This window comes from Melanotaenia boesemani, chromosome 2, assembly GCF_017639745.1.
Source record: "Melanotaenia boesemani isolate fMelBoe1 chromosome 2, fMelBoe1.pri, whole genome shotgun sequence".
Lineage (NCBI taxonomy): Eukaryota > Metazoa > Chordata > Actinopteri > Atheriniformes > Melanotaeniidae > Melanotaenia > Melanotaenia boesemani.
The window spans coordinates 15,189,809-15,325,059 of record NC_055683.1 but is presented as its reverse complement, the minus strand read 5'-3'; the positions used below and the strand labels follow the sequence as shown (position 1 = coordinate 15,325,059).

Below are 135,251 nucleotides of genomic sequence, written 5' to 3'. Positions count from 1 at the left end.
GATATTCATAGTTCCCAAAGGATGAGTTGCACTGATGTAACTCTACCTAAAGCCAACTAGCAGGTGGAAATTTCTTGGCCTTTACTGAAAGGCATTCATGTTCCAGACAGTCATGTCTCTCTTGTAAATTCTGTGTTATCGTCCAACTCGGTCTCACAGCCACAAAAACTTAATCTAATTATTCTTTTACACAGACACACTCAATGCACAAAGTTAACTACATAGAGGACAAAGAGTAAAAAAAAAAAAAAAAAAAAAACTTCCTATTGCCTTTTCCAAAACATTTTCCCTTGACCTCGTTGGAAGAAGTGACTCAGGAAAAGATGCCCTGCAATGAGAATCTGACCAAACTTACACTAAGCTGTGATGCAGCACCAAAACTAGACATGCTCATTAAATATTCTACTCACATGCTTTAAATGCTTCATCTCATGCAATCACATCACAATGTTACACTTACCTGTAACTTTATTAGGTTCACCTGTAAATTGTATGTTAACACAAATCACCCAATCACATGGAAGCAACTAAGTACATTTAGTCATGAATACATGGTCAAAATAACTCTTTGAGCTTCAAACTGAGCATCAGGATGAGGAAGAAAAGAGATTTAAGTGACTTTAAACGTGGCATGGTTGTTGGTCTGAGTATTTCAGAAACTGGGATTTTTACACACAACCATCTCTAGGGTTTACAGAGAATGGTCTGAAAGAAAAAATATCCAGTGAGCAGCAGTTGTCTGGAGCTAAATGTCTTCATGTCAGAGGTCAGCGGAGAATGTGCAGACCGGTTGGAGATGACAGAAAGACAACAAGAAGTCAAATAAGCACATTATTCCAGCCAAGGTCTGCAGAATAACATATCTGAACACACAACATGTCCAACCTTGAAGCAGATGGGTTACAGCAGCAGAAGACCACACCGGGTGCCTCCTGTCAGCTAAGAACAGGAAACTGAGGCTACGATTCACACACACTCACCAACACTGGACAATAGAAGCTTTATGACCACAGTGTAGCATCTTCTGACGCTACCTCCAGCAGGATAATGCACCATGTCAGCAGATCCCAGTCCAGTAGAGCATCTTTGGGTTGTGGTGAAACAGGAGATTCTCATCATGGATGTGCAGCAACTGTGTGATGCTGTCATGTCAATATGGAGCAAAACCTCTGAAAAATGTTTCCAACACCTTGTTGGATCTATGACACCAAGAATTAACCCATTAAGGCCCAACTCATGAAAAAGTGGTAAAGTCCAATTTTTGGTGAGTGTATATTTGTATGTAAAGATATGTGACATAATATGACTTTATTATCAATGTTGGTAAATAAAAAACAAAAGAGAAAGTCACAAAAGTGAAAAATCTTGCTGTCACCGTCTGCTAACACTCATTTGTTTATCCTCTTATTTATACACACAACTCACACTTAGTGCAACTATGACTGAGCATTTCTTTGGAAGTTGCAGCTACAAGGAATTGTAGGAGGGAAAAATATCTTTCATAAAGAATAGTCCACTGTATCCTTTGCTAAAGAAGGTAATAAAGGAAGCGTTGGATCCTTTCCTCAGTATTTGGAAAATTTCAACAATTCATTATGGCTGCTGTTTAGATGCTTTTAGTGATTTTAACAAAGTTCATATTTGAGTCTAATGGATGATCAAGAAAATACCATGCTGGATGAATTTTGGAGCCAAAAAACATACTGTACATGCCTTTAATTATCAGTCTGTGGGTTTATGATGACTACCTAATATATATCCTGTTTTTACTATGAAATTTGGTTGTGTGTGTTGTCTGAAATTAACCCTACATGTTGCTATATAAAGGTAAACATAGTTGGTTTAATCGGCAATATGACAAAATATCAGACATCCTTTATTCAATGACAGAATATCCAACATCCTTGATTTATGAGCCTTAAAAAAGCAAAAACAAAATATTCATTCATTTTTATCTAGTGTTACTACGTGGCCAAAATTAAGGCAAAACATTTGTCTTGGCTCATGTTTTTTTGTGCAAATGGCAAACGTTAGCATGCTACTATGCTAAGCTAAGAGTACGCCTGTTCATGCTGAAGTTAACCTTTCTGTCAATGTGTTATGCTTAAGTACAGCCTCCCAGAGCTGCTAGCATGGTTGCTGACTCGTAGCAATGAATAGTCATGATTTCATGGCCTTTATACAACTCATAGATATTTTAAAGTTAGCACAAAATGTTCCAGTTTTACGATTCTTTAAACATCCGTTCCTGCTCCCCCTCTCCTGAGCTGCCATCCATGTGCTCCGCTTGCTCTACTCCTTTTTACACCTCATGGTGGGGGTGTCATCTTCTAAATCATTGCAATTCATTCTCATACTCATACCCCCCCCCTCTGTCTGACTGCCTGCATTTCCTGTACTTTTCTCTCACTTGTCCCTCAATCTCCACATCCATCCTTCCTGTTTCCCACTTCATTTCCTCACATCCTCCCACCCCACACCTTTTTTTTTTCTTCTTAAATGGGTGGAGCCTCTTCTGTGGTTCCATTTTCTTGTGTTGTGGTACATCCAAAAGAACATGAATATTCATGATTAATCCACTCTACACCCTGAAAACACCCCCTCCCCCCACCCGGTCCTGCAGCACAGGCAACACTTGGTAGTGGCACATGGCGAGACAGCTGTTGCAAACCAAACCAGGCATTTGTGTGATGAGAGAGTACGAGGAGAGGAGACGAAAGATCGATAGAGGGAGCAAACAAGGGATACCAATAAAAAAAAAAAAAAAACAAAAAAAAAACACAGGGATTCACAGAGACTAATGGAAGTAAGTGGAGAAAGATAAATGAAACGAAGAGTGATTAGGAGTATCTGGGTGAGGGGAAGCCAAATAGACAGAAGGAAGAGGGTGGTGGGGTCAACTGGGTGAAAAGGAAGAGAACAAGCCATACGGAGGGAAATGGGCACCGATTGGAGGATGATTTGTTTGATAGGGGAGTGAGACAGAGACTGTAAGAAGACTGGAAAGAGTGGAAATGTTGGGAAATTAAAGACACAAACCTAAATTGAGACTTGATATCCCAGTTTCCAGAAAGGTTGGGCCACAGGCTAAAATGTAAATATGCCAACAGTATGCAAGGGTATGCAAATAATCCAATGTCTTTATTTACCTAGAAAATAAAAAACAAACAAAACTGATATTGCAGATGGGATAGAAAAAAATAAGTGTTTAAAAAATATTAAGAAATATGCTTAAAAAAGCTGGGACAGATGCATGTATGTTACTGTGTTGTGTCACGCTAGAAAAGACATATTGTTTAAGAGAAGATTTAGAAATGCTGGAAAAATCTAGCTGGACCAACTGGCCATGTTTTGATTTTAAGAAAGCATCCCAGAAAGACTGAGTCTCTCATGAGCAAAGATGCGGACCTGCTTGTGACTCTGCAAATTGCATAAATTCCAAGTATTATCATTTACAGTGGAGAATCTGAAGAAATCTCTGTATGGATGAGCTAAGAAACATGTCTAATAAAAGCATGGTTAGTGAAGGTAGTTCATCGCTGTGTCTACAAATGTTTGTTCATAACCTCTGGTGTCAAACTCTGGTCCTTGAGGGCTAATATGCTGCAGGTTTTTGTTGTTTCACTGCTCCAACACACCTGACTGAAATTAATGGGTCATTGTGAAGAAGTTGACATCAAGCTGTTGGATCGATTTGATTTTAATTAGGTGTGTTGAAGCAGCGAAACATGAAAAACTCGCAAGATAGTGGCCCTCAAGGACCGGCGTTTGATGCCCCTGGAAGGAAAAGGTTTTCGAAATGCTGCTGCCTTCTCTGGACTCCAGTCCATTTCAGATAGCCTGAAGAGAAGGGACAAAAATCTCCCTGACCATTTTTATCACTCTCATTTGTACATCACTTTTGATCAATGTTGTTTTTTGACCAGGTTTAAAATGCATTTTTTTTGTATTTAAAATTCACACACTATCCCTTACAACATGTTTGGAAACATGCATAAGAAATAAAAATAATTTTAGGAGAACTGAGGATATGATTCCCAAACAAGAAGTCCCTGTTTCTAATTTACTAAACAAACTCAATTCAATATCTGGTGAATTAAAAATGAACTCAAATTCTATTTATTCATGTGGAGGATACTATTTTTGGTCCCCATTATGAAAAAAGAAAAAGAAAGAGAGAAACAACACACACACACACACACACACACACACACACACACACACATATATATATATATATATGTATATATATATATATATGTATATGTATAGTATAGTATAGTATATATAACCAAAATCATGACATCTTATTCTGACTTATAAAAACTTTAAAATGGATGCTTAATATTACTTGTTGTGTAGTTCGTCATACATCAACCCAGAGACCAAACTTCCCAAAAGGTCACAAGATAAACAGGAGATGATTAACAGGGAAGAAATTTAGGGGGAACAAAATTATTTCCCCCTATTTGTATTAATTTTCAGGACAATTCATTAAAAAAACAAACAAACAAAAAAAACAAAACAAAAAAACAACAAATCAAACAAACAAAAAAAACCCCCTTTGATTAATTTACTAAATTGGATCATTTTTATTTGACGTTTCTGAGCATTAATTTAGATAAACACATAACTGTCTAAGGTAAAATGATTTTCTCCTTTGAAGGAAAATATTTACTTGAAAGTCTTTGTTCTTTGGTCACCATCAGCCAGCCATAACGTTTCTGATGATCTTTCCTCGACTCTTTGCTAATGTGTCTCGTCTCAAGTACGTCTGCTTTCAAATGTTCCTACTTCGAGGTTTGTTAGTAATGGAGAGTTTGATTTGGTTGTAGCAGCTTCAAAAACTTTAAACAGCATAAAGTGACATGTTAAAAGTCCAGGGTGCAACCAAATGAGATCCCCTCACTGCACTTTCCGCTTCCTGTCCATCCCCTCTTGTTTAATTATTGTACTACAGATATTTTTATGCTTAACTTTAAAAAAAAGTTAGGCTTGTGAGGAAGTAGATATGTGAGAAGTCTTTGGATATGGGGTTGGACAAGGCTCAGATTCACCCTTACCCCCTTCTGCCTGCTCCTACATGCTCGTTTGTAAAGGAAAACATTGGCATCAGTCATTTCTTTAGACTTGAAGATATAATAATTTTACTATTTTTGAGAATTTAATATGTAAAAATGTAACATTTGGAGCTTTGGGTGAATTTGGCTGTTAAATATTCCAGAGTGAGACTACGTTGTCCTGCCATTGCATGTAAGATGGCCTCTGTGAAAGGCTCATAATAGAGCCAGTGTTTCATTTGTCCCTGTCAGCAGCTGAGGTACCACAGCAGTGCAACATGGCTGCAAGTCAAAAATCATGATTTACAATGTCAGGACATAGCTTGTTCATTCATTAAAAATCTTCTCCATTAATGCACATATTGTTAAGAAAATCTTCCTTTTTTTTTTTACAGTAATATTCAGTACATTACTTCTCAGGGATTTACTGACTGTGAGATTCTGGTCTGATACCAATAACAAGAATAATGTTAATTATTTGGATGGTTTTTGTCATTTATTTTTCTTTTCACCACTGAAACAATCAAATACACATTACAAGAAAATATCTGAATGTCAGCTCTTAATCTCACTATTTTTGAATTTACATAAATGATTTTTTCACAAAAATCTTATCTTATTATAATGTGTAAAATTATAGTGTGTTTTTTAAAAAAAAAAAAAGAATAAAAAGAAAAACAGTCAACATAACCTAATCAGGTCACACCAGATAAATATCATCCACTGCTGTTAGCTGATGTGATCATATTTGCCTAAAATTGTGCCCACTGCATTCAGTAAGCTGAATATGATCAGATATCATCTGCTGCACATCCATGATGAGAATCTCCCGTTCCGCCACATCCCAAAGCTGCTCTACTGGATTCAAATCTGGTGGAGGCCATTGTACAGTGAACTCATTGTAATGTTCTAGAAAGCAGTTGGAGATGATCTGAGCTTTGTGACATGGTTCATTATCCTGCTGGAAGTAGCATCAGAAGATGCTCCACTGTGGCCATAAAGGGATGGACATGATCAGCAACAATACTCAGGTAGGATGTGGTGGTTAAACCAGGCCACGTTGATTCTAAGGGGCTCAAAGTGGGCCAAGAAAATATTCCCTGCACCATCACACCACCAGCAGCCTGAAGCATTGATCCAAGGCAGGATGGATCCATGTTTTCATGATGTTTCAATCAAATTCTGAGCCTAGCATCTGAATGTGGAGGTGAAATGGAGCCTCATCAGACCAGCAACGTTTCTCCATCTTCTATTATCCAGTGTTGGTGAGTCTGTGTGAATTGTAGCCTCGGTTTCCTGTTCTTAGCTGGCAGGAGGAACCCAGTGTGGCCTTCTAGCTGCTGTAGCTCATCTGCCTGCTTTCATCATCTCCCACCAGAAAACACATTAAACCAACAACCAAGTCACTAAAATCCTCTTTCTTCCTTATTCTGATGCTCGAACTTCATCAAATCATCTTGACCATGTGACAAAATCCACTGAGTTGCTGCGATGTGATTGGCTGATTAGATATTTATGCTAACAAACAATTGAACCAAATAAACTGGCCACTTAGGGCATGTCTATTCACTGAAACATGAATACACAATTTAAATAATCCATGTTTTTATAGCTTTTTCTATAGCAATAATTTATTTCCCTTTAAGTCATTTACTCCTTTACTTTACCTAACATGTTTTTGTTATGCAGAACATTATCTGCAGCATTTTGGTCAACACCACCAGACTTATTTTATCACAGACATGAAGGGCTGCATGTCAGCAGACAGAGGGAATGTTCCTTTGCCAGCCATGCCCAGCCTGTGCCCCTCTCTTTGCCCCCTGTAGCACCCAACCACCCCTCCTTCCTGCTCTCCATCTCCTGCATCCCTTCATGGGGCCCCAGTGCTGGCTGCCATCCCTCCCCATCTCCCTCTCCATCTCTCTCTATCAACTTCCTCCCCACTCCTTCCCCCCTTCTCACCCCCATTCCCACCCAGGCAGAGGGCCTAGCTCTGCCCTACATAGCAGCGAGCACAGCAGGCTGGCGCTGAGAGGAACCCTCGGGTTTACAAACTGTGTCAGGCCTCGAGACACTTCTGTGATCAACACCAACCGCCACATGAGGGGAAAATAATAAGGCAACCACTACCCAGAGAGTAGTATGATTGATGTTGTCAATATGTGAAATCTGGAATAAATTAGCTCTTTGATATGATCCAAACTGTGGGATGTTTGTGTCAAAAGAGCTGAGGGTCAGAAGAACAGAAGGCAGCAACTGTTTTTTTTTTTTTTTTTTTTGACAACAGACAAGTTAAGGCTGCTAAAACTTGAATATAGAAGGAGTCATGTTTCACATCTCATAATAAATGACTAATTCTGCGATTCTTAGGTAGGAAAATAAAAACATTTGTGTCCTGCAAAAGTATATCATGGCCTTAATAACATTCTGAATCATCTCCTCTGGTGGAAAAACAGGTTTTAATTAAAACTCTTACCCTTTGGGATGAGACCCAGATATTTTTGATGAAGTCAATCACCCGAAAGATCTTGTAATTAAAATTCAAAAAGAGAAACTCAGTGTATTTAGGTGAAGCAGCAGTGTTACTATAATAGCTAAAAAAAAGTCATCATATCTTTCAGGTTAAATCTATATAATCAGTTTTCAGATGACAGCAGGATAATCTCAGCAGGGATGCTGAACTTGTCCTAACTGCTAAAACTAGACCACTTTTCTCCCTCTGTGGTTGGCTTTCCTTCGGCCTTCAGCACCAAACATCTTGAAAACACAAACACAGCGAGTGACTCAATGCGGTCCTTTCATATGTCCTCTGTGGTAAAACATGCAGCACACGGCGTAAACATTTAAGTTGCAGCACAAGCAAGTTTCATCCAAAACATAATATGGGTTTAAACTGAGAGAGAAAAAACAAACAAAGAAAAAAAAAAAAAAAGAAAGAAAGAAAAGCAAAAGGATGTCATGAGAAGAACAGAAAGAGACGGACTGATCGATACACAGTGAGGGAGAGACAGGGAGCATCCATCCTACCATCCACCATGACCTGGCAGAGATGTCATAACACAGCTGCCACCTGAGCCCGGGGTCACTCTGCCTCTCCCACGCCATTCCACACACTGCCACGCCACTCTCCTGAGCCAGAAATCCTCTTCCTGGGACTGCTGATAAATATATAAATATATAAAGCACAATCAATGAAAGGAAAAGCACGGATGGAGTCACCAGACAGGAGCTGTGTGTTACCAGGATGCTGCCACAGCTTGAGTGACAGGAAGGGTGTGTATGTGAGGGTATATACTGTATGTATGCTCTGGTGTATGTGTGTGTGTGTGTGTTTGGAGGGAGAAGGGACACAGAAATGCCACGGAGACCCTGTCCAAGCAGCTGTGCCTCTCGCTTTTCTGGTCCAACTGCTCCTGCTGCCATGTGCAGGCTGACTGTGCCACCAGCTCTGCAGCAAATACAGAGGTGCACGCTCAAAAGATCATGTAGCGCTTTTCACCTGTGTGGTGTCGTCATTTCTCTGCAATATGCATATCATTACCAAGTATTTCCAAGACACATTGTCAGTTAAAAAAACAATAATATCTGTCTGTTGTGGGCAGCACTGATATGCATGTTCCAGGAGGCCTTGGGCCAAGCTCAGATGTCCGAGCCAGCTTACTGAGGGGCTCCCACTGAATACCCAACATGGCAGGTCAAATCTGAAACAGGGCTTGTTGTGTATGTTCTTTTTTCCTTCTTATTTAGCTTACTTGTAATGCTTAGTTGTTTCAGTTAAATCTAGAACACCCACATCAGCAAAACACTACATCTAAATGTCCAAAAACCTGCAATGAGCTATAACCCCAATGCATCCGTGTTAGAGTCGCTGACTGTTCTTCATAAAAGATCAACTCAGTTATAAATATTGGTGATTTATCAAATGTTTTAGGTCTATATTTTTAAGTGATATTTAGCAAAATCCACTTTAAGGAGAGCTGAAATTCAACAAATCTACAAATTGATTATTTTACACCTCTGTTAAACAGACGTAAATTAAAAGGAAACTACTTTCAGTTTCTTCAGTGATCAGTTTTACTGTATTTAGAAAATAATAATAAACATTTCAAGATTTTCATGCCAGTAACAAACTCAAACACAGAAAAATGGTTAAATCTACAAGATAACAGTGTTTTAGAAGATTCTACTATCAGAGGATTAATTGGTTACAGGTGAGGGTGCCATGATTGGGTATTAAAGGAGCATCCACCTGAAGTCCTTGTCCACATGCACACCGAAACCTTGACAATCTCAGATATTTTAATGCATATTTGTCCTTTGTGCACACGCAAACATAGTTTTGGGACTCCAGATATCCAGATGTGATATTTAGTTGTTTTTGTTTTGCAGCATCATGCATCATCATCTGTCTGGCCTGGATCACAATACGCACCTTTAACTCCTTTGCTTTCATGTCAACGGCAGACGAAAACAAGATTTAAAAATAGTTTAATATTTTCTAGATACAGTGAAGTTGATCAGTAAAGATTCTACAAATAATTTTGTTGCACTTGTTTAATAAGTTTGAGTTTTTGTTGAATTTAAGATTTCCAAGTTTTAAATATCCATATCAAGTGTTACCATCAAGACAGTGCCTCATTCATAATTAGTAAACTGGTCCCTGAATCTTCATACGGAGCTTAGTGGTGCTAAAGAAGACAGATGGGATTCAGTTATGTGTTTACAGAAATAACTGAACAGCCACAAGGAAAGAAAAACCTTTTAGCTTCAGATGGAAAGTTATCCTCATAGTTATGTATTTTGTAAAAGACCTAAGCAACAAATAAGAGAAGATTCCAAAAGTAAGAAATCTGATGGATTCTTGTAATTTAATTAGGAGAAAAGCTGGATTGTATTTGACCCACGTGCATCTGGGGGTTTGAACTGTTTTGCCTCCACGACTCAGAAAGAGAAACCTCTTTCACTGTGGCCGATTGTGCTGGAAATATAAATGTTTATATGCAGACTTTAGAAGAAGAAAAAAACTAGCCAGGAAAGGCTTCATCGAATCTTTTTCAGCACCATCCACCTCACCAGAGCCGATGTTTCTCTTCCCCTCGCCATGTGCATCTGAAGCAGAGAGAAATCTGTTGCTGATGAATAGAGGAAAACAAATGAAAGTCATTTTCTTCTGTGGTATAAACAGTTAGTCATTTCACATGAGGGCAGCGTTATTGTGGATTTAATCTAGTCATGCCTGTTAAAGAAAAGAAAAAGGAACATTTGAAGAAAATCAGGTCTTCCCCTTTTTGTTTGAGTTCTGTGCTCAATCCAATGGAACGGTGGATTTTATCTGATGCATTGTGTCTATGTGATCAGCGAGCATGTCTTTGCCTGTTTACTGGCCAACATATGATGCTGTCTCTATGTGTCTGTCTCGTTTTCCTCTCCTTTCTGTCCTGTTTATCTGTGGGTTCATTAACAGGCGCTGACAACATGTGAAGGAGAGTACCATTAACATCACCTGTTTTCCCAAATGATGATCCTGCTGAGAATGTTGTGCTCCGTCTCTATGTTTTACATGAGTGGGGGGTGACCGCAGTGAAAGAGTGGGGTGAAAACGTGGGACGAGTGGCAATTAAAGGTCCAGTTATGGTGCGGTGGCGTGCTTGACAGGCCAAGTTTGGCACCAATCCCCATTTCAAGGGAATTTAAAAGCACTAGATGGGGCTCTATTGTGTGACGCTCCCCACCACCTCCTCCGTCGCACTGCCAGCTTCCAGTCATGATTCAGTCCTGTTTTTATTCTTGCCAGGCCTCAGCGGGGCCTAAAAAGCACAGGGGCTGGGCTCACTGCCTAGATGACCCCTGAAATTAGTGAAATGGATGCAGCAAAACCCACTCACATACAGAGGCGCTCACATTAGTGCACAAACGACCCTTGTTTTTCCATAAGAAGCGCTTCACCTGGAGTTGTCTGCCACCAGAGTGACACTCCACCCTCTCTGAACCTTTTGTCCACTGCTCCCTCCACCTCTGCAGAAAGGCCTTTGTTATGTAACTGCACCAGATTCCCTGCAGGTCAGGAGCTCACACTGAACAGACTCAGATCATCTCCGGTGAAGTGCATCACTTCTCAACAGATTCCGTTTGTGTCATAAAATCTGAATTTCTGCATCATTTTCCCAGTCAAACCTAAATTTCTTCTTGTGCGACAGGATACACTAAAACTCCAACGCCTGTCTCTCTGTCCTGTTCTCCCTCACACTCTCTCTCTCACACACACACACATACACCGTAATTTGTCTGCGCACTGGTTTCACTTATTAAGTTTCAAAAGGTTTCTGGGCAACGTGGTTTGAGAAAGGAGGGGGAAAAAAGAAGCGGGGCATTTTTTTGGCACACCGCTCTGCCCGTCTTGCCCAGAACGAGGAGGTTACCATGGCATCAGTGGGCACCTCATAAAGCAGACCATTGTTGGTGCCTGTGTCTGTGTGCATTTGTGTGTGTGTGCCACATTGAGTTGCATGGCAACAACCTCTGGGCACCACCACTACGAGCAAGAAGCTGAAATCTTCACGGGGCAGTGCCAACCTGCAACGCAACATAAACATGAACCTTCTTCCATTTTCTTTTGTTTGTTGGGTCCTAATTTTCTTCCTTTTTTGTGCCTGATCTTTATCAGTCTCATATTTCATCTTGATAAAAATACACGCACACACACTTTCCCACCAAGCTTGTAAACCTCTCAACACATTTCATAGACTAATTGTTCCTCAGATCACGATTTATCATCTCTAAACATAAAATAAACATGTTGTCACTGGTTAGCAAATCAGAAATAATTTGCAGCATGTTTTTTTCTTTTATGTGCAGTGGTGTGAGCAGATTGTTATTAAAGCTTGAAAATTATTGAGAGACAAGCAGTGTACGCTTAAAGAAGTAAAATGAGCCCACAGTCTAAAATCACCGGAGGGGAGAAAGGTTTTTTTTTTCTACACAGATCCACAAGCCGAGGTGGGGGTATAATTCAGGTTTGTTTGTAATTATTTCTTTTCCAAATGGCCAAAAACACTGAGTTACTATGTGTGAAAATCTGGACACAATTTGTGGTTCCCCTGGAAATAAAAGAAGAAGAAGAAAGAAGAAGTGAGAGGAGAGCAGGAAAAGAGTTATTTTCAGCTTATAAAGTTTTGGTAAGAGTTAAAAGACGTGGGTGTCAACAAACTTTGACAGGTGTGTGTTCACCGTGTGTGTGTGTCTGAGCTGCAGATTCAGTGTGTGATAAGGGCGGGACGTGTGTCCTCTGGCGCACTCTATTGGTGTGTTTGTTAATGGCAGTGACATTTTTGGGCATTTCTGCAGCATGAAAGCACATTTTTACATTTAAAAAATAAATAAAATAAAACATATAAAACCAGTTTCACAAGCAAATCATGAAGCATGACATAACTTTTTAATGCGAGATGTATGAATTCCTCATGGCTAAAATGATCAGTTCAGAATCAGCTTATATGACAGTTGAACTACTTCATGTATTAGTTTATAATCTATGTGACCAAAATATGTGGAATTATCTTCAAAAACTAGAAAATAAATAAGATTAAATATCTTCAGTTAAAGAAGCACATACTTGCTTTTTGTCTAAAAAAATTCTATTCTTCTCAGGATGTTTGTAAATAAGATATTTTATTGCTTGAAAGCAGAAATGATTAAGCTTTTTCATGAACAGTGTTAAGTGTAAAAGATTAAATCTTTCATGTCTAGTTTCAGAATATCTGGTTTCTAAGTTGAGAAGATTTTACTCGTTTAAAAAAATCTTGGCAAGTAAAATAGCTTTCCTTCTACTGGCAGATGAATTAGCTTCTTTCAAGTATTTTATAGCTTTTTTTTTGTTCTTGAAAGCCGAGTTCTTGCAGTGAACAGACAATTGGCATGTTGGTAAGTGTTTAGTATTTACTGTGTGAACTCCTGCTGCCCTGTTCACATCATCGCTGGAGATTTTTGGGTTTGTCATTTCTGTCATTCAGCGTTGTTTCCAAATGTGACGTAAAAAAGTGCCATCCATCAGCAGGGAGTACATTTTTTACAAAAGCTTTCTTCCTTTTTAAAGGACAGTTTCTGTTCTGTGTTCAGAAAACGATCACGTGATTACGGTTTCTGAACTCAGACATGATCAGTTCTTCACCTGGAGGAAGAGACGATGAACGAGACATTTATTGAAGATTCATCTGTTTGGTGGAAGAATAATTCAATTAATTAATCAAGAACACACAATACTGCAGAATGGAAGCAAGTAAAAGGACGTGCAAAATGGTTCATTTCAGGAAATACAGATATTTTAATTTTTAAATAAAGTGATGAGTGAGGATTATTTTCACTGCATAATAAACTCTTGAGAAACTTTACCATAAATATGGCACATAATCATTTATTCACTGATTTTATTTTGCATTAACAACCTTAAATTAAACTTAAATAAATATTAGCATCAGTCAAAAATATTCCAAGTTGTTAAAATAAGATTGAATCTTTTGCCCAAAATGCGACATGAAGATAAAGACGTGTAACATTTTAAATATGAAGTTGCTTAAATTTTTATCCAAGTGACTGTAAATTAAAATACATCAGTTTCTATGAAATTTGATGATGAAATATCTGTATAAACATAAGCAGTCAGTTAAAACTAGCTAGAAATGAAATATTATCTCTTATAACAATTAATGCAATATTGTGAATCCTCATGGCAAAACTTTCCCTGTTTAGATGGAGTGTGTCGTTAACACAACTCATCTGTATGCATGTTGTCCTGGTGCATAAGTCAAGTTTATAAAGTTTATCCAACACAGATGAATTTCTAATTTATACAAATTTATTCAATTTGATGTAACAGTAGAAAAATATTAAAGGAAACCTTTTTTTTATTTAGAAATATGTTAAACTGACAAACGTGCCTTTTCTTTCTTACATGTGACAGAATCAAAAGCCTTTATGATAATAAATATTCTTATCATATCTAAATATATTCCTGCCCACTAATTCAACTTTGTTTTTTTTTTATATAATTCTCCCTTTTCTTGTAGTCATAACAGCAATAAACTGGTAAAATTGCCCCCAAGCTCCATATTTCAGTGAAAAAATGTTTTGATTTTATCCACTGAGATCAATCTTAATATCAGTTTAACATCAGTTCCTATGGATATTTTATTCTTGTAACATCGCAGTTTGTGTCAGTATATTGCAAAATTCCTTTTAAAGTTCAGCTTACTAAATTATTTTTTCACAGAAACACATTTGGAGGCTTTAAATTAGATTTTCATACAACACACGTGTGTGTACAGAAACTATTAGCCGTCTAGGTTCTTTATTTTTCTACAGAACCGAAGCTGCTGCTTGGCGTAAAGTGCCTGTGATTGGCTGTAAAGGCCCTAAAAGGTGTAAAAACACCAGAAGGATCTTGTGGATGAGAGTGACCTAAGAGGGTTCAAACTGATTGCAACTTACATATGCAGCCACCTGGAACAGAGTTCCTCTCTTGCCAAACACACGCCACATTTAGCCTAGGCCGGCCTGGCAGCTCCGAGTGTCTGCATGTGTGTCGCCGGGTCTGTTGCTGTTGTGCATGTTTGGTCCTCTGCTGTTGTTGAGCATGTGGCCCACAGATTAATGCTTTAAATGAGACTCTCTCCTGTTCTGAATGCCCCCTCTGTTTGCTTACAAGGCCTGGGTGAGACGGCGTGGAAGGATTTGAGAGGGGTTTTGTGTCTCCTCCTGTTCAGAGGGGGCCATCCTATTATGGCCGAGGAGCTAAAGGAAGGGCATTGTCACAAAGGGTTAAAACCTGAGAGTGTCTTTCTTTGGCATGCTACGCAGCATTGGCTTTTTTCCCCCCTTTTAAGACATGTGGAAAACAGCTCCAAACAGATTTCAGTAGAAGACAGGTGCCAGCTCTGCCATCTGCTTTCAGTTTTACCTCCCTCACTGTCTGCTCTCAGCCGATCATCTCCTCTCTGCAATTCCAATTCATCCATCTTTCTCTCTTCTTTCCACCAATCGGATTGCTTTGACACCCTCCCTGTCATGTGCTGGCAGCATTTAGTTACCTGGAAAGAATTAAAAGTGAAGAGAACTTAAATATAATGGACATTTATTAACTTCAGGTGTGATGTGTCTAGAAAGTATTCAGTATAAAATGTGAGCATACACACGCTGGAATTAAACTTAAGTTTAACCAGATATTTATATGTTAATTTTAAGTAATAAGTGCTTGCTCATGGTTGCGTCAATATCAGACACAGTTATTTTTTTTTTTTTGTAAACACAAAGTGAGATTTTCCATAAATTATGTAATGTAACCTTTTTTTTTTCTTAAAGGTATCACTGTTTTTCCAGAGGCAGGTACATCCTGTTTTACACATTAAGAAAAAGAAAAATTGCTAAAAGAAAAAAAAAACTTATTCATGTGTGTCTCTAATTTAAAACTCTTTTCAGCCTGCTGTGCACAAACTCCCAACACCCAACTCCTAATCAAAAACTAACTGACATAAATAATCCAGTTACACACACTTCATATATAAAATTGGTGAGGTAATTTCAGCGGGGTATCTCTGCTTTACGAAAGCAAATCCTGAGCCACAGATTTGTATGGAAGCAGAGAACAGCCATTAATACAGTCATTTAGTTTCTATATGCAGTGATGTTAAGTTCACGAAGCTTGTTTTCTCTCTCATGAAATCAGCTTTTACTTTGCTTGAGATACTCATTTGTTGTAACTGCTTATCACAGGATCATGAGCTTTGTTCAGTCCCTTCATGATTTCAAACCATTTTGGGGAATTATTGCAGTCTAAAATGTTTGGTTTTGTGGCAGTTTTTGTGAAAAGCTGTAGTAAAATTGCAGTGGTTTATAGTATTTTTTTTTTTTATTTTATCTTTTTTGGGGGCAAGAGCAGTCAATGATTAATTACATTTTATGTAATTATATTAAAAAATACATTGTTTTTAACATTACTAATAAAATGATAAAATTTGTATAAAAAAAACATTTTCTGTGTAAGTTGGTCATCGTCTCCCTCACAGATCAAGGGGCACCTCAGTATGATCAGTGATGACATATGAGGTGGTCATTTCTAACAGGCCATGCTAAATTCCTACAAAGTGGGGCGTTCTTCTGACATCAGGGAAACTCTATGAAGCCCCTAAGTGGCACTCTGACTTTGGGTGGGTACTCACAGCAAACATGCTCAGCATGGGACTAATCAAAACAATGAAATATCAGGTTACGTCAATATAATCCAGAGTTACAGCTGCTTCTTGTTTCATGGCGAAGGACTGAAATCTTATGGGAAGCCATTAAAATCATGGGACTGGATGATGTCATCCATACTATCAATCCAGTAATGAACAAAACTAAATTAATGTTTCTGATTAGCTTGCAAAGGTATATTAGGGTGGAAAACATGGGACTTCCTGTTTCATGTGTGTGGGGCAATTGTGATGAAAGCATACGGAGACGTAGGTTTGTCAAGTTTAACAGACACTGGATGGTGTTTACCAATAGAAAGACTTTATGTTAAATAGCAAAGCATCAAAACACCCATCGATGTAGTTTTCAATAACTTTTAATCGCAGGGTTATATTTTTGAACAATTTTAAAGCCTGATATGGCCAAAGGGACTTGCAAGTACATCCTATGACTTTCATACCGGGTCAGATGGAAGCGGATGATTTGCTGTTTCAACCCCTGAAGGGAAAAAGCTGAAAGGAAAGAAGATGTATTCAGGAGGAGACTGGCATCGTACATGTATGGTGCAAATAGCTTGTTTTATGTGGAAGTTATATAAGTTTCTTGTTTCATGGAAAAACATTTAAATTTAAGGGACAAGTTTGTGGGGTTTTGGGGCATGTTCAGACCCCAAAAAGTGTGATTTAGTGTGGCTGAGAACCACAAAAATAAGAAGAATCACACATCTTCAGTAGGCCTTTGCATCACCATCGTAGTTTTCTCTTCGCCTTCTGGAAATGACTTTCCTGAACTCTAACAAAGACTTTAGTTTTGTCATAAGCTTTAAAAATAATTAAACCGTTACAGAGGAAACTGTTTTGTTTTCTCAAGCTGATACAATTTTTTTCAGTTATAAAAATCCTTCATTTGATAATTATGTTACAATCATGGCTGCTCTCGGCTACCGTAGTTTGGAAAATACAAGTTTTCATTTTTTATTTGCAGAATTTGAATCCCATTTCTGCCATCCTTGTGAAAGCAGTTTGACAGTCTGTCTTCAACATGGAGAGAAAAACACACTGAAGTTCAAGCTGTAATTCCTCATTAGCTTCACTGTTGTAAAACTAAACAGATTAATGTGGATCCATTAGTACCACCATTATAGGAAAGATGCAAATTGGCTGATTCATTTGTCCTGTGCTTTGGTCATGTTTTAGTTTGGTCTTATTTGACTGTGAAGTGTTCAGCTGATTAGTTCTTGGCAGTCTGGATATTTCTAGATGATAAAGTAAGTGTTAATTAAATAATATAAATGCCAAACATTTTGATTGGCTCTCAATGAGTTATTTTAATAAAAACAAGTGCAAGAAAGTATATTTTGCCATTTTGTCACAACTTGGAAAATGACAACAGTAGCCAAAGAACACTGTTTGTATTGTAGAAGACTTGGTGTTGTCAGGGAATTAAATGAAGCTACGACGATGCCTTTCCTCAATCTTTCACTGTGTTTAAAAGCTTTCTCTGCAGAGGATGTAGAAACATCCAGATGTGGAAACATGTAGAAGCTAAAAAATTATGCTCCATGACACAAACCTGCTTCTGCGTAAAAAGCAGTGAGCATGGTGGCTATCCTCCTGTTCAGCCCTCTGATTACTCCCAAAACTTAACAGTGAGGGAAAGAAAAACATACAACAAACAAGACAAAAGGGATCTAATTTTAACACAAACGTTGTGCTTTTTGGAAAAGGTACAAAATCTTGTGAAAAAGATCAACTTTAATGGCCAACTCGATGACTTATGAAAATACATAAAAGTGAAAACACATTATTGGCTCAGGTTCTTGCAGTTCCCCGTGAGAAAAAGAGGCCAAGCCTCATTTAAAGTGCGGCGCCTGAGCCGTGTCACTCGGTTCAGAGATGTGGGGCTGAAACCTGGTGGTTTCTTCTGGAATGAGGCTGCTGTTAATGAGCCCATTAGGACAAAGGTGAGTTTCTAAATGAGCGGAAAGAAAAGTAAACAAGCCAGGTGACAAATTGCAAGTAGCCAAGTTGGAAGTCCTCTGCATAAATACAGATTTCCTTAGAAGGAAACCAGTCACCGTTGGAAAGAGTTGGTGAGAGGAGTTTTTTGTTTTGCATGCAGGTGCTCTTTTCAAAGAGCAGCCCTCTCCAACAGGCACTTTGTAGCTGCAACTGAATGTCGGTCTCTTAGGGTGTTTGTTTGGGTTCTTTATGCCTGCTTGATACATACAACTCTATTATTCTGTTATGCAAGTAAACATTTGTCTTCTTTTTTTTTTCAAGATGCTTTAAAAAGCTGTCCAAAATGTGCAGCCTTCTTACAAAGAGTCCCAGTCGGAGAAAAGAAAGCCACAAAAAATCTTTTGTCACCCACATATCAACAAGTCAATCCCCAAAATTTCTTCCTTGACAACTTTGTGACTTCAGATCAAAACTAAAGAGTATTTTTGCTTTCATGTTACAATGAAATCCTGTCCTTAATTTTGGCCCAGGATCTCTCAACTTGTGTGTGTGCGTGTGAATCCATTAATGTGTCAGATGGAGCCTGTTGTGCCAGGCTGCCGGGCAGCAGCGGTGCCACTCTGTGTGGTCAGGGCACAGTGTGTCCTCTCAGCTGCTGTTTCGAATTCACAACTAACTCGTCAGCAGCATCCGCGCTCATTGGGTGCAGCAGATGGCGGAGAGCTTGCTGTTTGCATGCCCGTATGTTTGCCCATTTCTTTTGGAGAGGCAGCTGTGGGAAGCAAAGCTTTGCTCGCTGCTGCGTCCAGCTTCGCGTGTGGGAAACGACGACGAGGACAATTGATATAAAACTCTAGAGTCTGAAGAGGAAAAAGGAAAAGAATGCCTCCATCAATGCTTGTGGAAAATCTCCTGTATCACTCAGTATCATCCAAAGAGGCCATGGTCTGTTTCATCTGAGAGTAATCCTTGAGATTATATCCCTGCATGGTGGACAATGAGCATATTGTTGTGATCTTGTTGCTGTAATCCAGCTCAGCACCATACGCAACAGACAACAACGCTCTCTAGAGAGCAGCAGCAGTGAACAAAAGAATGTCCAGATTTGGTTAAAAACAGTCCATCTGCCGCCGTGGAAACATCTTCACTAGAACCAAATATGCAGCATCGACTCAGTTCTAGAAAATAAACCTAGAAATAAATATCTCTCCAGCTGCCTTTGTTCAGTTTCATTATGGGATGAAGTATAAATTGCATAGTTGTCAAATCTCCTGGAGTCCAGAATTTTATTTCAATTTTTTTGATCATAACCTCAAGTGCAAAAAGAAGAGTAAGATTAAAAATGAGAATGGGGTGAAGCCATCTGTTTTGCAGCAGAATCAGACAGACAGAGGAAGAAATGTGGAGGAGCCAAAGCTCATAAAGAAAGCGGCAGACTCAGGCCAAATTGTCAGGCAGTTAGTAGATGAGATGTCATGCTAGCCAGACATGCTAGCCAGACATGCTAGACAGGCGGGCAATGTTGCCTGAGGAGGAATCCTACTATTTAATGTGCCTCAGCAACCCAGCTGATTCACCACTACACTATCCAGTCTAATAGGTTTTGTTCGGGCGAATCACTCCAGGTTTCCTTAATGGAAAAGCCAAACATACTGCTCTAACATTGGGTGACAAGGGCACCTTGGGTTTGCAGATGTTCACGCAGATGACAGATGGTGCCGGCGCAGCTAAGGGAGCAACGGGAATGATGTCTGCGCCAGGCTGGTGCCACAAACATCCCTCCTCCCTTTTAAGTTTCCTCTCTGTACTACCAAGTGCCCCAAAAATCTCCAAAATGGGAGGAGAGTCAAGTGTGTGTAGATATCCTAACATGAGTATGTGCTACGTAGCGCTGAGGTCAGGGTTCAAAGTTCTCGAAGGTTAAAAATAGCAGCTCAAACCACAGACCTTTCTGATGAGGAACACAGACCCTTGTTCACTTAAATAATTAATGTTGATCTGTGCCACTGACATTTATGTTTTTCTGAGCTCTTTTGTGTTGACCTTGTTGGTAAACATCACCGGGTTAGGAAATGGTGGTAGAAGAAACTTAGATGAAGCACTGACACCACAGATTTCAGTAAATATTATCCAGAAAGTGCTTTGTATACTTCATTTAATACAAGCTGATCACAATGCTACTGAGATTATATATCATTAGTAAGTAAAGACACAATATATCACTTCATTATCCAGGATCATAATTACTAAAGGAAGGAAAAGTCTCCAAAATGGAACATCTTGTTGTCACAGGCTGCTCACACTCATCCCATGGTCCTCATATTTTTCTTGAGTCACAGTTACATAGCTGGATAAACATAATTAAACATCTGTTCGATAGTTGCAGCCATAAGAAATGTTTTTGTTTTTATAAAGTGTGGTCTGGTGTATTCATTGCTAAAGGAGCTAATAAAGGAAGTACTGGAGCTCCTTTCATTAGTAAGTGGACAATTCTCACATCTCTTATGGCCACTGCTTAGATAGTTCTGGGTCATTTCACTCAGTTAGGAAGGTTCCTAAACAACCGAGACCCAACACTCCAGGATTCACAATAGAAGGATGTCCTACAAACAAAAGTACTTTTGACTAATAACCCCCAAATTTGACTGGTTATGGTCTGGATAATGAGCATAGATTGTATATAAAAGATTGACGGAGCCTCCATTACGTCACCGGTTTGGCGCCATCTTGGCAGCGTCACGCGTGTCATTATTCCTGGAAAATCCAAAAATGGGCAAAGAAGTGGAGCTGAGAGGGAGACTGTGAGAGTGGGGGTGGATGATTGACACCCATCAAACTACAAGCTGCCTGTAGCTAAAAGCTAACTGAGCTAACCAGCTAAAGGAGGTAGGCGGGCAAAAGCTAAGGCGCACTGTTAGGTGGCTAAAAACCGAGGTTGCGCTACATTCTCCCTTCTTACAGCGGATATTGGATACCTGTCAGTCAAAAGGGCACGCCCCTAATTATGCTGAATTTCAAAATTAAATAACATCCAAACGGATGAGTTATAAAAAAATTCACCCCCTCACAGTTGTCATGAAGGTAAACTTGACCTGCTAATCCTAAAATGTTTTTTTGTACCAGGCTTTAAACATGTTTATTTCTGCTGTGAAGTTGGTCTTTTTAACATGGGAGTCTATGGGGATTTGCTCTGTTTTGGAGCCAGACCCTTAGCAGATGAGGGGTGAACTGCAATCTTTTGCACTTCCGCATAGTCTTCACATTTTACCGGCCGAAGGTGCCACTTGGTAATAAGCAAGGTCAGTGTTAGTGGGCGTGGCTTGTAAAGTGATGACAAATGAGTTGAATTTGGATGTAGGTCGTTGGTCTATCTTCACCTTCCAACAAGCTGCAGTGAGAAAGTACAAAAACCTCATGGATGGTTTGATCAGGCAGTTTGTAACAAGCAATAATTATGGTTAAAGAATATGCTGACCCAGGTGGAGAGCTGCTGATCTAAAGTATTAAAATTGCATCTATTAACGTGATTGTGGAGAACAAAGAATTTATTAATTATTTTGGATTTATAATAAGTATATAATAAGTAATGCCATTGGAGAGCGAAGTAAAGTGTCATTGTAACCAACCAGACAATCAGCATAATGGTCCATTAAAGGTCAAAAAGAAAGTACTTGAGGATCATTTTCTAACACTAACCAAGTAATGTGCGCAAAAGTTCAAAGCCAGCTATTATTAAACATTTTGCACCCTTTCTTGTAATCTTTTAAAGTGATCTTGAGCAAATCTTATCCAGAAGATATTTCAGCTTTTTTGTTTGTTTTATTTTTGTGAATCACCTTAACCTGGATTTATTAATTATTCAAGGATAAAAATGCTTCCAACTTAAGGGATAAAACTATCATGTTGACATGTAACAGAAAACAGCAAAGATCTTTAGATGGTTTGTTAGTTGCAGCCTGTTAATGTCACATGATTTTCTCTCATTTCTTTAGTTGCATCTATGAAAAATGACAGAATACAGTTTGAGAGATGTAAAACAGTTTGTTTGAACCAACAAGGTGATTCCCAAAGAGGCTGTCAAGAAGTCATTCTTATGGAAGGAAAATGGGGACAAAAGGCAGCGGTACCGGGCTGAAAATCAGTAACACCAAGTCTGAAGGACGAATCCTCCCCAAAACCCCAACCTCCATGTTACTGAAGCAGTGAGGGATCATCTTGACAGAAAACAGAACAAAAGGCAGAAACATCCAAAGTAGAGTCCTGGAGAACTATTCCTTAAGACTACTTAAAGAAATTAATAGAAAACTGTTCTTTCTAAATATTGACTGTCAGGCTATGTGGAATCATACAAAGTCCACTTTTTCTATTTATTTAGCTGATTTCAGTACATCATTGCAGCCATTTTCTGTTTATCCTAGCACTGTATAGAGAAATGAGGGGTTGTTGAAGACTTGCTTGAAAGCACTGTCCTTAATCAGTCCACCAGGATCTTCCCACCTGTTGGAGTGGTTGCTTGGAGGATGGTGTGCTGGTCGTATTTTAAAAGGTATGATCTGTTTTCAATGAAGGATGTGCCACACTAATGATATGTAATTTTTAAAGCTTTAAGAAAGAGCTTTAAAAAAGATTTGCTGCAGTAAGAACAAAGCATCCAGCTGAGAGTTTCATGTTATGATGAATGAAATGTGAGCATAACCACCCGTAGAGCTGAAACACTGAGGAGGAAGTTTTATGACCCAGACTAAGAGTCAGCATCAAATGATGATCTATGTGGAAGAAACATTTGCAGTAATTGTGATAGAGTGAAGAAAATGTAAAGCGGTGGTCTTAATAAATCATCTGTAGTCCTGAGAGCGGCTGCATTTTAACCACAGAATTATGAAATGAGAGACCCAAGACCAAAAGAAACAAAAGAAAAAAAACAACAACCAAAAAAACAAAACACACTCACTGGCCACTTTTTTAGATGTGCCTTGCTACTACCAGGTTGAACCTGGATTTGTCGGCTGCACATCCATGATGAGAATCTCCTGTTCCACCACATCCCAAGGCTGCTCTATTGGATTAAGATCTGGTGGCTGTGGAGGCCACTGGAGTCCAGTGAACTCATTGTCATGTTCAGACCAGGTAACATTCTTAGCTGATACAAGTGGCACCTGCAAAGTCTTCGGCTGCTATTATAAGTTATGTTATTCTGCATACCGAGGTTGGAACCAGCGCTCTTTTTACTTTATGTTGCCTTTCTATCATTTCCAACCAGTCTGCCCATTGTCCACTGACATCTCACATCAACAATGGATATTTTCTCTTTGTCAGACCATCCTCTGTCACCCCTAGAAATGGTTGTGGGTGAAAATCCCAGTAGATCAGCAGTTTCTGAATAACTCAGACTAACAACCATGCTACATTCAAAGTCACTTAAATCCTCTTTCTTCCTCTTCCTGATGCTCAGTTTGAACTTCATCAAGTCGTCTTCATGTCTACACGACTAATTGAGTTGCTGCCATGTGATTGGATGATTAGACATTTGTAACAAGCAGTTGTACAGGTAGACCTGATAAAGTGGCTGGTGAGTGTAAATCACAAACACAGAAAACTCAATCTAAACTCAGCAAAGCCTAAATTAAAACTAAGGACCGTAAGCAACAAAACAGAACCAAATCCACACACCATGACACTTTGTGCAACTCAGTGACAACATAGATGTGAAATGATGTTAGCTCAGCATGCAGCTTGTAGCAGCTCATCTTACTGCTACACTTTTCTGGTCTGATTTTTAAAAGTTTAACAGAATTTAAAACCCTTAAAATCTTTGCCATGTTAAGAAAACAAAGCTGCAGACAGAAGATCAGCTCTGTAGGTAAAGCCTGCAGATATCCAGCGTTAAAACCTTCAGTCTTTTGCTAACTCAAGTGGAAGTCTGTAAAGGTGGCTTTGAAAATGACATGAAAGTGTCACACTGACTCTAACTGCTCCAGCAGGGGTCAGTATTCTGGTCATTTGGCAGCACATTCAGCGCCTCTGGGAGGTGGTTTCATGGAAATCACTGACATTTACAACAATGCCAACTGGAAGTGCAAACAGTAATAGTCTTGTTGATAGCGGTTGCGCTTACAGTCTGAATATGTCAGAGGAGAAAGCTGAGTGATTAGATCATTTGGTGCCAGTAAGTGCAGAATGAGGCATTCAGTGAGGCCCCTTTTGTGTCTGATGATTTCAACAATACTGCTGCATTAGTGTAATGTTTGACCATCACACTTCAGATTCAATAGAGCTCTAACAGTAAAAAGAAGAGGTTGATTTAAACATCTGCTTCTCATGCAGACAGATTACGAGCCCGTGAACTCCGGGAAGCCACACGGAGGGACGTGAACAGGTAGAGATGATAATTACCTCCATTCATCTTCACCGGACCCCAGCAATGTTTTATGAGGCTGTATCTGAGGGCAGCCCACGTTTGATGAATCTCCCCTTAAATTAGTAGCCACCGGTGGATCGAGAGCCTCCATCACTCCGTATGCTCCCATTCATCATCTCATTAGGACCCTGGGCTGGGCTTTAAAGGCCTGAGGACTCAGAGACGTGATGAGCTTTGTCATAGCTAAACATTTCGAGGACGTTATCGCTGTTGTTTGCAAATTTGTCAGAAACGACACGTATTTTTCATAAACTGCAATCTGTTCATTTCCCCAGGGCTGCTTCATCATTTGTTAAAAGGAAACTCTTAATGCATCATGGGCAGAGGATGGCACAGTTGTTTACCACCCCGGGAATCTGGTGCCATCACAGACTAGGAACAAATGCCAAATCCTTATGTAAACCCAGTGTGCGTATATGTTTATAGGGATGTTTTTCTCCTCAGGTGCTTACATGAGCGTGAGATATAAAGATTTGTGATCCAAGATAATTTTGTTAAAATGTAACAGCCACAACGTGGCAGGAAATGCAAATGGCAGTCGAGGGAGTCCCAACTTGCCATTTGTGCTGCGCTCTTTGCTGCAAAGTGAGCAGAAATAAAAGCTCCTTGGTGGTTACACTGGTTCACTACTCTCGTCTCTCCATCACCTCGATGCCCTGGTGAATAAAACTCTCAGAAAGCAACATCCACATCCCCCACATCTGCATTTTTTCACAGCCTCAGCTACGCTCTGGTCACATCCATAAATGGATACGCGCTACATCCATTATTGTAAAATACTCTGCTGCTCCCTGCTGAACGCTCTCCACCTTCCTCTGCCCTCCGTTTTCCCTTGAGCCCCCCCCACCCTAAAAAAAAAGAATAGCTCCACCACCCCCAGCCTCCTTTACAGACTGCTTACGCTGGCAGTTCTTAACTGGGCTAAGTCCAAGTTTAACATTAGTGGGGGGCAGTTTGGGTGTTTAAAAAGCAGCGTGCAGGGAGCTGCAAGAGTGATCGCAGCCATGACTTAAGCTCCAGCTGAAAAACAAAATCCCCACAATGCATTGTAGTGAGCACAATGGTCTTATTTTAAGTTCAGATTTAGAAATCAGTAATGCAACACAGATGTGCGGATTTCAAATGTTTGGGAGGGAAGCTTAGGTTTTCTGTGGGCAATTAATATCCCTGTTGCCAAGGACAACATTAGTTACCTTTAGATTATTAATTTAGGTGCGGTGTTCTTGCAGAAAGCTGCAATTTATCACCAGCACCGTGGGGACTCGACTCACCGAGGAGGCTTCCCCCGCCCCTCTTTTTTTTCTTTTTTTCCAGTGTAGCTACAGTGTGCTGTCATTACCAGGAAATGGAGATATTTTAAGGCTCCACTCCCTTTTATTTGGATTTGGTTCTCAGCTCTTGTTCTGGAGAGAGGCTGACAAATCTGATTGTTGGTGCCAAAATTCAGAGTAAAACCCTGTCATTGTTCAAGGCCAACAAAAGGGTGGATCATTTAGACTCAGTTTATTATGATTGCTTCTTTGTGTCAACAAATTGTAATGCTGGCTTGGCAAATTGCTTCAAAAGACAGGGCAAAACCAAAGCTTGGCTCTATCCGAGCACGTGCATGTTCAGTCATGTAAAGAAATATGTAATGTAGAGGAAATTATTTGGTTTTTTTAAATATTTGGACATGCAGACATTTGATCATCTCTGATAAAGATATCTGTGAGATACTTAAACATATGACTCAGAAAAACTGACATTTTACTACAGTGTTGATACCTTCAGTAAACAGATATGTCACATGGAAAAAAAGTTTGTGGCGTTATTATGATTTTAAGAACACCTAATACCTTCTGAAAAAGGTTGCCTTTGAGTTTAGAAAATGATTCAGAGATCTACAAACCTAAAATAAATATTTTTAATTAGATGCATGGCCTCTTGTTTAAAGTGAAAAACTTTTACCAAATTTACCATTTACCAAAATGTATTATTACATATCCCACATCATTAAGGATATATTAAACTATCAGAAAAACACATTTTCCCATCTCAGGCATTAGTTTTCTTGATCATTGATCATTATTTTAAGATATAATTTTTCAGCCCCATTATGTACACTATCTGAAATATTGTCATAAAATGTATTTGTATTTTCACATTAATCAGATCTCAACCATACTAATTCAAGAATTTTAAATAGAAAAATGACATAAAATCACACATTTTTGCTCTCTTATATCCTTAAATGTAACTAATAAGTGAAACCACTCGTCATTTTTCAACAAAAAATCAGTTTAAGTGAAGAATTGGGATCAAAATCAATGATCATATGATAGCAATTACTTTAAAATACTTTACTTGAAAGAGCATTTGGCCTACAAAAATGATCATAGCACTTATTTGAGTTGATTCAACATTATTAAAAGCTTTTATTTTTTACATCGCAATTAAAAAATAAATAAATAAATATCAAGAGGCTGTGACCAACTAGGTCTTCATCATAGTCAGTGCCTGCTGTGGCTCACACACCTGTGTTAAAGCTCAGAAGTTAGCCAAACCACACCCATCTGCAAGCTTATTGGTTAACAGACAAGGAAATGAAAGAACTTGGAAAAGGAAAAAAAAAGAAAAGGGGAATAAATAAATAAACTTACAAGAAATTTAATGGAGAATAAAACTTATAAAACTCCATCTTTATTTTTACATTGACCACATAAAGATCCTACACCATTTCACCAAAGATTTACAAAACAAAAAGGAGAGAAGTCCTTTTCATCACTGAGTCCAGGGTATGTTGCTTTCATCTGTACAATCCAAAAGGTTTTCTATTGCAGCAGCATTTGTAGACCATCACCTCCTCTGATGCTCCTCTCAGTGACTTCCAGCCCAACAACGTTTGGATAATCATGTCCAGTTTATAATGTGATGCCATCAGTGTAATCTGTGTTTTATGTCCATATGGCAACCCTGTCCTTCAGTCTTCTCTTGGTGTGTCCAACATGGAAACATCCACATGGACACTCCAGTCTTTAAATACAACATATGTGTTGTTCCAATTAGCAAAATATCTTATCTGATATTGTCCTTGATGTGATCACATCCGGGAAGAGATTGTTTTTCACCACATTTCTACAATGATTTCAACTTCTGCGTTTAAAAGGATTTTATTTATTTATTTATTTTTTCCCTCCGGCACATGTTTTTCTTCAAAGTCTAAATGAGAATGAAAATGGCTCAGAAAACAGTGATTGAAGGGATTCACTTTGGATTTTATGATCCTCCTTATTTGTTATGTTGTTTTACTATACTGTGTCACAAAACATAATAATTTAGACCTCTGTTGTTTCTTTTTGCTCTTGTTGTTTTCTACTTAAAGACTTTGCTTTTTGCTGTGATTTTTCCAACTTTTCTCTTGTATGACATCGTTCAATGAAACAGTCCATCTCTGTTGTCTTGTTAAAATCCTCTTCAACATCATATATACAGCTGTAGCCATTGAAATTGACCAAATGAAATGTCTTTTGAGGATCTGAAATAAATTATAACATCTTAAGGAACTACAACTACAAGAAGGGAAGGTGTCAATGGAGACACTGGGGGATGTTCTGGTAAAATAATGTAAGATAGAGCAAAACTACAGGGGTCCAATAATGCACATAAGCAAGGATGTTTTGATAAAATTTGTCACCAAACATCTTCTCAGAGGAACATCTTCAGCCTTGCTGGGAAGCACGGAGGTGGAAGTGTCATGGTTTGGTGTTGCCTCACTTTCCAAGTGGCTTAGCACCTTGCAGCTTTGATTCAGTTTAATTTAACCTTTATTTTACCAGGCAAAACATTAAGAACAAATTCTTATTTACAGTGTTGGCAAGTGCCAGAACTATTTGTAGAACAAACAAACAAACAAACATACAAACAAACAAAAAACAATAATGCTGATAAATTTTAATTAGATTCAACAACTAATTTTGTAACAAGTAAAAGATTGTTAAAAGACAGTTTGAGGCCATTGGTCTAAAAGGTTAAAGCTGAATATTTAAAAAAATGTTTGGAATATACTTAATTTTCACATATACTGTATCTCACAGAAGTGAGTACACCCCTCACATTTTTGCAAATATTTTATTATATCTCTTCATGGGACAACACTATAGAAATTAAACTTTGACATACAGGATATTAAAGTTTAGTTTCTATCGTTTGGTGTAGTATATATCAAAGTTTAATTTCTTTAGTGTTGACCCATGAAAAGATATAATAAAATATTTGCAAAAATGTGAGGGGTGTACTCACTTCTGTGAGATACTGTATATATATGTGTGTGTGTGTTTCAGATTAAATTTCAAACTTCAGGAATGAGGACAAAATTAATTAATTGAGCTGAACTGAAATGCCAACTGATGGCATTGGCTGATATTTATCTGCTGTGTCCTGCTTGAGTCAAATGAGTTTTTCCTTGAAATTTACAGGATTTATTTACACTCAGTTTTGTTTGGAAAAGAATAAGTTCATTTTAAAGGTTATTTTATTGATTTGTTTTAGTTTTTCCGGCAAATGTTTAGATGTGAAATGAATTTTACTACTTCCAAGATGGAGGGCTGAAATATTTTTTAAAAAATGTTAATTATTTTATGTATATTTAATTGTTTCCTTGGCACTGAAAGCAATCAAGCCCTTTCGAATAGCTGCAACATATAATGATACAAGAGGTATTTCATGCTAATAGAAATATCCATATCCATATTTATGTGTACTGCAACCATATATTTTTCATGTAGAAATTATTAAAGTTCGATCGAAGTCCAAGGATGTACTGATTGTAAAATTAATAATACCAACACTAACCCCTTAAAGGCTGGCACAAGGAATAACGGACAGAAAATTCTATTTTTTGTTTATCATAAGACTATTTGGCCCTTTAACAAAATGTAAAAAATAAAAAAATAAATAATAAATAATTGCATACATGTACAGTACCATGAAATAAGAATTACTGTAGTTTTAAAGGTATCCACTGGGGGCAGAAGACAGGATTTTGAGACAAGGTTTTACCAAATGGTGATGAAACAGGTCTTAGAAACTGTATGTTATAAATATGATACATCAGGTTTTAAAGGGTTGATTACTTTAGTAGAGGGTGTGATGTGTTATCCATTAGCAACTTTGCAACACTCTTCTCTGCATGATCAGCTCCATCAGTTCTAAAACAATCCCAAAATCAGTCTACTTTCACTGTTTGTTTCCTGGAATCATAGAGTCTGAATTTGCTGCACAAACAGATGGTTGCAAATAAATTGTACTCTCCACCACAAACGTGTAGAAGATATGCAAAAGCTCTCCCCAAACACTAAAGGATGTGGGCTTACTCAAAAAGTAGTCTACTTTTACCCATCTTACAAACAGCCTCAGGGTTACATTTCCAGTCTAGCTTATTGTCCAGCAGAACATCCACACTCCAGACTTAGGACTTGTTTGAGTTTGAGGCTGAAAGTTTGTTTTCAAGTTCATTAGGTAAGAGTTAGTGTAAGAGTATGTGTGGTGTATTAGGAGGTAAAGACACCTTGTCTGGGTATTTGAACCACAACAGCACTGATGAAAGCATGAAATAGGAACAAAGAGAAAATGGTCATTGAAGAAAGTACAATTCCTGTCATTTAAATAGAAGAACAAACTTCTTTTAAAAGATATGTAATTTGTTTTTGAGACATGCACCCTTATATTCTGACCTGTAATGGTGGCTTAGATGATGTTCAAGGCCAACATGTCGTGCTTAAGTTTTCCTAAACCTATCAGCAAGTACCCTGCAACACTATTACACTAGAAATAAACTATTTTGCACAAATTTAATTTGTCTGGAAACACTGATTTACTTTGCAAAAGATAATCAAATCAGGTGAGTGTGTTCTATATAACTTCCCTAAACATGTCTCATCACAGCATCCATCCCTCCTACTCACATCCTCACTCAGAAATAGTTCTGTCATCTTGCCATTTCCTTATCGTCTAACTGTTAACAAGCCTATTTGCCTGTGACTGACGTTGATGTGATCCCTAAAGCTGCTGGCTTGGCACAGGATCGCTCCTAAGCCAAATTAAGCCTCTGTCATGCCCACCCCCACCTTCAGTCTAGTGCTACTCCTGCCATGGGAACCCTAAATCTTTAATGACGATGGAGAGCTCTGCACGCTCCCATAATACAAAAGCAATGACATCTGTCTCTGTAAGTGCTGCACTTCAGAGCAACTCCATTTGTTCTATCCAAACTTTCTGAAAGGAAATTAAATATAGAAGTTAAGGAAGGGTGAAGGAGCTTGGGAGGTTAAAGCTAAAATCCTTTTTTCTCAAAGGTTTATTCCTGCGCATGGTGGTCCCAAAATACTCAAATGTATTAAAAGCATCTCAGATCCCCATTCTTGCTTTGGTGCTCTGGCTATGGCCCACCTGCTCACAGCCATTTCAAAGTCAACTTGGGCCCCCTGCACTTATTTTAAATGCAAGACTGAAAGTCTATGTGAAGTATGACATTTGGTCTGAACAAAAAAGGAAAGATTTACAGGAAGTAAAGAAACAAATTGGGTATCATGACTAAAATTGTACTCTTTTGGGTGAGAGAGAAATGTGGGTCATATGTGGAATAAAGGGGAAAAATATCAATTAATGAACAAACAAGCAAACAAATGATCAAATATGCAAACCAATCATCTGAACAATCTCACAGTTAAAAAAAAAATTATGAACACAAGCTTGAAACGAGAGATAAACACACACATTTAAAAAACAAAGATTTTTTTTAGGTTTCATAAATGTTTTGGTTATATACTAAAAGATATTTATATTCTAAATCTCTGGCTTTTCATTCAGTGCCTGAAAAGATTTTAAAATGACTCCAAAAGTTGTTTTTGGTGAACTCTTTAACTTTTAATTAATTTATTTTGTAATCTTTTTTTTTCTTTTAAATCAAATTCGTGCCAAAACGCAAAAATTATTTGCTATTTCTTTATTTGTTTATCCTGTTACACTTCCGATTCCCTCCAGTCCAGTAGGTGGCGGTAATACATCTTTAATGATTAATAAACCCATTAGAAGAAGAATAACATCCGGGATCTTTCTATCCTGTGGAAATATGGCGACCTCCATGCTGTGTAGGAGGACGTTGGAATTATGTAGGACTTTAAAAGGACTTTCCTCCTCGATGGCTTTACTATCTGTGAACTATCAGCGTGGATCTATGTTACAGACAGCATGCTATAACCCAAAACCGCTAAAACTGAACCTTCGGGAACCTTACATCCCGGACAAGAATAACGTGAAGACGCCGGAGTGGCAGAAAACGGCCCAATACGATGCGAAGCTGTTCGGTCGGTACGGCTCGGCTTCGGGTATTGACTCTGCTTCTCTGTGGCCCAGCCATGAGCAGCTGGATGAAATTATCGCTGAAGAAAACGAATGGCATCCCTCACTAGAGGTTATGCTGAAGAACATAGAAGACAAGGCGAAGGAGGAAACTAAAAAACGACTAGCAAAGTAAGTCAGGCTAAGCCAACAGCCCGCTATGTGTGTTTGAATTGCTCTTTAAGAAATACACACTTAGAACCTGAGCAGTGAACGTGATTACCACAATAAGTTGGCATCATTTACCACTGCTCAGAATTTACTGATCAAGTTCCCTGAATGAAAACTAATCTGATCAATAAGAAATTAGGCTCAAAGACTATTGCGCATTTTGGGCACAACAGGTGTAAAGTGTTTACTCGTCAAGCACCAGGAGAAAATGGTCTCTCAGATATTGGAGCTGATGTATGTGTTCAAGTTGGAGCTGTTCTGTCCACCCAAGCTTTTGTTGCAACACGTGTGCAAGTACGTGTGACACACGAGAAAAGCGAGCAGATGTGTTGAGACGAGATACAGGCAGAAACAGATATTATAGTAATTTCTAATTTATACGTTTTTGTTAACAGGGTAAAGTAAAATATCTTACCAGAAACTGGTTAAATTTAACACCAGGTTACCTTAATATGAGAAATTAAATTCTCAGACTGTGACAGTAATTATTAAAGTAAATTTTCTTTAACCTATAGCTAAAAAATGTTTTAAAGTTGTTTGTAAATAAGATGAATCCAAAGTAAGACTGAAATAAATGGTTAATTATATTCCACAGGGTGCTTAAAGCTGGTGGGAGTCCTTAAAAAGGATTTTTTGCATACATAGCATATAGCATTTGCAGGTCAGTATAAACACTATTGTCAAGGTTGGAAAAATGCTTGAATTTTGAAAATAGAGCTTGAGGCTAATTGCTCTGCTTTTGTAATAAATTTGCCATCAGATTAAATACTTTTCCATTTAGATAAAGCAGCAGGATGGTCAGAATATCACTCAGCCCTAATCCAAACTTTTGTCTTGCAAAGGTTTTAATTTTACAGGTCAGTATAAACACCAGTAAATTACTATTTTAACAGCTTCAGTTCTCTTTGCTCAGTAAATTTCAAATAAAAAGTTTTTTCAAAGCACCAACTTCACAACTACAGCCGCTGTTGTATTAAATTTTCTTTGTTTCCATCACAGAGAGAAACTCATAGCAGAAAACATGGCCAAAATGCCCAAGATGGTCGCCGACTGGCGCAGAGAAAAAAGTGAGACCAAAAAGAAGCTGAAGGAGGAGAAGGCTCGGCGGGCAAAACTGCTGGCTCAAGCCAGGGAGCGTTTTGGTTACGCCATCGACCCCCGCAGCCCTAAGTACTTGGAAATGGTGGCCGAAATTGAGAAAGAAGAGAAGAAGAAAAAGAAATTATTAAAGCGCCGGCTGAGAGAGGAGCAGGCGGCAGCTCCAGTAACCCCTCCCACTGCCCCGTCTTAGCCCTGGACTGCGTCGTTTTAGATGCCTGTTTATTAGGGTTTCTCCTGCAGTCCTAAAACAACTTCTTAAAGAACTTCTTTCTGTTATGGGGTTGTAGTGCAAAGATATGCATTTTAAACCCCGTTTTAGTTAGAATCATCACAAACTACATCCACTCTGGCAGTCATGGTGTTGGTCCATTTTCATACAGTTTTCCTGATAAACTAACAGCCTCATGAAAAATATCAGCTGTTTCCAAGTTTATTAAGACTGTGGGTTTTCTACAGAGTCCAAGGATCTGTGCCAGGAAATAGTCACGAACATCTTCAAGACCTGGATTTGGAAAAAAGAAAAAAATGTTTTGCTGTTGGATTAAATTGTTTTACTCTTATTTGTATTTACTTTCCTTATCACCTCATATGCAATACCTTGAAATAAATATAAAATTCTTCAAGATTGTTTTCCTGTCTGAAATGGCTAATTTAAGAGTCCCGATGTCAGTAACAGTAAATACAAACATTAAAAGCACTTTTAAAAGCAATTTATTCATGCAAAAATATTTTTTTACATGGTCAAGTTTTCAGAAAATTCACATGATTGATTGCAACATTTCTCACTGTTTAACTTTGATTCATTCAGATACCAAGATTCACTTCCTTGGCTGTAGCAAGCTAACATAGTTTACACACCTACCCTAAAATGGGACACTAGTTACTCACAATGCATAGCCGTGGGGCATAAACCTTCTTACACCAACTATTTAAATGATTTTCTCTCAAAATTTTAATTTTATGCAACAATCAGAGCTCAGTAAACTTATGACATTTCTTACAAATCTTAATTACATTTAATTTTGTGCCTTCAGTTAAGATTTGGTGCTCAGTGTAAAAACATTTACATTTTAAATATTCATTTATATTATAAAATATCCACTGTATCTACAGTCTGTTATCCTTTGGTCACCATGGCAACGACATATCCATTCATTGAAAATATGCAGTTTTAAAAGCTGAGGCCACCGTGAGGAGCGTGTTGCAGTGATGAAGATGAACTCCCTCACATGTGGGTGTCTTCTTCACCAGGGTCAGCCTTGAGTTTAGCCAGAGCAGCATGTATCCTGAACTGCGTACGAGATTCCATCGAGTATTCTTTGTAGTTGTGTCTGTGAGTTGGAACAGTAGCAAAAATTTATATCAGCTTTGCACCATTTCTATCCAGAAACTTGCATCCGCTAGAGCTGCATGATAGAAATTAAACTGGTAGCTGGCATCTTTAAAGATGGTGAGCCTACACCAGGGGTGGAGAGCACTGGTCCTCCAGGGCTGCAGCCCTTCTGGTTTTAGGTGTGTCCATGCATTAACCCACCTGATTCAATTTAAATGCAATCAGCAGCTTATCAAGTTCTGCATAATGATTTATTAATTTGAATCAGGTGTGTTGGAGCATGTAAACATCTGAAACTTGCAGGACTGTGGGCCTTGAGGACCAGGGATCCCCACCACTGGTCTACATAGTATCATGACCAGACTGAGCAGAAATGATAACTTCAGTTTGTGTTTGAAGAGGCAGAGCGACCGCTAATGTTCACACAGTGAGTCAATTAGTTAAGTAAAAATTTTAGTAGAGATTAAAAGAAAAACCTCTCCTGGAGATGAAACAATAAATACAGGGAAACTTAACTGTTATATAAAAAACTTAATCACTGAGAAGGAATTATAAAAGTAATATAAAGTTAGTAACAAACCTTCTTACAATCAGTAAGAAAACTAATTTTAGGGTGGCTAAAGACCCCCTAAAATAAGCCTAACGATGCACATGTCATTAAACAAGCCAATGAATTGAGGAATTTCAGGGCATTAAGAACAAGGATGTAAACTTGAGACTGACCTTCCCTCATCGTCATGGTGCTCATCAATAGATGATAAAACACAATGGGTGACGGATCCCTGTGGGGAACCCTTGTCAAGTGCTACAATACAGGGTTACATTCACAAATCTCACTTCAAAGTTTTCTGTTCAAAAAAGAAGCCGGATGTTAAGCTTTTCCTGAGGTGGTGTCAACTTCTCTGGGCTTGGAGGCTTCTAAGATGGACCATCACAAAGAGGACATGCATACTGTGGTCAGACTGATTAGTATTGCTGATCAGTTTTGGGCAACAAGTCCAAAAGCCAGACTCTGTGATTGAATCGGGTGTTACCAAAGCTAATTTCCACTTCTATAATGACAACTAATAATCAGAGGGAGATTCAGAGCAACATGTGCTGCCTTTAAGATGTCCATGAATTTTTTCAAAAAGAAAATTCATAACTACCTTTTGGACAGATAAAAGAAATGACTGAGGAGGAGGAGGAGGAAGAGGGTAGTGGACTGACCGGACTGCAGTACAATAAAACACTACAGGGATAGCCCCACGCTGGCACAATGTAAAACCAGTGTAGAAAAGGCTGCCTAAAGGACTGACATTCTGGCCCTTTAGGGGGCGGAGCCTAGACTACCCATGAGCAGCTTGTCAGGCCAGAGAGGGGAGAAAGAGGAGACAACAAGAGGAATTTCTTGCAGTCCTAAGTTTAGTGTGGCAGTTTACTTCCTAGTTTGCAGTTTGTTTGTAACCCCACTTGGATGTTTGTGCGTGAAGTCAAGTAAGTGATGTTAAAGTTAGTAATACAGTTTATTTGGTAAATATACCTGTTCACTCACTTAATTGATGCCATGCGCTGTTCACATGAGCAGTCCATGTTTGCTACCATGCAGCTGGGAGCTGTTGTAGAAGAATTACCAAGAGCCCGGAATGAGTAAGAGTATATGAGGTTTATTACAGGAGAAGTATAAGAAAAATACAGTCCATACTTGCAAATTTGCAGGAGCTGTCTTGTTAACTCCGGGGGGCAAACAAGAGGACTCTGATTTGTTACATTTTAGGAATCAGTTTTATTCAACCTGATCCAAGCTGAAGGCCAGTCTCTGAACTGATAAAAGGAAGGAGAGACTGTGAGGCGCCCTTCCCTTATTGTCTCGCCCAAACAGGCTGATATTTTCTAAACAACTGTTCGTATCTAACCACTGCCCCGTCAGTCTCAACCTTTCCCCATATCTGGTCTGAGTCTGGAAGGAAAGTGGTCAGCCTGACCTCACACAAGAACACAACAGGAGAATAATAACTTCAATGTTCTATATAAGGAAAATACACATTATAAAATGTAATTGAGGATAATAAAGGAATAAATGTATCATATGAATAAAAGAATGATTCCACTTGTTATATGAGTAAATATGATCGATTACCATATGCATTAAAATACTTCCACAGTGTTCATGTAGGAAACTGCGTATTTGTGCCTTTATGCCGCAACTGCACCTGTGTTTGTATGAGTAGTTAGGTGCTGATATTATGTTATTTCTGTTTTAGAACCACAACCAATGACGTCCAGTGTGCATAAGGGACAAACTGTAAAGTTCAGTTGGCTTAATAAACCCTGCTTAAGTACAGCCGACTCATTCTTTGGAGTTCTAACCGGACTCACAACAGCGATTTGAACACTCCAACCAGCACAGCACTGTCACTATCTTTGGTCCTTTGAGCCGGATAAACAATTCACTGTTTGAAGAAGCAGAACCCAGAGTCAGCTACAACGTACCCCCGACCCAAACGAAACGTGTCAGTGCCTTCCTATTTGTCTGATTACGATCTGAGTGGACCGGCAGCGTAGGGTAAATTTCGACCATCAGTGGAGCCCACAATGTCAGAGCATCTAACCACAGGATCACCATCACCACCAGTTAGCCAGAGCTTCAATACGGTGAACTTGGAGGACGTCGAGGAGCAAGAACAGGCGTTTCACCAATCTAGGATGCAAGCCACCTGGGGGCAGCAGAACAGCCAAGTTTCTGAGTTTCATGCTGCAGCCCCACCCATCAGCCTCTGCTACCACCTCCTTTACCCCAAGTAGTATACAGTGGCAGTTATGGACACTCCCAACCCCCAACCAATTCCTTATTCTACCAAAAGCCACAATATCCGACATTCAGCTCCCAAGGAAACCTGGCACAAGATTTAGCTCGACCTAGAGTTCCCCCGGCTTCCGGAGGTCGTACCTATGATCCATACTATGCAGCCACACCTCACCAGGGTGCGCCCTCCTATGCAGGCAGAGGCTCTTCATTTCCACGAACTCCCTACTCTGATGAGCCCTGAAGAGAGATCACATACAGGGTGCCAAAGGCCACCATACCCAGCCTTACATCACCAAACCCCAGAGAGTTTACACGCATGAAAATCGCCTTGGAGAATCTGTTACCAGAGGATGCCACTGAGAGATACAAATATCAGATCCTCACAGACCACCTTAAGTGTGAAGAAGCTTCTCTCGTGGCAGACTCCTATTCTAACTCCTGGCAGCCCTACACAGACACAATGCTGGCTCTAACCAAGATGTATGGACAGCCACACAAGCTTGCTGTACAAAGGATTGCAGAATTAATGGACGGTCCTAATATACGCAATGGTGATGTTAAGAGCTTCAGACTGTTTACCCTCAATGTGCAGTCCCTAGTTGGCATGTTAGAACAACTGGGGCAGAGAGGCCAAGTAGAGTTAACCTGTGGCTCTCACATCTCCCGGCTGCTAAGTAAACTCCCTTACGATCTCAACGCCAGCTTTAAGAGATTTATCCACCCCCTGAGGCTGGCCATTCCTACCCTTGTTGACTTTGCTGATTGGCTGGAATATGAGCTAGAAGTTCAGGAAGACAGCATTAAGCCCCCCAAGAGAGAGGAGTCATGTAACAAGAAGTCTGATACCAGACGCGCTCCTAACCTCTCAAGTAAGTCTGCTACTATCCTCCTGAGCACTGAGAAGTCTTCAGGATCAAGTACTGTAACAGCGCCATCTGCACCTGAATATCCAACCAACAAGTCTAAGAAAGGGGAGAAGTTCACAGCCTACTGTCCCTATTGCGACAATGATAAGCATTTTCTGAACAACTGTTCCAACTTTAAGGATTTGACTAAAGAACAAAAGGGGACATGGATCAAAGTGAATAATAAGTGCTGGCGTTGCGGACGCAATTATCATGCTGCAAAGTGCACTCTTAAAGCTCCATGTAAGACCTGTGGTCAGAAACACCTGCTAGTGCTGCATGAGGTGAATGAGAGAGAAGAGGGGGAACAGGCACTGGTTCCACCGTCACCAGAGAACTGCCTGGTAAACACTGCCAACAAAATCATGTATGTGGACCGCCCAGTCTATGACTGTAAAGTGCTACTGAAGATCATTAAGGTGTTTCTGAGAAACGGTGACAAATCTCTAGAGACGTATGCTATTTTAGATGATGGATCTGAGAGGACAATACTGCTTCAGTCTGCTGCCAAACAGTTGGGCCTCAAGGGAACTAAAGAGGTGTTAGCTCTCCGTACAGTCAGACAGGAAGTGGAGAAGCTCCACGGGGTGACTGTGTCTTTCACTATTTCTCCAGCCGCTAATCCTGACAAGGTGTACAGTATCCAGCATGCCTTCACAGCCGAGCAACTGAGTCTAGCAGAGCATTCCCATCTAGTTGCCTCTCTCCAGCAGAAGTATAAACATCTGTCAGGTTTGCCCCTCCCACCTCTAAACAAAGTCTACTACTGATTGGCACCAACTACACCCACCTCATTACAGCTATAGAGCCAGTCAGACTAGGACCACCTGGCGGGCCAGCAGCTGTGAAGACGCTCCTCGGATGGACCTTACAGGGACCAGCCCAAGCCATTAAGTCCAGTCCTATAGTAAGTTACTGTCTCTTCATGTCTGCACAATCACACACAGAGCTGGTTTCATGTGTAGAAAAGTTATGGCAGACGGATGTACTCCCTTACCGCAGTGAAAAGTTAGCGGTCAGGTCACGACAGGACCAGGAAGCTGTTAAACTCCTTCAAGAACATACAGTAAGAGTTAATGTTGCACTGAGCGTTAAGCCACACCCCTCCTTCGGGTCAAGAACATGCCTGTACTTAAAGCCACTCCAGAAGCAGTGTTGCCACTCCTGCGAGGGACAGAGAAGCGCTTAAGCAAATCCCCAGAACACGCTGCTGCCTATCAGAGGGAGATCGAGAAGCTCGTAAAGGCTGGTTATGTTGTGAAGTTGTCAGACTACCAAGTGGAGAGCAGTCCTGAAGCTTGGTATATACCCCACACAATGAGAAGAATCGGGTAGTGTGGGGAAGTTACGACCCCCGGTTGCTGACTCAGAAAGGGTGACTGACCGATGCAGGGCTTCGGTGAGAAAGCTGACACGTCATCCAAGGAGTTTTGACTCTTTACTTGAGAGCAGCCAGATACAACATTATAATCATGAGCAGGCAGGATAAACAGTGTAGGCTGTTTTAGGCAGTTTCTGGAATGTAACAGAAAGGGGACGTATTGGTCACAATTCCTTATCACATTCGAGATTATTGACTGATTGACATCATTACAACATAAACCGTAACGTAGTGCGCAGAACCGGAAGTTAGCTACTACTGTACATGGCTAACGGCTAATCCACAACATAACATCGGCGGTAATCTCACATACACCCGAGTGTAAACATATAACAGACTAAACAACATTAGTAATTATAACAGGTCATATTCATACTCTACTTTCTCCAGATATGAACATAACTTACGTTGTCAAGGACTGCATTAAGGCGCTGAACGCATCGTAAGAATTACGTGCCGAACCGGAAGCGGAACTACTCAAACTAATGCAACGTAAACCGCTTCCTTCAAAATAAACACAAGTCCGTCACTTGGAGAATTCACAACAGCCGCCCCCACATTCACTGGTGAATGTGTAAGACCACGGATTCTTCAAGTGTCCTCAGCTTCCTCCTGAAGCTCGGGAAGCTGGATGAGCTTGGCCACCGGTCTTACGTAGATCCTATCTCGGACCTGGACCTCCGCCGTCCTCACGCAGCCGTCCGGACCAGCAATCGCCTTAACCACCCGCCCGATCGGCCAGTGAGCTCGTGGAGTCGATGAGTCGACGACCAGCACGGTAGTACCTGCTGCAAGATTCTCCGACGACCTCTGCCACTTCTGCCGTGTCTGCAGATGCAGCAAGTAGTGCTTCGTGAAGTGGGACCAGAACTGGTCCACCAACGCCTGGCAATGTCTCCATCTGCGTCGCCCAATGTCCGTTGGGGCATATGCCACCTGAGGCAGAGCTGCATCCCGCCGCCCCATGAGGAGAATGTTCGGAGTGACTGGGTCCGGATCTGCCACATCGGCTGACACGTAGCCGAGTGGCTTAGAGTTCAGGATACCCTCCACCTCCACCAACACCGTGTGCAGCACGTCCTCTGACACGGATTGGTTGCCCACAGCAACCTGAAGGGCAGATTTAACAGAGCGTATCTCTCTCTCCCACGCCCCCCCGAAATGAGGAGCGTTCGGCGGATTGAACCTGAAGGCTATCTGGTATTCCGCTAGCTGGTCCCTCAGCCTTGGCTCCAGAGCGGCGAAGGCCTCCCTGAGCTCTCTCTCAGCTCCACGAAAGTTAGTGCCACAGTCGGAGAGCACCTCCTTTGGCCGCCCCCTCCTAGCAATGAAGCGGCGAAGGGCGAGGAGAAAAGCATCCGCATCTATGGAGTTCAGAACCTCTATGTGAATCGCCCTTGTGGTGAGGCACTTGAAGATCACGCCCCAGCGCTTTTCTGCTCTTCTGCCCACCTTCACTGAATAAGGCCCGAAGCAGTCAGTCCCAGTCGAATAGAAGGCCGGGCAAAGGAGCCTGAGCCGCTGCGGGGGCAGATCCGCCATTTGTGGCACCTTTGGTTGAGCTCTCCAGCGCTGGCAGGCGGAACAGTTAAGCTGATGATGCCTGACGGCTTGCCGTCCGCGCAGGATCCAGTATTGTCGCCGTAGCTCCGCGTAGACTCGTTCTGTGCCCGGGTGCAGCAGACGTTTATCCATGTCTTTAATGAGGAGCTTGACGGCCGAAGTCTTAGGGTCTAGTACAATCGGGTGGATCTCCCCGATGTTGGGGTCGCGCAGCCTGCGCAGTCTCCCTCCCACCCGAATGAGACCTGTCTCGGTGTCCCACTCTGGGGCAAGGTTGAGCAAACGGCTGTTGCTTGGTATGGGTCTCTGTGCCGCGAGGGCAGCAATTTCACCTGGGAAACTCTGGCGCTGGCACCCCCTCAACAGCAGGACCTCCGCCTCTCTGTGACTGAGAAGTTGGCGCGTGGGGTCCTCTGCCGCCGCCCCGTGCGCCTGCCGCATTGCTTCCACCAGCTCCTTCCAAGTGTTGTACTCAGCGGCGTCGGGTAACTCCTCGTTGGACTCCGCAGCCAGGAAGTGGCAGGAAGCAGTACTTCTCAGTTCTGAGGAGCTCAGTGCTGGATTTGAGTGGGGTCTCTTCGGCCAGTGCTCCTCACTCTGTTTTAGGAACGCTGGCCCTTGACTCCAGCGACCCGGCCCTGCTAGCTCCTGTAGCGGCTTCCCTCTGGTTATGTCGTCCGCCGGGTTGTTCAGACTGTCAACATACCGCCAGGCTTGCTGATCGGTTAACTCTTGGATCTCCGCCACGCGTGTCCCAACAAACACCTTGTATCGGCAGGACGCTGACTGGAGCCAGTCCAGCACCGTGGTGGAGTCAGACCACAATGTCACATGTCGAATGGTAAGTGTTAGCTCGGTCTCGATGAGCTTAAACAGCTGGGCACCGGCGAGGGCTGCGCAGAGTTCTAGGCGGGGTATGGACTGCTGCCGTTTTGGGGCGACCCTGGACCTGGCCATCACGAAGGAGACGTGGATGTTGTCCCCGATGTTCACGGCGAGATACGCCACCGCTCCATATGCTCGCTCCGAGGCGTCGCAGAAGATATGGAGATCATATCTTGCGTCCAAACCTTCAGCAGGAAGTGGCGAGTAGCAGCGGGGGATGGACACGGATCGAAGGTGCGCCAGCTCGCTTTCCCAGGTCCGCCAGGCTGCTTGGAGGGCTAGAGGTAAGTCCGGGTCGTCCCAACCGCGCTGTTTGTGCCAGAGCTGTTGGATTAGCACCTTGGCCCGGGTGGTGTATGGCACCACGAACCCTAGGGGGTCATATTGGCTGGCTAGTACCTGGTAGGCGGTCCTCATCGTCAGTGCCGGGTACTCGATAGCTCGGTACTGGTAGCCAAGCGTGTCGGTGGCACAGTTCCATCTCAGGCCCAACGTGGGTTCGAGCGGGTCGGTGCGGCTCTGGCTGAACCACCGCTCTGTCGCCGATGATCTAGCGTCGGTGGGGAGGTGTGCCACCACCGCTGGTTGGTTGCTGGCCCACTGCCTGAGGTCGAATCCGCCATCTGCTAACACGGTGCGCAGCTGGTCGACCTGCTGCTTGGCTGCCGATGCCGTCGGGAAGCTCGCGAGGTGAATTTGGTGGAACATCGCTCGGATGTCCCCGCTTACTGCAATCCGATGCTGTCTGAACCGGATGAGGACACCAACTAGCGATGGTCCCAACGCAGGCCCGGGCAGCAGTTGTTCATTCAGGGAGGTGTTCTGATGCCTGAACGAGCAGTTGAAGACCAGGCGTGACTTGTTGTTGTGGCTCACAAGGTGATGGGGAATATACCATGCCTCCGCCGACTGCTCTACCTCCTTCGTTTGGAGTTTCCTGACGTATCCTGCTTGGACAAGTTTGGTGATTTCAGCTGAGTAGATTGTAGCTGTCGCCGGGTCCCTCGCGAGGCGCCTTTCGGTGGCCCGGAGGTGAGCCATGACTGAGTGTACACTGCTGTTGAGCCTGGGCGCTTCCAACCTACGCAGGAGGGGGGTGGCGTACCGTCGGACCCCCCCTGCTGGTAGTCGCTGGGTCTTTGTCTCCAGCATATCCATGGCGTCCTTGTCCTCTCGTGAGCGAACAACCAGTTTTTCATTTCGAAAGGGCAAAATGTCCCATTGCCACAGCCTCTCGACGTTCTGGTGCAGCAAGTCATCGGGGCTGGCCTGTGCGGCGAACAGACACTGTGTCTCTGAGGTTGGCTCCGATGTACACCTCCCAGCTCCTTGCAAAGCCCATCCCAGAGCTGTGCGGATGGCTATGGGCCCGCCCGGACCCTTACGGGTTGATCCCGTGGCGGTAATGAGGTGCGCATGATCTGAGCCGAGCAGCACTAAGGGGCGTACTCTTGTGAATGATACTAGTGGTACGCTGCGTAGATGGGGGTATCGTTTCTGTAACAGCTGCACGGGGTAGGTCTGTTCCACTAGATCTAGGCCTGCGGCAGTATACGCCCCCTGCACCCTAAACCGCCTCCGTGGTCTATCTCTGGGGGAGATTTGAAAGTCGACCCTTGACCCTCGCAGGTGTGTGACGTCTGTCCGTATGGTGCGTAGGGTGAGGGTCTCCTGCTCACCCTCCAACCGAAGCTGCTGTACTGCTGCGGGTAGTATCATAGTTCGCTGTGCCCCATCATCCAGTATGGCGTACGTTTCCATGGAGCTAGAGCCGCTGTGTAGCTGGACGGGAACTACCTTTAGGAACACCTTACTAGAGGTTATACTGGGCGTCAGATAGATGCGGCTCTCGGGTGCCTGTGGCCTTTGTTCGGTGGGACGTCGCCGAGCGACGTTGTGCAGTACTTGTAGGTGGATCTCACCGCAGTCGCTACAGGGCTTCTTGAGATCACAAGATTCGGATGAGTGGGTGCGTGCGCATTTCCAGCAGCGTCTCCCTTCCAATATCCACCGCTCCAGCTCTGCCACTGGTTGCGCCTTAATGTTGGGGCAGCGGCTGATATAATGTTCTTTGCTGCCGCAGAAAATGCAATGCACCTTCGATGGCCGCTTGTGGCCGGCTGCTGCTTCTTTACCTGGGCCGCTCAGCTGATCGGGCTCCCCACCATGATACACGGCTACGCTCTGACCTTTGCTCTTTACGGGGGCTCTTTCCCTCCCGCTGCTGGGGGGTCTTTCGGGCTGATAACGCTGTACTAATCTGTCGGACAGCCGCTGTTGCTGAGCTTTACTCTGAAGCCAGTTATTCAGGTCTCGTAAGTTGTAGGGGTTGAGGCTCACGGTGTTGAGCTTGCCCTGCTGCTGTAGGTAGTCGATGAACCCATCTCGATGATATTTGGGGAGCTTACTGAGCAGGCGGTCGACGTGTGAGCAGCAGCTGAGTTCCACCCCCTGAGGCCCCTCCAGTGACAACAGCATGCTGACCAGGAGGTGGACTCTGAGGGCGAAGCTTTGGAAGGTGCGTGCATCGCCCGACCTCACGTCAGGTGCGGTGAGGATGGCTGCTATCTCGCTCTGGGCTAGCTGGTGTGGCTGGCCATACTGCAGCTGTAGTGCGTGCATGGTGGCTGTGTATGGGCGTGAGTCATGTCTGCAGGCCTGGCCAATCATTTGCGCCTCTGGGAGCTTAAGGTGTTCAAGCAGCACGTGGTATTTATATTTCTCAGTCAGTTCTGGGTAGGGCTCAAGTAAATTGTCCATGGCTAACTTCAGGTTAGCGAACTCTTTCTCACTGTCCACGGTGAAGTCTGGGATCTTTGGCTTGGGGACGCCGTATAGGGAGCGTGTTTGCAGGCTGATGTGGGGCGATGCCCCGGGTGCACTGGCGGGGTACTGTGTGGTGCCCGCCGCTCGGGGGTTAGCCATGAGCGGAGCTGGTGGGAGCTGCATAGCTGGGCCCTGGATATGGGTGAAGTCGGGTAGTGGATAACCCCCTGACAGTGGTGCCCTGTGTTGTCGGGCAATGTCGGTGTACGGCAGAGCATTGACGGCCCCGCCTGGCTGGTATAGGCTCCCCGGGGAGGGTCTGTCCTCCCACTCGTATGGTCTGGTTGCCCGTGAGGGTACGGGAGTTGGCTTGATAAGCTGTGGCGAGAACGGGGTTGGCGTCACCACGCCATATGAGATGCTGGAATAAGGGGATTCCGTTCGTGTTGGGGGACACGGATGTATTGGCATAAATGCCGAATCTGTGGCGTTGCCGGCAGTTACAGGGGGGGAGTCTCTCAGAGCAGTCTCCACCTTTCCGATGATTGTCTCGTTCGCTGAGGCGTGTAGTTCTGTGGGGTGCTTCTGGTGCACGCGATTGTCCGCTGGCGGTGGGCGCTCGGCTGAGTGTGCGGGCGAGGGAGGACATTGGGGCGGCCGTAATATGGCAGGGGGTGTTGTGCCTTTCACGGCCTGATCCTCCTCCATTCTCCCTTCGTACTCTTCCTCTTCATCCTGCAGGAACGTGTTGATGTGCTCTAGTAGCTCCTGGCGGCGGCGTTGTCGGTATTCGTACTGGCGGAGCTGGTGGGCGACACGAGCCATTTTAGCTTTCTCCTCCTCCTCACTCCTAGAGATGGTTGCCGCCAGTTGCCTGAGTGATGCAGAGCTCAGTGGATCGGCGGGGCTGCAGTAGTTTGAAGGCCTGTTGTCCTCAAGATGGGGACCAGCGTCCGCTCGCCTACTGTCTGCTGTGGCGGTTGCTCCTCTCTGCTCCTCATGCCCTCCGTTGCTGGGCTGGGAGGAAAGGGCGGCTCCACGCTGATGGTAGGCGAGGACGTAGTCTTCCAGATGCCTGGGCGTGCGGCGCTGTCTAGCATGCTGCTCTATAATATTAGTCTGTGGGAGTCGTGTCACGTCCTCCTCTGATGACATGTTCTGCAGCAGGCAGTATCCGGCTCGAAGGACCACTGTGTGGGGAAGTTACGACCCCCGGTTGCTGACTCAGAAAGGGTGACTGACCGATGCAGGGCTTCGGTGAGAAAGCTGACACGTCATCCAAGGAGTTTTGACTCTTTACTTGAGAGCAGCCAGATACAACATTATAATCATGAGCAGGCAGGATAAACAGTGTAGGCTGTTTTAGGCAGTTTCTGGAATGTAACAGAAAGGGGACGTATTGGTCACAATTCCTTATCACATTCGAGATTATTGACTGATTGACATCATTACAACATAAACCGTAACGTAGTGCGCAGAACCGGAAGTTAGCTACTACTGTACATGGCTAACGGCTAATCCACAACATAACATCGGCGGTAATCTCACATACACCCGAGTGTAAACATATAACAGACTAAACAACATTAGTAATTATAACAGGTCATATTCATACTCTACTTTCTCCAGATATGAACATAACTTACGTTGTCAAGGACTGCATTAAGGCGCTGAACGCATCGTAAGAATTACGTGCCGAACCGGAAGCGGAACTACTCAAACTAATGCAACGTAAACCGCTTCCTTCAAAATAAACACAAGTCCGTCACTTGGAGAATTCACAACAGGTAGTGTACAACTACTCATTCCAATACCAAGGCCATAACCTCAACCAGCTCCTTTCACCAGGTCCCACTCTCGGCCCTCCCCTGCTAACTGTGCTGCTACGCTTCAGGGAGCATGCTGTGGCTTTCAGGGGTGACATACGGGGTATGTTCCACTAAGTGACGCTCCTACCGGCAGATCGACCACTGCTACGGTTTGTGTGGCGGGACATGAAGAGAGACAAACCCCCTGCTGTTTACGAGTGGCAAGTACTTCCTTTTGGAACTACTTGCAGCCCTTGCTGCACAACGTTTGCTCTGCAGAAACATGTCACAGACCACAGTCAGCCAGGAGAAGACGTGTGGGTTGTCATCAACAAATCCTTCTATGTGGACAATTGTTTGCAGAGTCTCACATGCCCTGTAGCCGCCAACAGCCTTGTTGACAAACTCCGCCACCTTCTGGCTGATGGGGGATTCGAACTGAGGCAGTGGGCAAGCAACAAGGCAAGTGTCATCGACCATCTTCCTCCAGACCTCAGATCTCAGACCTACAACAAGCCCAAAGCGAGTCATTCCCGGAAGAAGTCACCCAGTTCAAGGCTGGCAAACCAATTGCCAAATCCAGTCGCCTTCTTCTACTTGCACCTGAGTTTGATGAGAAAACAGAGCTTATCCGAGTTGGAGGCCGTCTTCGACGTAATCCTGTTCTGGCTGGAGATGAGGTGCACCCGATTGTTCTTGATACCAGACACACTCTGACCCGACTCCTCATTCATTCCCTCCACCAGAAAGGGTGTTCGCTGAGATCAGATGGAGATACTGGGTAATACGTGGAAGGGAAGCAGTACACCGCCATCAAAGATCCTGTGCTGAGTGCAGGAAGTGGAAAGGTCACCCAAATCCACCCCGGATGGCAGACCTCCCTTCAGCCAGACTGCGCCTCTTCAAGCCGGCATTCTATTCCACAGGTGTAGACTGCTTTGGACCATACACAGTCAAGATTGGACGCAGGAATGAAAAAAGGTGGGGAATATTGTTTAAGTGTCTCACTACCCGAGCAGTTCATCTTGACCTGATCCCCAGGATGGACACAGATGCGTTTCTGATGGCCCTAAGACGCTTTATAGCTAGGCGCGGGAAAGCCAAGGAGATTCTCTGTGACCAGGGGACAAACTTTCGGGGAGGAGAACGCGAGCTACAGGAGACATTCCAAGAACTTCACCCAAAACTCAAAGAACAGCTTGCTTGCCAGCAAATCCAGTTTGCCTTCAACCCCCCTGGATCCCCACACTTCGGAGGGTGCTGGGAGCGGGAAATTCGGTCACTGAAGACGGCTCTTTGTGTCACTATTGGTGCCCAAACAGTCACTAAGGAGGTGTTAATTACCGTTCTGAGATTGAGGGGGATGCTCAATTCCAAACCCCTAGGCTACACCTCATCAGAAGTAGCGGATCCTGACCCCGTTACACCCAACCGTCTCCTCATGGGGCGGCGGGATGCCTCACTGCCCCAAGTTGTCTATGAGGGCCCAGACACTCTCGGACAAAGAAGATAGAGGCATAGCCAAATCCTGGCTGACCATTTCTGGCAACATTTCCTGAGGTACTACCTGCCTGGACTCCAAGCCCGCCAGAAATTTGTGGACAACCAGCTACCGCGGGCCCTGTGGCCTGTGGGTAAAGTCTCTCAGGTTTTCTCTGGACCAGACACGCAGATCAGATCAGTTGAAGTGATTGTAAAGGAGAGAACCTACGTCCGTCCAGTGGCTAGACTTTTAAGCCTGCCTGCCTTGCCTAAGGACAATTAATCACCCCTTTAGCCAGCCCTTTTAGTTGTTCATATTCACAGGCGAATATGGGGGCGGCTGTAGAAAAGGCTGCCTAAAGGACTGACATTCTGGCCCTTTAAGGGGCGGAGCCTAGACTACCCATGCAGCTGTGTGTTCATGTAGGAAACTGCTTATTTGTGCCTTTATGCCGCAACTGCACCTGTGTTTGTATGATTAGTTAGGTGCTGATATTATGTTATTTCTGTTTTAGAACCACAGCCAATGACCTCCAGTGTGCATAAGGGACAAACTGTAAAGTTCGGTTGGCTTAATAAACCCTGCTTAAGTACAGCTGACTCATTCTTTGGAGTTCTAACAGGACTCACAACAGCGATTTGAACACTCCAACCAGCACGGCACTGTCACTAACTTTCAACCAGTTTGTAGGAAAAATGGGATTTAATTACACCAGAAAAGCTCCATAACATAATATCCGCAGTCAGAATGTCTTTGAATTGTTTTGAGAAGAAAAAGAAGCTCTGGCAGGTTTTAATGTGTTGAAGGCCTAAAATGTCAAAATGATGTGTTAAGAAATTAAGTTAATTTGATAGGGAAGAAATAAAATCATGAAATGTCTTTATCTTATAATATCGAAAATAAAATAAATTCACATTTCTGCATAATTTAAAGGCATCCATAAATAAAGTAAAGCCTAATTTATTATATATTAATTATACCTAATTTATTTATACATGAATGCATCTATAAGTAGATCTATTTTATCATGATATAGTTATACAAAAAACAGAATGTAGATTTTACACAGTATTCTGAAACAGCATACTGCAAAAACCTAAAATACAACCACTTTAAGGTTTTTAAGAAATGCATTGCAGCAGTTCCTGGTGATCATGTTAAGAGTGTCACGGTTTGTTCAGCCCTAAACTGCAGGAGATCCAGGCGTCTTGATAACTTGCCAGGACCAATATGGCGGCACAGTTGACGGACCAATGTATGGACCAATGTGGCATCTAAGTGTGTGTATATATATAGTGTGTGTATATATATATATATATATATATATATATATGGTTAGGACAAAGTTTTTAGTAATGCTTGTTTTGAATTATGTAGCAATGATGACTTAAACTTCATCCCTGACTCTGCAGGGTGCATCTTTCCTTTCGGTCCATAATCTACTCATTTTTCTGTTCACACACAGAATATGTGACCAGGGGGGCCCAAATTTTTGCATGTGTTTCGGATCTGCTGGAAGGCCAAGTGAGCCATGAAAAAGACATAGAGCTAATATTTGTTGGTTTCAGGGGAAAATGAATGTGTTCTCTCTGAATGAGTGTTTGTGTGAAACTTACTTGGCCTTGTGCAGTATTTTAACAGCTTCATCTCTCCTGCCTTGGTCTATGTAAAGCAGACTGAGCTCCACCAGAGAGTTGGGCACCAGGTAGTGGTCAAACCGGATCTTCTTTTCACTGAGCACACACAGAGATACATGAGGCAAGACATTTACAAGCTGCCCAACACAATTAACTTGTTATATGGTTTTGTTGTGTCTGTTCTCACCTTGAACACACTTTGTTAAAGCATTCCTCAGCAGCCTGGAGGAGACCTTGGTTCTTGAAACAAAGAGCCTTCAACATGTGGATCAGACAGCGGTCATCGGTTTTATACTCATTTTCTGTAAGGGTTGGAAAAGATACTGTCAGTTGTCTCAAGTCTTGAGCTACACCTGTTTCTTTATATCATATACTGAAAGAAAAATTAAAATTATGATGATAGAAAAACTTTCTTTTAAGTTGCCCTCAGAAATAGTTCTCCAGGCTTCTTGAAAGACTTTCCAAAGTTCTTCTTCTGATGTTTTTCGCCTTTTGCTCTGCTCTTTGTCCAGATCATCCCACACTGCATTAGTGATATTGGGGCACAGTTCTGGAGTAGATTCATTGTTTCCCTTCCTTAAGAATTCTTGACACCCACCCTTTCATGGAGACCATTTCTGATGAAGCTTCAGTCAACATTAGATGGATCAGCTGATCTCTGGAGGTCCTGTATCAGGTCTTTGCTGGATTTGTTCTTATGTAAAAACATCACTCAGATACTGATGGTCTGCTGTAGATAGATTTTTAGGCCACTTCTTTTATCCTCCACTTGTTCTGTTTCCTCATATGTTTTAAGGACACACTGCACACCATGCGGAGATATGCCAAGTTTCAGCCAACAGCTCTTTAGGAATCCCCTTGTTGCTACAAAAAATACTATTTTATGTTCATCAAATTGTTTGCCATGTTTTGCTAGTAAAGAAATGGGAGAATAGATTTTTCTTTGCAACAGGCTGCTAGTCATAAAGCACCTAAAGACCCAACATAAAGCTGGTTCTTGTCTATGTGTAGACACAATGCTGATTCATCTCCTGAGTTATGAACCTTTTTAATGCTTTAATAATTCATAGCTCTGTAAAGAAAATGCCTTAAAAGGGTCAGATTAGACTAAAAATCATTTTAAAAAAGGCAAATGTCCAAAGAAAAATTTTGAAAACCTTCAGAAAGTCTGGAAACTATTTCTCAAAACCACTTTAAAATATTAAAAGCTGCTTGGAAGCCAAACAAAGAAATGAGGGATGGCTCGATACTTCACACTTAATGAAGATGGCAGTGTTGCCAGATTGGGCAGTTTTGTTTCTGCTTTTGCAGGAAAAATTTTGCTTTGGGTGGGTTTGGGGTAAGTTTGACGGTTTAATTTAACTTTATTGAAACACATTTCAACCAGTCATTCCTCATTATTATGTCATAGCAACGCCCCCTGACCTGTCTGCGTGCTGATCAGTTATTGTCACTGATTGGCTATTGTCACCTGCCAGTGCGCTGACAACAGAGACCAGTGACACTGATGCTAGTTTTAGCAGCAAGTGAAACTGTAGTAACAGATCTAGCGAGAAAAATTCAGAAGTGGGCAAAATCTAAAACAAAAGTTACAGAAAACAAAGGGAAAGCAACAGTGTCCTTAAATTGTGGATGGCGCCATGAAAGAATGATGAAACAGAAGCCTATGGTCTGCATAAAGGTAAGAATTCAAACTGAGCCTTGTAAATATATAAATAATTATTTGAAATGATGTAGAAGTAGCCTACCCATTGCATATTTGTGTGTGTGCACTGATTGTAGTCTGTATTCTGTGACAATGAAAAGAGGAGTAGGTAGTTGTCACAAAGCCTACATCCAATCTGCAAACCCTCACTAGATCAGACTTTGCTGTGGTGGCTGGTTGTTATTAGATTTTAACATGCTGTTAAATTGCTTGGTGCATAGTACTGGTTTTTTGTATGTTGTGGTTTTTAACAGATTTTTGGGCTGGAAAACTTGACTAACTGGCAACACTGGGAGATGGGTTTATTGATGATGGTGTTGGAGGAGCTACATTACCAGGGGCTTCCAGCAGAGTGCGCTCTGCCTCCACCAAAGTCTGCATCATGCCTTCAGTCAGCTCTGGTTGTCTGCTGATCATACTGAAACCGTTCCACATGTACATCATCTCCTGTAACGAACCAGTCAATACTGTTAGAAGGCTCTGAGAGGCCAAGTGTAAATCCAGTTGTGCTCATGTGAGAGTGATTTACCAGTACTGGTACTGGCAGCCTGACTGGGCGGGGGGCCTTGTAGCGTCTGGCTTTACGAATAGCAAACTTCTCTGTTGGAGGAGACTTCCCTGCTATCTTCTGTTTGAGAGTGGGCACTTGCCTAAAGACACAGGAGAAGAATAAAGATAAATATGGAAATTAAAACAGACTCTTGACTTTGTTGGGGCAAAGCGATCAACTGTAAACAGAAAAGTAACACATTATAAAAGCGTAAAATGCAAACATTTGTGCATCTAGACAAGCAGCCATTCTACATAATAACCCAATCATCATCACTCGTTATAATACCGGCTGGTTTCTGTCATATTTCTGATGTTAATATACAACTATAGTCATCAGTTACATGCCTCTGGTTCTCAGTAGTCTATGCGTCTATGTTTCATTTTGTTGTGTTACAAGTGTGTTCTTCTGGTGTGTTGATTGAATTAGTCCTAACAAATTAAGTCCTAATACAAAGTTAAGCCAAAAAGTGATGGCAAAACAGTAAATATGTACATTTTCAACAAGTCACATGTTTTAATAGCAACCAGATTAAGAGGGATTAAAGGACCTTTATGTTTACACCCAAACAATATGTTAAACAGTTAATAAAAGGTAATATGCTAAGATTATCTCCCACTTTTACCTTGTGGAGCTGAATTTCTCTCTTTTCCGCCTTAAATGCAACATCTGAATATTTTTCTTTTTCATAAAAAATGTACTTTTCAGTTGTGATTCTCTGTGCTGATAAAATATATAGATTTCCCTAAATCTTCTTTCAAACTGACTGGACTTGGCTTAATTAGAAGCTGCACAAGGTAGAGCAGTTTTACAGGCAGACAAACATAAGAGCTTTCAGTAAGTGTGCACATGCACACTTCTTGCCCATTTTCATCAAGCTTACTTCACATCAACTCTAACATTTGGGTTCCAGCTCCAAACACCATGAAAAATAACAGACACTTAATTTTCAAATACTGTATTTATGTGAACATACACAGATAAATAGAGATGAAAAAATAGTAAGTAGACCCATGCAGCAAATATACCTGAAGAGTTCAACCTCATTCTCCCCGAAAGGCCTGGCCTCATCCTCAGGCAGCATGCTGAGATAAGCAGCTTTCATGTACACATACATGGCCTGGCAGAGAAACATAGCAGTAGAAAGTATTTATTCAACTTTAAAAATACATTCAGATCTTCCTAATTCTGCTCTGTACCTTGGACCAGCAGCTCTCCTGGCTCAGCAGGTCTGCATAGAAGTACGCCATCTTCCATGCACGCTTATAGGTGAAGCACCACATCAGCTCCCAGTAGCACATGTGGTGAAACTGCTTCCATGTTTGTTGAGCCTTGCAGCCATCTTCAAAGAGTGCCACTGCCTGCGGCGAAAAGGTACAACATGGCAGAACAATGATGACGCAACAGTGATGCTGAATTTGAGGCCCAGTGCATTAAATGTTGTGCTGTATTAAAACAGACCGAGCAAGTAGTAAAACATTTTTTAAAAACACACCTCATCAATGTTTCCTTTGATCTCTTCAATTCTGCCAGCAAAAAAGAGGAATATTGCGCCCTAGACAGAGGGACAAGCATCATTAATAAAATATCAGGCCACCAGTTTAGTCTCTGAAAAACATGACAAACATTCTTGACTGTGTTTACTGAGACATTTCTATTTTACTTCAGTACACAGTGTGTCAGAGCTTTAGGTTTGCTCTTTGGGATGGGCTGGCCTGTGAGTAAAAGGTGGAGTGAATACAGGGATTGGGAATTTACAAGAATATGAGTCAGGTGGAGCTGCAGGAGTGATAGCATGAAGGTGTGTGGGAAGTAAAAAGGATCCTGTGTGCAGGAGGGACTGAGTAAAGGTGGCCTGCGTGAGTGTCGATGAAAGGCAAGAAAGAATTAGTAGATGGAGGAGGAGAGCAATGAGTTTATGGAGCATTAAGATGAAAAATAAAAAAGACAGGAGCTGACAAAAGAGGAGGGAGAATTTACATCATCGAGTACAATTACAATCATTAACAAAATGGATTTTATTCCTGTTGCAGTCGAAAGTTAAAAAAGTTCTGATAAACTGTGCTCACACACCATCCAAAGCAATCAGGTGATTATGCAGTTTGTACACAGTAAATCTTCACTGCATGAAAAACTACAACTATGGCAAGCCAAGTAGGTCAAAGTTTAACCATGTCGCCATCCAACTTCTTTTTTTTCTTTGTTCTAGGACACAGGTCTGCAACCTTTACAAGCCAAGGAGCCCTTTTTGCCCCCAGCCGAGCTAAACAAAACTCGTTTAGAGCGCAAATGTTACATGACCTTTTTTAAAAAAAGACCATCATTTTTGATAAATATCTGCTATGGGAAATTTGTTATAATATTTGAAGGACCACACTTTTTTTCTTTTTTTCCATTTTTAGGTTTTAAAATAAAAAAAAATATAAAACTTTAGCAAAAAGAGGATAGACATATTTGTAGAAAGTTATTTAAAAACCAACTATAATTAGCAACCTATAAATATATTACTGGTACTTTTTGTCTCATGTTGTGGAAATTTAATGCCATTATTAAACGAAAAAAAAACTGCATTTGTTATTATATTTATATTTAAAAATATTAGTTGCTTCTTTACGATTTTTAGCCGATGTTGTCAGGAGCTATTGCAGGAGGTCCAAAGATCCTCTTGCAGGTTGCACACGCCTGTTTTAGGATCTTAACATGATAAATGTTTATATAACAAATATGGCTTATTGACCATGAAAACGAAAATATTCAGTTACAGTATTCACTGTTTGATTAAGATCCTGTGGCTGTAAGCATAAACTTGTATTACAAAAGATGTAAGACACAGAATCTAACTCCTAACAGACCATTATAAGAATAAAATATTATCTTTTTTTATAGTTTTTTTATAGTATATAGTTTTCTTCGGTTCCTCATACATTTTTGAATGACTGAGTCTGCCATTATTCTATGTGAGCAATGCATTCTGGGTAGAAGGCATCACAGCATCCCTGACAGTTACCATTTTAATAAGTGTAAAAACCTTTAGTAGCCAGAAGTAAAAGTAAGAAGTGACAGAAGGCGCAGTGTAATTTGGTAGCAATGTCCACAGGAAACGCAACAATCTTCCTTCTTTGATAACTGCTGCTAATAGGAAAGAGCACATGGCTGCTGCTTGTTGTAATAAGATTCTATAGCAACATGTTGTGTGTAATATTAGATCCCAGTTAATGTAATGCAGAAATTTTAAACAAATATAAATCTGAAAAATGTGGTGTGCATTTGTATTCAGACCCCCTGCATCAACACTTTGTAGAGCCACCTTTCGCTGCAATTACAGCTGCAAGTCTTTTGGGGTATGTTTCCACCAGCTTTGCACATCTTGATACTAACATTTTTTGCCCATTCTTCTTTGCAAAATAGCTCAAGCTCAGCCAGATTGGATGAAGAGCATATGCGAACAGCAATTTTTCAAGTCTTGCCACACATGCTCTATGGGATTTAGGCCTGGACTTTGACTTGGCCATTCCAACACATGGATATTCTTAGATCTAAACCATTCCATTGTAGGTCAGGCTTTGTTTTAGGGTCATTTTCTTGCTGGAAGATAAATCTCTTTCCCAGTCTTAAGTCTTTTGCTTTCAGGGTTGCCCTGTATTTAACTCTGACCAGCTTCCGTGTGCCTGCTGAAGAAAAGCATCCCCACAGCATGATGCTAACTTAACATTTGACTGATATCCGAACTGCTGATGACGGAGGACAGAGCCTTATACACTGTAAACCCTTTCCATTGTTAGCACTGATAGGAAAGCTGTTGCACAGACACCTCAAACAATTACTTTCCCACTTCTCAAGGTTTTCCATAAATGGCTCTGACTCGAATTAGAACTATAAGCCTCAAGTCGTTCCACAAACGCAGCTCAGCTTTGTTTATTCCAGACTGATTCAAGACAGACTTTCATAGATTCACTTCGTGCACAGCTTGGACTATCTAACAAGCCCAAATGAACAGATGAATGAGTGGCATTAAAGGCAAAAAGAAAGCGCTATCAGTTTATCAAACCCAGATAACAGAGCTATACTAAGAATACAAAAATATTATCACCAAAACATGCAAAGCTGCAGATGTTAACAGGACCGGGGTGATGGCATGGCAGAAAATTGCCGACAGACCAAAAGTGTTTTGTTTGTATGTCTTCCATGTTCAGGTATTTCACCCTGTGGTGTTGATGGGGAGGTGTAGTGAGTTATTGGCTGGAGAGGTGAATTATAACCTGGAGTACCAGGTTCAATGGCTGCAGTTAGGATTAGTTAAAAGCAGAGAAAGGTATTTTCAACTGGGATTAAAAAGGTCTTCAAATTCTGTATAAAATGTTCTACATAAATAACCTGATCTCATCTTTCTGTTTTACTAATGACTAAACTTGAAAACTGACTAATCAGTCTAAAGATAATATCAGAGTTACACCACATACAACATTTTAGGTTATTAATTAGCTTTACTGAGTTAGGTGTAAGTGAACCTCACAGACCTGGTAGCAGTTGACTTAAACAACCATTCTTTCACCAAATTATATTAAATGAAAGATACAAATTGTTCTATATTATAATATCTTTACTATTATATTTAAACAGAGGTAATCCGAGTGAGAAATAACAAATGCAGTAAACTAAAATAAAAATATCTTCCACAATGTTGAGTAACTAATAAAGTCAATTTAACCACCACAACATTTTTTAATCATTTATAAATGTAACTACAAATATAAAGTCCCAGGCTGCTGCTTCTGGTGGGGCAGAACATAAACGCCACCCCTGGTATCCTGAAGAAATATGTAAAAGGTAGCGTCCACTACTTCCTCAGACCCCATGGCATCTCTGACCAGCTGACATTAACATAGCCCATAATACACTGCAGTAATGCTACAACAATGGTGGTCTACGAGTGGAAGGATATAGTCTTAATATGGTATTATTAAAAAAAAAAAAACATCTTGAGTCTTTTAAATATTCGTAAACCCAATGCCCATGTTAATCTACAACCCCAATTCCAAAAGAGTTGGGATGCTGTGTGAAATATAAACAACAGCACGCAGGGAATTGCTAATCTCTTATTGTCAATGTTGATAATTGACTGTATTTACACAGTGTTCCTACTTTTTTCCCTTTTAGAGCTGTGGTTGCATTATAAGCCACTGATTTTGTCTTTATGTATAACAACACTTTTCAAAAATGATAATACTTAGCATGTTTAGAGAAAACTGATGCAACAACACAGTAACATGACGCACATGTCTCCAGATCACAATAAATTAGCTGGTAGAGCAACTTTAATCATTCATTTTATCTTCAAAGGAAAACCCATTACAGAGTTTTAAGCCTCACGTAAATGACAAAGTTTGATTGAAGAAACATGACGATCCTGAAACAACTGAGTTTATAAAGCTAATGAGCTAAATTCTCATGCTAGCAAAGCACTCAACATGTTTAACACAGTGCTAAAGGTGTTCCTATTTTCACATTTTGGGGGGCTACATTTGCAAGATGTAAGCACACAAACAAGTTTACGTATCTCGAGGTCTTGTTCACGAGTGAGAGAGGGATGGAGCGCGAGATCGACAGGCGGATCGGTGTGGCGCATGATGCAGACTCTGCATCGGTCTGTCGTGGTGAAGAAGGAGCTGAGCCAAAAGGCAAAGCTCTCGATTTACCAGTCGATCTACGTTCCTACCCTCACCTATGGTCATGAGCTCTGGGTAGTGACCGAAAGAACAAGATCGCGAATACAAACGGCCGAAATGAGTTTTCTCCGCAGGGTGGCCGGACTCTCCCTTAGAGATAGGGTGAGAAGCTCGGTGATCCGGGAGGGGATCAGAGTAGAGCCGCTATTCCTCCACATCAAGAGGAGCCAGATGAGGTGGCTCGGGCATCTGGTTAGGATGCCTCCTGGACGCCTCCCTGGTGAGGTGTTCCGGGCACGTCCCACCGGAAAGAGGCCCCTGGGAAGACCCAGGACATGCTGGATGGACTACATCTCTCGGCTGGCCTGAGAACACCTCGGGATCCCTTCGGATGAACTGGTGAATGTGGCCGGGGAGAGGGAAGTCTGGGTTTCCCTGCTTAGGCAGCTGCCCCCGCGACCCGACTCCGGATAAGCGGCAGAAAATGGATGGATGGATGGATAAGCACACAAACAATTTTCATCTTTACATCCAAAAAGAGGAAGCCTTTGCTTTTTAATCAAGAGATTGGTTGTTCATGTTGCTACTTACGTTTGGGTAGCGGAGTCGGAAAGGTTTCAGCAGTCTTTCAGCCTCAGCCACCTCTCCTTCACCTGTTCCTGAAGGGATAAAACCAGAGGAATGATCCCACACATCCGCGTGAATAAATACAGTTACAGACAGTTTCAGACATCCACATGCAGCAATACCTAGTACGAATGTGAGGAAGGTGTGGTAGCAGAGCAGCAGCAGTGCGCAAAGCATGGAGCGCAAGTTCATCCCTGTTGCTCCATCACATAGGAGAGATAGACCATATTCCTAAAACAAACATATTGAAAAAATCTATGATGCTGTCAGTTAATAAGTATGGGGAATTTTTATGGATTTCACCTTGTCTCCAGAAAAACCTGCAAACTCCAACACTTTAAGTATCCGTGGGGGGAACAGAGATAGTGTCTGTAAGTAAAGAAAACCCCATGAACTGTATAAACACACGATTATATGTAACATACGGATAAGCGGTGAATAAGATATTGTGTAACATACCAGGTTAAACGCCCCCACTCCAAATGATATCCCTCCCTCTAAATGGATGTGGCTCGGTCCTTTGAGAAAGTTGTGAGATTTTATGAAGGAATGTAGATCTCTGGATGAGAAAACACATGTATCATTCGTTTGAAAGCACAGCTCATAAGAGCCCATGCAAAAAAACAAAAACAAACTATTTCATTGAATTAACCAGGACTCTAAATGTGGGTTAAAATTAGTTTTGGTTGGAATGAATAAAAACGTACTGGCCAGTTTGGTAGTTGATGAATAAAGCAAATCAATTTGGTTATTTTTCTGCTATCACAACATTTCTCTTGAACACATTTTCCTGATGTGTCATACATTTACTTTAGTGTGTGTGGGGTTGTTTACACACTACTGCCCCTCTGCTGAATGAGGAGAGAAATTTAAGTCAAGTGTCATGTAGAAGAAAAAAAAAGTAGCAGTCGGATGGTGTAAAGACCACAAAGTCAGAAAGAAATGAATAAACATCAAATAAATAATCTCACTATGGCTCAAAACGGGTTAGGGACCACCTCAGATGAACACGTGACATGAGACTGTTTCACTGGACAGGAAACAAAGAACTAAGTTAAAATGTAGAAGTTGTGTGTAAGGACGAGTAAATCTGAAGTTGTTTTCTGTATGAAGATGTATGAGGTTAGCAGTCTCTCTTCATGACAACGTTGCCTAACCTCATCGAAGTTTGCAGCCTTTGTTTTTGCACGGCTCTCTCCTTGTCTCACCTACAGCATTTTAATCAGGTTGTGGTCTAAACTTTGGCTGGAACGTGTCAACACCTGGATTCTTTTCTTGTTTTTAGTCATTCTGTTGTAGATCTGCTGCTGTGTTTGGGACCATTGTCCTGTTTCATGATCCAGTTTCAGTAACTTTAGCTGTCAAACAGATGGCCTTACATTTGACTCTAGAACACTTTCCAGAGGAGTTCATGATCCGCTCAATGGCTGCAAGGTGTCCAGGTCATCCAGGTATAGCTGCAACAAGCCCAAATTATCACCCCTCCACAACTCTTAAGATATGCTTGGTTTTCTCCACACATGCTGCTGTGCAAACATGACCAAACATATTCATTTTGATCTCATCTGTCCAAAGAACACTGATCCAGACGTCTTGCTGTGTTTTACAGACACAGCTTTGCAAACCTAAACTGTGCAGCCATGTTCTGCTGCCAAGTTTTCCCACCAGCCATTCCAAACAAGCCACACTGGTTAAGTCTTTAACATTTAGAGGGGCGCCTCGGGGCTCCTGGGGCCCTGGGCCCTTCGCTTGGGCTGCCCTGGATGGCCGGTCCCTGGTGGGGCCGGTGGCTGCCGATCTTGGCCCACTGGGACCTTTGCCCCCAAGACCGCGGGGGGCTCTTGCTGGGGCTCTCCTCTGCCACTCTCTGGATGGGGCTGGAGTCGTCTTCATGGTGGGGTAGCTTGGGTTAGTGCTTCAGGGCTGCTGTTGAGGGCCCTGGGTCTCTGGGCTGCCCTGGTCTGCCTCTAGCCTCCATAGAGGCGTGGCCGCATTTGCACAATCTCACTCACCACTCTTCATCACTGATCACTCCTTATTCCTCATCCTCTGCAAGCTGACAGTCACTGAGTCGTCCAGTGGGTTTATATACTAAGAGATAATTCTTTTATTTTTTCCTGTGAGTTAGTATCTGGTTGTTGTTATGCTACTTTTGGGATATGTCTTTTTGATTTGCTTATTATTTAAGAGCTTTTAATGACTAGCAGCTCTGTTTTTCAGCAAAAACCATAGGACATTTTCTGGTGTGTTTATGCACAAGTGTAACAGTTTGTTGTCTGGTGATGGTGTGGATTGAAGGGTCGTTGCCTTCTGTCTGCTGTGTTTTTTTTTTGTTTTTTTTTGTTTTGCTGTTTAATTCTTACTGATATTCTAATATGTAACTCCTTAGAAGTGAAAGACAGTGAACTTTCTTCTTCATGTGGCTGAATACATTTGTTCAATGCACACACTCATTCATTTGATCTACTGTTAGCCTTCTTATTTCATTGATTACTTACTTGTAAATCAGGTAACTGTTTCGTACTTTGATCCCTCCTTTGATAAAACTAACCATGCTCTCATCCTGAAAAAGAAAGTAAATTGTGATAATGATGTGATTAAAGCAAGAAACCTATGCACTCATTTGGACTGAAAGTACATGGATTAGATTTAAATGATACATAGCTCAATTACGATTTCTTGCTAACATAGAGGTAACCACAAACAGCATTCAGGAGATATTTTCTTCAGTTTGCCATCTTGGAAAACTTGATTGGGTGGAAACTCTGTTGTTCTAAGAATACATCAGTGTATATGCTCACTTCTACTGTATGTTTGAGTAAGCGCATTAGCCTGTTGCACCTGTAAGAAGGTGAGAGCAGCTCTTTGGAGTTGACACTCTGCAAAACACACTTCTGCATGGAGCTGCGCTGCAAAAACACATCAACAGACACACATGTTAAATAACAACATTCAGTGAATGTACTTAACTTGCAGTAAAGTGTCAAATCCAAACTCATTTTGTCCAGTGGGATTTATTTATCAGACCTTCTTTTCTTGTCTGTCTTCTACCTCTGTTCCATGACGCCTATCTTATTTCGTAAGTGACTGAGTTCAGTAAATTGAAAAGAAAAAATGTGTCTGCTTCTCTTCCCTAATGCCTGAGTGTACCTCTTTCTTTGCTATTCCAAAATCCCTAATCTTTTTAACACTGGTCATAAAAGCCACTAACACCCACCACATCAGACTGGAAAGTGTTTAAGCAAAATTCAGCGATGCATCAAACTACTCTACAGTACTTGTGAGTTTTTAAAACAGCTCTAGCTACGAATCACCCTGATAAACATGAAAGGTTCTGCACTGGAGGCTACAGGTGTGGGCTTAGCAACAATGCATGGATAAAGAGACAAAACTGACTTATTCTCCCCTTCTATAACGCTGGCTTCACGTGTGTGCATTTCAGATGTGAATGGTCATTTGTTCTTATTAGCTTTTAATGAGGTGACACACTGCACAGCCAAATTAAATACTCCGTCCAACAATTTGTTTTGCTGTCTTTGCTATCTTCAAAGTGTGAAGTTGAGAACAGAGCAACTTTCCTAGCAGCGGTTTCAGTTTTTCATCCAGTCCTCAGACTACTCGTGTGGCTGATCTCATGACTGATTGTCATTTTGAATTATAATAACAATCATTAGAGCACTTTGTGAATCCTGTCTGAGACAACTGGAAGCTTGACCTGAGTCCAGCTGTGTCTGCTATCCAGTCAAAAGTAATACAAATCTACAGGAGGTTGCACTACTATTCATTTATAATGAAGAATAAAATAATAAAGCCATTGGTTCAGCTGTTATAGTTGCAGGCTTATTCTCTGGAAGATAGCAATGATTAGTGAACTAGTTCTGAGGACATTATAGCTTTTATGACTACTTGTAATAGGAAAAGATTTAACCTGCTTATTGTAATAGGTTAAGCAACATTTTAAAACTGTTTAAAAACACCATTTCTGAAGAGATAATAGCATGACATGCTAGTAATGACTGAGTGTTTTCAGCTTTAGGGATGGCTGTGCCAGTCTTTAAGCCCAACACTTTCAGTCTGATCCTAAAAATTGCTCCACCTATAATGACATTAGTTAGTTTATAATCAAGCATCTGAATTTCCATTGGCTTCAGTCATACTCTGTTAAATAACACTGGTGGGGAACATGGTAAATATTGTCCTTTAAGTTAGCCTTTTAGCACTGTAGGTGCAAACACGTTAGCATTTAGCTCCGTGTTTATCCTGATGCACAAGTGCTGCCTCATGGAGCAGGTAAGGCTATAAAAAGTAACAGCACAAATATAGGAAGGTGTTTTTTGTGTTGTTAAAATCCCTTTTGTCCACTGCACAGGACTCAGAAAAGAAATGAACATTACTTTGCTGTTTCATTTTTCCCTCACTGCTCACCATACACACTTACTCTTACTCATAAGAACGGCTGTCATTTGGTGCTTTTACGTGTTTAAGAGCTGGATAGTAAGAATGTCGATATATAATATCTTTTTACTAAAATATTTGAGAATAAAGGTTTAAATCTCATCATAATCTCTTTTTTGTCTTTTAAAATTAAGACCAAAGATTAAATTGGATACTAAAATCAGGAATTACTTTTAGTTAAATAATCAATATTGGAACTTCCAGGCTTTTCACTTAGTTTTTTAGACCCAAGACCAGACAGTTACATTTAGGACCTTTTCATAAAAAAATACAGCAGTGAGACGTTCAAACTTTTCATACCTTCTGAAAGTGATTCCCCCGTGGACTTGTTAGCCAAACCTGGAGATTTTCGCCGAAACCTGAAACACCAATCATCCTTTTAATTAAACGTGTCCATTTTCATATTTAATGTGCAGTTTTTTTGTTTGTTTTTTTTGGCTTCTTTAATGCAAATGCAGTCAAATTGGTAGCATGATCAGAGAGGTCATAAATGTAAATGCACCCCTATGCCTCATGGACTGAAGGAAAATTAGCAGCAGAAAAAATACAAATTTGAAAGACTTATACTTAGTTATAGTATATTAAATGAACAAAATGCTCATCTGGAGCCCTCCTGACCTCTGACAGACCTCCTGGGCCCTCTTCATGGTGTTTCCTGCATTGCTGATGTCATCATGCTGGAAAGTCATCATTGCTTGCATTTCCAGCACCGTGGCGTAGATAAGAGCATGGTACATACTCTCATGGATTCTGCATGAGGAAAAACAAAGTTACAGGTCAACACTGTACTGTGAGCAAACACTGGTAGCTACTGTATGGCCTGTGCATTTTCCTGCAAAGAGAAGATAAGAGTAAATATCTTCCTGTCTTTTTTCTTTCCATCTCGGTGTGTCTTGTACAAAGTGTTTGTTTTGCAGGGCTAACACTGCTGGCTGTTCAGTCACTCAGACCTTGGGCGTCAGCTTCAGCAAACACTTCATATCCTGGAGACCTGAAGCCTTTCAGCGTGGGTTCTTACTTCACAATTCACACCACAAAACATCAGCAGAAGCCAAATACTGCTGACATCATGCTGAGAAAATACCAGCATGAATGTGCTGAAACTTAAGCAAACAGCAAGATGAGCTTCAAGCCGACTCTGGATTACTGCGTTACCTTGGCCGCAGCTTCTCCAGGCTCTCATTGAAGTGGTTGTTAAGGAAGAGATCCAAGGCTTCCATACACTCATCCAGGCACTCCTTTAGGGTCATTTCTGAAGAGCTGTTGCACAAATGGGAACAAAATTAAACAAATAAAATGCAAATGTGCTTAACTGCATGACTCAGGAGAGTGCATTTAACTGTTATTGTAATCTATCTATTACGTTTTTCCATGACTTGGCTTTGCTCCCCACTTATAAAAAACTAAAAGCCAACAACACTGTTTCGGAGCCTCCTTTCTGGTGCAGCAGCTCGTTTTGCTGTTCTAGTCTGGATCTATTTTAGAGAATTTAAGGAAGAATACACCGTCACAACATCCAGAAAAACAAGTAACGCGACTGTTTTTATGTTTCCTGGTGCAGACGAGCGTGATGAATAATAAACCCTATTTTATGTAAAGGTTTTTGAAACGTGTACCAAACTAATTTCTTCATAAAGTGCACGAGCAACGTCAGCAACGCAGCCAAAACATAAAATCCCCATAGAAAAATACTCTAAACCTGGCGTCTCCGTAGCATTTCTGTTGCCTGTACTCACTTTTGAGCAGCACACGCGTCTTTTCCATTGGACATGATCACTATCCGGGCAGCGTGCCCCCCGAACACCTGTTGGGAACTCAGCAGCGGCTCTCAGTTAAAAGTATATACCATCCAGGGCTCACGCGCTGAAACAATGTGCTCAAACTAAACCAGCGATGCTGCACTTGACATAGAAGCTCTGGTTTCCTGTTGATCAGTTTCAAAGCGTTCAGAGGTAAAGGCACGCAGCCATCTGTTCGGATCCGACGGTGTGAGCGTGCACATTACACAACCAGAAGCGCGCTGACTCCTCCTCTGTGGCACCACTGCCACGCACACATTACAGCATCAAGCAGAAACATTAGTGAAGTTGCGGCTTCAAGTGAATTTTTAATCATTACTGTACAGACGAACTGTTTCGCTTTAGTCTGTTAAGTTATTCAATAAAAAATGTTGATTTTTCTCTTTTTATTTTCACCAGGCTACAGTTGTAGCTTTTCATGCAGTGTGGAAGTAGGCAGGCATTTAAAGAGGATTAAGTTTTGCTTTCCTGCAGTTTATTTCTAAATAACAGTTAAACTAAAGGCATAAAATAGACTTTTTTTTGTTAGAATTGGATGAGCAATGCCCACCGTTTACTCCTCAACTCATGAGTCATTCTACAATACAGCCACTTGGGGGCGCTGCTGTCTTATTTATGCCAAGCATAATTCACTAGAGCTGGGACGTCAAACTCTGGTCCTTGAGGGGCCACCGTCCTGCAGGTTTTAGATATTTTCCTGATTCCACACACCTGATTAGAGTCAATTTGTAGAAACTTGACAAAAAACTGTTGGATCCATTTGATTTGAATCAGGTGCGTTTGGAGCAGGAAACCATCAAAACCTGCAAAACCTGCAAGACAGTGGCCCTTGAGGAACTGAGTTTGACATTGCTGCACTAGAGAAGCCGAGATGGCAGCGTACACAGATAACATTTTATGACTAAAACTTAATTAAAAGTGTATTCTGCATAAATCTACTGAGTTTCATATTAAATAAATTCACAAAGAAAATTCAATTACAGCTACTATAGAGAACTTAGTTTGAAGGTACAGTGTGTAATAATTATTTACATTTAGTGGTAATGATGGGAATAACAACAACTTCAAATCCTAAACACAGCTATGAATGGAATTCTTCCAAACATAAAGATGCTTTCATCTTCTGTGGATCTAGTGGCCTCAGGTGCAGCGATGACTGCACTACAGGTGTACTGTGTACTGTCTTCTTCTATGGTCCTTTTAAGGCATTACTTATCCCAAATGGTGTTCCAATTCCTACCAAACAAAGCTGGTACGGCAGTTATAAAACTCAGAGGGTTCTCACTTCACACACAGTTTTTTTGTCCTTTCTGAGACACCGTATTAAAAATGGCAGCAAAAATATGGCAGCTGCCATGAATGTGAACCCACGTAATTAGATAAAATGGTCCATGCTCAAAGAATAAAAACATAAGTTATTTTATAAAAGTGATACAATATATTAATGATATATTAAAACATTTTTACATTGACCTTTGATTTCATTTCACACTGCACCTTTAACATCGTTCATCCTTCCTCACTGGAGTCTGCTGTTGAGGGAAAGGACTCCTTCCAAATGGGCACCCTCCTGCACCTTAGTGCCCTATACCTGCACCCTGAGGGTATACAGTGCAATTTTGAGTGGGTATGTTAAGGTCTGTTCCATTGAAATTGCAGTATATAGCTCTATTAATGAGTGTGATTGGAATCTTTTCATGTAGAACTGAAAGTGATGACATAATTCTTGGTGCTGAAAGACAAGTAGTCTGATTTAGAGATTGTGAGTCACGTGTCTGAAGTTATGATTGCCACTGGAACTTAAGGCTCTGTGGTGTAACGGAGGCTGAGGGGTGGGACATGTGAACAAAGGTGATTTATGCCAGGAGGTGCTGCTATCAGAGTAAGACAAGTTCTCAGATGTTGTGGACATCATTTCCTAACAAGGGAGACCCAGCCAGAATGACAAAAGGCACAGAGGAATAATTCTCTGGTTCATATCTCAGTGGTTTCATGATGCAATGTAGAAAGCTGCAAAGAACAGCACTTTCCTTCAGAATGAAGGTTTGTATTTTACTGAAGATTTGACTGAGAAGGTGGAAACGTTCCTTGCTTTATGCTGACCATGGAAATGCATATAACTTTACAAGGTACTAGGGGGACACAAAGCTGAATGTTCAGCCTTATCTGAGGTGAATTTAAATGACTTCATTCCTTTAATGCTTAAAAATAAATTTAGAATACAGGAAAATTATTTGCCAAAATGACAATTTATGGCTAGTGTTTTTGTGGAATAATTCAGTCGAAATCATTGGACTTCACTGTTTCACAGTGAGTGTCGTCCTCTCGCAGGCATGAATGATTGACAGGTACCCATCATTCAGTGTTAGTGAGGAAATAGATGGCACACAGAGTAAATAAGTTATTGTAGTGGGGCAGAAAACTGAGGAGCTATGGACTAGCTCAGGTGGCCCTAAATAAATTATAACTTTATAATAACTGTATTTATATAGCACTACAAAATGCTTCACACAACAGCAATAAAATCAAGTAAAACAGTAGAAAATAAAACGATAAAACAGTAATTCACTCTGGAAATGTAATCGGGAGTATCAGATAAGACCAGCAAAGGCTTTCTGATGAAATGTATTAAAAGGAGATTTAAGAAAACCATCAGTTAAGATATTTGGGGAGAAAAAAGCTTCAATTTGGGAGCATAAACACTCTGGGGCAATGGAAGAAGGTCATGTGGTCTGATGAGTCCAGATTTACCCTGTTCCAGAGTGATGTGAGCATCAGGGTAAGAAAAGAAGCAGATGAAGTGATGCAGCCATCACCTCTAGCGTCTACTGTACATATCACAAAGACAGCTGGACCCTAGGAAAGGATTTATGCAGCAAGGCAGCTTAAACAGATTTATTGAGGATGGCTTGCAGAGCTATAGAGAACCAGAAGCTCAGGTATCCAGATGGTGTGGTGAGCAGGCAGACAGGTTCTGCAGGGAATATTAAGAAGAGCAGGAAAGTTGGTTTGGTTACATGAAATGCTAAACAATAACCTGAATGTACAACGTACAATGACCCAGCGTTGAATGAAGGTCAGCGTGTTGTTTAGAAGCAGTCAAGGTGAAATGATTCCTCTCAGCTGTGCTGGCTAACCACAGGACATGCTTCCTGCACACACCAGGGGAAGGAGAAGCAAACAGGGAAAATCACACTAGATCGTGTAATGGAAAATTTATACACATAGCCCTTATACTCTATAATTTACCTTTTGTATTATTAACAACCTTGACTTATGTTTCACTGGGGAGGAGAACGACTTGTATCCAGATAATATTTAGTGAGCTCTCCTCTCCCATCACACCACTGATAACATTCTTTAGAAACTGTGTACCAGGCTGTGCAGGGTTTGCAGACAATGTCCTGAAGATTTGCAACCAACGACCTTGATGCCATCACGTCATGCGAGTCTATATTAACCAAGCCCATGTGTATCTCTGTGGACTCACTCAGCCAAAGCTGTTTGACTGTGTGATTCCCATTGCTGATCAGCTCTTAATAAAAATACTTTGTTTGATTCTCACTTAGTGTGTGATCTTTGATAATAAAATTCCACAACAATCTTGGCGTCACAAACAAGATATCTTGAGAGACTGACCGGAGGACCAGAACCCGTGGTTGCTCATCCTGGAGGATACTTCAGCCCCTGGGTCAGCCTTAACCGACAGGGGACGGTGGAGGGACTCCGTTCAGGCACCACTGATATCCAGAACGAAGTCTGCGTGTGGAGCAGCACCCACTCACACACGGTGAGAAGTTTCATATCGGACTCCCATTTACCACCCTTTTCTCACTATCTTATGAAAATAGGGTAGGGTCCCACTATCTTGTGAAGACAAGGTAGGTCACTATTCTACTGCGGTAGGGTAGGGTTAGTCCGGCACTGAAGTAAAAACTTCGGTGGTAATAATAGGCGTTTTAGTCAATTTTTGTGCCTGAGTGTGGGCTACTCGAAGAAGAAAAATCCAACAGGAGACGTCCTAGGTGCATAATCGGAAACACAGCTGTTAAGGAGAAGGAGGGTGAATGGGACTCCCCAATATGTAACAAGGAAAATAAATAAATAAATAAATAAATAAATAAAAGGGGTTTCAGTCCCTTTAAGGATAGGGGTGCCAGTCCCCTACAAGTAACAGGGTTCCAGTCCCTGGAAAAGTGAGGTGCCAGTCCTCACCGCAGGAGGTTGGAGTCCTCCTGTGAGTAAAAAGGGTTCGAGTCCCTTTCTAGTTTTGGGGTATGTTTTATGTTTGTCTAATGTCTTATGAATAATAATTTATAAATATAAATATAAATATAAACATTAATATAAATATATAATTACAACAATAATTGTGGGAAGAAAATATATATAAAAAATTGTGTGTAGAGAACCTGAAAGTGTGGGATTAACCCTCAAGCTTACTCGCTGCCCTATTCTAGAACCGGACAGCAGCAGCTCAGAAGGAGGCGATTTTGCATAAAGCATTGTGATATTTTATATAATAAATAAAATAAGGGTATTGCTGAAGCATAAAAGGAAAGAATAATGAAACCAAATAAGAAGATAACAAAAAGAGTGTGTGAGTGTGTGTGTGTGTGGCTGGAGATTCTCTCACATTCCGAAGCAGCAGACAGAGAGGACACGTTGCTGGTAATAATGAAGCTCTGTCTAACAGTTTAAGTAGGATATGAGAAATCTCATGAAGAAATAAAATGGGTACTTTTAGCAGTAAAAACTAAATTAGAAGGAGATGCTAAATTTACGTTCATTATAATGAAAAATGATCTGATCAGGCTGAGGAAATGTTTTGCTCTGCTCCAGAATACTTAATACACACAAGGACACTTTCGGGTTGTAAAAGCTGGTTGTCTGTTTAGAAAGAAAAATAGAACATTTTTCTTATCTTATGGACACCTTCATCACAATACTTTAATTTTATTGTGTTCTTTCTACTTATTTTGTGTGTTCTTTTAAACTTGTCAAACATGAACAATTTTTACCTTAAAGGAAATGAGATCTGTCAAATCTGAACAACACTTTGCTTGCAATGAAGAATGCTTTTGCTTATACACACACATACATGGGAGAATTTATTTTTAGCACAATCAAATCTCTGAGAGAAAACATTTGCAACTTCCCTCAGACACAAACACACACACTGTGTAGGATAAATATTAACACTATTTTCCTTTTTCTTCTTTTCCCCCTCCCTCCGTCTCTGTTGGAGACACTCTCTCCTGAAGCTCACAGGCTGCACACCTGACCCGACTCAGTTCTTCCGCCAGGATAAAAGTCAGCAGAGACCCACTGATATATATATATATATATATATATATGTATATATATATATGTATATATATATATATAAGCTTTCTATCACCACCATGTTTTACGAACTGACACTGATGCCCACCCCTACCAGCTCCACCTGATGCTCTACATGATTCAAGAAACAAAGATAGAAGATACTCCAGCATTTCCTCTGCTTCGAGTTTCAAAGAGACTGAAGACTGAAACCAGATGTTTGATGGACGTGTAAACATCTGCTTTTGGATGGTAGAACACCATCCTCCACAACGCTCCTGATCATGCGTTTATTCAGAGGACAAACCAGAACAAGAGCTCTTCAACCAGCTCCGAGGTGGCGTGGCCGCTGGGCTCTGAGGGGCGAACAGAGAGGTGGGTGCTGGGGGCCCGAGGTTGGAAAACCATCTGGTTCTACTGACCCGAGAGAGAACATCCATGTGGTGAGAAGGGTCATTGGCCATAAAATCAAAAGGCGGTTTGCCATCTGACTGGTCCATGGCAGAGCTGACTTGGGGATGGAAGCAGTCATGTGACCAGTTAACATAATGATGGTGAGATTGTTCTGATTTCATACCACAAATAATTAATGATTTGATTCAAAATCCTATATTGAAGTTAAACAGATCTACATCTTTTTATGGAAAGAAAGTGCTAAAGAGTAAACAGAAGAAAGCTTCATTTCTAGACATTTCATACACATAAGACAAGTTCACTGCTGGAACAAGAAACACATTTACATGAACAAGCACGCACTCTCACTGCAATGAAGTACCTGCTTGCTACTAACGACATGACAACATGACATGATGAGTTACTAACCCTGTCTTGTTTTGTTTTCATTATTTAGAAAGAACAGAACATGTTTAGTGAGCTGGTGGCAACAACCTTTTCCTCAGTTCTCCAACACTGATCAACTCATTGTTTTTAAATGAGAAATGAGTAAAACCAGATGAAAATAATGTTTTATTTATTTAATCCCTTCAGACGCATCCTAATTGTTACTCACTGACACATGAATTTATATTTCCTCCATATTACCGTCTAACCGCTGACCCAGGATCTGATAAGATGGTATCTCTCTCATTCCTACAGCTGAAGTAGTGAGAGTGAGTAAAACCTTCCTGCCAGAGCTGGAAATGCCAACATACTGATCCTTATGTGCATTTATGTAAATACCAAACGGCAGTTTCCCTGTTTGGTTCTCTGTGGTGATGCAAACTGCAAGTCCCCTGATTTCCTGAGAACTTTAAGTGTGTGCGTGATTTGCACCAAAACTGTTCATGTGTCTCTGGGTTCTAACTTTTTTTTTTTTTTTTTTTTACAAATGGCTTAAGTTAAGGTTTTAATACTCTTGATACTGTATCTAATTTATATTGAGCAAGAACTAAATCTGAAACAGCTTTAAGATACAAACTGAAGGCATACTAGATGTATTTTTCAGTCAAGCAAACTAAGAATCTGAAATCTGTCTGAAAACAGATGAATCAATAAATAAATTGCTTACAGGGAATTTCCTAAGACCTAAAGAAAATGCAGCTGTATTAATGAAATTTAAATTAAATTAAAGGAGCTCCTGTTTTAACTGTCATCACACCTAACTGTGTGCAATTACTTTTAGTAAAACACAGAAAACCTTAAACACTAAAACAACAAATGTTGAGGCATATAAAATTACTTTTAGATCATTGTTAGCTCTGCATTAAAACAAGAAAATGCACTATAAAATGAATACTGAGATACCGAAAGACAATAAAACTTATTTCATATTGGTCTGATATCCATGGATATTTTAAACTGATTCTCTTATAAAAATAATAATAATGAAAAAAAGGGTTTTGTAAAAGACTAAAAGAGAAAAGAGCTGCTCGAGCAAATTTGGCTGATGATGGACACATTATTCAAAGAAATTCCAATTGGGTCTGAGTCCATATCATCTTGGAGTTGAAAGCATTAATAAGAAATCTCCAAAACAATTAATGTTTTCCAAACAATTTTAGAATGAACTTTAAGGATCCTCATGAATGCAGGAAAATTGACCTGCTCTGATTCGGCCTTTCTGCGCAGAACTACTGACGTGACTTTGACAAAGTTTTCTGACTCTGACCTGAAGACAGACGACTGATGGACTGATATTAAATGAACTTTTCGTCCAGCAGGATTTTATCCAGGGTTGCTTCCACAAAAGGCTGATTGCTGTGTTTTATAATGCTGTTAATTCTGGTGCCATTAACAGTTACACACATTTATTTTCATGAAAAGCAGGACTGATAATCTGTTTACAGGAGGAGGAGACATCTACACCTAATCTCTTTTGTAAAATATGTGTATGTGCATTTTAAAATCAAACATGATATTGACCCTTATGACATTTTGGGATTAACTCTTACAGTTAGAGTAAATTATCACCGTGTACACGTGTACTTGTGCTGATGAAGATTGCTTTCACAGGGGGATGCCAGAAACAGGCAACTTCAGGATTCAAGCATACAAGAATTTGAATGTTTTATGAATAATTTTACTCTTTCCAGGGATAATGTAAGATATTTCAATACATAGGGAAAATATGTCCTTTTGTTGATAAATTATGTATTCCATTATGTACCTGTTCATTATAGACATTAAAGTAAAGGCAACAGACAGAGAATAAGGGAGAAATGGAATTCATGATGAAGGAACAGGAGGATGACCTTGATCTGAACGCAGTGCTCTATCTTCCCCCAGCAGGTTCCCACGGCAGCCCTAGTTTACAGCCTCCTCCATCTGAACCTCCTCCTTTTCACAAAGTTAGCTGCCAATTTCATCCTATAGCACTACTTAACTTTCTTTTTTTTACGATGGTCACAAATGTCAGCAATATTGAGCCATGGGCCTTGCCATGTCTCAACAAGGGGGATGATGGATAAAATATGAAATAAATTCACTGCATATGGTTTCACAAATTATTCAAACAATTTTTGTGCAGCATGATACATGTAAGAAAAAATGAACAAAGTGCTGTTTTACCCCAGGAAATGATGCACTTAACCTTAGGGTGACAAACCTACTTCAAAGTATAACAATTAAATGGACTCGTACAATAGACTGGACTATGATAATTAAGACCACACAAAAGGAGGACAGAGAGGACGGGGTGGATGACAAAATAGCAAGAGAAAGACTGAAGAGGGAGAAAGGTGTTGAGCTGGAGATTTGTGTGACCACACTGTTGCTCATCTAGCTCCATGTTGGGAGCTGTGGGAGCTGCTGACATTGAGGCTGGGATCTCAGCCTGATCTGTGTCCTTCCTCTTTACAAAAAAGTTATAAACATCTCCCTTTCTCTTCATTCTTATACCTTTCTGTACAAAATAAGAGAAGCTACACTTTATTTTTATCCTCATTTTCATGCTGTAAATTACTTTAAAATCATCTAGCAGCCTTGCTAGCCTCCTGTTTAAATTTAAATGGATTATGTAGCTCTAGCTTACTTAGTGCTAGTAAATCAGATATTAAGGTACTCTGGATCTCTTTATAGTTTATTTTCAGCTTCAATGTGAAAATCTTCTGAACTGATCTGTAGTCCTTAAATACACTCGTTGAAAACTAAATATGACATGGTTTCTCCACATTATCTTATCTTAAAACTAATCTAGTGTAGCAGTGCTAACTAGATTAGCACTGCTACATAGCTTCATGCTAACATCAGGTTAAAAACCTTAAAAACATTAACATTTGTAGTTGCACAGGGACAAAATATTTTCTAGACATCTGCCGAATGATATTTGCAGAAGCACATTTTATATAACAATAAAAAGAATAATGTCCAACTGAAATCAAAAGGGCTGCACGGTGGCGTGGTTGTTAGCCCCACAACCTAACAGCAAGAAGGTCGCAGCCGAGGCTCTGGGGATAGGTTCGAACCTGGAGAAACCTGTGTGGAGTTTGTATGTTCTCCCCATGTATGTGTGGGTCCTGTCGGGTTCTCCGGCTTCCTCCCATGCATGTTTGGTTAATTGGTTCTAAATTCTCCCTAGGAGTGTGTGTGTGAATAGTGATGGACTGGTGACCTGTCCAGGGTGTACCCTGCTTCTCACCTGCTAAAATGTGAGGTTAGGCTCCAGATAAGGACAGAAAAGTGTAGATAATGAATGACTGAAATGAAAAGTGCAAGCATTAAAGGGTTAATACATAATTAAGATTGTTGCAGTGACACCAAGAATCCATGCCTGTCTTAAAAGACATTTCTGTCCTTCTCCAGTGACTGTCCCTCACCTGAGGTGGCGCCTGGGTGTCGAGTCAGATTTCAGACATGGCCAGTGTCGCCCTGACTCCACCTCTAGTGCTGCCGCTGGAATACGACTGACAAAGTTCTTTACTCACATGCATAAGTACTGGATTTTTCTCTGGGACTTATAGTATTGTGCATGGGTCCCAAGTCCAATCCTGAGGAAAATCCAAAATAGGTATTATCTTGGCAGGAAAAGGTGATTTCATCCATGTAGGTGCCTTGTGGGGTAATCTATCAGAAACTTCATAAATAAGGAGGATGCGGTTGTTTTCAAGCCTTACATTGCATTATCAATACCATGACATTAATATTGATAATATTGATACCACTGTCAGTATTAATACCATCTATATTTATATCGACCTGCCCACCACTAATTTACAGCAGCTGTTTTACCATGTAAACCAGGAGGTACTGAGCTCCAACAGATGTTACTGCTTTGTGATTTGTAGGTTTCAGCAGGAGCAGCTTCAGTACCTGTAACCTCCTCATCAGACTTGCTGAATATCGTCCTCCTCCTTAGAAACTTGTTTCTCCATATCCTTAAACTGCTGTGTGTCCTCAGCCTCACGTTCAGCAAAAATATGATCCAGTCTTTCTCTCATTTTTGCATAGTCCAGACAGGAGATATGTTCTCTGCAAGCTTACTAAGTTGATCTGTACATGGTTTAAGTATCTACACGTCTGTCTGGAAGAGCCTTTTGGAAGCAGAATCAGTTCATATAAAACACCAGCAGATGACAGTGTTTGTTTAGACATGAGATGGAACCAACATGAGTTGAAGTAAATAAATCCCTCAGGAGTGCAGAACATGGTGACCTATTAATCTTCGGCAGGAAGCATCCAGAACCAGCAGGACCTCAAGGACCGACTTTGGGCATCTGTAAGTAGTCAAATAGGAATGCTGTTGAAGGAGCTTGTTAACTTCAGCCTGATCAGCTTCCTGTTCTTTATCGAAAAAATATCTGTAGCACTGTCTTATGACGCCATAGATCATCTTTAATGTGTGTTTTAGTCTCTCAGTCCACAGAAGCCCCTCTGCCTGCGGATTTATCAAAGCTGCTTGCAAGCACAGAAGAAACAATGAAACTCTTCTTGGTGCATCACATCTCAGTCACTTTATTAAGAAATTCTCACTATAGTAGAATTAAAGTGCATTACATAGATACATACAGCCTCTGAGTAAGTCAGCCATTTTCCACAGTATTACAGTTACCAAGACCCTCTTCCTCCTTGATGATGGGTGAGGACTGTGGCCTTCCTCTGCTGCATTTCTATAGATGAAAAAGAAATCAGCACAGTCCTCTGGTGATGTGTTTGCTGATCCAGGCAACGAATGAATGAATAAAAAACTGAATACAGATTTAAATCATACAAATAATTTCTTTAAAAACTGGAGATAGTTTAATAATGTTGAAAAGAAAAAAAAAGTTAACATGGAAAAAGATTTCAGAAGTCTCCTGAGGAAAATGACATGGTGGGACACGTGTAAAAAAAACAAAACAAAACATCACAATAAAATTGTGAAAGAAAAGACACATACACACACATATACACATGTATAAAACCTCAATCCAAGAAAAGTTGAGACATTCCTTAAAATTAAACAAAATGAAAACTTAAAAAACCACGAGACTTTTTTTTCACAACAAAACATCCTACTGTATGTAACACAGGTTTATCTTTCCACTCTCACCTGGACAGATAAGACGGGACTGTAATAATCATCAACACAGATGAGTTCTGGTCTCTGTTACAGATGATGGTCTTGTTACTTTGGTGCTGCGTAGGGCTGTTATTGTTAGATGTATTAAATAATGTAGATCTGGATTTGAGGCTATAAACTGGTTTGAGGTGAAGTACAACATGTTTACACACAAACAGACTTGTTGAGTGTGAGGACAGAGTTCAGAAATGCACTAGTACAATGTTTAAATGTAAAAGTCAGGAGGGAAGCTGTAAAGTTTAAAAAAGCAATTCTCTTGATTAAACACATAATATAATCTGAAATAGCTCTGCCATCAAAGGTTAGCACAACTTCTGATTTCTTAGAGCGAAGAGAAGAGCATTTATTCCTGTCTGAACAAAGTTTTGAGGAAAGCCTCCTGTTTATAAAATAAAAGTATATCAGTGTCCAAAATTAAGCAAATATGTGGCCTCATAGAGACTAGAACAGAGCATCTGTTCCACTCTGTCTGCACTAATGTCAACATAAACTTTATATAACGACAGAATCTGACCCATTCACATGGCCATTGGAGGCCAGGGAACTTCTTGTCATGTTCAAGGAGAGTTGGCCTGGCTGTATTTATACACTAAAAGAAGAAATATGAGGTTTAATTCTTCAAACATCTCAGTGGGTTTTCCATCATAAGCAGCAACCATATTGTTGTTAGCTGTTATATGATGACATTAAACATGGGTTTGCATCAAGAAATAGAGGAGTGAGACTGTAAAGTGAGTTAGTTGAGGTGTTGTTGAAGCCTTTAATAACATCAACATGCAGAAAGCTTCCACTTTTGGAATCACATTTAATAGATAAAATAAAGAGGAAATCAAGAGTCTCTGATTGTAATACTCTGCAGTAGTTATTAGTTGTTCTGTCTGCGTCGCTTCAGTTTACAAACTAACTTGTTTTCATGTTCATTATTTATATTTAGCATACCAAAAACATTCTTCTATTCAATATCTTATTTAAATGATATTTTATGTTGTATAACTTGTTTGTTTCAGTTATATTTGATGTTTTCTTTCTGCTTGACAGAAAGGAAACCTTGAATACATGCATGCAGCTTCTGTGTAAGTGGATAAAATTAGTTGTGAAAATGACTGTGATACAAGGGGGCTCCAGCTAAAATAGGACACCAAATTGCTCAGAGCCGATTCTGTGTTCTAGAAAGCAGCTGGAGATGATCTGAGCTTTGTGACATGGAGCATTATCCTGCTGGAAGTAGCGGAGATGCTGCACTGTGGTCATAAAGGGATGGACACGGTCAGCAACAATACTCAGGTAGACTGTGGTGGTTTAACTACCTCTAGCACTACATGACAGCACTTGGGTGAAGTCCGGAGCAACACGAGAGGAGACGCAGCGCTAAACACCGCTGTCCTCTCTCTGTGAGTGGAACTAGTTTGTGTATAAATAAATATGATTTATAAAACTTATAAGAATGTGTGTATACTTTTCATTAAATTAGATACATAAAAACAGAATAAACCAAAAATAATTTTGTTTATAAATTTATATAAAAATATTAGAAATAAAAATAAAGAATTTTTTCTCTCTTTAAATTTATTCGACCGAACAAGAAAAGCCAACGTATATATATGTGAGTGTGTGTGTGTGTGTGCGTGCGTGTGTGTGTGCATTACATGAAAATCAAACTAAATATAAAGTTTATAAATTTAAGGTCCATGAATGCTTTTATCATCTTTTTTTCCTGGAAAATTCTTCATGGACCAAGACAAACACCTAAAATTTTTCATTTTTGTTTTATTCCACATTGAACATTTGCTGGTCGGCTCCGTCGGCTGCTGTACAGGAGATTCATGTTACCTGCAGCTCAGATCCACTCGGTTAGGATGAACGACTTCAGAGAGAATAGCTCTTCACACTTAAACACATGAAAGGCAACTGAGGCAACGGAAAATCGTCAATTGCACTTCACATGGGCTGGCGTTGTGGGTCCGCCCCCATTTAGTCTTGGACCAAAGGTGGCAGGTCTGGCAGAGGCTCCTTTCTTATTGGAGGAAAAGTCAGCCGTCGCCTTTCGTGAGAACAGGGATAAGGCGTCAACAGAGACGATGGAGATCTTTAAGCTTTTGGTTTTGTTTTTTGTGAGGTGAGTGGGTGTAAGAGCTGCAGGTAAATGACTCACCTGTACAGAACCATCTAGAAGGTTAAACTCCTCCCATGATCGACAGACACATAAAAGACAGGAGCTCAGCTCATTCTCGGGTCAGTGTGGACAGAGCACAGCTTCACTTGTTGAGACTGACTGACAATCTCTAACCAAATACATTTTCTAACATGAACTTTTCTGGAACAATGGAAAGAAGAGTCGCTGCATCTGAACCTCGGCGGCTGGGGCGCCGAAAAGGGGTGGTTATGGGGAATGATTCTAGGGGCCCATGACTGACAGGGGGCCCAGAAGGGCCCTCAATATAATTGTAATACTAACAATATTATCTAATACTCAACGATAAACTTACAATCACGCAAACATTTTGGTTACAATGCACTGTTATCACGTTTCTTTGTTTTGGAAACATTTCTGAACACCCACCCCCATCTATATTTCACTTAAATGGTTCAGTCCACCTGCTCCTTCAGCTGCGGAGCAGCGCAACAGATGGACGTGGATGGTAAGATGGCAGGAAGCCCCCAAAATCAGGAAGTTTAAAAAGAAAAGAAAAATGCTGAGACTGAAGAGAGAACAGAGGGGTGGACAGTACGTCACCAAGTTCTTCCAGAGGCGAGGTGGTCAGTTAGTTCGTCTGATGGAAAGTTGTGGAACATCAGCTTGTTGTCTCTTCTAAACTTTGTTCATATAAACTAGCTCACTTTGCTCCATATTAGCTCATATTTCTGAATAAACTCTGGATTTTATTTAATTTCACTGTTGTTTTAGTCAAATAATCAAGGCAGGCAAACGATTAGCAAGCTGCTCTACTAAAACATCATGCATGTCTGAACAGACACGAGAGCAGCCGAAGCAGATGCTGCCAGACCCCCCCTCCCCTGTCCACCCCACCTGAACATGTCCAGGTGGCCCCTGAGGAACAAGGTGAGCAGCTGAGTGTTGAATGAATTGATTACTGTGGAAAAAAAATTATATAATAGAAAAAAGATCTGAATTATTAATATTAAATAAAAATAGTTTGCATTTATTTTCTCAGCTATCACTGTAATGTTAGGTCAGGTCAGTAGTTTGGGACTCATCCTCCTGCTTTGCAGTAGGAACAGAGACATTTGTAGTGCAGCAGACTGGGTGACTGCTTTCAATCCAATCAGAGAAATATTTATATTTTCTAGATATCTGAAGATTAACTAGCAACAACCATATATCATCATATGTTTCCCCCACTAATCTAATGCTTCACCGGTGAGTCTACAGATGTGGAGATAAATTAGACTTTGTGTTGCTGCATGAGAGAAACAATGACGTGGAGGATTGGTAGTCAAATCAATTTCCCTTGACATTGTTGGTGAAATCACTGAAAGCACCTTTAAGTAAAACAAAATAGTGTGAGACCACCAGAAATAATGATTGTGATACTATTACACATGACATTACACGATTGGAGATACTATATGATAGAACAGCTGGATAGAATAGAAAGTTGGACTTCAGGACTTGATAAGTGATTTTCCTCAGAGAAAGCTCCATGTTGGGTTCTTGCTGAAAAAGGCTGAGACAGTGATGGTGAATGAGATTGCAAGAGCTTGACTCAGCAATAGTGCACCTTTACCACTCCTTGATATCTTATTACACAAAGTTCTACCTTTTAAAATGTGATTATTTAACTTTAAAGATGCTCCCAGCCATTGTTTGGCTGTAAATCTCCACAGTGGTTTGCTTGTGACCGTATTACATTTAGTTCATATAATACAATAAACCATGAAAGGTCCTGCTATGTTTTGTTTCTGAGCCTACCTATTTTTTTTTTTTACCATTGGCTTCTGATTTAATGATGATAATGCTCGCAATACAATAAGTCATAAAAATTGAGAGGTCATTTTGTTTTTGATGTGTTTAGCTGAGATTTGATTTATTTCTCCACAGATTATAAATGCATTTCATTTTCATGAATGAGGTTATTTTGTATTAAAGTTTTGTATTTGTAATTTGTTTTGTAATTATCATGAGATATTTTAAGTATTTAAAAAAAGATGGATGGGTTTTTAAATATAAAGTATTCGTCTTGCAGCAAATAGTTGAATCTAAATTAACTACATTGTATTTTTAGTGCTTCCCCTGCCAACTAGCCTGTCATGTTTTTCTTCTAATTTCTTTTAATTAATTTCTTTTAATGCCATTTTGATGGTCAAAATAGCATTAAAATTGCCAATTGGATGTATTACACTATTAAAATTTTCAGGAGGGGGCCCACTCAGTTTCTTTTCATGGGGCCCAAAATCTCTAGCAGCTCCCCTGCAAACACCACCACCAAAATAAACCTGGACCAAACAATAAAGAGAAATTCCATACTTCGTATGGCTCGGACCCTAATAATGGCTCCTACACGTTGTTTACCTTATCAATTTCAAAAACGGAATACAGTTTTACTTACGATTTTGCAGATAGATTTAAGACTTATAATGTGATTTGGATTATTTTATTTTAGCTGTTAATCTTTCTGTAATGCACTCAAAAAGCAATCCGTAAGGTTTACGCGGTTTCTCTTTGGGAAAAAATGAAGCGGGAGGAATTTCAACTCAGAATAATTTGAATCATGTGTAGCCTTAAACGTTTGCACCCCAATTCCACTCGTCTTTAGATTTTTATGACATTGTGAACCTTGATTTTATTTTTTATAACTATTCACACACACATATACATATACATGTATATATATATATATATATATATATATATATATATATATATATATATATATATATATATATATATATATATATATATATATATGTATATATTTATTACACAGACATACATTCATTCATACATGGCTTTAAATTTACACCGCCAACCGACCAAATGTGTGTTTAAATTTAATTTGGTGGGTATAAATGAACAGTTACAAGTAATTTTGGTGGGTGATGAATAGGTAAAGCTTCTTTGTAGTTAATGAAAAGAACAAACTCCCTTCAGTGAATGCTACAAATAGTGAGCCATACTATTATAAAATAGAACAGAGGGAAGTCGGTGCCCCTTGACAGTGTACATGCCGATTAACAGTACTGCGTTGCAAGCCCCCGTGTGCACGTCTGCGTGCACGAACGCAACATTTTACATGCACGACTGTCGCCTGTCGCTTGGCTGGAGGGCAGCGATTTTCGCTTCCTCGCGCAAGTTTACATAGAAAATGATGGAGAAGGATCGACGCCGCCTCCCGTGTGTCCAGGCGTCTGCAACTCGTTCTGAATAAAACTAAAGCGGTCGGGGCTGTGGGAGGAGTCTGCAGCAAAGCGCTGCAATGACAGCTGCGCTCGATTTGAAAAAAAGCACAAATCGAGGGACAAAAAATAATCGGACCATTTCATTTTTATGATCGTTGAAAACCCAGATCGTAATTGCGATTAAAATTCGATTAATTGCCCAGCCCTAATCATCATCATAGCTCTCTGGATGATCAGGAACATGACTGACTTCCCCTCGCTTGGCTTTTTTCAAGGAAAACCTAACATCAGCGTTATCCTTCCCTCTTTTCTTCTTTACACAAACCTCATTACAGCCAGCCTGGCGCAGCTTTGATCTGTAGTTTCCGAGCTTGTACTTGATATTTGTTGTCCAACCATCATAACCTCTGCTGCTACCATGCTCCATAAGACAAGGATGCTTGTTCACAAGTTCAGAGGCAACAGATTCAATTTGATGTTTGTCAGGGTAGGCTTTCAGTGAAAAGATCTCTTGTGCCAGCTTATCTAGAATTTCCATTTTAACGTCTCTTGTTACACTTAATCCTTTACCAGTTTTTGCATAAACATCATTGGCCTTACGAAGCCTTAACTCAACATCATATGAGAAAGTGGGTACCGGAAATGGTGTGGGCCATTGTGAATAGTCTCGCATAATGTTCCGAATAATCGAAGATGAGCTGTGGGAGGAGGCTGCTGAACTGACACTGGCTGTATCAAGGGAAGAGATGTCGGATGCTTGAGATGGCCCCTGTGATTCCTTATTCGAAAGAATGTGTAAGACAGCTCCTTCTGCAGGCAACTCAGCAATTTCCATTAAATTGCAAAGTGCGTTACCAAAATCTGGGTCTTCATATTGCAAGCAGAATTCACCTTCAAGTTGAAGTTTTTCTCTAAGTTCATCTTGAAGCTGCTGGACAGATTCAGGGTTTTCAGTTAGCTGGACTTTCTGGACAAGTTTTGGGTTGATGTGAATTCGAAGTAACAAAGCCTATGAAAACAAATTTTAAAAAAATTTAAAATTGTGATTGGTTTTAAACTTAGCTTATATATATTCATTCATTACTGAAGTGAAGTAGATTGAACAGTTTTTTAACACAATTATACAGATCAAGGAAACTCATTCAAGACAAAAATGACAATATAACAAACTATATGACACTATATAACAATGAAACCTCCATATTTCGTGGTTGATCAGTGTAAACAAAAATCCACTTTTCAGTGTGTACTAGCCGATAAGTTTTATATTAAATGCAATGAAAAATACTTTATCACAGAGGAAATTTCAGTGTTGTAGTAAGTTTTTTTGTTTTTGGTTTGTGTTTTGTTTTGTTTTTTTAACAATAATAATTAATCAGATCATGAAGTAAATCCAGAGAGTGATAGCTGCTGTTAGGAAGGATGTCCAGTACTTTCATTATATGCAGTATATACAAAAAAGTGCAGTCAAATGTATTAATCACGTAAATACAACATACCATGTCATTTAGTGCAGCAGGCACGTATGAGGGGCCGTATAGGCCATAATTCATTCTCACACTTACATACATCTATTTTTACTCTTACATACATATATTCTTTTTCTCACATACATATATTCTCACTCTTACATACATACATTCTTTTTCTCACATACATATATTCTCACTCTTACATACATACATTCTTTCTTTCACATACATATATTCTCACTCTTACATACATACATTCTTTCTTTCACATTCATATATACTTAATCTGGAAGAATGTATGGATGTGTGAGGAAAAAGTATAGTGGAAACGGAAGGAAAGCAGTTTGTTGCACTGTGATTGGCTGAGAATCAGGAACAGGGTCGTCTTTGGGTCCCGCTTGAAGTGAATGGAAGAAGTGAGCCTGAGGTACTGCAAGAGGCTATTGGTGTGTTAAGAAATATTTTGTCATCTCCTGAAGTCATTACATTGTTGTCTTTGTGTCTTGAGCAACAGAGGACAGGCTCTTCTGTCCCTAACATAACTCATACAGCGGTGGAAAACGAGATGAGAGAACTCTTCAGGCCATTGGCCTTGTTTTTTTTTTTTTTTTTTTTTAAAAAAAACAAAGGCAAACACTAATGGTACATCATGTTGTTAGGAGACCAAAATGTTTTCCTTTATTTGAGGTGCATTCACACCTGGTAGGTCAGACTCGGTACAGTTGGGCGTTAAAATAAACGGCTTTACTTTTTTCAGTTGTGGGTAATCCAAGTACAATTTTCATAGTTACAATGCTGTTACTGACAAAAACCAATTTTGACAGTGTGTTAAGATGAGTATAATTTGAGTTAACAAAAGTTTTACATTTGCTAAGATTATATTGTGTGGTTCTATAATGGAGATGAGGTAGAGTGATATGGTTGAAACAGGAGAGTAAATGCTATTGTTTAGTACAAGAGTTGCCAGGTTCTGCTATTGCAAGAAAAATAATAAAGCAGCATGATGTGTGTGAGATAGAAGTTTTCATAAGATAATGGCATTATAAAACCATATTTTGCATAGAAAATTGATATATGGCCATCATGAATTGAAAGTGCAATTGTCAACAGGAAATTAAGGCTGAATAGTCAGGTACCCTCTAAACTACAAGGCCACTTATTTGGATCACAAATGACAATAATTAGTTTATTTAAAAGCTTATGGAGATAAAAATAAGAATAATTATAGGTAAAAAAAAAGCTGCTGTTTTTTATTTCTTGTCTTAGTGAAACACATGTGTTTTTAAGGTTGAGTTGTATAACGGGCACATTTATCCAAAGTGAAATGAGTAAGATAAAGAGTGCTCTGAAAACAGTTTCTGTGAAGTCAAAACATTTCTTAAGCTTACTGTATGTCTAACGCAACTAGAGAACATTTTCTCAATCTATAGGATGCCCACATGAAAAACTCTCAAAGCATTTACAGTGCCTCAAGTTTAATGTGGTTTGTAAAGGCAATCATGGCTAATTTAACATTTTAAAAGAACTAGTAACATTCCAAAAAGATCTAATATTACCTATGAATTGTAATGTGTGTTTCTGCTTTCAGGGCTAAAATGCATTATCACAATACTTTCAACAAGGATGTCATCCTTCTTCCAGGGCCATCAAGCTGTTGTTCTCAGACCTGCTTCTTTGCCTGGTTTCATAGACACTCACCAAAAATTGTAGACATCTATATAAAGACTCTAACATACCAACCACTTGTCTGTTTCTGGAATCTTGAACAAAACTTGGGATTGTCAGTAATCCAGATAAAATATGAATATGATCACAAAGGTCTTCATGGAGCCTCTGATGAAAAAAGTCTGCAGGTTCTCTTTGTATTTCTTCAATACATCCCAAAACATTTTCAAAAAAATATCTTAAATCATTTTCATTGCTTTTTACTTCCAAATTGAAAAACATTAAAAAAGGAATCGTTATGAATTTCAATAGCATCATTGTATTATGTTTTTCTGCAAATTATTACCTCCTCTGGACATGCTAAGCAATTCTTCTTAAAGAATTTCTTGGTTTAAGAATTACTTCCAGTACAGAGAAGAACTTTCTGTGCCAGATGCCAAGCAAAAAACAAAAAGAGGATCACTTTTTTGAAGAAGCTGTGCTTCGACTCAAATCGAATAGTCCACAAGCGGTCCAAAGCAGCTTATGAGATGTACATAATGTTCAATAAAGTGGTGTTTTGGCAGACACCTAAAGTCAGGAAAGGTGTCAAGAAGTAGCTTCCAGTGGTCAGATATTTTACTCTCCAAGTAGCACAGAATTTCCTCTGACAGAGTAGTGGACAGAACAATCTCAACAATTTCCTTAAGATCCATTAATATTTCCCATGAGGCCTCCCGTTCTGGAATACTACTCCCAATCAGAAGAGGAAGCAAACGTAAAAATGTCCAATTTTCATGTCCATTGCCACTTATTCTTCCCTTTCCAAAGCTGGCCTTTGTAATTTGTTGTGGCTTGTTAACTTTGTCAGAAAATTTATATGGGAATAATTTTATGCGGCTGTTCAGTCCATCAAAAGTAATAAATCCTTTTTTAATTAGATCTTTAAGACACAAGCATAATTCAACTGGAATTACACCCTCAAAGAAGTCATGCAAAATATCAGGGGGAAACCCAGTCACTGAGTGGAAGTAGGACAAATGTTCACTTAGAGCACAGGCACTTTTAACACCATTCACACTGTCTTTATCACTGGATTTCAATTCTGCCACAAACTGATCATGTTGTTCTACAGTTCTTAATGGAAAATCCCGTGCTTCAACAGTTCCTATTTGGTGATGATTAAGGCAACAAAATCTGCAAAATTTTTCTACATTAAAAGATTCAGAAAAGCCTGCAAGACTATGAGCCCCAAGGTTATCTGCACAGACACAAAATACTGTTCCCTTGACAAACTTATCTAGAACTTCAACATACACTCCATCTCTTTCAAGACACTTGATATCCTCAGTTAGTGGATAAAAAAATGCCTCATACCCAAAAAGTTTGACATCAGCACTCTTTCCAAGAGCAGCAAGCTGAATTAAGGGTAGTGTGGATCGAAATTTTGATGGTAAATTAAGCACAACCCAATAGATAGCAGTAATTTTATGAATTTTTCTAGATGTTCCCAAAGGGTTACATACTTCAAAATCATCAATGTATAGCCCAATAGAAATACTGGTCTCTTCCACTCCCAAAAGTTTATTTGCTTTGAAGTATCGACCGTCTCGAAAGGACCAGTAATGACCAGGTTTATCTTCTCGATTGAATACTAATTTCTCTGAAAAATCTGGCTGTCTCAATAAATTCTCCAGAACCCGAATGACAGAGACATAAACAAAGGTGTTTCTGTGGGTTCTTTTATATATGTATTCAGTTGGATCAATTACAGGAAAGTGATCTTTAAACTAAAGATTCCTCCTGTAATCTGTGGACAATACGCCTTTTGCTTCAGTGGTCACAGTTAATGGATTTGTATTGAATACTGCATCAGTGACTTCTTGAACAACACTATCATCCACTTTAATATTGTGTTTAGTAAGTATTTGCCTACTCTTTCGTGGGAATGCTGTTTAGAAAAATGCAGAATATCATTCAATCCTTCAATTATTTTCTGTGCTGCACTTTTAGAAACATGCAATACAGTTTGCATGCACAGAAAAAGAGATGCAAGTTTATGTTCAATAGTCTCGGCTTCTACAAAGTCTTCCCCACCATTTTCACTGGAATCTACTCTTGAACTACTTGGTAAGGCCGCTACCTCAGAGTTACTGGACTGGTCAAGTACATGAGGCTCAGTAACAAAAGTTTCTTTTTCAGCATTACTTCTAAAACAATTTCTTATTCCCTTTGTATTTTTGTGTTTCCTACTTCTATGCGAGCATAAAGTTTTAAAATTGTTACTTTTAAAATCGCAGTGCAGAAAAGGGCAATGAACAGTTTCCTGATTCTTTAAATGATGTCCAAGATGAGTGAAAAAAGTACGTTGAGTACAAATTTCTCTAAACTCACATAATTCCCCAAAAAAAGTTGCTGTCTCCTCTCTTTTTTCACTCCTATAATGTGATCTGGTCAGGTGAGATTTTAACGCACCAGGTGTTTTGAAGGTACACACACAGTCACTGAAGACACAGGGCCAGAGTGCTTTTTTTTTGTGCCTAAGTTGATGATGCGTCAAAAGACCTTCTTGACTTGAGCTGATGAAACCACAGCGTCTACACCTCATGCAGTAACTGCAATCAGACGATAATTTATATTAGTATCAACACTGAGAGCCGAATTACAGCTTTGTACAATATTCATATATATATACAACAGTGCACAACATCAACACATCAACATCAACTTAAACGTTTTGACAAATTAAAAATGAAAGTTTTACCACAAACTAATATTGCTTTTATATTTCCAATGATGTACTTTAATGTATGTACAAAATTATTTATGCTTTTATTTCTCTCCCCCTCCTTCCCTGCTCCACGTGGCACCAGCCAGGGCAACATTGTAAATAAGACTCTGTTCTTAATGTGTAGCTTGTACAGTCAAGGTTAAATAAAATAAATACTTAAATATATCCGAACTTTTGACTGGTACCATGCAATCAAGTGCATGCCAGCAAATCTTAATTAATCTTAATCTCAAATCCACTAATTATGTGTTTTGCCATAAAACCTTCCTTAATGTGAAGTTAACATGATCTCAGTAAGCATGCAGGATTCATTTGTTCATATATCATTGTTACATTTTATATATTTAGATTGGTTCATACTTATTCACTTATTTAGTTATCTATCCCTCCACCCATGCTTCAGTGCTAGCTTGAGCTCAGGAAATACTGCCGTAGTCAAAATACACGCGACACACTCAGTAAACCTGTCGCCATAGCTCAGAGAATATATCAGCGCACTAAAAATGTTCTGCGTGTAGCAAAATCCTCCCCATACCTTTTGTGTTTGTTTGTTTGTTTTGTTTTGCTTCGTTTTCCACTACTGCTAACATTGCTTGTATTAGCTAGAATGTAAGCTAGGTTGAATGCGGTCCTGGTTGACACACAGTAGCACATGGGCATCGGTTACATTCCATATACATATACATTAACTTAGTAAAACACAACTTTAAGTTACATTTTACACTGATTAAACGACAAAAGTAGTCACCATCAAAGTAAAAATACTGGTAGCGACGAACACAGGAGGACTGCAACTTGAAATGGTGAATGGAGAAAAAAAAAACCTGCAGAAATCCGGTGTAGACCCTGTTGTTTCAGTGCCAGTGGTTGGCCCGACCTTCACTGGGATCTAATTAGGTCTAACGAAAACTTTTGCGTTTTCTCAAAATTAGTTATTTGTTCAGGTCATTTTTACACCGAAAACTTTTATTTTAATGTATTTAATTTTTGTTTGTCTGCTTATTACTGACTTTTGGCACAAAGTATGAGAGGAAATAAATTATCATTAGATCTTACTTTCTCCATCCTAGGTATTCAGATCACTAAAACCTGCAGTCTCTTCTATGAAGTTACTCCAGGTGTTGCTTTTTTGTGCTATACTATTCTACAGTGGATGTGGAACACTGTACCAACCATCTCTAATTGGATTAAATGCAAAACTATTGTGTAACATGGAAAGAATTGACAAATAAATTAATCATGGAAAGAAAATAAACTGACACATTAATTCTGAGCTGTAACATGCTGGCTGTGTATCCAATATTGTGTGTACAATCATTTCCCAAAATTGTTTAAAGGGGAAAAATAAAGTGGGAAGTTGAATATGAATGGTATTGATCCTAAATTACTATACTGTTCAAAATCTCTCCAATAAAGATAGCTGACAGATTATTTCACTTTGAGGAAAATGTTAACCTGCAACTCTAATAAAATAATTTAAGTAATATCTGAATAAATGATTGAATACAAATAAATAAATAAATGGAATGTGATGTTCAAGCAAATGTCATAAGTTTCTTGTGCAATTAAACATCTCAAGTTCACTTTGAAAATCTAATTCAGGGGAACACAAGCAAGTTTTTGTTTTTACAATATACATTACAACTCTAAAACACAATTTTAACAGATTTTACAATTTTTTTTATTTTTTTTTGTCTCCTCTTGTGTTATAAATCTGTTTACATTTAGCAGCTGAATTGTCTCTGTATAAGATGTGATGGCCCTGCTCAGTTTATTATTAATCCAATAATCATGCATCATCATAATTTCTGAATATATTATCGTGTGTGTGTGCATGCGTGTGTGTGTGTGCGACCTACATTAATCCTGCACTGTTACATCTCAACAGAAACAAGTGTACCTGGTAGCAGGTGAAAATAAAGTACAACAACATATCTCAGAGTGGTAGGTAGCCTTTAATCAATGTATTTGTTCAAAACATGCATTGAGCTGTAAATATGTTGCACTGTAGCTACCAAGACAATGTCAGAGGCCACGGCTACTGGAGGGGGTCCTCCCCCTGAAAACCTGTGGGGCTGGAGGCCTGAATGCCCTTTGAATTAAGTGTGCATCCTCTGCAGGGTCATCAACAAAAGGACAAGCCATGGTAACCAAAAAAGAACTCTGTCTCTATGTATGTATATCTTTCTCCGTCTATCTCTTTAGATTAGCTTTCTATTTCTCTATCTTGGTCTTTAAATACCCTTGGCCTGTATGGACAGGGCTCAGCTGATCTCAGTTTTAATGTTAGCCAACCAGAGGCAGTCTAAGTGGGGGTGTACGTGAAAATGAGGAGGAGGTTTAATGAATACCATGTTCTGTTCATTTAACTTCATGTTCAGTACTTGTGTAGTTGTTACATTGGTACTGACAGATTTATTGATTATTCAAGACAGTCAAAGTAGTGATATGATAACAAGTGTTTTCGTTTTTTCTGTTTTTTTTTCTGTTTTTTGTACTTTTATACAAGAATTATTGGTGCGAGTGCAGCGTTCTACCAGCTGGAACTTTCTTTTGGGAATCCTTATCAGACTTTGAGACAAAGCTAAGCTAAGCTTGAACGTTAGCCTGCCCACAAGCAGGCTAGTTTTGGTGCATAAGTTACCATGGTTACTCAGCAGACATTCAATTAAGCCACATTGATGGAACGGAACTCTTTCTTAAATGAGCCAGACTTATCAAGATAAGCTCGGCTTTTCCTTAATCCAGGTTCGTGGAGGTGCTGTCAAACTAAAAATTAAAGTGTAGAGAATTTATAGGCCAGAAACCTGGATAATGAAGCACTGAAGGTGCATGGATGGAAGTTATTGTGCATATTGTGAATATTTCTCTCTCCTCACCATCTAGAAGCTGTGAGATTCTCATCCTGCTTTCTGTCTGTTCACCTGATGCTAATATTCATCACATGTTGTTCCTTCTGTGTTTAGAAGGAAGCAGCTTCACAGCTTTAAATTTATCCTGCTGACTTTTTACCTTTTAGTTGGTAAATCCTGAAAATTTCATCCTTCTTTGTCATAAATATTTGATTTTATAAATGTATATGAAGAAATATTTTAACTGTTGCTGTTTAAAGAGAAAACTGCTGCTAAACCTGTTTATGTGTTTAGTGCAGGGGTCTGCAGCCTTTCCAATCCAAAGAGCCATTTTTCCCTCCGCCAGCTAAATAAAACCCCTTTAGAGCTGAAAATGTTACGAGGCTTTTTAAAAAGCAACTTAAAATATATTTTTAATAAAGAGCCACCATAGGATATTTGTTATTTTTGAAGAACCACATTTTTATTTCCATTTTTAAGGTTTTAAAATAAAGAAAAACATAAAACCCTTATAAAAAGAGGATAAACAGACTTTCTTCTAAGGGATGTAGATATTTGTGGAAAATTATGTAAAAGAAAAAAAAGTCCCTGGTTTCCAACCTAACGACAAGAAAGACAGATTTAAAAAAAACATTTTAGCCACGTATTTAGAGACACTTGCAGCTCCGAGTCACAGGTTGGAGACCCCTGATGTAGTGTTTGTAAACCAAAATTTACTGTATTTTCTTTATATAGCAGTAGGCCTTCTTTTAAAGGAAAGAGACATTTTGCGCGTAATGATGCGATTAATCATGATCAATCGCAAAATCTCTGCTGCCACGGCCCTTAATCTATCGAACCGGCCCTCTGATGTACACTGCAAAAACAGGACGTCTAACTAAGATATTACAATCTTATACTCAGCTAAAAAGTCTTTTTGATCTTGTTTTGAGAATAACACACTCGGAAAGAGCAAACTGTGTAAGATTATTAATCAAGTTTTGAGAATATGTCTTTTATTTCTTACTTAGTTACTCAATCCTATAATTGGTTATTTTACACACATATTAGGATAAATTGTATTACTGCAAATTTATTGTATAGTCTCACACCCGATTTTAGTTATCAAAACTTGTTTCAAGACCTCACAGGATCAATTCAGACTTGAGAGTAGTGTGTGTAAACATTAACATTTATTTACAACAAAATTGCAGCATAATATCACATGTAGTATTAATTCATTTCCACAACACAGATAATAAAAAATCACAGGCAAATGATTAATACACCAAGGGGCTGAGTTATGACGAGGGCAAAACTGCTGCGCTATTTAACATTTGCTGCGCAGTTTTGCTCTGGTTATGTTTCTACGATTAGCGCCTGATCTATTAAGACTGCTCCTGTTATCATTTGCGGAGCAAACAGCAGTATTTAAATGAGGATTTAGCGGCGCTGTTTGCTCTGTCATGTAAGGTTCTGGAGAGCAAGGAAACCGCAAACGCAAAATTAACTTTTATCCGATAGAAGTTGAGACAAATAAAGGAGACAAATAAAAATATTGCGGAAGTCGAGGAAAAAAATCTAAATGTCACCAGAAATGCTGCAATATAGTTTCATATTCAAGTTCAATTTATTTATAAGGCACACTAACAACAACCTTTAGGAACCAAGGTATTGTACATATAAAAACATGCAAGGAACAAATAAGAAATAATAAAGGTTTAAAAGCTATAAAGAAATAATAATAATAATAATAATAATAATAATAATAAAAGACAGGCATGATAAAGTCTTTAAACTTATCCAGCAATTCTAATATTGCAACGCTGGATCGTCTCCACAATCCTCTTCTCTGGCATTCTAAATATATTAATATAATAGAAAAAAATGCATTATCTTAGTCGCCTTTCATGGTGTCTGTGCCTCCTCCTTAAAATTATTACTGCAGCCATTGCGCGTATACTGTTGTGCCAATTAGCACCTGCTTTTCAGAAACGCTATTTTTAGAGCAAACATAAACACCGCAAACTATTTGCGGGCTACATGAATCCCACTGCTGCGCAAACCAGATTTATTTGCATAGTCTCCTCCCACTAATGTGCACTTTCTGGCCGGAACGCCCATAATGCATATGCAGTAGCTTCAGAAACGCAAAGTGGAGAGCGGCGCAGTTTTGCCAGGATAACTGACGCAGTTCCATGTTTGCGGCTTTGATAGATAAGCTTGGGCCGATTTTAGCGGAGCAAAGCCGTCTGCACCTGTTTTAGTACACGCAAAGCGTTAATAGATCAGGGCCCAAGTCTTTTATTATTATCAATTTAAGTATTAAGTGCAATGACATCAATAAGGTTATATTTAGTCAGAACATACACACTGTTTTTAAAATTGACTGAATAATATGATGTATGATCAACTAGCTTTTCAGCATCTATGAACTCTGTTGCTTGGGCAAGATTAGGTACTGCAATTTCATATGCTAAGAGATCTTTATTCCAACCCATAGTCTCATAAAGCTGGTATTCAAAACAGTATAATGAACTATCTATCACATAAATACTTTTTATTAGATCAGAGATAGGAACTGTACCATTTGCATTTGTGATTATTAGAGACCTTTCACATATGTACTTGTTCCCATTGAGAATAAGCCACTTTACCTTTACTCCATGTTGTATGCCACAAATGCCCATAAAATCTCTTATCTTTGCTGTAATATATTCCATATTTGCAATCTCAGAGACAGGACCCAATTCTTTTTCATGTTCAAAAACTGGATGCTCAGCACCCATTTAATTTTGACAGCATTCAAACAGCTGATTGTGGTTCACGAGCGACTTGCAGACATTTTTGAAATTCAATTTAGATGACCACTGTTTAAAAAAACAGTGGTTTGATTCAAATCTCATGCACATGTGTCTTATCAAAGGACCCAGATAAAGAATTTGAGCAGGAAGATGTAGCAAGTAATGTTGCTTAGGTATAACATTATTTTCAGGAAAGAGTTCCTTAAACTGTTTTAAATGCTGTTCAATCATATTTTTCAGTCTTAACACACTCTGTACAGATAAAACAGGGGCAAAAAGTACATGAACAATCTCAATTAAATCCAAAACAAATTGAACATATTCATTTTTCTCTATAGTGCTAATCAGAAAGGCATGATCTTCAACAGTATCAACATTTGCCCTGAGGACTGTTTAAGTTTATTGTCATTAGATGCCAAGGTGCCGACACTGATAGGGCATGGTTTGTCTCTCATGTCTGTTTGTGACAAAGGAAAGCTCTGCATGGCTGAATTAAACATATCCAGCTCAATCTGTCCAGAAAGAACAAGGTATTTTAACACACACTTAATTTCCATGGGTGCAACACCCTCAAGAATGATGTGCATGATGTCCTGTGGAGTCTGCTGAATGAGGTCAAACGCAGGGAAATCTGTCAGCTTGCTTCTTCGGTTTATGCCATAGGTGGTTTTTAGAGCTGCTTTTAAGAAGTCAGTGCTAGCATTTTCTATTTCGTAGCACTGTTTAATATGTTTTTTCATTGTCCTTTTAGTGAAACTTAGTTCATTAAAATGAATTTGCATTTCATCAAAGGTACATTCACAGTGCCTACACTTACTGTACGCAAAACCAACTCCTTCCTTGAAACCAGCAAGCTCATGTTGTGCAAGAGTGTCACCACAAACTGAAACTACGGCACCAAATAAATCCACTTCACCACTTTGTGTTTGGATTTTAATACCATTATATAGCAACTTTAAGTCTTCATCAATTCTTTTTAATATAAAATCAATACCACACTTATCAATATCATCAGCTTTTGCTATAGCAAGGAGTCTGATTGCAGCAAGCTTTGACCTAAACTTGGGATCTATGTTTCCTAAAGTATAATAAAACATTAATAATTTTGCAAAGCTGAAGCTGAAGGTTTTGCAGAAAACAGTGGATGGGATTTAAAAAGACTCCCATCAACAATGTTATACAAAAACCCATCTTTCTGGCAGTTCTGTGGGGCGGTGTTGATCATATTAAAAATCCTGGAATTTGACAACAACTGTTGAAGACTCTTAATAAGAGGTATATAATAAAAACTTCTGTTTCTGATTGCAAGAACTCTTGATTGCCCTTTTTTAACTCTACAAATTTTCTGACACATAATAACCTCCTCTGGTTTAACTGGGGCTAAAAAACCTCTGAATGGTGTTGTTCTGAATGTATGTGGTAGCCATCACTGAAAAAGGATCTTGAAAATTGTCTAATTTGGCCAAAGCATCCTCTGGTAGCTGCTCCATACTGTCTGAATGTCTTTCAAAGATGCTCTTCATGGTGTCCCTCATGGTACTGAGAAGAACAGCTTGATACTGCTGGACTCTGGAGACAATGATGTTGGTACTCCTCTGAAGCACAAAACAGAAAGAAGACATATCATTTTTTCAACATGACTATCATTATTACAAGATTTTATATGAAAATAATCACTGTCCTTGCTCAGAATTACACCAATTAATGTGTCTATTTAGTCTGTATTATGTATGTATCTCGTTTACCAGATGTGGGACTGTTGTTGCACTTACAATATTATAAAGTGATTCACACATATAAAAATAATTATTAGTTTACATACTTCTAAAACTTCAGTTAACATGCACAGTAATGGCACTCAAAATGCGACCTTTTGTTTAAAGTTTTACAGAGTCTACTATAGTCGGTGTCAGGATGTCAGTGAATGTTTTTATCAGTTCTCGTGATTTTTTTTTTTTTTTTTTTTTTTTTTTTGCTAATGTAGCATACAAGTTAGCTAGCTAGCTTAACTAAAACGTGCCAGGTTGCTGCTAAACATCTGAAAAAAATCATACCGGACTATATGACATGTTTCGTGTTTAATTGTTGGAATGCAAAAATAGTGCAGAGTACGAGTAGGCCTTCGTATATTTGTGATATGGGAATAATGGCGCTGTTATCCAAGATATAAAATCAATGGAGTCACGTCATGCGGAATAATGCGGGGATCAGACCTCCACAGCTCATGTGCAGGAAGACATGCAATAGAACTGAACCGTCTGTGCAGGCTGCGGAGAAAAACACAGATTTTATTTATTTATTTGCTGACTAGATCCCATTATCTGTTGTGAAGAAGTAAAAAGAAAACAAAATGCGTTGTGTCTGATAAATCAATCAGCTGCGTCAGTGATATCTGAATTTACATTCTTTGGGGCATAAAACCACTCACATAAAATTCTATCTGTAGATATAAAAAGATCAGTAGATTCTCTGAACATCATAGCCCAGCCTATTTAAGCTGAAGTAGCCATATGAAGTTAAATAATTGAAGGCAGGTTCAGTTTTTCCTGTCAATGATTCAACATGTTTTTTTTTGTTTTTTTTTCGTTTGTTTGCTTTTTTGTGTCCTTTCTGAAAAGCAGAAAGAAGAAAGTCATGGATGGATTGGATGATATTACAATATCAATTCTACATGGTATTTCATGTTAAAACTTTGTACTGAAGTTATTATGGCTCACTTCAATATTGCGCATGCTCTCACTGGTTTCAAGCACAAAATTAATTTAACAATTATTTAAAAACAGAAATGTAGTGTACTACTACACTCTGCACCTCACCTATCCAAAGTGTTTGGCCACCCTTCTGTCTGTCATTCAGACTGAAGTGTTAAAAGACAATATCCATGAGTGAGATGCCACTACCTCATACAAAAGAGCCATCGCAGAGTGGAAGGGTTTTTATTGAGAAGTAAAGCTGTTTAGGCTAGGGTTATATGCTGTTCATGTCCGTGTCGACAGATTTGGACCTGACTTATAAAGTATTGTTTTATATACTTTTATTTACTTTTTGTTTTTTGGTCCATAACACAAAGGTTGTTGCTCTGTAATCAACACATGCTCTCAGTCTTTTGAATGAAGTGCTTTCAAAAGTGAGTTTCAGTAGCTTTAAGTTTTGATCATCTAAGTTCACTATGAGAGGAACACAAAATAACATTAATAATTTCATTTCTGTAACAAGTGAAAGTTTAGTTCAGCAATGATGCCACTTTAGAACATAATTGCTTTATAACCGTACTATTTCTGTGGAAATTTTACAGTCATGTAGATGAGAAATTCTTTATATAAGCTATTTAAATAAAGGTTATTTGAACTGCACTCCCTGCTTGACTTATTGGTTTGATTTAATTTAGTGTAAATGCTTTGTCTAATTTCAAGACAAAACTATTAATAGCTATTCTTGAATTCAGAAGATTCATCTTGCTTAGCTCCTCTTGTTTCAAGAACTTTTCCCTCAAAGTGAGGAGGAAAAAACACTGAAAGAAGCATTAACAAACTAATTTTGAGTTTTTTTTACTTAATGAAGGACTTGAAAGGAGTTTTTAACAACTTGTTTTTAGATATTTCTTGCTGTCTGAATTTAAGTGATTTTTTTCTCATTTTAAGAAATCTTACCAAGTTTAAATATCTTGCTCCACTGGCAGATTATTTTACTTGATTTTAGTCTAAATAATTTAAAATTAAGTGTTTTTTTCCTCATATTAAGATAGATTATTTTTGCAGTGTAGACGAGCACATCTTCTACATGATGAGAAACTTCTCGCCATCCACAAAACTCTTGCGAGTGAGGTCACAACCAGTCCCAGTATCCCGGTTGAAGCAGGGACACTGCACTGCTACTGATCCACACTGTATGATTTTAACAAAAACTGGAGCTCCACAGGGCACGGTTTTATCTCTGTTTTTATTCACTGTGTATACAGCCGACTATAGACACAGTCATGCATCCTGTCAGATGCAGAAATTCTCTGATGATACTGCCTTGTTGGGCCTGATTTCTCAGGATGATAATCTGGTTTACAGGGAAGAAATTGACTCTTTTGTTGGTTGGTGTGAGGCCAGTTTCTTACAGCTAAATGTAACCAAACACAAGAGTTAATTATTGATTTCAGGACTAAAAGAGGAACAGTCTCTCCAGTGGTCATCAAAGGCCAGGCTATTGAAATAGTTGAAAGTTATAAGTATCTGGGAGTTCATCTGGACCATAAATTGAACTGGAGGAAGAACAGTAAAGCTGTCTTCAAAAAGGCCCAGTACAGACTGTTCTATTCTTTTGATGTGAGCAGGAGGCTCCTGTCTGTCTTTTATCAGGGGATCGTGGCCAGCGTCTGGTTTATGCTGTACTTTGTTGTGGTGGGAGCATCACCTCGGGAGACAAAAATCGGATGAACAAAATTATTAAAAAGGCCAGCTCAGTGGTGGGGCTGAGCTTGGATTCTGTGGACATTATTGTGGACAAGAGGATGAGGACCAAATTAAGAAGTGTTCTGTCTTTCACAGACCATCCTCTCCACAGTGTTCTAAGTGAACTTAAGAGCTCTTTTAGTGGGTGAATGGTGATGCCTCGGTGCTCAACTGAACGTTTAAGGAAGTCTTTTGTTCCTGCTGCTGTGCGCTTTTATAATGAGCACCTTTCATAATTTTCATTACATTTGTATGTTTTAATGGTTGTGTTCTGTGTTGCAATGATGTTGTAATGGTATGTTTTTGTGTTAAGCATCCTTGGCAATGTAGTTTCCCCCCTCGGGATTAATAAATTAATTAAATTTTTTTTTTCTTGTTTTGTTTCATTTGTATGGGCATTTTTTGTTATTTATTTATTTGACTATTTGTATGTGTGCACAAACTCCCCACAGCAAGTGGCTTTACTATAAGCAATCTGTTTGTTGTGTCTTTCTGTCTTGTTACTTTAATTGCCTTGTAATTAAATTACATTAATTAATGATATGAATATTTCCAAGGAGGCCTCTGTTGGTAAAGATGTGCTATATTTGGAGTAATTCCACAAATGCCCCTATATCTTGGTTTAGCTGTTTTTGGTGGGTGCGGTTGGAATTGTACCTTTTCAAAGCTGGGTTTGCCAAGAGAAGTTGGAATTTCCCTGTTTAGTGCAGTTCTGTATTCCACTCTCGGGTCTAAAAGGTTGTTGTGTATCTCACTGAGTCTGGATTCCATCGATGGATGTACAGTTCTTTCCTTCTGCGGTGTCCAACAGCTATTTCTCTCTTGAAATTGTTTTATAAAATATTTCTCATCACTGTCGAGTTTAGGTAAGTACTCATCAGTTCTGTATTCTTCCTTCATATATTGCGCGTCTGTAGTCACATTGCTGTGATTTCGAAGAGATGTGAGTACAACTGTTTTGCGTTTGTGTAAGAGTTTTGGTTTAGCTGTTTTTGGTGGGTGCGGTTGTAATTGTACCTTTTCAAAGCTGCGTTTGCCAAGAGAAGTTGGAATTTCCTTGTTTATTGGAGTTCTGTATTCCACTCTCATTTCGTCTTCTGCTAAATTATAGCTCTGCCCCGTGCTTGAAAATGTCCCATTTTGCATTTTAGGAATTGTGTTGTCATGCACATCGTACTGAGCATTTGTGTTCAGTTTTTCTTTATAAAAATTAAATAAATATTCATTGTATTGGTTTGTTGTCATCCATCTTGTCATTGGTTGTTCCATCTCTTTCTTTGTTTCTTTCTCCCTAAAACGTGTGCTGAAACTAAAGCTCTGCTCTATACTGGGCCTGGAATTAATCGGCGGGAGCACAGTTCTTTCCTTTTGCAGTGTCCAACAGGTATGTTTCTCTTGAAATTTTTTCAAAACATATGTTTCATCACTTTCAAGTTTTGGTAAGCCCTCATTAGTTCTGTATGCTTCATTCATATATTGCGAGTCTGTAATCATATCGCTGTGATTTCGAAGGGATGTGGGTGCAATACATTTGCGTTTGTCTAAGAGTTTTGATGATCTGTATTGCACTCTCATTTCGCCTTCTGCTAAACTATAGCTCTGCCCCGTACTTGAAAATGTCCCATTTTGTGAATAAGGAACTGCGTTGTCACACGCAGTTTGAGTATATGAGTTAATTCTCATTGTCTTTTGTTCCATTTTTTTCCTAAATGTTGATCTTTTCTGGTCTCCAGTGGAAAGTGAATTGAAAAGATTATTCTTTGGCCTATTATATAGGAAATGTCCTTTTGATGTTTTGATGTCTTTGTGACTCATGACGTTGCCATGGCCACAGGTTGATATGCAAATTGGAAGGAATGTTTAACTCCGCCCACAGTTCGTTCTCAGTTGCCTAGTAACAGGAGCATTTCAGAAGCCAAAGCTGCAGAGGATGATAGCTGTGTCCCAATTCAGGCTCTGCACACTTTGGACTGTGCAGACTATGCAGGCTATGTAGTCTACACACTTTGAAGTCTGTTTAACTTTCATGAAATGGGACAGCCTACCTAGCCAACAAGAATTTCCCATAGCAGCGACGTAGGACGTTGAATCACTGAAACCTCTGAAATGACTGATTACACATTATAGGACACTTTAGTGAACATTAACACTGACCGAGTAATAATGTAAAAAAAGAAAAAAAAAAGATTGATGATCAGTTGTTTTCCAGCCCATACACACTTCGTTAACCTCTTAAAAATCCACAAATTTAAAAAAACGACAGAATTTTAATGCCACAATTTTACAAACATGTTTTTAATGTATTTGGGTTTTGTCACATTTTATTAAAGTGTGGTTAAAAAAAAAACAAGTACTGTTCTGAGCTTGGTTGCTCATTCGCCACCGTCTTGTGCGCAATGAATTCTGGGAGAAAAGAGGCCACAAGGGATGCATCACCAGTAGCCTTCGTATGAAGCCAAACGAGTGCAGTTTTGCAGGGTGGATTCAGGGATTCCTTCAAAATGGGACAGTGCTTGGTGCACCACTATGACGTATGTAGTCGATGAATCTGCACTTCAAAGTGTGCAGACCCTGAATTGGGACACAACTAATGATTTTATTTTGAAATTAAATGAAAAATGCTTTATATATTCCAGAGGGCAATAACAATGTTGTGTTGTTTGTTTTGTTTCTTTAAAACAAAAACAAGAACAATAATACATCAGAAAGCAATATTGCTTTGATCTGAGGCTGATTCTATGGAGGAATGAAACTGCCAAAATAAAACATAAATACAGAAATATAAACATTGCTCAACAAACAAATTGATGTGCCAATAAATTAAACAAAAACATTTTTAAAAGTTTTTTCCCTTAAGAAACATATAAAACATGACACAAATTTATATTTCTTTTGTCATTTTTAACTTTTTTAAGTTAAAGAGTTTTCCACATGTGTTTTCTTTTGTGTCACTTCCTGTTCATGAACACACCTGGTTTAATTTGCTACTTTGCGTCACCTGCTCCCTGTTTAGTTAGTTCTCCTCCTAACTGTACAAATCAGGTTTTTTTTTTGGCTTTTGCTAGATCATCACAGGGCTCCAGACTGCGACCAAATGCTTGTATTTTGCCGACTAAAATGTGAGACAGTGCGAATGAATTTTTCATCTACTCACGCAATGGCGACCAATACATTTGCTGGACTTTTTCTTGTAGTAGTTATAATTTAATTTATTTTGTCGCTAACAAACTTCTGCTCCCCTCTTCAGCCCAGTAGTTCACAGTAATGCACAAATTAACTGCAGGTTTGCCGACTTAAACTAACTTTAATACGAGAAAAGGAGATGAACACCAACGAAGAAGAAGACAGCCAATGTGTGTGTGAGCGGGAACGAACGACCACTGTGATTGGCTTATGTGTGGAATAGGGCTGCAACTAATGACTATTCTGATGGGATTAGTCATTGACTGTTAAAACGACTAGTCGACCAATCAGGTTATGTATATCTTATACTTATTAAATGGAACTTATATCATTTTCAGCTTTGAAATCTTGCATGAGGTTGTTATGTAAGTCCGACTTGCCTCGTCTTTAAATGTTCAAGCATTGCAGACGTACTTCCGTGGTACACAAGTCCGCTTTACAAATCTCACATGTATTTAATTTATTTTGTAAGTTTAACATAAAGTTATAGTCACGAGCTGGTTGTTGGTGACATGTTGGCAGTGCCCTCATCTTCTTTGCCAGCTCGCCCTAGTGGGTAAGATGAATCCACGCCGATCTTCACTGCAGTGGGTGTGGTTATGAGCACCTGATATGGACCGCCCCAACGTGGAGAATGCCATCGCTTCTTTTAGATGACTTTAGTCAGGACCCAGTCTCGTGATCTCAGGATCAGCTCAGACTGCTCCTCTTCCTGCAGAATGATATTAGCAGAACAACCTCCTTCGCAGTTAAGTTTTCAGAGTTGCAAGAGTGGATTCACCTGTTTGCTGATACTGCATCAGCTGCGGTAATCTGTATTGTCTGGAATGAATTATGTCTAAGGATTGAGGCCTGTTTTATTAGGGGTCACTCTCATGTGTAAGGCCACCAGAGGAATGCAGTGTAGCCAAGTCTTCACTGTTTCTGCCATTACCTTTTTTTTCTTCTTTTTTTTTTTTACTTATTTTTGATTCACAAAATGTGTTCCATTATCACTATAGATTGATTATCCACATGCTGCAAATTAATTTTTTTTCCAAATAATTTAACCATGATAAGTAAATACTATTCTATCAGACCACTATCCTTCCTGTTGACACATGTCTGGCCTTGTGTCACATTTGCTGCATCTCTGTAAAGATTTTTAACATACAGTAGGTTTCTCTTTTTGGTCAGTTATAGATATTCTCCAACTTTGATAAGTTGCTTTTCCTTATCTTATTATTTATCTTACTCCTGCTTATGAGAAGAGTGTTGCATGTCAGACAAGACTGTGTGGTCTATTTGTTGTAATGGGTGCTGCTGAACTCTGCAGTGCTGCCTGCTTAGCTGCAGCATCTGCTTTTGTGTTCCCAGCAAAAATCACACCTTCCCTGCTGGTGTGAGCAGCGCACTTACAAACACTCACTTCTTTTTGGAGACTTACTGCATCCAATAAATCTAGTATTAATTGAGCCTGTGTGATCGGTTTACCCTTTGAGGTAACCATAGCTCTGTTTTTTCACATTTGAGCAAACACATGCAAAGTTGAAAATTGGCTACCAGTCCAAACTGTTACTCTTTGCTTTTGCTAAATGACATACTCTAGTCAAAGCAATAAGTTCAGCAGCTTGTGTAGAAAAATTTGTAGGAAGTGGTTTTGCATCTACAATTTTAGTGTGCGTCCCTATAGCATAACCTGTCTGATTCAATCCCTGTTCATTTTCCTGTTGGAGCCATCAACAAAATAATCCAAATCTGGAGTCAACAAAGGCTAATTTCTAAGATCTGGTCTTGGTAACTGCATTCTCTGTGTCTCTTCTAGGCAGTCATGTTTGAGATCATCTTCTGCTGTTGGTAAAAGTGTTGCTGGATTTAGTACAGTGCAACGCTCTATTGTCAAATGTGGCTGAGAAAGTAGCACAGCCATACATAAAAGATGTCTTGCTGGTGACAAATGCGCTATTTTGTTTTGCAGTAGCAAGACAAATAGAGCATGAGGAACTTTCAGTGTCAAAGGATGAAATAAAACCAAACTAGCTGATGCTTTTACGGCCATAGCAGCTGCTATTATAGCCTGCACACAATGAGGTAAAGCCTGAGCCACCGAGTCTAGCTTGGTAGAATAATAGAGGCCATAATTTCCCACCAAATGGTTGGAGTAAAACATGTGTCCATCTTTACAATCAGCCATTTGCACAAATGGCTTAGAGTAATCTGGCAGTGCCAGAGTTACTGTGTTTAACAAGCACCTTTTTGCCTGAGCAAAAGCCTTATCAGCTTCCTCAGTCCATTCAGTGCAATCATAAGCCACCATAGGCTGATCATAGATGCACTGAAGGAGCGGAGCTGTTAATGATGAATATTCTGATATCCATGCCCTACAATAATTCAGCATACTAAAAATTAGGGCTGCTCGATTATGGCAAAAATGATAATCACGATTATTTTGATTGAAATTGATATCTCGATTATTTAACACGATCATTAATTATACTTTATTAACATGAATTTATTGAACAATAGTTGAACAGTGGCTTTTAAACAATGTTGTTTGTAAGATTTCCAACATTTGAGAAAACACACATTTCTCCCGTAATAGACCATTAAAGTAAAGCTTTGTATTGACAAATAAAGTACAAATGATGATAAATAACAAAAGATAGATATAAAGTTTAAAAATATACAGTATAAAAAATGAATAGAAAAATATAAACAACCATGTTCCAGTGAACTTCCACAGCCTACTGCAGTTATTCTAGTATTATATTAAATAATCAAAAATCAAGGCCAGTTGTATAGCTACACAATAGTCTAAACAATAATAGAACATTACTACAGCTATCAAACTTAAATTAACAATAGCACTGCACTTTAACAATTTGAAATACTAAGACAAAGGATTCCCATGGGAGACGAATAAAGGGAATCTTTGCCTTGACAAACAAAGTGCAAAGACTGATAAATAAGAAAAAAGAAATATACAGTTAAAAAAATATAAAGTATAAAATTAATAAAAAAATATAAACTATGTTTTAGTGAACGTTCACACCCTGATGCAACTATTATTCTACATACATTGTTTAATAATCAAACATAAAGGCCAGTTGTATAGCTTTACTATGCAGTAATCTATCAAACTGATTCTGAGGTATGTAAATTTAGGTTAGCTAGCTGCCTTGAAAAAAATCCAATAAAACACCAAAAGGAATCGCTTTTCAAAGAAATAAATAAAAACTAGCAGGCCCAAGTCCTACACTATCACACCCTGGCTTAAAACAATATGGCTCTTGCAATCTCTTAAAGGTTTTTAGCAAGAAACACCAGCCTGTTAACATGCTCTGGTTTTAGAGATGCACGCAGGCAGGTGACAACATTTCCACCTGTGCTGAAGACCCTTTCTGATGCGGCACTTGTGGCTGGGATGCAAAGATATTTCTTTGCCAGGATGGAAAGTCATGGGAAGATTTCTCTGAAAGCTTCCACCATTCCAGTGGGTCTTCCTCAGTGTCCAGTGGTCCTGCCTGGAGGTAAGCCTGAAGCTCAAGAGCTATGGCCTGGTCTGGCTGCAGGGTATGTCCTGCACCGGGAGCTGTGCTGCCAGAGACCTTGAAGAAGCTGCTTAGGCCCTTCTTCCTCTTCTTTGGGTTTGATGCACAACCAGCAGCAACCGCAGTGTCACCAGGCATCTCCACTACGGTATCCTTTAAGGGGCAAAACATAAAATGAAGGCAACAGAGAAAGAGGAACTCATTTTATCTGTCTCTGATTTGGGTTTTTAACACTAAGCTAAAATGACAAAATTATGACAATTTTACTACACAATAATTTACCTAATTGTATACTGACAAATGTGTATGCTTAATTTTGTATAATCATTAGTATGAATTAGATTTTTATGATGCTTATATTTACCATAATGGTCTTCATTTCTGTTGTCAGTCTGGCTTTAATTGACTCTTGGCTCCTCTCACTGGCGTATCTCAGTTTAAACCTTGGATCCAGGGCAGTGGCCACGTCAAGCAGCTCTTGTGTTGGTGGGTCGCTGTATTTTTCATTTAGATACTCTAGTATCTTCCTCTTTATGCATCTCGAGAGGTCTGTGTCATCTTCTTGCTTTGCCAAGATTGAGTTGTTAAAGAGGTGGAGTGTTGGTTTTACAAAAGACACACTCACATACTCCTCTCCAGAAAGTGCATCAGTAAATTCAACTAGAGGGCCCAGGGTCTTGTTGATAGCCTCCAGGACATCAATGTCCTGCCATGAGGGAATGAGGGGCCTGGTTCCTCGATCTTGGGAGAGAACCTGGGCGATGGCTTTCTGCTGCTCGAGGACTCTGGAAACCATGGCCTGCCTAGATCCCCATCTGGTTGGACATTCAGTCTTTAACGAGTGGTCAGGCAGCTTCAGGTTTTTCTGTGTCTCTCTCAGCTCTTTCTTTTTTCTCCAACTGTAAGAAAAGGTGCTGACCACTTTCTTGCAGACCCCCATCGCACGTTCAATCCTGTGATCTTTCATGGCCCTCTCTATGAAAATATGAAAATTATCAGGATGATTATGATTTGGTTGTGTGTGTCTATGAGAGCAAATGCGTGAAAGAGAATAACTCAGATTAAAAAATTTTCTATTTAATTTCTATAATGCATATTAAAATATTTCTATTCATATAAACATCATGTTGCATGGATAGATTTTTAGATTTTATTTTATTTATTATATATATATATAGATATATATATAGGAGAAAGTTGGCCTACTCACCTATGGCCAAATGGAGTCTATGCCCAAAGCACTGGAGTCTCATCCAGCCATTTAGCTGGGCAGCCAGTGTGATGTTTGCAGCGTTGTCTGTGGTAATGCAGACAAGTTGTTTTTCATCCAGGTCCCATGTAGCCAGTGTTTGTCTCAGACCAGTGGCAATGTTCTGTCCAGTGTGGTCTTCTGGGAAAAATGATGTCTGAAGACATTTAGTTTTCATTTTGAAATCCTTGTCAATAAAATGTAGCATGAGGCTTATGTACGGCTCCATGGTGCGGCTTGACCACAGGTCTGTAGTGGTGGCGAAATATTGGGCTGTAGCCACATCCTTCACAACAGCCTCACGACACTCGTCATACAGGGCAGGGAGAGACACTCGACTAAAATAGTGATGAGATGGCAAGTTATAACGTTTGTCCAAAGTGTTTATAAGTTTTTTAAATCCCGGGTTATTCACAGTGTTGATTGAGCACTGGTCTTTGGCGTGAAAAAAAGTTACGGCGTTTGTTATATCTTTGTGTCTCTGGGAGCTGGTGGAGTATTTGGCCGCGTTAGAAAGGGCAGCCTGAATGGATGTCTGTGAAGTTGAAGCATGAGTTGAAGGGGTTTTCTCTCTCTGCTCCTTCACTGCTTGATCGTAAACCACTTTGTGAGCCGACTTAAGATGATTAAACAAATTCGTAGGGTTACCCTGAGGTGCAGCGACGACGGCATGGCAAAGTTTACACAGTATCACGACTTGATCCACATCTGATTCTGCATATCCATAATGTTTCCACACCACTGAAGTAGTTTTACCTCTCTTTTCTACCAACGGCTCTCTTTCTTCGGCCATTATTCTCGTCTTTAACTTTGCTCAACTCTTCTTCAGTCTAACGAGGTGCTCGCAACTCACGTTGAATAAAACTAAAGCGGTCGGGGCAGTGGGAGGAGTCTGCACCAGAGCGCTGCAATGCCAGCGGCGCTCAATTTGCTACTGAAAACAGCACAAGAAGAAACTGCGAAGGACAAAAAATAATCGGACCATTTCATTTTTATGATCGTTGAAAACCCATATCGTAATTGCGATTAAAATTCGATTAATCGCCCAGCCCTACTAAAAATGACAATTTGCTTCGCTTGTGGTTTTGGTGCTTGTGAAATGGCTTTAACCCTTGAGCCACCTAGGAAGCATCCTTCTGCGCTCACTATGTGTCCTAAATATTTAAGTTTTTCAGACCATAACTGTAGCTTAGTCTTTGAGACCTTATGTCCTTGTTCGGCTAGAAACATCAGCAGAGCCATGTAATGGAAAATTATACACATAACCCTTATACTGTGTAATCTTACACTTTGTCTTATTTTAACCATGGCTTATATTTCACTGAGCAGAACGACCTGTACCCAGAAAATATTTGGTAATGAGCTCTTCTTTCTTATCACACCGCTGTTAACATTCTTCAGAAACTTTGTACCAGGTTGAGCAGGGGCTGAAGACAGTGTACTGAGGATTTGCTTCATCGACCTTGATGCTATCACGTCATGCGAGTCTATATTAACCAAGCCCATGTGTATCTCTGTGGACTCGCTCAGCCAAAGCTGTTTGACTGTGTGATTCCCATTGCTGATCAGCTCTTAATAAAAATACTTTGTTTGGTTCTCACTTAGTGTGTGATCTTTGATAATAAAAATTCCACAACAATCTTGGCGTCACGAACAGGATATCTTGAGTGACTGACCGGAGGACCAGAACCCGTGATTGCCCATCCTGAAGGATACTTCAGCCCCTGGGTCAGCCTTAACCGACAGGGGACGGTGGAGGGACTCCGTTCAGGCACCACTGATATCCAGAACGAAGTCTGCGTGTGGAACAGCACCCAGAATCACACACGGTGAGAAGTTTTCATATCGGACTCCCATTTACCACCCTTTTCTCACTATCTTATGAAAATAGGGTAGGGTCCCACTATCTTGTGAAGACAAGGTAGGTCACTATTCTACTGCGGTAGGGTAGGGTTAGTCCGGCACTGAAGTAAAAACTTCGGTGGTAATAATAGGCGTTTTAGTCAATTTTTGTGCCTGAGTGTGGGCTACTCGAAGAAGAAAAATCCAACAGGAGACGTCCTAGGTGCATAATGGGAAACACAGCTGTTAAGGAGAAGGAGGGTGAATGGGACTCCCCAATATGTAACAAGGAAAATAAATAAATAAATAAATAAATAAATAAAAGGGGTTTCAGTCCCTTTAAGGATAGGGGTGCCAGTCCCCTATAAGTAACAGGGTTCCAGTCCCTGGAAAAGTGAGGTGCCAGTCCTCACCGCAGGAGGTTGGAGTCCTCCTGTGAGTAAAAAGGGTTCGAGTCCCTTTCTAGTTTTGGGGTATGTTTTATGTTTGTCTAATGTCTTATGAATAATAATTTATAAATATAAATATAAATATAAACATTAATATAAATATATAATTACAACAATAATTGTGGGAAGAAAATATATATAAAAAATTGTGTGTAGAGAACCTGAAAGTGTGGGATTAACCCTCAAGCTTACTCGCTGCCCTATTCTAGAACCGGACAGCAGCAGCTCAGAAGGAGGTGATTTTGCATAAAGCATTGTGATATTTTATATAATAAATAAAATAAGCGTATTGCTGAAGCATAAAAGGAAAGAATAATGAAACCAAATAAGAAGATAACAAAAAGAGTCAAAGAGTGTGTGAGTGTGTGTGTGTGTGGCTGGAGATTCTCTCACATTCCGAAGCAGCAGACAGAGAGGACACGTTGCTGGTAATAATGAAGCTCTGTCTAACAGTTTAAGTAGGATATGAGAAATCTCATGAAGAAATAAAATGGGTACTTTTAGCAGTAAAAACTAAATTAGAAGGAGATGCTAAATTTACGTTCATTATAATGAAAAATGATCTGATCAGGCTGAGGAAATGTTTTGCTCTGCTCCAGAATACTTAATACACACAAGGACACTTTCGGGTTGTAAAAGCTGGTTGTCTGTTTGGAAAGAAAAATAGAACATTTTTCTTATCTTATGGACACCTTCATCACAATACTTTAATTTTATTGTGTTCTTTCTACTTATTTTGTGTGTTCTTTTAAACTTGTCAAACATGAACAATTTTTACCTTAAAGGAAATGAGATCTGTCAAATCTGAACAACACTTTGATTGCAATGAAGAATGCTTTTGCTTATACACACACATACATGGGAGAATTTATTTTTAGCACAATCAAATCTCTGAGAGAAAACATTTGCAACTTCCCTCAGACACAAACACACACACTGTGTAGGATAAATATTAACACTATTTTCCTTTTTCTTCTTTTCCCCCTCCCTCCGTCTCTGTTGGAGACACTCTCTCCTGAAGCTCACAGGCTGCACACCTGACCCGACTCAGTTCTTCCGCCAGGATAAAAGTCAGCAGAGACCCACTGATATATATATATATATATATATATATATATATGTATATATATATAAACTTTCTATCACCACCATGTTTTACGAACTGATACTGATGCCCACCCCTACCAGCTCCACCTGATGCTCTATAGGATTCAAGAAACAAAGACAGAAGATACTCCAGCATTTCCTCTGCTTCGAGTTTCAAAGAGACTGAAACCAGATGTTTGATGGACGTGTAAACATCTGCTTTTGGATGGTAGAACACCATCCTTCACAACGCTCCTGATCATGCGTTTATTCAGAGGACAAACCAGAACAAGAGCTCTTCAACCAGCTCCGAGGTGGCGTGGCCGCTGGGCTTTGAGGGGCGAACAGAGAGGTGGGTGCTGGGGGCCCGAGGTTGGAAAACCATCCGGTTCTACTGACCCGAGAGAGAACATCCATGTGGTGAGAAGGGTCATTGGCCATAAAATCAAAAGGCGGTTTGCCATCTGACTGGTCCACGGCAGAGCTGACTCGGAGATCGAAGCAGTCATGTGACCAGTTAACATAATGATGGTGAGATTGTTCTGATTTCTTACCACAAATAATTAATGGTTTGATTCAAAACCCTATATTGAAGTTAAGCAGATCTACATCTTTTTATGGAAAGAAAGTGCTAAAGAGTAAACAGAAGAAAGCTTCATTTCTAGACATTTCATACACATAAGACAAGTTCACTGCTGGAACAAGAAACACATTTACATGAACAAACACGCACTCTCACTGCAATGAAGTACCTGCTTGCTACTAACGACATGACAACATGACATGATGAGTTACTAACCCTGTCTTGTTTTGTTTTCATTATTTAGAAAGAACAGAACATGTTTAGTGAGCTGGTGGCAACAACCTTTTCCTCAGTTCTCCAACACTGATCAACTCATTGTTTTTAAATGAGAAATGAGTAAAACCAGATGAAAATAATGTTTTATTTATTTAATCCCTTCAGACGCATCCTAATTGTTACTCACTGACACATGAATTTATATTTCCTCCATATTACCGTCTAACCGTTGACCCAGGATCTGATAAGATGGTATCTCTCTCATTACTACAGCTGAAGTAGTGAGAGTGAGTAAAACCTTCCTGCCAGAGCTGGAAATGCCAACATACTGATCCTTATGTGCATTTATGTAAATACCGAACGGCAGTTTCCCTGTTTGGTTCTCTGTGGTGATGCAAACTGCAAGTCCCCTGATTTCCTGAGAACTTTAAGTGTGTGCGTGATTTGCACCAAAACTGTTCATGTGTCTCTGGGTTCTAACTTTTTTTTTTTTTTTTTTTTTTACAAATGGCTTAAGTTAAGGTTTTAATACTCTTGATACTGTATCTAATTTATATTGAGCAAGAACTAAATCTGAAACAGCTTTAAGATACAAACTGAAGGCATACTAGATGTATTTTTCAGTCAAGCAAACTAAGAATCTGAAATCTGTCTGAAAACAGATGAATCAATAAATAAATTGCTTACAGGGAATTTCCTAAGACCTAAAGAAAATGCAGCTGTATTAATGAAATTTAAATTAAATTAAAGGAGCTCCTGTTTTAACTGTCATCACACCTAACTGTGTGCAAATTACTTTTAGTAAAACAAAGAAAATCTTAAACACTAAAACAACAAATGTTGAGGCATATAAAATTACTTTTAGATCATTGTTAGCTCTGCATTAAAACAAGAAAATGCACTATAAAATGAATACTGAGATACCGAAAGACAATGAAACTTATTTCATATTGGTCTGATATCCATGGATATTTTAAACTGATTCTCTTATAAAAATAATAATAATGAAAAAAAGGGTTTTGTAAAAGACTAAAAGAGAAAAGAGCTGCTCGAGCAAATTTGGCTGATGATGGACACATTATTCAAAGAAATTCCAATTGGGTCTGAGTCCATATCATCTTGGAGTTGAAAGCATTAATAAGAAATCTCCAAAACAATTAATGTTTTCCAAACAATTTTAGAATGAACTTTAAGGATCCTCATGAATGCAGGAAAATTGACCTGCTCTGATTCGGCCTTTCTGCGCAGAACTACTGACGTGACGTTGACAAAGTTTTCTGACTCTGACCTGAAGACAGACGACTGATGGACTGATATTAAATGAACTTTTCTTCCAGCAGGATTTTATCCAGGATTGCTTCCACAAAAGGCTGATTGCTGTGTTTTATAATGTTGTTAATTCTGGTGCCATTAACAGTTACACACATTTATTTTCATGAAAAGCAGGACTGATAATCTGTTTACAGGAGGAGGAGACATCTACACCTAATCTCTTTTGTAAAATATGTGTATGTGCATTTTAAAATCAAACATGATATTGACCCTTATGACATTTTGGGATTAACTCTTACAGTTAGAGTAAATTATCACCGTGTACACGTGTACTTGTGCTGATGAAGATTGCTTTCACAGGGGGATGCCAGAAACAGGCAACTTCAGGATTCAAGCATACAAGAATTTGAATGTTTTATGAATAATTTTACTCTTTCCTGGGATAATGTAAGATATTTCAATACATAGGGAAAATATGTCCTTTTGTTGATAAATTACGTATTCCATTATGCACCTGTTCATTATAGACATTAAAGTAAAGGCAACAGACAGAGAATAAGGGAGAAATGGAATTCATGATGAAGGAACAGGAGGATGACCTTGATCTGAACGCAGTGCTCTATCTTCCCCCAGCAGGTTCCCACGGCAGCCCAGGTTTACAGCCTCCTCCATCTGAACCTCCTCCTTTTCACAAAGTTAGCTGCCAATTTCATCCTATAGCACTACTTAACTTTCTTTTTTTTACGATGGTCACAAATGTCAGCAATATTGAGCCATGGGCCTTGCCATGTCTCAACAAGGGGGATGATGGATAAAATATGAGATAAATTCACTGCATATGGTTCACAAATTATTCAAATAATTTTTGTGCAGCATGATACATGTAAGAAAAAATGAACAAAGTGCTGTTTTACCCCAGGAAATGATGCACTTAACCTTAGGGTGACAAACCTACTTCAAAGTATAACAATTAAATGGACTCGTACAATAGACTGGACTATGATAATTAAGACCACACAAAAGGAGGGCAGCGAGGACGGGGTGGATGAAAAAATAGCAAGAGAAAGACTGAAGAGGGAGAAAGGTGTTACACTTGTGGAAATTTAGGACACGGATTATGATATTGTCATGGTTCAGAGCAAACATGACTACAGGAACTGATGAAGGACTGAGGAAAGTAGAAGATTTTAAACTTAGAAGAGGTCCTTTTTACAGCAAATAAGGACCCACAAATAACCTTGTTGGTTTATCTTTGTTTGCTATTCTAATGGAGACCTGCAAAAGGAGAAACTAACGCAGTCACTCCAAATAACTGACCCCTTCAGAAGCTCTCACAGGTACACTGTGATTAAGGAAGGCCTGCCATGCCCAGCATCGGGTCCTTCCGTTCCCTGGTTCCTGGGGACTGGGTCCTGGTCAGAGAGACGAGGAGGAAGCACATGCGGCCTAAAAGGTGGCTGGGTCCCTTCCAGGTCCTGTTGGTCACTCACACAGTGGTGAAGGTCGCTGAAAAGTCCACGTGGATCCACGCATCCCACTGTAGGAGGTTCCAAGATCCACCAACCCCAGCTCCACCAGCTGACCTCTCAACCACAGGGCAGAATAATCCCTGAGGTCAGCCCCGTGTGAGGTAGTCTACCCTCCACCCTGGCAACATGAAGTGCACCATCCTTCTCCTCACACTCCTCTTCTGGTACCTGGATCCAACCGGTCCTCGCCCAACACAACGAACCCCAGCTCCGTCCCAACCCGCCAGACGACTGCAGGGGACAGAAGCACCCTCCTTAAGGAGGCACCGCCGAGATGACCACACCCTTCAGCATCATGACCACACTGATAATCTTTGGTGGCAGGTTGCAAACATGTCAGCTCAGACATTGACCAATGACAGCTGTTATATTTGTGGACTGGTGCCACATGCCACACCTTCTCAGTCAGTTTTCATTCCATATCCAGTCCCTTTGAACTACTTTGTGGACTCTGATTATGGGTAATAGATTAAACCAAAGGAACATTACCTGGCCACACCAGCGCCCTCCCCTCTCATGGAGGAGGCCAGCTGGGTTTTCCAGCAATACAAACTCTACATGTGTTTCATCCAGAACTGTTTTCCGCTTAGGAGATCGTACTAATCCATACTCCTCTCCACCTCTCTGTTTTCAGCGGAACGGGACAGACGCACAGACTTTTTTAGGACACACTCTAGGTTGTCAGTGTGTTATTCCTGTATCATGTGTATCCTCACCTTGCTCCAAACGCTCTGACTCGTTCACCTTAAACCCTTGTGATTTATTCCCTGACTGCTCTCCTTCTACAGATTGGGGAGCTGGAACTGTTGTGTTTAACCTTACAGCACTTTTGCCTTTTTCTGACCTTCCTATGTATAATAACTCTGTTCTCAAAACCACCTGGTCCTACATCCCATCAGACACCGGCTTTGGATGCCCTCAAAATATGGTTTGGACATGTGGCAGACACTCCTACATTTACCTTCCTGTTAATTGGTCTGGGACTTGTTATCTGGCTTACTTGCTTCATGATGTCTCTGCTTTCACCCTGACCCCTGATGGCACTCTACAGCCCCTTTTTAATCCCCATTCCCATTCACACTGTGTTAAACATGGTCTTTTCTCTCCTCAGATGACAGGTGCTATGATGATTCTACCCTGGTGGGGTGTGGGGGAATTAGCCTGGGCTGTGGAAGATTTATCTATCTCTTTGGAGAATTTAACCTCTCTTGTAGATTCTGGCTTTAGTTTGCTGCAGAAGGAAGTTCAGGCCTTAAGAATAATGTCTCTGCAAAACAGGATGGCTCTTGATTTTTTATTAGCTGCTCAAGGTGGCACTTGTGCTCTCATTGGAGATCAGTGTTGTACTTTTGTCCCTGATGCATCTGCTAACTTCTCTGTGATCCATGATGCCCTTACTGACCTCTGGGACACTCTACACGACCGTAACAATGCCAATTTGTCTTCAGAGGGGTGGGAGTTTTGGGATTGGATTACTAGTGGTTCCTGGGTCACTATTTTAACTAGAGTTGCTATTCTCCTGACTGTATTCTTCCTTTGTGTTCTGGTTGTATTTTGCTGTGTGATTCCTCTCATCAAGTGTATGCTCAGCAGAACGTTCAATTTCCATGTTCATCATTATGCTCCAGCGGATTCCTCACCCTACTATGATGTTGATTCTGGTGATTTGGAGTTCTTTGAGTAAATTTTCTCTTTATGTGTGATTAATATGGTTCATTTTAATCAAAGGGGTGGATTGTAATGGATAATTTATACACATAGCCCTTATACTCTATAATTTACCTTTTGTATTATTAACAACCTTGACTTATGTTTCACTGGGGAGGAGAACGACTTGTATCCAGATAATATTTAGTGAGCTCTCCTCTCCCATCACACCACTGATAACATTCTTTAGAAACTGTGTACCAGGCTGTGCAGGGTTTGCAGACAATGTACTGAAGATTTGCAACCAACGACCTTGATGCCATCACGTCATGCGAGTCTATATTAACCAAGCCCATGTGTATCTCTGCGGACTCGCTCAGCCAAAGCTGTTTGACTGTGTGATTCCCATTGCTGATCAGCTCTTAATAAAAATACTTTGTTTGATTCTCACTTAGTGTGTGATCTTTGATAATAAAATTCCACAACAATCGTAGGACGCAATGACAGTACAAGCCTGTGGGGGCAGTCTATGATCTGGGATCAGGTCTAGGTTCAGCAATGTTTAGGACTACCTGACTATACTGAATTGGGCTGCAACGATTAGTCAAGGTTGTCGACAATAAAAACAGTTGACTAGGAATTTACCCGTTGACTACTGTCTGGAAAAAAACAAACAAACAAAAAAAAAAAAAAAAAAAAAAACACTACAGAAGGAAACGGTCTTCTTTTCTTATCTCTGCTGAGAGTTGTGGATGCGCCATAAAGTCCGCCAGGGGACAAAAAGGCAGAGAGAACCAAGCGGCCGGTAAAAAGGGAAGCCTATGCGGAAGTGTAAAAAATTGCAGCTTACCCCTCATCCGCTAGGGGCTGGCTCCAAAACAGAGCAAACCCCCCATAGACTCCCATGTTAAAAAGAACAACTTCACAGCAGAAATAAACATGTTTAAAGCCTGGTACAAAAACCATTTTAGGATTAATAGGTCAAGTTTACCTTCATGGCAACTCTGAGGGGGTGAATTTTTTAATAACTCATCTGTTTGGATGTTATTTAATCTTGAAATTCAGCATAATTAGGGGCGTGTCTTTTTGATTGACAGGTATCCAATATCTACGGCAAGAAGGGCGAGTGTAGCACAACCACGGTTTTTAGCCAGCTAACAGTGCACCTTAGGTTTAGCCTACCTGCCTCCGTTAGCTGGTTAGCTCACATTAGATCCGAGTTAGCTCAGTTAGCTCTTAGCTACAGGCAGCTCGGAGTTTGATAGACATCAATCATCCATCCCCACGCTCACAGCCCCCACTCAGCTCCGCCACTTCGCCCATTTTTTTCAGGTGTGATGCTGGCAAGATGGCGATGGTAGGAACTGGCCAACGAGCTTCACTTTTGCTCTTCAGAAACCTACGGGTGACGTCACGGAGGCTCCTTCCCTCTTTTATATGCAGTCTATGCAGACGTAAAATGTCTGGGATAACTTCACATTAAACTCACAAAATAAATTAAATATATGCGAGATATGTAAAGCGAACCTTGCAAACCACGGACGTACATCCACAATGCTCCAACATTTAAATAGGAGACATGTTGGACTTACATGACCTCATGCAAGATTTAAAAGCTGAAAGTGAAATAAGAGCCAATTAATAATTATGAGATACATAATCCGATTAGTCGACTAATCGTTTTGTCCATGACTAATTGACTATCAGAATAGTCATTGGTTGCAGCCCTAATTTAAGTAGGTTATACCATCAATGATTTTTTTTTTCTTTTTTTAGGATAGACCACCATCAATAGATCAAATATTTCCACAAGTACAAGTTACTTTTTGGCAAATTGGAAAAAAATGTAGTAAGGTAGACAAATCAGCAAAAAATACTTTAAAGCCAGAAATGCAGTCAGATTTAACTGGTAATGTAACTTTTTTTTTGCTTAATATGATATTTTAAAAAAAGTGAAAATGCCACAAAATCAATCTTCTTATCAACTAATCAGACGGCAGCTGGTAATACAAAGGATAATCAAAACCAAATTAGTTTTTAGAACATTGAATTAGGGTGTATTTTTCAAAAAGCCACTAGTGGTACATGATCAAAACTGGCACCTAAGGGGTTAATTCTTTATGGTGATTTGTTAAATTCATAAAAATGCATGTATAATTCCCTCTATATATTTTTCCATGAAATTATACAAACGTTTTATATATATATATATATATATATATATAAATCAATAAATTGGTTAAGGAATTTATATAGAGATATGATTAATGAGAGGCTAGACGGTTGTGTGGTGGTTAGCACCACGGCCTCACAGCAAGAAGGTTCAAGCCTTCCTGCTGGTTGAGCCTCAGCTGGGGAGGAGTTCAAACAGGAGTCTTTCTGTGTGGAGTTTGCATGTTCTCCCCATGTATGCGTAGATTCTCTCCAGGTACTCCAGCTTCCTCCCACTGTCCAAAGACATGCATGTTAGGTGACTCTAAATTCTACCCGGGAGTGTGTGAGCATGAGTGGTAGTTTGTCTCTTTGTGTTGGCCCTGTGATGGACTTCTGACCTGTCCAGGGCGTACCTGCCTCTCATCTGCTATTTGCTGGGAAAAGCTCCAGCTTCCCTGCAACCCTGAATTAGACTAAGCGGTATTTAAAATGGATGGATGAGATGAATGAATACCAATATTGAATGCAAACTTCTTTCTCTTTTTAAATTGACTTGACCGAACAAGGAAAACTGTGGAGTTAGAAAGTACACTTAAACACACACACACACACACACACACACACACACACACACACACACACACACACACACACACACACACACACACACACACACACACACACACACACACACAAAAGGTGTTAAATGTAGTTTAAAAAACAGGAAGGTAAACAAGTTCCATTCTTTAACAGCATTCTTATTAGACTACTTTGGGGTGTCCTAAGTTCATCTTTGAGGGCCGCTGTCCTGCTGGTTCTGGATGCTTCCTGCTGCTGCACACCTGCATCAGGTGAATGGGTCAGTATATTTGGGCAGAACTGGACAGCAAGCTGTTGAGGAAAGCCATTTAATTAGAATCAGGTGTGTTGGAGCAAGAAAACATCTAAAACCTGCAGGAGCTGCACTCCTGAGGGATTTATTTACTTCAACTCATGTTGGTTCCATCTCATGCCTAAACAAACACTGTCATCTGCTGGTGTTTTATATGAACTGATTCTGCTTCCAAAAGGCTCTTCCAGACATACGTGTAGATGAAAAAAACAAAGGCACGCACTACAAGCAGATGCGGCCAAATGTCAGAAACTGAAAATATATTTTCTGCAGCTACATCATCCTCATCCTCAGCAGCACCTGCAGCTCTCGCATCTGGAGGACAACATCTGGAGGAAGATGCTAGTGAGGTAGGTGGCTGTAATGTGATGTCATTATTTGTCTAGCTTGCTAACTGTTAACACAACGCATTTAGGATAGTTTGGCTTTAAAAAAGTCATTATCATCTGTGGACCAGGCCCAACTCATTAGTCATTAAAAAAAAACAACAACAACAACAACAACAAATTAAACAAAATCATGTTTGAGAGCTAAGACAATCTCTTTAGTATGTCACTTAAAGTTAGTAAGCTAAATGCTACTCTGATATTTTAATAACTTTGCTAATTTATCAACATTATTTTAACTTTTATTCTTTTATGTGGGTTTTGTGTGATAATATATAAATTGAAACAGTATATGTGTAGATAAAAAGTACTACTGTATGTTTCTTTGTCCATTATTTTCTAGTTTATATTAGTTTATAGTCATATTATTTCTAGTTTTGTTATAAGCTATACACATTCAGTAGTAGCAAGAACATGTAATTGTGCTTTTCCCACAATACGTTAATATTTTTTAAATTTTTTATTTAACTTAAATGGAGTTTAAACATATAAAGTTATATACCTGTTTAAAACAGATATGAAACACCATGATGTAGGAGAATGTTCGATACATTTAAGTAAATTTTTATATTTTAAATGCATTTACTATTTGTTATGAGTTAGTAGGGCTACAGAATATGTTCACTCATGTCCAGCATGCAACAAAAATCTACTTATTAGTGACTTAAATGATGTGAACTAACTTTTACTAAACCTGGTTTAGAGACCACTGTGCACTTGAGAATCAACCACACATAGTACATTTTTACATTTGTTTACCTATTCGTTAAACCACAATTTTCTGTAGCCATGTTGCATATTTTTTTGCATATATTTTTTTGCCCCAGTCCGCCCCTGGTCACAGGTACTGAAGCTGCTCCTGCTGAAACCTACAAATCCCTGGTTTACATGGCGAAGCAGCTGCTGTAAATTAGTGGTGGGCAGGTCGATATGAATATAGATAATATTAATACTGACATTGGTATCAATATTATCAATACTAGTGTGATGGTATTGATAATTCATTGTAAGGCTTGGAAACAACCACATGTCCTCCTTATTTATAAAGTTTTCATCACAAAGCACCTATGGATGAAATCAGCTTTTCTCATCGAGTTAATGCCTATTTCAGATTTTTATCGTATGAATAATAACTTTGTTGTTTATGCAATGAGTTTAAAAAAATAATGTATTAATTCAACAGATAAATTGCTTTGCATTTAAGTTTTAATTTTAACATAAAGTTGAAAAGTCCTATTAAAGCCCAATTAAAAAGTATCTGTATCATTATAGTCAGTACTAGCCCTTTATTTACTTGGTAATGGATTGATACCAAATCTTGCAGTTTTGCAATATTGGCAGGATGTGATAGAATAAGAAAAAAAAGGACAAAACTATGCATTAAAATCTGTAGATTTACACAGGCTAAACCAGGGGTACCTGAATACAGTCCTGCAACATTTAGATGTATCCTTCTCTAACACACGTAAATCAAATGGCTAGAATCCCTCATCCACATGTCATTCAGCTCTGCAGAGTCCTGGTAACAAGCCAGTTAATTAATTCAGGTGTGTTGGAGAAGGAATGCATCTAAATTAGGGGTGCCCAATGTCAGTCTTCGAGGGCCGCTGTCCTGCAGATTTTCCACTGTTTCCTGCTTCAACACACCTGACTCAAATGAAATAGATCCAACAGCCTATTAGGTTTTGCACAATGACTCATCAATTTGAGTCAGGTGGCTTTGGAGCAGGGACACATTAAAAACCTGCAGGACTGTGGCCCTTGAGGACCGGAGCTGGACACTCCTGATCTAAATGTTGCAGGATAGTTCGAGGATTGGACTTGGAGACCCACACTGTAAACTTTCAGTCCCAGAGAAAAATCCAGTACTTATGCATGTGAGTAAAGAACTTTGTCAGTTGTATTCCAGCGGCGGCACTAGAGGTGGAGTCAGGGCGACACTGGCCATGTCTGAAATCTGATCCGACACCCAGGCGCCACCTCAGGTGAGGGACAGTCACTGGAGATGGACAGAAATGTCTTTTAAGACAGGCATGGATTCTCTGTGTCACTGCAACAGTCTGAAGTATTAATCCTTTAATGCTTGGACTTTTCATTGCATTCATTTATTATCTATACCTTTCTGTACTTATCTGGAGCCTAACCTCACATTTTAGCAGGGTGAGAAGCAGGGTACACCCTGGACAGGTTACCAGTCCATCACCATTCACACACTTAGGAAGAAATTAGAATGACCATTTAACCAAACATGCACGTTGGGTGGGAGGAAGCCAGAGTAACCAGAGAGAACCCACACACACACGGGGAACACAGAACCTGGAGAGAACCTATGCATACAACCTTTGTATGAAACTCTATGCAAACTCCACACCGAAAGGCCAACGCCCCACAGGTTTGAACAGACTGCGGTGCTAACCACCACACCACCGTGTAGCACTTTTCATTCATCATTATTTTTTTTATTATGTAAGATGTGCTCCACCAAATGTTGCTCGGCAGATGTCTATAAATGATTTTTCCCTGTGCAACCATGAATATTAATGTTATTTAAGGCTTTTAACCTGATGTTAGCATGAAGCTATGTAGCAGTGCTAATCTAGTTATATGCTAGCTCTGGATTAATTTTAAGATAATGTGGAGAAACCATGTCATACTTAGTTTTTAGTGAGTTTATTAAAAGACTACTGATCAGTTAAGAATATTTTCACATTGAAGCTAAAAATAAATTATAAAGATATTCATAGTACCTCAATATCTGATTTACCAGCACTAACTAGGCTAGAGCTACATGATCCATATTAATTTAAACACGGGGCTAGCAAGGCTGCTAGATGATTTTAAGACCCATGAGATGATGCAAGGGGTGCAGTTTGTAGACCCAGAGAGCGTAACACTGACCTTTGAGTCTGACTTAGAAGACCTCAACCATGAGGTTCATCAAACCAGGCAGCTTCTCCAGAGAGAAAACTGGTGTAGACAGACCAGCTGCTCAACCTGATTTTGTTTCTGGAACCTTGTAAAGAGGTTTTCCATGAACTGTTTAGACTTTGCAAGATCTCTGTTACTCCAGTCAGCACTGCATCCCGTGAGAGTCGTTTTTCTGCTTTAAAAGTCATTTAAAAAGAAAAAAAAATATCTCAGGACAACAATGACTGATGACAGGTTAAGTCAGGAGACAAGGAGGGCACGTTCCCGTCAACATGGAGGACTCAACATTTTTCTAGTGTTCACCAGAACTGAAGGATTATGTTGTTATGAATCTACCCAAAGGTAGTTTGGTACATGGTGGTGAACTGGTTCATTTCTGTGCTAAAGTGTCAAACTGTTTGCACTTTGCATGGCTGCACTTTCCTCTGTTCAACACTTGGTGGCGCCAGTGTTCAAGATTTAGCAATTTTCTGTTTTGAAGTTAAACTTTTCTTTAAAAAAATTCCTAGTTTTATTAATCTTTATTCGTGTTATTTTCTATCAGCATGTGGTACATACTGAACAACATTCTGTATATTTTATTCAGTAAACTGTGCAAAGTATTTCATTAGAAAATCGTACTTAATTCTAACTTGCTGGAAATATTTTCACTTTATAATCCAAATGATTAATGTAAATATATTTTATGTCCCTCTAATGTGACCACAGTTATCACTGTATTGTACTGAGTGTGTGTGTTAGATTAATCAGAGAAACACAAGTATACATTTTCTTAATGTGTGACTATTGAAAGTCTTTCCCACCTTCTGGTCAACCCAGAATCCCAGTATCAAAGTCCAGTTCTGCCACTGTCAGGGAGTGGCCATTACTGTATGTTGTCTTTCTTCTTCTTTTATTTATTTGTTTATTTATTTTGTTTTAATGTACTTTTTAATGCTTCCTCCACACCCTTCTGTATTGAATTGTCTGGTACATGACATGAGTTATATAAATAAACTTGCCTTGTTCTGGAGTGACCCCATTCCCTTACCTGGACTCAACAGACATGGTCAGACCCAAAACCACGTCATCTATCAGGTCCTCACGTGACAAGCAGGTGGATTGTGACTGGTTGTTCAGTAGATATAGAACTATAATAGAAAGTTCATGCAGTGTATAGAGCCACACCTTGTAACAGAGCTGCTGTATGTTGTTTATGAGCAGGGCCAATGTCTTCATGTTTGTGGAATTTCCATGTTAGGAAAATGTCTAGAAAGAGTTTGTTTCAGTCTCAGCAGCTCAAGTTGATGTGCTCCACTAAAAAGGACCAATCCTGTTACCTGCAGAATCATGCTCCAGTTTATTTCTCTTTTTATTTTTGATAACATTTTCAGAATGTGGAAAGCAAGTGTGACAACATGTATATAACTAAAACTTAATGAATGACTTTCGCCTTATCTGGAAGAGGTTTAATGGTGTGTGGCTTGGACTGCATTAGTGGTCTGATACCCTCAGGTGACATGATATATAAATATTATAATTTTTTTCATCTGACAATTTGTTCAAAGATAGCAGTGTGTGTGTGTGTGTGTGTGTGTGTGTGTGTGTGTGTGTGTGTGTGTGTGTGTGTGTGTGTGTGTGTGTGTGTGTGTCTGGGGGGGCTCATTTTCGGAAATATGATAGATGTTTGACAAGTGAATAACTGTATGAATCTACATGTTCTGGGTTTGTATTTCAGAGCGTTTCACACTCAGACATGGTTTTGTTCTCTCCTCACACTCAACACGTCTCTGCTTGTCTTTAAAAATGACCTCAAACCTGTTTTTACTCTCAACCCTGATGCTGTGTGGAAAAACTTAACTCTCTGTGGACTTGACGTTTCTTTGTAGGTGTTTTTATTTTACTTTGCAGTACTTCGTGGGTTTCTGTCCTGTTCATTGAATTATTATTTCATTACAGTCATATTTTCACTCATGATCATATCTTTATATTTATGAACATGTGAACAGCTTTCAGGACAGACTTCAGTTTGCTGGTTATACTGGGATTGGTGTTGAAGATGCTGTCATCTACCTGCTTCCTAGAGCCCACTCTCACCCGGACAGATAAGACGGGACTGTAATAATCATCAACACAGCTGAGTTCTGGTCAGATGGTGGTCTTGTTACTTTGGTGCTGCGTAGGGCTGTTATTGTTAGATGTATTAAATAATGTAGAGCTGGATTTGAGGCTATAAACAGGTTTGAGGTGAAGTGCAACATGTTTACACACAAGCAGAGACTTGTTGAGTGTGAGAACAGGGTTCAGAGATGTAGTAGTATAATGTTTGGATGTAAAAGTCATGAAAAAAGTTTTTTTTTTAAAATAAAAAAAGGGTATTACAGTGTCTAAAATGTCGTTGTCCATACTGACCATAAACACACCATCTGGTTTGTGGGTCATCATCTAAAACTTTTGATGTTTTGCTCTTTTTCTCATCTGTTGCTCTGGAAGAGAAGTCTGCATCAGCAGCTCTCATCTGTCCATCTCTTTCAGCTTTTTACTGGACAGACCCACAAACCCATCATGGGCTTTATCAACCAATAGAAAAGAAAGACGTGGAGGTGGTCCAGGTGATTGTCATGTTCAAGGAGAGTTGGCCTGGCTGTATTTATACACTGAAAAAAGAAGTTTGAGGTTTAATTCTTCAAACATCTCAGTGGGTTTTCCATCATAAGCAGCAACCATATTGTTGTTAGCTGTTATATGATGACATTAAACATGAGTTTGCATCAAGAAATAGAGGAGTGAGACTGTAAAGTGAGTTAGTTGAGGTGTTGTTGAAGCCTTTAATAACATCAACATGCAGAAAGCTTCCACTTTTGAAATCACATTTAATAGATAAAATAAAGAGGAAATCAAGAGTCTCTGATTGTAATACTCTGCAGTAGTTATTAGTTGTTCTGTCTGCGTCGCTTCAGTTTACAAACTAACTTGTTTTCATGTTCATTATTTATATTTAGCATACCAAAAACATTCTTCTATTCAATATCTTATTTAAATGATATTTTATGTTGTATAACTTGTTTGTTTCAGTTATATTTGATGTTTTCTTTCTGCTTGACAGAAAGGAAACCTTGAATACATGCATGCAGCTTCTGTGTAAGTGGATAAAATTAGTTGTGAAAATGACTGTGAAACAAGGGGGCTCCAGCTAAAATAGGACACCAAATTGCTCAGAGCCGATTCTGTGTTCTAGAAAGCAGCTGGAGATGATCTGAGCTTTGTGACATGGAGCATTATCCTGCTGGAAGTAGCGGAGATGCTGCACTGTGGTCATAAAGGGATGGACACGGTCAGCAATAATACTCAGGTAGACTGTGGTGGTTAAACCAGGTCACATTAGACCCCAAAAAGAATAGTTGTGGCTTTGCCGCAGCTATGGGACCTTAATCAACTAAATGAAGGTGTTGATAAATTCAAGACTAATGAGGGGTTCTTTACAGATGCATCGTTTCACCTGCAGGTTGTACATGTTAGGATTAACGACCTCAGGAGAAATTCCCTCACATTTAACCTCCTGAGACCCGAGTTTTAATTTGACCTGCATTAGAGATTTCTTATTTGGGGTTAGGAGGAACCAATAAGTAGAATTTATGATCATACATATTTTTATTAATATACATATTTTTCAATACATGATGCAGATATAAATATAATTATTAATTAAAAAACAAAATCTCTTCTGACACCACCAAATGGCAGCCTTCCACAGGTTCCACTTACACAGCATTTATTATTCTGGTGCAAGAACAACCAAATACGTGATGTCCTCATAGAAGGAGGATGGGTTTCAGAAAAGGTAAACTCGTAAATGGCAGATACGATGAAATTTAAAGATACATGTGGGTCGGGAAAATTCATGAATCTTAAATTTACAACGATTTTTATTATTTTTTTAAGGTTTTATTTTGTTTGTTGTATAATTCTATAAAAATATAAATGGTTATTTACTTATATAAATCTTATAAATCTTCCAGTGAGCCATAAATCACGTATTTTTATATACAATTTACATTTACTGAAACAAAGCAGCGAGCCTGTGTGAGGACGCAGACTTTCTTTCAAACATGAAGTCCGGAGCAACACGAGAGGAGACGCAGCTGAAAACTAAACACTACTAAACACCGCTGCCCTCTCTCTGTGAGTGGAAATAGTTTGTGTATAAATAAATATGATTTATAAACTTACTGGAAAAGAATGTATGTAATTATATTTTTCATTAAATTGGATACACAAAAACAGAATAAACCAAAAATAATTTTGTTTATAAAATTATGTGATTACTAATGCAAATATACATTTTTCTTTCCAAATTTGACCGAATAGAGAAGCACAAGTAAAAAGCTTATTGTTTAATGATGAACTGAAAATTTATTTCCGCTTCGTTTCTTAACTCGGTGGTAACTTCAAAGTAGTTCTGCACAAGTCAATAACTTTACCAGAGGCATGTAGATTCTTCTCGGTTAGGATTCAACACTTCACATTTTAAAAGAAACGAAGCTGCTGCTGCAGGAGACATCTTGTCCTAATCTTGGAGGAAAAGCGTCGCTGAAAGAGCCGCACCGACGCCGACATTCCCCATGCGCAAAATGTGAGCAGAGCCATGACGCCTTTGTGCCCGTATGAGTCAGAGCTGCATGTGTCTCCTCTGGTTTCGCTCCTGGCTTCATATTTGTTCTAAGAAACTCACGAGTTTCTTGTTCTAATCTAATTCTGTATGATTCCTATACTCACTGGAAGATTATATATATATATATATATATATATATATATATATATATATATATATATATATATATATATATATATATATATATATAGTCGCTGCATCTGAATGTCAGCGGACACAGCTGCGTCTCATCTGAATTCAGTCATGGCTTTGAGGGAAGGCACGGGCTGGTTCTCGGTATTAGTGTCGCCATAAAGAAGATCGCATTGATCTCCCGGTGCAGCCTCCAGCGTCGCTGGGACCGTGGATCGCTGGTGTTTACCGTGAGGCGCTCTGAGTAGCAGGAAGTGGATTAAACCGGTGTTGTCAGCTCCGTTTGTCCGTGTGAGCTGGCGGTGATGCTGGGGCCGTGTGTGTGCATTACACGAAAAATAAAAGTAATAATAATAATAATAATAATAATAATAATAATAATAAAACTTAATAATATAAAGTTAGGAAATTAAAGGTTCGTGAATGCTTTTTTTGTTGAATTGATAAACAAGAAAAACACTTAAATTGTTTTCATTTTTGTTTTATTCGACATTGAAAATGTTTGCTGGTCGGCTTCTTCAGCTGCTTTAAGTGCTACCTTCAGACCGTCGTCGGTGAAGTATATTTCACTTTTGTCTCAGTTTCATATATTGTTGTGTATTTGCTGTTTCTCTGAGGCAGGCATGCATTGGGTCACGTCTTTGCCCACGATTAGTCGGTGGCACGTTGCTGACAGCGCTCGTTGTTAAGGAGAACCGACTGGGTGCGTGAAAGCCTGCGTCGTCGAGTTGAACGATGAGATTTTTCCAAGTTAATTTTAAGCCACCAGCACTTTAACCGCACAAACAAACAGAGCTGACAACGCCGGTTTTATTAGTTTCCTGTTACTCAGAGCGGCTGACGGTGAACATCAGCAATCCACGACCCCAGCGCCGCTGCCAGCTCCACAGACCCAGTGCCCCCAGCGCCGCCGCCAGCGCCACGACCCCAGCGCCGCCGCCAGCTCCACACACCCAGTGCCCCCAGCGCCGCCGCCAGCTCCACACACCCAGTGCCCCCAGCGCCGCCGCCAGCTCCACACACCCAGCGCCGCTGCCAGCTCCACACACCCAGCGTTGCTGGAGGCTGCAGTGGAAGGTCAATGGGAGTCCCCGTACGATGACAGAAATATCGAGATCCAGCCCGTGCCTTCTCTCAAAGACCAAATATACACGAAGCCATGAGCGAAGACGCAGCTGTGTCCGCTGAAGTTCAGCGACTCTTCTTTCCATTGTTCCAGAAATGTTGTTGTTGTTGGAGTTGTTGTTGGTTACAGCCAGTCTCAGCAAGTTAAACTGCTTTATTCTCTTTCTCTCCACAACTGCCTTTAGAATCTGCTCAGCACCCACTATTTATGTGTTTGGAGAGGCCTGCCCACAAGTTTTGGCATACCAGTCACCGCTACGCTGTGGAGGATTTCATCGCTTTCAGCTTCGCTCGTCCCGACATGGAGGATGTCTTCGGTCCTCACCCCATCGTAGATTTCTTCGTCTTTGCCCACGATTAGTCGGTGGCACGTTGCTGACAGCGCTCGTTGTTAAGGAGAACCGACTGGGTGCGTGAAAGCCTGCGTCGTCGAGTTGAACGATGAGATCTTTCCAAGTTCATTTTAAGCCACCAGCACTTTAACCGCACAAACAAACAGAGCTGACAACGCCGGTTTTATTAGTTTCCTGTTACTCAGAGTCCTCACGGTGAACATCAGCAATCCACGACCCCAGCGCCGCTGCCAGCTCCACACACCCAGTGCCCCCATGCAGCGCCGCCGACAGCGCCGCTGCCAGCTTCACGGCCCCAGCGTCGCTGCAGTGGAAGGTCAATGGGAGTCCCCGTACGATGACAGAAATGTCGAGAACCAGCCCGTGCCTTCCCTCAAAGACCAAATATACACGAAGCCATGAGCGAAGACGCAGCTGTGTCCACTGAAGTTCAGCGACTCTTCTTTCCATTGTTCCAGAAATGTTAATGTTGGGGAGTTGTTGTTGGTTGTTCGGTCCTCCCTACAGGGAGGATGTCTTCACAACGTGGATTTCTTGGTTTCTAGCTTCGGTCCTCCCCCCGACATGGAAGATGTCTTCGGTCCTCCCCACAACGTGGATTTATTTCTTGGTTTCTAGCTTCGGTCCTCCCCCCGACATGGAGGGTGTATGTCTTCGGTCCTTCCCAAAACGTGGATTTCCTCGGTCCTCCCGACATGGAGAATTTCTTTGGTCTTCCCCACATGGTTTGAACCGCTCTCCTGCCAAGCCTCGAACCTGCGACCTTCTTGCTGTGAGACTGCAGTGCTAACCACCACCCCACCGTGCAGCCCATGTTGAAGCGTGAAGCAGTAAGTAGTAAATCCTAATCGAGAGGACTCCGCATGCCGCTGGTAAATTGACTCTGTGAGAAAGCCCTACAGGTCAAGGTTCAACAGCACCCTCTGCTGGCGAGAAGAAGAATGATGTCTGGACAGGATGGGGCTTGTTCAGCCACACTGACAAGCCGCAGACTAGTTGCAAGTAGACTGTACGAAGCTGCGTGGACTTTCTGTGTGTTTTCCCAGTTAAATGTGCGTTCTTGAAGAAATGTAAGTGCTTTCCACTTCTGAGTTATGGATAAGTTGTTCATTATTCCAATTCATGTTACTGTGGTTTACATTTGATGCTGGTAATGCTGTTAGGACATTTTTTTTTGCTCCTTGCTGCTTGTTAATGATAGAATTTGCACTGTTTCAACCCCCAATACTGTGTCTACGCTATCATACACTTATAAAGCAGTTTCTTTGTAATGTTTATTGATTTAACTGCTGAATATTATGTTGAACATTTTGTAATACATTTTATTATTTTCATTTCAGACCACACACACACACACACAGAGAGAGAGAGAGAGACACGTATACCAGTATCCTGTACAACAATGTTAAACCTCACAAGTTCTATTAAAGAAGAAGAAAACAGATCTCTCTCTCCAAGTGCCATGATTCTCTGACCGGAATCATAGTCCATAATCTGCCGCCTCAACCAGCATTCCTATTATTTGAGACTCGTCCCCTCAAATAGACTCACTTACAGAAGAATCAGAAGGTAAAAGTTCTCCCACCGAGAAGGAAAGAGTTTCACAAAAATATGCCCTACCAACGAGTCTGTACAAGAAACGTCCGTGAAAGCAGGTGAAGACACTGAAATCCATTTTCAGTTTGGAACAAAATAAAAATGATAACTTTTTACTTGTTGTTCTGTTCTTGTTCAGTCAGTCAATGAGAAACATGAAAACCCTACATTCAGTATTTGTATTTATTAATCTTATCTCTATGTAAATTCCTAAACAATTTTATTTATTTAAGTTGATTCTTTCTTTATGTAGGTATAGATTTCATGAAAAATATAAATGCACACATCCTATTCAAATTTTCCAGTGAGTGTATAAATGATAAATATTCACACACAGATATATGTGATTATATAGCAGAGATGAGCAAATAAATAAATAAATAAAAAAATAAAAATGGGTCTGTGTGTGTGGGTGGTGGGGGGGAATTAAATAGAATAGAATTTTATGATCATACATATTTTTTATTAATATACATATTTTTCCATACATGATGCAGATATAAATATAATCATTAATTAAAAAACTATGTGGGTCAGGAAAATTCACGAATCTTAAATGTATACACTGATTTTATTATTTTTTAAGGTTTTATTTTGTTTGTTGTATAATTCTATAAAAATATAAGTGGTTATTTACTTATATAAATCTTATAAATCTTCCAGTGAGCCATGAATCACGTATTTTTATATACAATTTACATTTACTGAACAAAGCAGCGAGCCTGTGTGAGGACGCAGACTTTCTTTCAAACATGAAGTCCGGAGCAACACGAGAGGAGACGCAGCTGAAAACGCTGCTGTTGCAGCGCTAAACACCGCTGCAACAGCGGTAGGACTTCGCTGGTTTCTGTGTAGAAAGTCACGCTGCGACACAGCAGCTGTAAATTTCTTGGGTTTTACATGTTTAAGTCTGAGGAGAAACTCTGAGAACATGACACATTCACTCTATAAATGCATTTTGTTTTTTACTAAAAAAAAAAAAAAAAAAAAAAAAAAACATCTGCAATTTGTATGAACGGAGACAGAGAAAAAGATGCTACTCCGAGACTACAACTGTCACAGCTACATGTGTCTCCTCTGGTTTCGCTCCTGTCTTCATATTTGTTCTAAAAAACTCACGAGTTTCTTGTCGAGATTTGCGTCCTCAGACAGGCTCGCTGCGACGTCACAGTGAGTTTAAATCTAATTCTGTATGATTCCTATACTCACTGGAAGACTTATATATATATATATATATATATATATATATATAGAGAGAGAGAGAGAGAGAGAGAGAGAGAGAGAGAGAGAGAGAGAGAGAGAGAGAGAGTCGCTGCATCTGAATGTCAGCTGCGTCTCATCTGAATTCAGTCATGGCTTTGAGGGAAGGCACGGGCTGGTTCTCGGTATTAGTGTCGCCATAAAGAAGATCGCATTGATCTCCCGGTGCAGCCTCCAGCGTCGCTGGGACCGTGGATCGCTGGTGTTCACCGTGAGGCGCTCTGAGTAGCAGGAAGTGGATTAAACCGGTGTTGTCAGCTCCGTTTGTCCGTGTGAGCTGGCGGTGATGCTGGGGCCGTGTGTGTGCATTACACGAAAAATAAAAGTAATAATAATAATAATAATAATAATAATAATAATAATAATAAAACTTAATAATATAAAGTTAGGAAATTAAAGGTTCGTGAATGCTTTTTTTGTTGAATTGATAAACAAGAAAAACACTTAAATTGTTTTCATTTTTGTTTTATTCGACATTGAAAATGTTTGCTGGTCGGCTTCTTCAGCTGCTTTAAGTGCTACCTTCAGACCGTCGTCGGTGAAGTATATTTCACTTTTGTCTCAGTTTCATATATTGTTGTGTATTTGCTGTTTCTCTGAGGCAGGCATGCATTGGGTCACGTCTTTGCCCACGATTAGTCGGTGGCACGTTGCTGACAGCGCTCGTTGTTAAGGAGAACCGACTGGGTGCGTGAAAGCCTGCGTCGTCGAGTTGAACGATGAGATTTTTCCAAGTTAATTTTAAGCCACCAGCACTTTAACCGCACAAACAAACAGAGCTGACAACGCCGGTTTTATTAGTTTCCTGTTACTCAGAGCGGCTGACGGTGAACATCAGCAATCCACGACCCCAGCGCCGCTGCCAGCTCCACAGACCCAGTGCCCCCAGCGCCGCCGCCAGCGCCACGACCCCAGCGCCGCCGCCAGCTCCACACACCCAGTGCCCCCAGCGCCGCCGCCAGCTCCACACACCCAGTGCCCCCAGCGCCGCCGCCAGCTCCACACACCCAGCGCCGCTGCCAGCTCCACGGCCCCAGCGTTGCTGGAGGCTGCAGTGGAAGGTCAATGGGAGTCCCCGTACGATGACAGAAATATCGAGATCCAGCCCGTGCTTTCCCTCAAAGACCAAATATACACGAAGCCATGAGCGAAGACGCAGCTGTGTCCGCTGAAGTTCAGCGACTCTTCTTTCCATTGTTCCAGAAATGTTGTTGTTGTTGGAGTTGTTGTTGGTTACAGTCCAGTCTCAGCAAGTTAAACTGCTTTATTCTCTTTCTCTCCACAACTGCCTTTAGAATCTGCTCAGCACCCACTATTTATGTGTTTGGAGAGGCCTGCCCACAAGTTTTGGCATACCAGTCACCGCTACGCTGTGGAGGATTTCATCGCTTTCAGCTTCGCTCGTCCCGACATGGAGGATGTCTTCGGTCCTCACCCCATCGTAGATTTCTTCGTCTTTGCCCACGATTAGTCGGTGGCACGTTGCTGACAGCGCTCGTTGTTAAGGAGAACCGACTGGGTGCGTGAAAGCCTGCGTCGTCGAGTTGAACGATGAGATCTTTCCAAGTTCATTTTAAGCCACCAGCACTTTAACCGCACAAACAAACAGAGCTGACAACGCCGGTTTTATTAGTTTCCTGTTACTCAGAGTCCTCACGGTGAACATCAGCAATCCACGACCCCAGCGCCGCTGCCAGCTCCACACACCCAGTGCCCCCATGCAGCGCCGCCGACAGCGCCGCTGCCAGCTTCACGGCCCCAGCGTCGCTGCAGTGGAAGGTCAATGGGAGTCCCCGTACGATGACAGAAATGTCGAGAACCAGCCCGTGCCTTCCCTCAAAGACCAAATATACACGAAGCCATGAGCGAAGACGCAGCTGTGTCCACTGAAGTTCAGCGACTCTTCTTTCCATTGTTCCAGAAATGTTAATGTTGGGGAGTTGTTGTTGGTTGTTCGGTCCTCCCTACAGGGAGGATGTCTTCACAACGTGGATTTCTTCGTTTCTAGCTTCGGTCCTCCCCCCGACATGGAAGATGTCTTCGGTCCTCCCCACAACGTGGATTTATTTCTTGGTTTCTAGCTTCGGTCCTCCCCCCGACATGGAGGGTGTATGTCTTCGGTCCTTCCCAAAACGTGGATTTCCTCGGTCCTCCCGACATGGAGAATTTCTTTGGTCTTCCCCACATGGTTTGAACCGCTCTCCTGCCAAGCCTCGAACCTGCGACCTTCTTGCTGTGAGACTGCAGTGCTAACCACCACCCCACCGTGCAGCCCATGTTGAAGCGTGAAGCAGTAAGTAGTAAATCCTAATCGAGAGGACTCCGCATGCCGCTGGTAAATTGACTCTGTGAGAAAGCCCTACAGGTCAAGGTTCAACAGCACCCTCTGCTGGCGAGAAGAAGAATGATGTCTGGACAGGATGGGGCTTGTTCAGCCACACTGACAAGCCGCAGACTAGTTGCAAGTAGACTGTACGAAGCTGCGTGGACTTTCTGTGTGTTTTCCCAGTTAAATGTGCGTTCTTGAAGAAATGTAAGTGCTTTCCACTTCTGAGTTATGGATAAGTTGTTCATTATTCCAATTCATGTTACTGTGGTTTACATTTGATGCTGGTAATGCTGTTAGGACATTTTTTTTTGCTCCTTGCTGCTTGTTAATGATAGAATTTGCACTGTTTCAACCCCCAATACTGTGTCTACGCTATCATACACTTATAAAGCAGTTTCTTTGTAATGTTTATTGATTTAACTGCTGAATATTATGTTGAACATTTTGTAATACATTTTATTATTTTCATTTCAGACCACACACACACACACACAGAGAGAGAGAGAGAGAGACACGTATACCAGTATCCTGTACAACAATGTTAAACCTCACAAGTTCTATTAAAGAAGAAGAAAACAGATCTCTCTCTCCAAGTGCCATGATTCTCTGACCGGAATCATAGTCCATAATCTGCCGCCTCAACCAGCATTCCTATTATTTGAGACTCGTCCCCTCAAATAGACTCACTTACAGAAGAATCAGAAGGTAAAAGTTCTCCCACCGAGAAGGAAAGAGTTTCACAAAAATATGCCCTACCAACGAGTCTGTACAAGAAACGTCCGTGAAAGCAGGTGAAGACACTGAAATCCATTTTCAGTTTGGAACAAAATAAAAATGATAACTTTTTACTTGTTGTTCTGTTCTTGTTCAGTCAGTCAATGAGAAACATGAAAACCCTACATTCAGTATTTGTATTTATTAATCTTATCTCTATGTAAATTCCTAAACAATTTTATTTATTTAAGTTGATTCTTTCTTTATGTAGGTATAGATTTCATGAAAAATATAAATGCACACATCCTATTCAAATTTTCCAGTGAGTGTATAAATGATAAATATTCACACACAGATATATGTGATTATATAGCAGAGATGAGCAAATAAATAAATAAATAAAAAAAATAAAAATGGGTCTGTGTGTGTGGGTGGTGGGGGGGAATTAAATAGAATAGAATTTTATGATCATACATATTTTTTATTAATATACATATTTTTCCATACATGATGCAGATATAAATATAATCATTAATTAAAAAACTATGTGGGTCAGGAAAATTCACGAATCTTAAATGTATACACTGATTTTATTATTTTTTAAGGTTTTATTTTGTTTGTTGTATAATTCTATAAAAATATAAGTGGTTATTTACTTATATAAATCTTATAAATCTTCCAGTGAGCCATGAATCACGTATTTTTATATACAATTTACATTTACTGAACAAAGCAGCGAGCCTGTGTGAGGACGCAGACTTTCTTTCAAACATGAAGTCCGGAGCAACACGAGAGGAGACGCAGCTGAAAACGCTGCTGTTGCAGCGCTAAACACCGCTGCAACAGCGGTAGGACTTCGCTGGTTTCTGTGTAGAAAGTCACGCTGCGACACAGCAGCTGTAAATTTCTTGGGTTTTACATGTTTAAGTCTGAGGAGAAACTCTGAGAACATGACACATTCACTCTATAAATGCATTTTGTTTTTTACTAAAAAAAAAAAAAAAAAAAAAAAAAAACATCTGCAATTTGTATGAACGGAGACAGAGAAAAAGATGCTACTCCGAGACTACAACTGTCACAGCTACATGTGTCTCCTCTGGTTTCGCTCCTGTCTTCATATTTGTTCTAAAAAACTCACGAGTTTCTTGTCGAGATTTGCGTCCTCAGACAGGCTCGCTGCGACGTCACAGTGAGTTTAAATCTAATTCTGTATGATTCCTATACTCACTGGAAGACTTATATATATATATATATATATATATATATATATATATATATAGAGAGAGAGAGAGAGAGAGAGAGAGAGAGAGAGAGAGAGAGAGAGAGAGTCGCTGCATCTGAATGTCAGCTGCGTCTCATCTGAATTCAGTCATGGCTTTGAGGGAAGGCACGGGCTGGTTCTCGGTATTAGTGTCGCCATAAAGAAGATCGCATTGATCTCCCGGTGCAGCCTCCAGCGTCGCTGGGACCGTGGATCGCTGGTGTTCACCGTGAGGCGCTCTGAGTAGCAGGAAGTGGATTAAACCGGTGTTGTCAGCTCCGTTTGTCCGTGTGAGCTGGCGGTGATGCTGGGGCCGTGTGTGTGCATTACACGAAAAATAAAAGTAATAATAATAATAATAATAATAATAATAATAATAAAACTTAATAATATAAAGTTAGGAAATTAAAGGTTCGTGAATGCTTTTTTTGTTGAATTGATAAACAAGAAAAACACTTAAATTGTTTTCATTTTTGTTTTATTCGACATTGAAAATGTTTGCTGGTCGGCTTCTTCAGCTGCTTTAAGTGCTACCTTCAGACCGTCGTCGGTGAAGTATATTTCACTTTTGTCTCAGTTTCATATATTGTTGTGTATTTGCTGTTTCTCTGAGGCAGGCATGCATTGGGTCACGTCTTTGCCCACGATTAGTCGGTGGCACGTTGCTGACAGCGCTCGTTGTTAAGGAGAACCGACTGGGTGCGTGAAAGCCTGCGTCGTCGAGTTGAACGATGAGATTTTTCCAAGTTAATTTTAAGCCACCAGCACTTTAACCGCACAAACAAACAGAGCTGACAACGCCGGTTTTATTAGTTTCCTGTTACTCAGAGCGGCTGACGGTGAACATCAGCAATCCACGACCCCAGCGCCGCTGCCAGCTCCACAGACCCAGTGCCCCCAGCGCCGCCGCCAGCGCCACGACCCCAGCGCCGCCGCCAGCTCCACACACCCAGTGCCCCCAGCGCCGCCGCCAGCTCCACACACCCAGTGCCCCCAGCGCCGCCGCCAGCTCCACACACCCAGCGCCGCTGCCAGCTCCACGGCCCCAGCGTTGCTGGAGGCTGCAGTGGAAGGTCAATGGGAGTCCCCGTACGATGACAGAAATATCGAGATCCAGCCCGTGCTTTCCCTCAAAGACCAAATATACACGAAGCCATGAGCGAAGACGCAGCTGTGTCCGCTGAAGTTCAGCGACTCTTCTTTCCATTGTTCCAGAAATGTTGTTGTTGTTGGAGTTGTTGTTGGTTACAGTCAGTCTCAGCAAGTTAAACTGCTTTATTCTCTTTCTCTCCACAACTGCCTTTAGAATCTGCTCAGCACCCACTATTTATGTGTTTGGAGAGGCCTGCCCACAAGTTTTGGCATACCAGTCACCGCTACGCTGTGGAGGATTTCATCGCTTTCAGCTTCGCTCGTCCCGACATGGAGGATGTCTTCGGTCCTCACCCCATCGTAGATTTCTTCGTCTTTGCCCACGATTAGTCGGTGGCACGTTGCTGACAGCGCTCGTTGTTAAGGAGAACCGACTGGGTGCGTGAAAGCCTGCGTCGTCGAGTTGAACGA

The 135,251-nt window shown here is 40.2% G+C and overlaps 2 protein-coding genes and 1 long non-coding RNA gene across 5 annotated transcripts in view; 2 read left to right on the top strand and 1 right to left on the bottom strand.

Annotated features, from left to right (window-relative positions):
• Positions 1–31,748: 31,748 nt before the first annotated feature.
• gadd45gip1 (growth arrest and DNA-damage-inducible, gamma interacting protein 1) lies at positions 31,749–33,936 on the top strand. The gene is made up of 2 exons (XM_041997060.1): positions 31,749–32,171; positions 33,210–33,936. Exons 1-2 carry the CDS (start codon positions 31,771–31,773, stop codon positions 33,499–33,501), a joined length of 693 nt encoding a protein of 230 aa, XP_041852994.1. The 5' UTR covers positions 31,749–31,770; the 3' UTR covers positions 33,502–33,936.
• Positions 33,937–34,005: 69 nt separating this feature from the next.
• Positions 34,006–64,872, bottom strand: zgc:158403 (tetratricopeptide repeat protein 39A). The gene is made up of 18 exons (XM_041997013.1): positions 64,600–64,872; positions 64,019–64,123; positions 63,482–63,613; positions 63,164–63,222; positions 61,250–61,317; positions 60,907–60,971; positions 58,868–58,967; positions 58,712–58,777; positions 58,531–58,639; positions 58,373–58,440; positions 53,611–53,670; positions 53,315–53,476; positions 53,144–53,235; positions 52,095–52,215; positions 51,901–52,012; positions 50,048–50,162; positions 49,840–49,956; positions 34,006–34,642 (listed from the first exon to the last, which is right to left on the bottom strand). The coding sequence occupies exons 1-18, from the start codon at positions 64,632–64,634 to the stop codon at positions 34,537–34,539; spliced, it is 1,692 nt and encodes a 563-aa protein (XP_041852947.1). The 5' UTR covers positions 64,635–64,872; the 3' UTR covers positions 34,006–34,536.
• Positions 64,873–125,131: 60,259 nt separating this feature from the next.
• The window catches only part of LOC121649139, a 15,815-nt gene continuing 5,695 nt past the window's right edge, over positions 125,132–135,251 (top strand). For 2 of the 3 annotated variants that reach the window (XR_006012070.1, XR_006012069.1), the window contains exons 1-4: positions 125,132–127,598; positions 127,869–128,183; positions 130,680–132,504; positions 134,995–135,251. The exon at positions 134,995–135,251 is cut by the window's right edge and continues 981 nt beyond it. This is a non-coding gene — a long non-coding RNA (uncharacterized LOC121649139). The remainder of the gene's footprint in view (positions 127,599–127,868; positions 128,184–130,679; positions 132,505–134,994) is intronic. The other variant, XR_006012071.1, reaches the window with a different exon arrangement.

Bases quoted from the DNA above. Each gene is read 5' to 3' on its own strand.
- gadd45gip1 (XM_041997060.1), top strand. From the start codon at position 31,771: ATGGCGACCTCCATGCTGTGTAGGAGGACGTTGGAATTATGTAGGACT. The intron at 32,172-33,209 runs GTAAGTCAGGCT...TTTCCATCACAG, and splicing joins ACTAAAAAACGACTAGCAAA to AGAGAAACTCATAGCAGAAA.
- zgc:158403 (XM_041997013.1), bottom strand. From the start codon at position 64,634: ATGTCCAATGGAAAAGACGCGTGTGCTGCTCAAAA. The intron at 58,640-58,711 runs GTGAAATCCATA...TGTTTGTTTTAG, and splicing joins CAGGTTTTTCTGGAGACAAG to GAATATGGTCTATCTCTCCT. The intron at 53,477-53,610 runs GTGTGTTTTTAA...TTTTCGCCGCAG, and splicing joins TCAAAGGAAACATTGATGAG to GCAGTGGCACTCTTTGAAGA.